The 137,674-nt window shown below is 31.3% G+C and overlaps 2 protein-coding genes and 1 long non-coding RNA gene across 6 annotated transcripts; 1 reads left to right on the top strand and 2 right to left on the bottom strand.

The window, feature by feature from the left end:
• Positions 1 to 19,743: 19,743 nt before the first annotated feature.
• Positions 19,744 to 80,081, bottom strand: LOC148283042 (uncharacterized; the record flags this gene model as incomplete). The annotated part of the gene is made up of 4 exons (XM_088224146.1): positions 79,988 to 80,081; positions 26,105 to 26,297; positions 21,236 to 21,687; positions 19,744 to 19,957 (listed from the first exon to the last, which is right to left on the bottom strand). Coding segments are annotated over exons 2-4 (745 nt in total), but the record flags the coding sequence as incomplete, so codon positions are not given.
• Positions 61,530 to 66,575, bottom strand: LOC148283043 (uncharacterized). The gene is made up of 3 exons (XR_015821949.1): positions 66,497 to 66,575; positions 65,141 to 65,315; positions 61,530 to 61,596 (listed from the first exon to the last, which is right to left on the bottom strand). It is a non-coding gene; the product is annotated as an uncharacterized LOC148283043 (long non-coding RNA).
• Positions 80,082 to 93,723: 13,642 nt separating the features above from the next.
• On the top strand, positions 93,724 to 114,144 carry LOC148283041 (chitinase-like protein EN03). 4 transcript variants are annotated; one of them, XM_088224153.1, is made up of 9 exons: positions 93,724 to 94,203; positions 102,969 to 103,219; positions 105,856 to 105,988; positions 107,589 to 107,759; positions 109,474 to 109,642; positions 110,328 to 110,458; positions 111,296 to 111,421; positions 113,379 to 113,478; positions 113,858 to 114,144. In XM_088224153.1, exons 1-9 carry the CDS (start codon positions 94,080 to 94,082, stop codon positions 113,967 to 113,969), a joined length of 1,317 nt encoding a protein of 438 aa, XP_088080279.1. In that variant the 5' UTR covers positions 93,724 to 94,079; the 3' UTR covers positions 113,970 to 114,144. The 4 variants fall into 4 exon arrangements, with proteins under 4 accessions (XP_088080279.1, XP_088080280.1, XP_088080278.1 ...); XM_088224152.1 differs by having other exon boundaries at positions 94,014 to 94,203; positions 105,856 to 105,997; XM_088224154.1 differs by lacking the exons at positions 113,379 to 113,478; positions 113,858 to 114,144 and adding an exon at positions 112,278 to 112,396 and having other exon boundaries at positions 93,984 to 94,203; positions 105,856 to 105,997.
• Positions 114,145 to 137,674: the final 23,530 nt, after the last annotated feature.

The raw sequence follows: 137,674 nt of genomic DNA, 5'->3' as shown, positions 1-137,674 counted from the left end.
ATAACATACGTATAACTTATACTCTTATGTAACAGTTCTTGAATGTAAGCTAAATGAACTAAAACGTATTAAATATAAAGGAATTACAAAAACATAAACATGAAATATCTTAGAACTCACGAGAACATAGAGTCAAGAGCCATAAAATACACCATAGTACAGCCGAACGTAATTCGACACATCCCAACCGCTGCGCTGGTTTCGGTTGAGCCAAAGTTTCGAAAAAAAATTGGAAACCAAAACCGCGACCGAAACTCGTTTCATTGGCCGAAACTCCGGTTGGTCAATACGCTTTAAATTTATTTACTCGAGTTCCTATATTTACGGATTTATTATGTCTATTTCATACGTTATATTTTATCATATTTCCTAGATTATATAAGAAATATTTCGTGCATATTATACACAAAGAAAAGGGACAGAGGGTTCGTTATTTTCGTCTAATGCATTTTCTTCAATCTTGTACGCTTCCAGTCCGTGGACGGCTTTGTAAAAAATCTCGAAATGAAATTGCTCTAACGGAGATTGCAGCTCTAAATCACGGCCTTTAGGAAAACGTGACCGATGTCGCTAAAAAAAAGCATGCTGTTTCCTGGGACCGCCATAGGGGCGGGGAAAGATTCATTGGGGAGGTACTAAAGTGCCGAAATTTATCTCAATTTTCGAGAGATCGAAATGCAATACATATTTACAAAATGTTTTCGTCAGGGTTTCGTATTGTCTGATATTTCGGGTCCTATTGCATTCATAAGAGTTTCCCGTCCTTTAAGACCATTAATACTATTACAGTAGAACTACAATTACCCGAATCAATGGGGATCGGACCCCATTCAGATAATAAAAAATCAGATTAGGGATTTTTTTCCAAAAAAGGTCTATTTTAATTAATTACTCTATGTACGTTGAAAATGAAAATAAATGATTGAAATTTAAAAATGAACCTTTAATTAATCAAATTAAAAGGCAACACTTTTACATGTTAAGCGTAGTTACAAGTGCTGTACATACCGTATGCGTACATACAGTTATGTACCTACCGTACTGTAAATTAAAGTCATTTCTTGCTGAACATCTCACAGAGATTGAATAATTGGAGTTGTACTCTACATTTTTCTATATGCGAGAGGTAAACTATAGTATCTCAAAAACCCAATTTTTCAGCGAAACAATTTAGTGATTTTTTTAAACTGTAAACATCTGGTATTTCTTAACGCAATGCTTTAAAAAAATGTTTTTAATGCTTTAATGTTTCTTTGTAAGTTTTTAGATTTTTCAAATGCTCGAAATGGAGATACATTTGTTTACCACTAAATATCATCATGGTACAAAATCAAATGTCATTTGGGTAAACAATAGTAAATCCAAATATGTGCTTGCAATTAATAGAACCCATTAAATTTTACCATTTGAAATAAAACTATTGAAATTTATCGTAAAAAAATTAGAAAGTCTAGGAATTTACTGGGCTTGCGACCTGTCGATGGTTGGTTTAAGTGGCCACTTAACACAATGGGTATTTATCTCTCTGCCTATCCGCATTTCCTCAGCTCTTTCATCTGTTGATTTTTGTAAAATAAAATAACTGAAGCCTGTTGTTGCTGAGATTCAATTGACTGAATTATTTCATCTGGTAGGCAAAACCTGAAAATGCATTTCAATGTTAATACTTCTTTTTGTACCAGTTAGTATAATCAACAATATTTTAAATATGACCACATGTCTGGTGACGACGCTGTTTTCTAATTTTTATTTAATTTAATTATTTTATTGAGTAACAATAACAGACAACTGGTCAAACATACAAAGATGTATAATCCACTCCATTCGATTATTCCAAGAAGCCAAACTTTTAGATGTAAGACAGTTGGATTATCTCTAATGTCTTAAGTTTGTTGTAAATCGTCAGCACTTATTCTCTCAAAATCCAAACCGCCATAGTCAAAGAAGGAATCAAGTGTATGAAATTCCGTTTCGTAAATCAACACTAGAATAGAGGCATCCAAATGTCTTTGCCCCTAAATTGTATAACTCATACTTTATAGACACAACGTAAAATGATAAGTGAAGCATCTCTTCTACATATAATTATTTTTTCCTAGTTTATACTGGGTCAACAATATAAATGTCAATATTTTCTTTTCCTGATAAACTTTCAATATGCTTTCGTATTTTTTCATAAATTAATTAACGACTTTAATTTAATAATTTGTTGCTCGAAATGTATTCCTTATATTTTCTATTTCTTATATTCAGGATCTTTACTCATATTTTTAAAAAAACAACCTGAATGTAACAAATGTTTTTATTTAGATGTTTTATTGAATATATTTATATGTTATGCATCTACATAAAAAATGTAAGCATTCTAGATTTAGTATACTTACGCACAGGCAATGCTTATGTGGGATTTTTCGTTTTGATGTAAAGTGATATATTATGTAAAATGTAAAATGTTACTAAATGTAAAATGTAAAATGTTACTACATGTAAATTTAAAAAATGTGGAAAAAAAAATTCATTAAATAATAATGGTAATAATTCTAGACCAGTCACCTTTTATAATTGTTCCTAGCTTGCCAGAAATGAGTGAGTTAATACGGTCGAAGTTTTATCTAGCCTTGTTTATAAACGTTAAGATATCAGTACTCAAAACATTGTTGAAATAAAACTAAGTCAGCGCGATTGTCTACCATGCAAGAGGTCTCAGGTTCGATGCCATATTCACCATAAGGTACGAAAAGGGTATGATGATGTACACATATTACCAGTATAATGTATTTTTGTTTTATATGGTGGGATTGGCTCTACACTTTTTAGCCATTTTAGTGGAATAAATATTATTTTTAATTATAATTACCATGCCCATGGTCGACTGCGTGTCTAATACTTGCCCACCTAAAGGCGATGCGTTAAAACAAGAATCAAATCGTCAAATCATTTGATAAAGATGTTTCTAGAGCTTTTAAGCCGATAGGTGGAAAAAAAAATTACAAATGTTTAAAAACAAAGTTTATTTTATTATAATGACTAACCGCAAAGTTAGTGCTTCAAATATAAAATGTTATAAGAATCAATTTGTTCAGTTTTTTAAGATATAGTACTTTTTTTCTGTGGTCAATTTACGAAAGTGTCTCCATATGGTTTACCTTTCATATAAATAATTTAATTATGGTTTTGTCCATCCCCCATAAGAGATTGCTAAAAATGTAAACTCAAAAACACCATTTCACCCCTAGTGGAGAGATCCTACAGATTCTTGTTTTTTTACATATCTAAAATAAAGGACTTTATAGCAACAGCTAACAAATCATATCCTCGATCGGAAAATGATAAGTGGATTCTGGACCTTGCCTTTTCTCTGACATTACAGGAAAACTAAATCAGTTAAATTTGTAACTTTGAGGACAGAACAAAACATTGACTGACACGGTTAGCGCCGTGATTAGATTCACGAATAAACCTAATCGAAGCGCAATAATTGAGATGGGGGGATTTAAAACCATTAAATAGTATGGCAGCTAAATTTAAAGATGTAAACTCATCTAAAAATGATGGCAACTTTTGACCAGTCTTTTTTTTAGTAGGCTGGAAAATATTGCTTTTAGCAATAAAATACAATTTAAAATACTAACATATGAGCAAATACTATTTTACAATACGATGATGTTTGTGTTTAATATTATTAAATTTAAAAAAAAAATATTTTGATAAAAAGTAGATCAATGCCAACATGAGTGATACCATAGGGAAGGTCGAAATCCGACTTCCGTTTCGAAAAAAAATATTTTGAGAAAAAACATTTATAAAGAAAATAAAATGGAATTCAAACAGAAGGTTAATAAATCTCTGTTAAACAATTTATAAATGGAAAATATGTAAATTGTCATTATTAGAGCACACGTAAGAATACGTGTGCCATATTTTAAGATTTAAAATAGAAAAATAATAAATCCGCCTAAGTACTTATTCTCTGCACTGGTTGAGAAAAAAGGCAACTCTGTTTTAAAATGAGTTTGTTGGAATATTTAAAGATATTACAAAAACAAAGATTATGTTAAAGAGAGAGCGTATATTTTCTGTGTCGTTTCCATTCAAAAATAAAATACAGTAGAAGAAATATCAATAAAATAAAAAATAAAATTGATGTGGACGAAATACTGATTGAGGAAAGGAAAAAGGAAAATATACATGTTTGTGAAGATGTATTTTACATTTTTTTTTTAATCCACTTTCTTCTGCGAATCTGAATTTCCTACGATTAATGAAATTAAAAAAAATCATCGCACATGTTTGACAGGTAACCATTTGGCAGCATGTTTACGAATAACTGCAAATACTATAAATGAAATTAGGACAACCTCATGAAAATATACAATGTCGCGTTTCCAGCGCCCCCTCTGATAACATATTTAAAATAAAAGTAAATAGTAAAACTAATAACTAGCATATTTTTGCGTTAATAAAACTAAAATAAAATAATATCTTGTTTTATTTACATATTATTTTTTTATTTGTTTAAAGTCATGATTAATTATGTTGGTGTTATTACAATGACTGGGTATTTAATTGGTATTGGTATTATCTATGTTTATTTTCAATTTAAACTTATTTTTGGCTTTAAATTACTACTTCCAGTATAAGAAGTTAAAACATTAGCCACCCATTGCTTTTACTCACCCGATGGTGCAAAAGAGTAGGATTGGTAAACTATATACAGCGTATCATAATCACCTGTTACATGAAGGTTCGGAGATCAGTCTTACGCTTCAATTGTCATTCTAGGGAGAATGAAATATTTTAACACCTCCAAAACTGAAATTTCTCGTCGAGCCTGCTAGGAATCGTGCCTGGGACCCCAACCATGGTAGGGTAGCAAAATCAATTTTGACTTATCACAACCAAATGTCTTTTTTCAGGATTTTTACCTAAGAATATTTATCGAGTCGAAAACACTCTTCAAGGGTTCTAGTTATTTAACAAAACTATATTTTTCATTAGCATGGATATAGATTTAAATTAAAGAAAAAAAAAACGCTTTGGGTATTCATTTATTGATTATTTAAACTCTTTTGTTTAAAATTAATTCAATACGAACGGTAAAAACGTATTTAACGTAAAAATATTGGCCTGTTGTTGGATTGGCAACAGTAGCTCGAGTATGGGTGGAGGATTGATCGTTTTGTGGAGGGATTCTTCTTTTTCGTTTTGGAACGAGAAAGGAGAGAACTTTCTCGGAATTCTTAGACTTACCTATGTTTATGTTGCTTGCATACGCGACGGTTGGGCCTGATTGCTGGTTGCTGGTTGCTGGTTGCGTACTGCGAACCAGTTTGTTTATAAAATAATTTAACACAACATTGGCAAAAGCATAAAATTTAATATGCACCGCCATTTAATTTTAAAAAAAACAATTTTGCCATGAATTAAACTCGTGTCTTCGTGATTTGAACCGTGAAAGCAGAATATATAAATTCATATTAAGCTCAATGCTCAGTTTCTTAGCATGAAGTGGATGAATAATTGAATGGCAGTCTAATACGCCTTTATCAAATTAGGCTCGCCTCGCCATTAGATAATGAGAATTCGGAACAAGAAGGAGAAGAGAGGCCGGTAATGGCCCCCGGATTCCTAACGAGAGAAATGAGGTTTCAGACGCTCACGGAAATTAACTCCAAATTAATTGAAAGCCAATAAAACAAAGTACTCGTGTCTTTGTATAAGACATGAAGAAATACAATATATATGATTTTATTTGCTGCGTCTTGAACATCTGCCTGAAATACTAAAATAAAGACGTTTATTTTGTTGTGTACCAAATTCGTTTTAAAACCTTTTTGCATTTAGTTAAATATGAAGACAAGCTCATTTCTCGGATATATTCAATATGTGTGCCACCTTTTGTATTGTATTGTATTCCTATTTCCTTTACATACGAGTTATTTATTACGTCTTTTCCGTTGATCATCTCTGGCGGGCATCTATGCACGTTAATAATTTATTGTCTTGATTACGCAATATTGTTCAAATTGATATTTTACGTCTAAAAGAGCAAGTACCTCTTGATTACATGAAAATGTCTTTAAACTCTAAAAAGTTCGTATTCATACGATACATGAGCTTAAATTTTGACTGTTAGATATTGTTTAGATATATCTTGCGTTTTCTCCAAACGGTAACCTTTTTAACTGAACATATTCCCGTAACTACTTATTATTAAATGTTTACTAAAATATTGTTAATTATAAGTAGATACACTAACAAGTGTAGTTGGAGACATCTTGTTATCTTCCTAAGTGATTAAAATAAAACAATGCGATCTCCGACACTGTTTTTACTGCTGATAATTCACTCGTAGGTTTTCAGTCCCTGGATTCCAACAGTTCTGTTTATTGACGTACTGACGTAAGCATTTGAAATGTCTGAAATTGAGTGAATAACGAATGTTTTATGCATAGTTTTTGAGATATTTTTTACGGAAAACATTCAACCTATATTATTATTGCCTGGTTTTGCAAACAGCATTCTTCAAAATATATTCAGCTCACTATTAACTCCAAACGAATTATTTTGTAAAGATATTATTAAAATAAAATCCTTGTCGGATAGTTTCAGTTTATCAGTTAAGTGAAGTGGGTAGATTCCATTACTCCCGTCTAGACGCAATCCAGATATTATGGCAAATACAAAAAAGGGTGAGGGTGTGTGTGTGTGTGTGTGTGCTGATTAAGACTTATGGTATTTCGTCATAACCTAAATATTATATCAAAGTATATAGTATCGAACAGATTTATTGAAACACGATAAAAGGTTTTGGTAAATCTTTTATTTGTTAGTTTATAAATATTTTAATATAAATATCGCAAACTAATATTAAATATGTCCTCTTTTGACCTAAATCAAAGATTTTACTCTTCTTGGCGTCGATTCTACGAGGTTTTGGCACGTGGACGCCATTTTTTCGTCTCGGAACCATTCCTGAATTATGAACGAAATGAGCATCTCCACCGGAGTGCAATCAATTTTGGAAAGCCGATTCTTACAGATTGCCCATAGATTTTCAATCGGGTTTATGTCTGGCAAATTCCCTTTTGTCGTGTTGTTTTTGTAAAGATAGGAGCTGTGTAGCTCCAAAAGATGGGAGGTGTGTAGGTTTCAAAACCGGTCGGTAGAAAGAATAAAAAAGAAACGGTTAAAAACAGAGTGGTTTTATATTTATTTTATTATAATGAATAATTACAAAGTTAGTACTTCAAATATAGATAAACATACAAATAGATCGCCACACGCCAAAACAAATATGTTACCTATTGTAAAAACTCATAATTTTGAATGCCTTCATAACTCTACCTTTGATAGAGTTTGCTTATGCGATAAATTAAAAATTGTGAATGAATATGTTTATTTAGGTTTTACTATTGATAACTTTTTTAAGTGGAATATTCATGTTATGAAAACATGCAAACGGTTAAGATCTGTAGTTAGTCAACTACACAAATTAAAGTTTTTAGTTCCTCTCTCCACACTTAGATTAGTATAATTCGATAAAATGTTGAGTACCTACCCATATACGCCTGAAACTAAAGAGCAAAGATTAACCTCAAGAAAATTTATTGCATCTTACTTTTAACAACACTAAAACCATTTGAGGAACAAGTTTTGTTCAGTTAATATTTTTGGTGTTCCAATTTTAAGTTTATTTGAGAATATTTATTTATTTATGCTTTATTTAGTTAGTCCATTACATCTTTAGAACTAATATAAACTTATAATAATATTACAATTTTTTTATAAAAATTTCTCAATAACAAATTTTTTCAAATTAATTTTAAATCTTTTCAATCTCCTTTATTTCTTCAGGTAACTCATTGTACAGTTTCAATCCCTTGTACAATGAGTTTTAAGATTTTGTTTATCTCCTCATTGGTAATCTTATCCTTTTTTTACCCCTTGTGTCATATGTATGATATTGTTGGTTAAATTTTATTATTTTTTTTATTTTATTCATCCCCTTAATTATTTTATGTATAAAAATTGCTACATTATATTTAATTTGTTGCTCTATTGTGAGCAAGCCAATTTCTTTGTGCATTCTTTCTACATTAGAATAGATATTTCTTATGTGCAGTAAAATATATTTTTGTCACACCTAATGTCTATTTTGAACCACCTGTTTAAGGTCAAAACGCACTTGGGCGACGCGCCACTCCATACTAAATACTGTTTATTTTCTAACACATTATTAATTTAATTGTTACAAATAGGGTGATATAAGCCAAATTAATTAAACAGCGGTAGAACCATTAGGATCTCTTTGACAAGGGACACTAGACATATGTAATCCCGGTGTCTTATCCCATTTATCTCAATTTAAATTGATTGACTCTAATTACTTTGTAATAAATGTTCAATAGCTGAGTCACTTGCTTTATTGTCAATGTTTAGTTGTTAACACCATGTTATTACAATAGTAATATATAAATGGAAGGGACAATGAAATATTGAGGACGTGTTATAAAATAATAATAAGAGTATCGATAAAAATATCAAAATATAAATAAAAATATCCGTTCGGATGGCACAGTATCTTCGTATTGTTTAAATAATTCATCGATTATAATTACTACTTCTTCAGCAGAGATGGAGAACATTTTCATGTGACCACTTTACACAATAAACATTCACTGTATTGATTGATTTGGTGTTTATTTTGTAGAACTCCATATTCAAACTTATAATATAAGAAATAAAACACTGATTTGAGTCTACTAAACAGTAGACGTGAACAGTAGACAAACAGTAGAGTGTTTAGTAGACTCAAATCAGTGTTCGTTTTCTTATATCATATGTTTAAATATGAACTTTCACCATTTTATCTATGTTTAAATTGCAATATTTATTCAATTCTTATATTTCCAAGCGTTGCTTGTAGGTAAATAAATTTAGTTAATTAATAAATTTTGCATGCATCAATAAACCTTTTAGCTCCTTAACTTCACAAAAATCAACAAATGGAAGAAACCCAGGCTATGTCAAAATATTGTTTACTTATTTATAGTGACCCACAACGAGAGGCAATCACATTTTCAACTAAAAATCAACGAACTTTCACTAACAAATGCAATTTAATCATATAAACTTACAATGTTGAATTTTTTTTTAACTCTCAAAAGACTGTTGTAAATAATTCCTAAGCAAAAGACTGAATATTCTAAAGTTCACACATTTGAAAAAAAAAAACTTGGAGACGTACTTTTTAATAATTTCTTTTCCATAATTAAAAAAAAAACATTTAATTTAGCACTGTTATGGAAAAATATAATAATATTCATATATACGCCTTTTTTATCATGCGTGCGTCCCTCATCACTGTCAATAACCGACCGAATTTCTTTCACAACAACGCCGGCCACAGAACAGCGTATCTGCCTTCCTTGTTATGAGTTCTATCTTTCTTCCTATAGAGATTTATTTCTATACTCGAGAACATTCATTCTTCGCGTAGCAAGGAAACATACTTTTTGTATTAAAATCCAGCATAGTTTTACAAGTTTTATTTTCCAAATCCGGTGTGAAAAAGACCATTCGGAGATTACAAAAAATACAACTTCTTCATTTGAAAAAAAAGAGATATTGAAGAGTTGAACTAATTAAGTAATGAGTAAATATTTACAATCCTGAAAATATAATCGGAGCGCACGGTTCACCATTATATGGGGATAAGAACGGTTGATAAGATAATTTTACATATGAACAAATAAAACAACTTCATCTTTAAAAAAAAAGAGAAACATCAAGTCTTGTATCGTATGTAGACTAGTGTGGCAACGTCATAGCCACACAAGAGTATAATTAATTGAGTGATGAGTAAATATTAACAATCCTGAACATATGATCGTAGCCCACGGTTCACCATTGTTTATATATATGTATTTATATTTAATTTATAAACCCTTACGGATTACATACATTAAACAAAATATCTTTGCTTTTTTAAAATTAATATTCTACTGTAAATTAATATATTTTTAACATCTTTTGTAACGGTTGTGTGAGTCTTTTGTTTAGTTTTGTCTGGTAGTTTATTATGTACTTTCAGTCCCTGGTTTATTAGTCTTGTCTCGTCCTTGATTGTCCTTGTCTCGTTTTAGAAGGTTGTGTATAATATTTTTCCGATATTCTCGTATTGTGTCCATGTTTACTACAATTTTTTCCAAGTTTTAGTTCTTCGTCTACAATTACATCAGTGGTTAATTTATGAATAAATTTGAAAGATTCTAGTTAAGTTACATTTCATTGTTTAGTTTTTTTCAAAGAGCTCTCTAGTTGCTGTTAAATAAGAGAGGTCATATATGGATAGGTACGGCAAATAAGATAATTTTACATGTTTACAAAAAATCCAACTTGTTTTTTTTTAAATGAGAGAAATATCAAGTCTTGTATTGTAAGTAGACTACTGTGACATCACAGCCACAAAAGAGTTGAACCAATTAAGTGATGAGTAAATATTCACAATCCTGAACATTTATGATCGTAGCACACGGTTTACCATTATATACAGATAGGTAAGGTCAATAAGATAATTTTACATCTTTGGTTCACAAAAAAGTATTTTGTCGGTATTTTAGATAAATATATTGATTTGCAACTAATTTCAAGAAAAATATTTAATCATTGAGCAGTACGTCGTCATGCAGCATGAAGTGTTTTCACATAAAGGAATAAACATGGTCATCGCAAAGAGTTTGGAGAGCATTTCCATATATATTGAACGAGTCCCGGATCCCGACCTCCGGAGAGGATAAATGTAGCCTTTACTCGGAGTTCAATCATGATAAGAGATCGTCCCTGAGGGGTGTTAAGTCTGCTCCGCTTTATCTTTCTCCTCACTTTGTCACTTGCCCAGACCGTTCTGATGAGACATTTTTCCTTTTCGGGCACTTTTATTGAAACAAAATGCCACCCAATAAAATGGAAATATTTTTTTGAAAGTCTGTTTTTTTTAGAAAATGTCTTATGTGGCACCATTTTACGGTGCAAAGACCAAATAGGACAATTTAATCAATTATTATTTAAAAACACTTTCGTTCGTAAATGTCAGTTCAGAGATAATAAAAAAAAACTGTATCCTACCTCATATCAACTTTAAAGCGATATTTTTTTATACAGCTTTTTATAACTACGATAAAACACAGCTGGCGTTCATTCAAAGATCAGTTATTGTAATTTAGGTTGTTTTAAAAATTAATATAAGATTGACCAAGGAAATGACTTTTTTATTTTAAGATTTATATTTGAAGTCCTAACTTTGTGGTTATTCATTATTATTACTGTTATTTTAGTTGAATAATCTATACAGCGCCATTTTTGTGAAAATTACCATAAATAAATATTCCAGCACGTCTTGCAGCTACAGAGCGCATAGACTATTGGTATTCTAGTTCCCCGTTTCCAATTATGGTAAATTTTAATTAAAACAGATAGGAGCTGGATTACAGCACGTCTTGCAGCTACAGATCGCACGGACGGTAAGCAATGTAGTCCCCATTCACATTAGTGTTTGAATGAATAAAATAAAGGTAAAACTACTTTGTTTATAAGCACATTTTTTTTTCTACCGATGGGTTTTAAAGCTAAACAAGCTTATTTATCAAGGTATACTTAACTAACAAATGCTATCTCAATTTATTTTATCAATGTTAACTGAATGTTAAGCTGCGTATGGAGCTAATAAATCAAGTATGTTTGCTTTGTAAGGATGGGAAGCAAAGTGTGAGATGAATACTTGATGAGATGAAAGCTTTAAAACTAGACAGGAGTTGACTAAATTTTTATTTTTTGTTTTTATTTTTTTAGGTATACCTTAATAAAGAAGCTTATATCATATAGCTTTTAAATCTGTTGGTAGAAAAAAAATAGCTGTTAAAATGAAACCTGTTTAATTTATTTTATTTCAAAGCAACTCCCTTTCAAGTGAATTCCAAGAATCATTCGTCACTCAGGTTATAAAAATCTAGCAAGGATGGCTCAATACACTTGATTTCGTTTTTAATATCCTTTATTTTATTTAGGTTTATCGGAACTTGCCCGAGGGAATATTTTTTTTTAATTTTAATTTTTGAATTTTTCAAAATAAATATTTGCGTTCTTCTTACCCAAATATTTCATTTTAAGGGCAATTTTCAACGAGTTGTAAATAACACACAATTAGAAATAAAGATATGCTTTTGTCGTAGGCATTAAAAAGGCAATCTTTACATTTTTTCAACAAAACGTGTCATAAATAATTTGTGTGATAACCAATTATTGGTCCTTCTATAAATAAGCGAGTAATAATTGCTCCTGTGGTGGTATTCTGAACGTAAAAACAAGCGTAGAAAACGCATTTTGACGCGTATTTACGTACTAAATACATGCTAACAGAGCGATCTCTTTGCGCGCAATTCCGTTCAGAATACCAGCTCCATAGAAAGTTGGAATAATCAAACTCCATATTTGAACTAATAGAAATATTAACTTCCTGATCTTGTGGAGTAGTTTGGCTCATTTTTTTGTAGAGTTAACGTTTTTCTTACAACAATCAAGCTACCATGAACTCTATTATGTCTTCTGAAGAGACCATATGTACTAGCGGTAAAATTTCTCTTGACAAAACATTTTACTATCATTTATGCATATTCTTTTGGATGATAAACCCTGTCAGCTTCCTACAAAGTTCTTTGTTTCACATGGGAGAAAAGAATAGCTCTTTATCGGAAAATGATGAAAATTTTTCATCATTTTCCGGTAATTTCTACCAAAGCCAAACGCGTACACCCAAAGAAATTTTTGACATTGAATGGTTTTTATTTTGGCCTGCACATCCATCCAAATACAAATGCTACAGTTTCAGGCACATATTTATGCAATTCAAAATAAAAGAGCAAACCTCGTTCGCTCCTTTCTTAGAAATTTCCCCGTGATAATCATAAAACATAGAATCATTGTTGGTTAACATAATATAGAATATGTCCTGTACAGGTATAGGGGGTTAGAGTAGATCCTGCTTATAGTCGAAGACTATTGCAAAAACGTTTTGTTCCTGTTTGCACGATTCTTCAGATTCTCAACAAAAAAAAAATGTATTAAAAAAAAAAAACATGTTTTTAAAACAACTGATGTCCAGGACAAAAGTTTTTTAAAAAGTCATCACGTTTTTATCTACCGAATATTTAAATGAAATAAATGTATTAAAGATGTGGTTTTTAAAACAAACCATAGATTTTGGGTTTATTTATGAAATAAAGACATAAAATATCCGAATAAACCTTCATAAACCGAAACTAGGAAACGGTCGAAGGAGTCTTTTAATAATTACTGATTTAAATACAAATGTGAATAATAGTAGTGCTGTATAAGTTGGTTTCGATAGTTCTTTTATTGCTACTATGGGCACGCACTCTCGCCGCATTTTTAACACTTACAACACCACGGAAGATACACCGGAACTGCCCGACGTTGGCACAATCGGAGCTCGCCAGAACCTGCGTGTGCCCGGTCGGCTTCGGTTCAGTTGGCTTTTGCCCTCTCTTTCCAAAACTTACAAATACCCATATCACGTAAATTCGTGTCAGAAAGAAGACTTGGCGTGATCAGGTAAACCAAAATCTTAAGTCTGGACATGTTAAAAGCAGATACATCCAAAGGGCATTTATGGCAAGATGTATGAATGAGGAAGGCGCTAGAAGAAGAAACAAACACAAAAGGTTGCTTCTTTTTTGTGTGGTGTTTCGTTTCGTTTTTTGTTTCTGTATTTTTCCTTTATTATGTATTTCTTTCTGTTAACATGTTGTAACTTTATATTTTATTAAATAAAAAAAAATAAAAAAAGAGTATCAGGATAAACGTGTGAGGTACGCCTACTGCCTACCCCTACGGAGAAACGGTGTGATGATAGTAGTAATTAAGAAAATGTTACGAAATAATGCAACATACAATTTTTTTTTGAAAATTACCAATTACCAACAATCAGAATCAAATCAAATAAATAAAATAATTCAGGGGAACTTTCGTAGAATTTTTAAAAACATGGAATTGATGCCAAAATTCATCGCTTTGAGTATTAATTAATTACGCTGGATAAAAATAAATCCTCCATTGTCCCGGGCTTATGAGAATGACAAAAACTCCATTCAAAAGAGTCTATACTTATATGCGAGAACCGATAATCCAAAAGTACATGAGTTTTAGGGTGATTCGATCATTTTTTTTAGGAGTTTCGATATAAAAGGGGTATAAAAAGTTGCCTTTTGGATTACTTGGAACGTAAAAAATATTATTTACTACTTTTAACCCCCAACCAGAGCGTGAAGTTTTCCAAAAAGTCATTTTTTTGTGGTATACCGGCTATTGTTTCGTATTTAAGTAAGATAATCAGTCCAATTAAATTTTGTAATATGTATTAAATCTTTTTAAATAAGCATCTAAGGGCGTGAATTACACTTTATTCTGAAATAAATGGGTAGCATTGTTTTAGTGAGTCATTGTTTTTGTCAATATTCGGAAAGCGCTTAACAGAATCAATTCCACGGAGTGTAATGTTTTTGAATTTTGTATTTTGGTAATTTTGAAACATATTCGAATTCCAATATATTGATCTACAATCAAAATAATTTTACCATTGAGATTATTGAAATTTAGTCATGTACACAACGATACAGTTAAAATATAACAGATACTTAATACTAGACTAAAAATGATTTTTAACTTACGATGAAGAATGTACATAATTATATTTTATTTATTTCGAATACAAACAGATGTATAGGTTAAATGATTATAAATAAAAAAACAAAAAAAAAATGTATATAAATAGTTGGGCCTGCCTTCCAGTAATATGTATTCACTTTATTATACTAAAATAAAGCGACGACGGTTTAAACTATACAAATAATTAACATACTTTATATTTAAATATAAGTAATATGGACAAAACAAGGAGATAGTGGGAAAGAAATTGATGAGGAGTGGTGAAGGATTGAACTGATAGATGACTTTGTGTACCTTGACTCGCTTATTTACAACAACGGCAGTTGCAGACCTGAGATTGGTCGCAGGATTCAAATGGCCAAAGAAGCAATGAACCGTTTGGAGAATATTTGGCGAGATCAAGGTATATCAATAAACACAAAAAAGCGGTTGATATTCTCCGTTTTCCTCTATGGGGCTGAAACGTGGACAATGCGTGCCTACGAGAGGAAGAGGATCGATGCATTAGGGATGTGGTGTTAGAAAAGGCTGCTGCGTGTGCCTTGGACAGCCAGAAGGACGAATGCATCGATACTGGAAGAGCTCCATATTACAACTCATCTATCAGTGGTGTGTTTGACAAGGATACCGTCTTTCTTTGGACATATTGCTAGACGTGAGCTAGACAATCTAGAAAAGGCAATAATGTCTGGCCGAGTTGAAGGTAAGAGAAGTCGGGGTAGAATCCTATATAGGTGAACTGACCAAATAAAGGTGGCTACGAGGCTAAAATTTGATGAGTCAGTTCGTCGGGCTGAGGACAGACTGGAGTGGAACAGACTAATCAGAAATGTTCATGGTAATCAAGATCCTCATCATTGAGGGACCGACTTGGAAGAGAAGAGGTGAAGGATGAATGAAGGAAAGTAGGAGTGGAAAATTGCATTCGATTTAATGATAATGAGCGAAAAAGAGACAAAACGTCTATTTTCTGTTGTTCTTAATTAAGCTTATTAGGTTTCGCCTGTACCTATTATATGGATTGTTAAATATTTTGAAACGTTAAAAATTCTTGTTTGTTAAAATATCAATGTTGTTTAAATCTTGCGGTGAAAAAAGTTAATTTATTATGGGGTTGCATAGATTTCTTTTAATTTGTATTTTTTTTTCCATAATTTTGTTTCACGAAGTCTAGTTATATCCGTAAAAATTTCTCAAATCGGAAATTTGAAATGGTGTAAGGGACATATTTACATTTATTGTTGGAAAATAAATATTCATTTATGTTCAAAGCATTAACTTTGTGGTCAAACATTTTAATAAATGTTTGTAAATATTTATATTCAATATGTTCTGTAACTTGAATTATAAAAATAAAACAATTATTTTATCGGTTGGTTGGAAGAAATTGCCAGTTGGTAATAAGCCCACCAATGTACAAATAACATTATGTACACCAAGTTAAATAAATTTATAAATAAAATTTAAAAAATAAGTCAACGCTTGTGTCGGTTTGTTTTTTGTTTTCCTCATATTTATTTAAATACAGTTTATTGAGGAAAAATCGGCGTTGACTTAAAAAAATAATACAATATATTGCATTTGCAAAATAGTAAGGAGTATCTAATACAAATAGGGAAAATTAAATTACAATTACTATGGCAACTGCTTTTCTTGACATTTGATTTGCCAGCAGCCGCCGCCGGCTAAATGCAATGAATAGCATGATAAATAATAGATAAATAAATAAAAATACCACTTTCGGAATATCTTCCATATTTGTACCAGTGAAATTCAAATATGTGATTGCGCAGCAGGAATTTATTTTTATTTATTTATTAATACTTTTACATTGTTTGTATTCTTTTTTTTATACAGAATAATGTTCCCTCACTGGGGAGTCCCGTGCCGAGTGAAACATTTTACAAAAATGTGAAACATGCCTAAGATAATAATATTTAACAAAGTTATGAAATATATTTAACAAAGTTAAAAAAAATAACAAAATAAGAACAATAAAAAGAACAATTAACATAATAAACAAAATAAAAAACAAAAATATCACAAAAAAACATAACCAATTTATATAGACTAATTAATAAAATTCATAAACAGTGCATACATTTTACATATTTGGCTTGATCCTCTCATCGATCCGTGCGCAACCCACCTCCACTATCCATTTCTTAATAGCAATTTTATATTTTGAATTTATATATTTTTTTACGTCATATTATTATACGTCATAAAACGTAAATATTTTTACATTTAATATTAGGTGTTCGGATGATCCATTGTGATCGCGAATACGATAAACAACCATGGCGAGAAATTGTTATCACGTCGCTTATTAGCACGTCAATAGTTATTGGTGATTAAGCTATAGAGATCTACATTTTATGTCGATAAAAAAACGAAAATCGATTTCGTTTAAAATATGTTACCAGTATTCAGAGCTACTTCGTTACTAAATAAAAAAAAGTATCAGATTCATATGCTGTACATTATACATACACGAAAGTGTACCGAAGTTGAAGTTAGTGCTTGACGTAGGTATTCTAAATAAAAGTTTGAAGCAACCGAAAGCTAATATCGAAATAACATCGGCCCAAAAGTTGTGTGGTATGATTTATTCTCGACAGAAGTTTGGAGTAAAGTTGAAGTTTGCCTCCCTTTCAGCTGCCATGCGGGCGCGGGCGCGGGCGCTGTTTCTGTTGCGCAACAATATAATGATGAATGTCTATTTCATATGCCAGCCAGCCTCGATAGATTCATAAATAAACAATTCGCTCAATTTCAAGAAAAACACCGACTACCCGTGAACAAAAATATCGCTTTCGAGAAAACGTATGTGTTAATAGTATTTAAGCGACTTTTGTCGTCGTATTATTTAGTATTCAGTTTTAGTGCTGCAGAGCAGCGTTTATTTAATACAACAATGTTTTGAGTATATCCAAATGCTTGCAGACTGGCTGGATTTTTTCCAACTGTTGCAACAAGTTTATTTCATAATTTAAAATACTTATAACAATTTGTTACCCACTAAGTCTAAAGACTTCTCGGTGGCACACATTTATTTTATTTTATGACAGGTTTTTTTTTTTTTTTTTTTTTTTTTTATACGCCTCCACTCGTTGGCGAGTGATTTTGGCTCTTAGAAACAAGAAAAAGAAATTTAAAGAATATACGCTTCAGTGAACGACAAAAAAAACCCATACCCACGAAAAAATATAATATAATGTGAGGTAGTTAAAATCAGTATGAAAGAGTTGTGACAATAAAATATTATTACTGTATAAAGTAAACGTAAACATAAAATGAAATTTCGGGCCAAAAGTAAAGAGGGACATTCAATTAGACTTATTAATTAAATTATGCAAATAATATTTAACAAATTCAAATATTTTTATTATTTGTCCTTAGGAATTTAGTCAGAAGTAAATAAGTATCCAAATCATTCTGGGCTAGTAAAAATTTTACGTTAAGAGGGAACGTATTATATTCTTCACATATATTTTGAAGGAATTCACTTCTTTCGAAGAGGGGACAGTCAAAAAACAGATGATCCAATGTCTCATCGTCATTTTCACAAAGACACATTGCCGAAGTAAAGACACCTATTCTCGATAAATGCGAGGCAACGAGACAATGTCCTATTCTCATTCTTGATTATGACAGGTTTATTTTACATTATTTTATTTATATTATACAAATTTATTTATTATCAGGCACTATAAAGTATTCAGAAGATATTTTTTCAGTTATTTTTTTTTCATTTGAAGATTTTTCATGTAAATGATAGTTTGTGGAAGATCATTGAACAACTTTGGACTGACGCAATTTAATGTTCGCTCTCCGAAGTAATTTGTAATTCGGGAAACGATCAGTGAGCCCTTAGTTTTTAATTTTAGTTTAAAATCTGTTGTGAGTGTGGGAAACTCTTTTTTATATATTCCGGATCAACAAAGTGATCTACAATCAATTTGTAGTCAAAAAGTTTTTTTACCAACAGGACATTACAGAATTAAAAATATACACCTTCGCTTATATTTTTCGCCTCACAGATTATGCTATTATCTGATACAATCCCTTTTAACAGTCTCACCTGAAGGTGAGACCCCAGACACTCACTCACTTTTCTTTCAAATAACCTATATATTGAACGAGAACAGAAGGAGGTGACAAAAATGCGCACTTTTGCCTATTTGACGTACCATTTTGAAAGCTTGTAACAAAATAAAATAACACATACAACCTAAAAGCAAATTTAAATAAAATATTATTTTTTTCGAATGACCTATATATTGAACGAAAACAGAAGGAGTTATCGAAAATGCGCACTTTTGTCTATTTGACATACTATTTTGAAAGCTTGTAATAAAATAAAATAAATGTAGCCTACAAAGAAATTTAAATGAACAAAAAATTTTAATTTTGCTTTGGTGTTCATTTTTAAATTTAGAAAAAAAACGGGATACGTAATAATATAATCATCATCATCAATCCCTGTCTGGACTAAATGGTAAACAGGATACAATAGTGGTACACTAATCACAGTGTATCTTAATATTTTTTTAGATTGCATGAACGTAAGATGTTCAGTCTTACAGTTGGCCAGTCCAGAAAATTTAACATATTCTACAGTAAAAACACTTAATTTGTTTTTATTTTTATAAATTCCAATGACAGGTGCAAGGCTTGTGAATGCCTAGACTTCCATATTCCCTTCTCAAAAATGTATTCCCTCTCTGTTGCAACAAATTTAGATCGAAATAACTCCCTAGAGAGGAAACTCAGCTTGTCCGCAAACATTTGGACATACTCAAAACATTGTCAAATATTTTTTCGCCAGCTAATCGAACAGCATACCCTTCGAGTTGTGGCAAACGCGCTGATTATTTAACTACTAGGCAGAAAAAATATTTAATGCCATTCACTGTTTGTACTTTTTAATAATGACGAAAATATCTCGCAAACGAGTGGGAGGTATGAATATGTATAATGTAAAAAAAGACTTACATGCAACTTCTACAAATGCTGGTTGACTTCTAATTTGACCTTGTCCTGTCCACGCAATACAGTCACAATGGAAGCGATCTTTACTAAAAAACTCCTCGACTTGGTTCCTGGTTATATTGCAGTCCACTTCGACTATCCTCACACCAGTCTGAGGATTAACGAATTCTAGGTGATGAGGACACGTCCACCTCTCTCCGTTACACTTAAAATACACCTAAAACGAGAACAATACATTAATTAGCTACCAATTTGAGCTTCAAAATATCCTTCTTTTTGGAAAAACAAAATTCTTCGTTTTCATTATTTTATTCAATAATTTAAAGCATTTCTGCTATTTGTAAATAACATGTTATTTTAAAAAGTAAATCCCTATCGTAAACGAGAAAAACAAAACATGTCTAAAACTATGCATGAAAAATGAAAACATCATCATCATTCCCTTTTCGCACCAAATGGTGCATAGGGCACTGCATTGGTACACTAATCGCAGCTTCAGCCAGTCTAGGGGACTATGAAATATTTAAGTGTAAAAACACCTTTTGTAAAAATATATATATTTCATGTTAACCATGTCAGGAATCGAACCCAAGACGTCTTGCGCGACAGGAAAACGAGCTGATCACTACACTACGAGGCCGACAAAAATGCGTACTCATATAAACATATATTTTGAAATAGGAAGATTTACAATATTTTAAGTTAAGTATGGAAAATTACGAACATAATTACAGGTTGTACTTAGTTAGGCAGACTAGACATAATTCACAGAAATCTATTACCTAAGTATGTATGTAGTAGATAAAGTAATTCTTATTTTTGTTAATAGACCATTATTATCATTATTATTATTATCGTCTGATCCATCAGAGATTTGAATTTCCAGCTTTGAACTAACATTTTTTTAATAAAAAAATAAAACGAAAAATTACTTGTAATCGAAAATTGTTTACATTTGTTGTAACATTTACAACTTTTACAGAAGCTGAAGTATTGTTTATTGAAATTTAATATATTCCATTATAATTGTAATATTTGATATATTTTTCTTAATATTTCTGTTTATTTTTTTTGCAAATAATGCTTAAGTCCAATATTGAGACTTCATTTTGAAGTTCTAAACGGCATAATAAAATAAACTTCCGGTCCAATACCCTCCACTTCCTTAAAGCTTTTACCGACCTCGATTTACCACAGCACCTTGTTAACATTTGAGTTAGTTAAACTCGCACATGGTCGTAATTATATGAAAAAGCTACTACATTATTTTTAAAAAGCTGATAAAAGGCGGTAAGTTACAATCAATTTTCATAAAATATTTTATTAATCTCTTTATTTCGCACGTATGTAATATATTACAATAAAGAATAACTGAAAAAAAATCGAATGAGTTTTCTTATTTCTTTAACAACATGAGTTTTTTTAGTAAAAAAAGTAAAATATTTAATACAATAGATTTATTATATAAATAAAACACGAGTGATACAATAGATACCTGCAAAGCATTAGCAGCTCTACACTGAAGAGTGGCAGGTTTATTTTTTACCACAAAAACATTCTGTGGCTCCAACAGAAATACAGGTCCATTATCAGAAACAGATTTTAATAGTTTTCCTGATTCCAATAAAGGCAAAAGATCATGATTTTCTAACTCATCTTCATTATCTATGTCATAACCATCATCTTCATCATCATCCCGATGTTTTTTTAAATCGTACTCATAATTAGTATAATTGTCATCCAAACCATCACCATCGTCCTCTTCCTTATACTCAATAATCGGAGGTTTGTGATTTGGATTATATGGATCGTACGGTTCTGGTATAATTGGTTCAACAAAAATAGTTTCATTTGATCCATTCGAAGATATACTTGAGTCTTCAATGTCTCCTAGGATTTTAGATATGTCGTTTATGGTTTCGGGGATTCCCCATGCTGGTGAAAAATCTGAAACATGAGCTTAAATTATTTTTTTCAATAATAACGTTTATGTAAAAGTGCCATAACTATTATCGAGAAATCGTAAAATCATATTATCACTTAATCAATTTAAGATATTTTTTTTTACATTTTTGTAATAGAAGATTACAATATAGACTGCATTTAAAGTTTGTAAAATAACAAAAAGTAGGAATGACAGGAAGAAGGAAATATATTTATATTTAAATTTATTAAATGAGTAAAAGATCGTCCAGTAACTATACAAATTATTGATACAGAATTTTCTGCAGGCCAAGCAGCTGCCATTTTCTCTCTCTGAAATAGATAAAACTCCAAGCAAAGATTAAAATTCTTTGTTTCCTGCTGAAATTATGAACAGGAAAATTCAGAAAACCTTGGTTAAATCATGCGAATAGTTTCTCTTTCAAAAAAGATTGTCTGACCATTTTATATTAGGCCAATGCCCAAAATTTTAGTTCGGCTGTGAGAAAAAGAAAATGCCAAAAGTTTTTACTTCCACTCCCACAAAAATACAGAAATTCAAATACGACTCAAATATACAAAAAAAAAACTCAAAGTCAGATGAGAATATATATTTTAAATGCCTGATATATTATGATATTTATGTTGATTCATTAACAGAGGGTTAGATTCAATGTAGTCAGTGTAAAAAGTTTGGCTTGCAAATAATACAGTGAATTCGGTTCTTTATTCTGTTACAATTATGATTTTAAATAGCCAGCCATAGAAAAGTCAAAATGAGATTAGCACTTTAGTGAGAAGTGTGAATAAACAAATGTACATAACAGGTGAAATGATTATCACTTTGACAAATAATAAATAATGCCTACTCTCGTTTTTTTTCGTAATATAAAAAAAAAATCATCTTGTATTTATTTATTTATTCATTTTTTCCTTTATCAACTATGATTAATAATAAAAATAATGCGACCTCACTTGGTTACCCGTGCCGAGGACACTTAACAAGATCCTTTTAAAAAAAATATTTTTACGTTTGAGAAAGGAAGACTTAATAAACAGAGATAATTAACAAATTGTTCTGACAGTTTTGATGATTCTTAAAGTCTGAATGACCCCCCAACCTAAGATGTGCATTTTGAAGAGAACAACCGGGCCTAGTAAGTGTCATTATGTAGTGAACATTTTATTTCATGTTTATATTAGCGTACCTAATTGAAAAGAATCACTAAAAATAATATTTTTTTTGAGATCTAAATAATATTGAATGATACCTCTTTCAAACCTTAAATGTATAAGGTGACATTCAGGGTTAGTTTTTTTACTACAGCTGTTTTAATATAAATGAATTTATGATATTAAAAAACTTCTTCGAGGCATTAATCTTCCCATCAGCATATAAACCGTAAGATTTGTCTAATGCTGTGAGTGTTTTCTGCAGATTGAGAAATGCTGTTTTTGTGATCAACATTATTTTCAGAAAGTGATTATAATAGATTTTAGAAAAACATACATTAGCAAAACTTATGACAACCTTAAAAAAAAACCATAGAAAAAATCATTTTTAAGTATGCACCTGCTTGAATTTTTGGGAAAATAATTAGGTACCTTCGTTATTACATATTTAAAAAAATTGTTTTCGTTTCAATATCAACAAAAATATTGTGAGTTAATTCCAGTAATTTTAATAAAATTATAAAAGCAAACGTACTAAGTTCGACATTTGGTTTTCACTGAAAGCTGTTGGTGGATTTACAATCCGGTTTAGAATTCAGTTGAGTAAATGAAGGGTGACGCCTTTTCCTTGTTCTGTTTCGGTTGCCCGATATATCGCGAATGCTGTTCGTGGCCTCACCAACAAATGCTTTGATCTAAGTTGAAACACATGATTTGCAATATTGTACATTACATGTACATACATGTAAATAGACGGCGCACGACGACATGTTTAATAGTCACCTACTGCATTTTATAAATACCCCTTTGAAGGTATCAACATTGTTGTGTGTAATATTGTTCTTTTATGTCATAACATTTTGATTTTTTCATGCACAACAACAAAAAAATTTTTACTGCTTTAATTTCGTTTTCTTCAAATTGATTGCATACATTTTATTATTTTATCAAAGGTAGATAGAGGTAAAATACGTACTCCAGTTATGTATGAAACTTGAAATATTTTACTAGTTGAAGGAATTTCACTAAAAAAGACATGTTTTAAGATAGTTCAACTCTATGTATAAAAAAAAACAATTACACCGCAATTGTTATCTTACGAGATTTACATAATATGCTGATGATCTAGTCGGTCTCGTGGTGTAATTAATGGTCAGCGCGTTTGCTTATCATGCATGAGGTCTCGTGTTCGATTACCATGGTCGATATGAAATATTTATTTAAAATTGTGTTTTCACACTTGAATATTTTGTCGTCCCTGGACTGGTACCAAATTTTTTTTTTATTCGAAATTGGCTAGAAGTGAGAAACTTTATGTAGAATTCTTGTCCTGTTATTACTTCAGGCGCAGGTGATCACTAATTAAGTTCGTTAACTTTATAATGAATGAACTCAGATTTATCTTAATTTATGATTTAACTTGTTTTGTAAAATAATATTGTATTTATGTGCATGTGTATTATTTTTAAAAAAGGTTATATTACGAAAAATATTTGTATTGTTTATTTTAAATTCTGCCAAAATTATTTTGTAAGTTTGTCGTACAAGATATAATATTTGGAAGGTATTTAGGTTGAGCTTTTGAAACCAAAAACTGTACGTCTTCTTTGTTCCTAACAAGAAACATAATTTAAAACATATTGGAGACAACCAACTGGTCATTTTTGTTTTTACATGTATCTTTTTAAAATATTTTTAATACATCTATAACTTAAAACTGCAAATACATGTCTTTGTTTGTCTGTTTGTCCGTTACCGCATCTTCTCTGAAACGGCAAGTCATAGCGACTTGAAATTTGGACACGTAATCAAGGTGCAATTTGTGATTCAATGTCACATTTTCAGTCAAATTTAACCCGATCTCTACTCGAAATCGACTCAAACTCAAACGCTAAATCGTGGAGACGTGAGATAAAGAATACACACATATTACGTAATTTTTAGATCAATTGTGCTATTTTTACGTTTATTTTTTAAGCTTTGCTCGATTCAAACTTTAATTTCTTAACGTCATGTTTTAAAAATGAAGAATTTACAACTGATCTCCGATTTTTTAGTCTTCGCTGCAATTTTAAGCCAAATTTGACTCGGTTTTACCCGACTTAGACTCATACTTTTCAATGGTAAATTATAGAGATGTTAAATCTAGAATCGAAATGTAAAATACCGTTTCTTGATTCAAACGCGCTTTTTAAAGTCAAATTAACTGGCTTTGCTCCGTATAAACTTTAAATACTTTACACTCCGTATAAATTTTAACGGTAAGTTGTAGAGAAGCGAAAATTGGACAGGTCATTCTAAATTCTATTTATAGATCGACGGATAATTTTCGAGCGAATTTTTTCTCGTCTTCCTTTGCTAAATAATGAGCCTATTAAACGGTTAGTCGTAAAAACGTTAAACTAAGGATGAACATGTTAACATGTTTGAATTTTTAGACTAACCGTTTTATTTTCGACACGAAACTTTCTCGGACTTCCTCTTTTTTTTTAAAAATTAACGGATATGTTTATACACGAAATTTTTCCCAGCCTCCATTGGCATAAAATTTTAATTTTTACTAGTTGTAGCAACGTGAAATTTAGAGTCAACATTTATAATGACGTTTAAATACTAACCATACTGTTTTCAAGACTTTTTTCTGGGATACATGGATTTACATGAAAGTTATTAAGGGTACGTCGCAGCGTCGTGTAAAGAAGAATTAATAGCTTTGCTAGATTGATCCCTTGCTGTTTTAAAGCTAACTTTTATCTGAACTTCCTCGAAATAAAATATATTTTTTTAACGGGCAGTTCAAAATCATCATGTATATTACATATTTTTGATAAACAATACTGTTTACAAGCAAAAATTTGACAGGCTTCTTCGATATAAAATTGTCATTTTCCACGGTTAGTCGAAGCAAAATGAACAACATTGAAAAAAGTCGTAGCGGCGTTTTATTTTAAAATACACCACTATATAATGATGAAATTATGGAGCACGGTAAACAAGTTTGGAGTATGTAGACAATATTTTTTTAAAACCAATAAAAATAGATTTTTACTCAATTTCAAGCAAAGCCAGGCAAAAATTGAAATTTTATTATTAAATTACAAACAGCTTTTACCAAGAATGTTCATAAACTTTGTAAAAATTCATATAAAAGTGCCTCGTATTGTTAAAACCTATCCTATTGAATAAAATTATTTTACAAATTACGTCATTATTTCGAAAGGAACAGAAATAAGTGGACGTTTATTTTTTGATTAATTGTGAATGTTACCTTTTTTATTATTTGGTGAACCCAAGGAGGAAACAAAAGTGAAGAGAACAGATAATTTTATCGAAATTAAAATTCTCATTGTCGATTATTCTGAAAACTTGATGATAGTATTTTTCAATTCACTGTTACTCCAATTCGTATAATATTTTCCCGGTTCATTTTAATTCGAACCCGTTATGTGATTCTGCATCATCTGAAACAAAGAATACGTTTGGTAAGAGAACAGCACACTCAATTGAAATATACTTTACACAATACACAAAAGAGATTTACGTAATACTACATTTTGTTATGTGCTAAAACAGAACCAGGTTACCGAAACCAGGTATTATGGAAGAATGGCATGTCTCATTAAAAAATAATGAAGAAAAAGTTGCTAACAGTTTTATTTACTGCAAAATAAAACTGTTATAATTATTATTGATCCTTGTGGTGACAAATTCTAAAAGCCCCCAATATAATTATCTCCTCCATAGAAAAGCATTACTTTTTTGAATTAGTGAAACCAATAGGAAAACCCACGTTCTGTCAAACGGTTTCGGGTATTCGGAGGAATGTACTTTCACTGCGGTGCCAAATAAGTATGTAGCATACTGGCTTGTTGCTGGGTGTAAAGCTCCTACCCCAGTGATGGACAGAAGAGACAAGGTAAATGTTGAATGCGTATTTATTACATGGTGAATAAGTATAAGATTTTTTTTGTAAACTGCGAGAATAACTGTGCTGAGGATTTGAACTACATGCTGGAACTGATTTTCTGCATGACTTGGTTGATTTGCTGGGCTGACTACTTGGTGTGACAGGGCGTTACTACGCCCTGCGGTCTCTTTATAGGCTACGATTCTTTGTTCTGTATGTCTCTATGGTATAAATGTACTGGAAATCATTGCTCTTATGTAGACGGAAATTTTGAGTGCAATACTGTTAGTCTTGCAGAGTATAATGTGTTGTATTGAATATAAAACTATGACAAGCTTAATCGATCGTTTCTTAATATTTTTGGTAAAATGATTGCCCCTGTGTGTGTCATCGATCAATGACCTAATTATGACCCCACAAGTATTTGAAATGTAAGGTACATAATTTATTTTTATAGATAATAATCGGAACCATTAAAAAATACATTAAACAACATATTTAGAAGCCTTTTTCAGACCTTCTAAAGACGAGGAATTACCAAAAAATAAACGAACCAGTATTTAAAAACAATATAATTATTAGTAATTTAAAAAAAAAATAATTTAATAGCCTTTAAAGTTCTCTCCATTAGAGCTAATGATCTTGTGCGATATTTTATTCCATTGTTGGAAACTTTATAAAATTCATTTTCCGTGATGCAGTGTCTCCATCGTTTTTCTCTTTACCACAGCAACGTCAGTAAAATGATATCCTTTCGTGTATTTTTTTGTTCAAATGAATAAAATAAAAAATCGAGGGGGAGACACAGCGCTCATACTTTTTTTAGGCAAACATTGGCGTACAAAGAGAGCCATGCGACAGCAAATCTGGCCGTCATCTTCGTCATCCCCAAATCTTGGCATAAAATTCGCTTCACTGAACTCTAAGTCACTCCAAATAGCTCCACAACTCAGTTTACCAGGATGATTTGGCGAATTTCAACGACATAATCGTCGTACAGACCGGGGTTTGTCATCAATGAGTAAGTTCAGTGGTTTTTTGAAAAAAAATAATTGTTAATAGACTAATGAACTATTTAAAAATTAAAAAAATATGTGTATATCGTATTATCTACTACTCCGCGTGCGATGTCTTAAGTTCTCTTCCGTTTCTCCTCGGTCAGTTCTGGCAATTGTTCCGGTGACGGTAAGTAAACCGGAAATCTCCCAGAACTCTTTTATCATTGGTTGATTAACATCAACTAGTGACGTCGTTCAATGTCGTTAATTTTTATTAAAACTCTTTTTATTATTCATTTCATCCATTTTCAAGAAAGTTCGCACAATTTAATGCTTTAATTTTTACCAAGAGTTAGAATACGTTTATTTAATCCAATTTGCAGTAGAGTTGAACTGCCTCATTGATATTTCACACCTTTTTAAACGGGAAAACCACTTAAACACAAGTTTTCTTCATAGGATCCAGTTTATAGGCCGTTGTTTATATTTTAAAAGTTTTTGCGTCCGTTTTCCCCGCTAAAAATGACGAGCACACGAAACATCCGTCACAAAAATTCGCACCAGCCTAACGAAACTTTTTTCAGCGACGAAACTTAGAGTCCTGACTGATAAAAAGTAGTTCTTCTCATCAGTAGAGCTTGCTGCAAAACTACAACCTGACCGATAAGCACTACAAAAAGTCAACAATATCAGTTCGGTTTCTTTTGCGTACCTCCTCGTATTTTCTCGTATCAATCAGTACGGAATGAAGAATGCTTTTGAAAAAGAACCAGAAGACAATGCAAATTTCGACTGTTTTCGATTCGCTGACTATTCTTGGATAAAATCTTGATGTGGTATTGACTCCACCTCGTAGAGTATGTAGTGATCGTTCGTCTATCATGCTTGAGGTCCCGGGTTCTATTCCTCATCGAGCGTTAATATTAATTTAAACGTTAAGCTGTTTTTATTTTATGCTCTTACAATAATTAAAAAATGTTTTAGTACCATAAATTGTTTGTTATTTACAATAACCTTTTGGTTTGTACATTGTGCTTAAAAAAATGTTTTTCTTTTTAAACATTGTTTTTTTAAAATAAAATTAGCAGTTCACAATTGAGTCCTGCTGCCGATCCCTATGTATGTGTAAACAAAGATGAAAGTAAGGTGAATGTTGTTGAAATGCGATCTCTTAGACGAGTGTGTGGTAAAACTATGTACGGTAGATACACAAATGTCGAGATTGGATATTTTTATATGTTATGTTATCCATTGTGTTAAAACGGTGCTTCATCTGTTTAGTTTTTTATTGTTTACTTTTTAACATGAACACTTCACAAATTTGTTTGTTTTTGTAAATTTATTGATAATTTCAAGTTGTCAGGATTTTACTCGTCCATGCATTTTGTAGCTGCAAGGCGATTTGTAATTTAGCTTCAATAGGTAACTGCTATCAACTATCAAATATCCAAATTTAGTAAATGAGGTCTAGAATTCCAACCGTCCATGCGCTCAGTAGCTGCAAGACTTGTTGTGATCCAACTTCAGTTTTTATAAATTTGTTTCTTATTTCATTTTTCTAATTATCGTAACTTTATTGTCAAATAAAAAAATTATATAGGGGCTAGATTTCTTATTGTCTATGCGCTCTGTAGCTACAAGACGTGCTGTAATCTAGCTCCTATATATCATAATTGGAGACGAGGATCAAGAATCACAACCGTCCATGCGCTCTGTAGCTGCAAGACGTGGTGCGATATTTATTTACTGAACAGCGCCCTTGAGGCAATTTTCACAAAAACGGCGCAATATAAATTTCCAAATATACATATTTATATTATATATATATATATATATATATAAATATATAAATATAAGTAATGTAAGGCTGACATAAGCATTATCGACCAAATCAAGAAAGGAGATCTGCGTCTGTTTGGACACGTAGCGTTTCACGTTTATGTATTATTAAATAAGCGTCAATTCGAGTACCTACAAAAAACCCAATGTACAAATGGGTGAGGATAAGGGAATGCTAATAATTCGAGTACCAACAAAAAACCCAATGTACAAATAGGTGTGGATAAGGGAATGCTAATAATTCGAGTACCCACAAAAAACCCAATGTACAAATGGGTGTGGATAAGGGAATGCTAATAATTCGAGTACCAACAAAAAACCCAGTGTACAAATAGGTGTGGATAAGGGAATGCTAATAATTAGAGTACCCACAAAAAACCCAATGTACAAATAGGTGTGGGTAAGGGAATGCTAATAATTCGAGTACCTACAAAAAACCTAATGTACAAATAGGTGTGGTTACGGGAATGCTAATAATTCGAGTACTTACTCAAAACCCAATGTACAAATAGGTGTGGATAAGGGAATGCTAATAATTCGAGTACCTAAAAAAACCCAATGTACAAATAGGTGTGGATAAGGGAATGCTAATAATTCGAGTACCTACAAAAAACCCAATGTACAAATAGGTGTGGATAAGGAAATGCTTATGATGAATTCCTTTTGGTCCTGAGGAACATCTTTTCTCGACGGGACATAGGTATAATACGTAACTTGCATAATAAATAAATTGCATTTATTTTATTTTTTATTGTAGATGATTTTTTGTTTTTTTTTATATTTTTGTTCAGACAACAATTAAAAATACAATATTACAACTAAATACAATTTTTACATTGATTAAATATATATATTTACATTGACGTTTCCCATTACGTAAAAGAAATGAACAATTGAAGTGAAGAAATGAAAAAATAAATACAACCATTGGTCAAAGAGGATTGGTCTACTACTCGGTTAAAGTGTACAGTCTACTTCCATTATCCATAAGGACAATTAGTAAGTTCTCACAATATAAAATTGCTATTAAGAAATGAATAGTTGAGGTGGGTTGCATACGGATCGATGAGTGGATCAAGCCAAATAGGTCAAATGTGTGTACCGTTTATGAAATTTGTTCTATAGGTCTATATAAATTGGTTATGTTTTTTATGATTCTTTTTGTTTTTTATTGTTTATTATGTTAATGATAACTAGGTTAATTGGATGAATTACGTTTTTTTCATTCTTATCTTTATGCTAACTTTTTTAAATAGCTAATCTTAGGCATGTTTCACATTTTGTAAAATGTTTCCCTTGGCACGGGACACCCCAGTGAGAACCTTATCCTGTATAAAAAAAAGAATACAAACAATGTAAAAGTATGAATAAATAAAAATTATTACGTACATAATGGGGGGCGACGTTTTACAATAGTCTGTTTATTTTATTTTTAATCATTAATATTTTTAGGATAACACGGTGTTTTTAATCATAAAGAAGAATTAATCATGTAACTTTTCACTTCTTTCTTAACTTTATTGTATTCCTGACTGTACTTTTTATTATCTTTGTTCATTTCATTAAAGAAAAATATTACTCTGTAAGTATAATGACGTGCTGTAGTTGCTTTTGATTTTGGAATTAAGATATTACCACCTGTTTTAGGTAATTAATATTGTAACAATGATATCATCATCATACCCCAATGCGCATCCGACGGTGCATTGATCTGATCATCTTGAAGGTGGGTTGATCACTCTTAAACTTCAGGTGCCAGTGGAATAAAATATTGCGGTATAAAACCACATTTAATAGCAATACTTCAAGTTGACCTTGCTACGAATCGAAACCGAAAATGTGATTGGCAAACGCGCCAATCACAATAATTCTATTACTATATATGTCAGTGATAACAAACCATTATCAGACGATCTTATTATTTTTTTTACTTTAAAAAAACAGAAACAATAATTTTTGTTTAGTGGTACCTAGTATATCTACATGTCATATTAATATATTACGTTTTTTTTCTGAAATTTAATGCCTTTTTGCCACTTTTTTTACTCCATCATAAGACTGGAAGTGCTGATAAGCCAGGCCGTGTGCCATTGTTAGTGGAACGAGTAATAAGTCAGAAGGAAAATGTCTGGAAAATACCGCGAATGGAGTAGAACTTCCTATTTTAACGTTTTGAAATATGTCTTGACCACATTCGCAAGATGTGGTCAAGCATTATCAAGCTGCAAAATTATTGTATCGTGTCTGTAGTTTATTCCAATTTCCTTGTATCTGAATCATTCCCATGGTTTTAAGGCGTTTTAAATTTACTCTTTGAGTCTCTCTCGATGATCGTGCCAACTTTTTTTAAAATTTGACACGAGTCTTCATCGAGTAATGTCTCCAATTCTGCATCTTCGAAAATCTTTCTTCTACCGCTATGGCGATTTTCGGAGTGAACATCACCGTTCTTGCAGCGTTAAAATCACTTACGACACGTTTTTTTTACTAAAAGAAACATAAATAGAATGTTATTTCTAAAATACGTTTTCTATCTTTGTTGTAATGTGTTAAACGAAAAAGGTGAAAACGTTTTGGCCCAATTCGAGTTTCCTACACTGAAAGTTTGTTGATTAATGAAAACGACATTTAAATAATGATTTATTCAACTGTTAATTTGGCAAGCACAATCCATCATCATTATCCACACTCAAGTGAGTGAATGTTTTATGTTAGTAATCAATAAATTAGAGCTTTAAACGTACGCTTTTGTAACGGTTACGTGGCTTATCGTTAGGTGGTGACTGCGACCAACAAAATGTCGCCAGGCACGCGACATTATCCTCAAATCTAATAAACAATTTGCCTCACGCAAGAAGAGCGCGGTCAACCTTTTAGTGCTGCACTAAATGGACTTGACCTACGACAACCACCCATAAACTATACACCCCTCCCGCTTCGCTGTCTAACCCAAAATTTGACGGAAATGCTTTTGACAGATATTTTTCGATGAATCTTTTAAAAATTGAATATGTATTGAAGTTCCTATTTTTCTGAATGTACATGACGTATGTCAGTATTTCGTATGGAGTATATCCACGTCAATCTTAATCGAAGGTACCTACCGAGTATCCAGTGTCGTCCATTCCAAATAGGCATATTAGGAGGACCTGCCGGATTATCATAATATTATAAATTATAATGCATAATTATTATTAGTAATTATTATATATTTTTTTTCTCTTAAAAAAAATAAATAAATATTCTTCTTTCTTCTTCTTTTATTCTTCTTTCTTCTTCTTTTATGGGAGGATTCTTGTATGGGAGCGAAGTATGGAATTGGAAAAATAATGATGAAAGTAGGTTAAATGCTGTCGAAATGCGATCCCTCAGGCGAATGTGTGGTAAAACGATGTATGATAGGTGCACAAATGTCGAGATCCGTGAAGTGTGTAAGGCTGAGACATGCATTATTGACAGAATCAAGAAAGGGGTGCTGCGTTGGTTTGGACATGTAGAGCGAATGGACAGCGAAAGAATGACTAAAAGGATCTACGATGCAAATGTTGATGGTTGCAGAAAACGAGGAAGACCGAGAAAGACATGGCACGATCAAGTCCATCAAATACTTGAAGATGGACATGTCAAAAGTAGGAATAATCGGCGAGCGTGCATAAGAAGATGTATGAATGTAGAGGAAGCGAGGTCTGTGTGCAAAGATAGAGTGATATGGCGTTCTATCCTCTCTGCATACGCTACGGGGAAACGGCGTGATGGTTTGTTGTTGTTGTTGAAGAATATTCATTTAAAAAAGTGGATTTCTGGGATTACGTCTGTTCGAAATTGAAATATTTTTTAATGCATCATGTATCATCGAACAAACTAACGAACCATCACGTCGTTTCTCCGTAAGGGTAGGCAGAGAGGATAACACGCCATATCACTCTGTCTTTGCTTACAGAGCGCGCTTCCTCTACATTCATACATATTCTAATGCACGCGCGCTGATTATTCCGACTTTTGATACGTCCACCTTTTAGTGTTTGTTAGATTCGGTCATATCATGTCTTCCTCGGTATTTTTCTATTTCTGCATCCGTCAAAATTTGCATCGTTAATATTTTTAGCCGTTCTTTCTCTGTTCATCCGCTTTACATGTATTGTTCAAACTAACGCAGAGCTCTTTTCTTGATTTCGTCTATAGTGCTTATCTCAGCTGCAGGATATGTTGTAATCCAGCTCTTATTTGTTTAAGTGTTATTTAGAATAATCAGAAAAACCAAAATTCCATTGTTAAATAATGAAAATGGGGGCTAGGTTTTATACCGTCTATGCGCTCTGTAGCAGTAAGACATAATGTAATCTAGCTCTTATCTGTTATTAAATTAAATTATAATTGGAAACGAGGAACTTGAATTCCAACCGTCATGCGTTAATGCGCTATGTAGCTGCAAGTCACGGCGGTCTCCGTGGTGTAATGGTCAAGACGCTTGACTCACGCACGAAAGGTTCCGGGTTCGATTCCCGGTGAGAACACAAAAAATAAAATGTGATTTTTCTCAAGCCTGAATTGTTCTGTGATGTAATTCATCACTGTAATTGGGCCTCCAGGCCTGTTGTGGTGCAAAAAAATAAAAAAATAAAAGACGTGTTGGGATATTGTAAAGCGCCCTTGGGGTGATTTTCACGAAAAATGGCGCTTTATAAACTATCCACAGAAAAAAAAAATTGTTTTGGGTCAGCACCAGGACTCCATTGTGAACTGCCTATTTTGACTATTGCGACAAACATTTATTTGCCAAGGTTGATTTAAGTGCGCCGTTCACTCTGTTGCCGGCACTCACCCTCCTTTCAATATCTTTCTCAATCATTCCATCTCAACATATTTCCCAGATGTATTATAATATTGATAAATAAATTTAAACGGCGATATCTGTATGCAAAGATAAAGTGATGTGGCGTTCTATCGTCGTTATGGTTTGTTGTTGTCGTTGTTGTTGTTATTAACAAAAAAATGCCCAACCCGCGATTGAAGAAGCGAAATCATAAACATGCCTAGCAGCCATTTTTAGTACTAATCTGGCGTGAACCACAGAATATTAATTTCAGTAAACCCTGAGCCTTTTTTTGATCCGTCAACCAGAGCGTCAACGCCGTCAATATCAAATAAACCAATGTAGTCAACTTAATTAAGTGGTCGTCTTACAGATGTGAGTACTTTATTATAATCACGTTAAATGGCAATCTAAACGTTAAATCCAGGATAGTCTAATTTCCCCTTGTAATACACTGTACTACGATCTCTGCTTTCTATCTTCATTTGAAAATCCTTTCACTGAATTTACGAATTTAAAATAAATTATTTTTGTCACAAAGCCATGTGAATTGAAAAGTTATCCATATTTAATCAATACGAAATGCACCAAATTTCCATGCAACGTACGTTTTTATACATTTAAACATAATTCTGTGTAAATAATAATACACATTTATTATTCAACATTTGTAATCTTAGTAAAATTAACAAAAATAAGTTCTTATTCCAATAAGCTTCTGTACGCAAAATGAATCTTACACTATGTAATTGAATGAAAATAAATCAAAAGGTTTTTCTATAAATGACTATTTGAATCTTCGACTGATCTATGCAGTCTCAAATTGAATGTGTGTGTTCAATAATGTTTTTATGAAATTGATTTTTATTATTCTTTGCAAACATTTTCAAGAAACTTCGCTTTACAATTTCATGCTCTAATTTTTACCGCGAGTAGGAAATCATTTTTTATATCCAATTTTCCGTTGGGCTGAAATTCTTCATTCGACATTGTACAACCCATATCTATTTTATATTTCATAAATGTAATAAACGGACGTTAGTATTTAAGTATTTTATATACATTTGTATTCATCATTTAATCTGTTCATAGTAATCGCTTCATTTTACTTTTATACAATTCTTTTAGAAAATAAAGTCGTTTAATATTAACAACAATTCCGACGTTGCTGATATTTTTCACATTAAGTATAGCTTATATAAATTAACTGTATTTAATCATTTCAAAGATAATGAACGATAATTTACCTTTTTTAGATTATAGTGCTTTCTATGTTTACTTTTGTATGGGTACTATTGTGTCCCATATTTACGGGTATACATATTTATTAAACTACTTAAATTGTCATTATTATTACAATTTTTTTTAAAAATTTTTTGAGACAAGAAAAAAATTATTGTATTTAATATACTTTTATTTTGTACCTTTTAAAGAAAAATAAAGGTTAATTCTTTTCCTTTTAAAATGGTATCTGCACACATTGTTTAATTATTTTTTTATATCTAAATATGTTCTTCGGGCTGAGGACAGACTGGAGTGGAACAGACTAATGAGAAGTGTTTATTGTGATCATGATCCTCAGCATTGAGGGACTGACTTAGAAGAAGAAGAAGATGTTCTTTATACAAAACTGCTCTGTTATATATATAGTATTTATGTAAAATAATACTTTTCAATTTAATTTTTATGTTTTTCAGATTATATTGAAACGTTTATACTATTTTAAATATGTATCTTTTTAAGGTAAAGGGCACTGCGTGCCGTGTATATCAATAAATAAATATTCATTATGTGACTACCATACATTCACGGAGACTGGACTGCTGTGCACGTGCAAACCGCGAGCCCACTGCGTAATATTGCACGATTGGCCCATTTCACACAACGAAAAAATCTATACGGCTTGATAAAATGCAATACGGTTGATCGATATTTGTTAAGACAGATACGTATTTGTCTTAAACCATAATAAAAAAAATAAATTGTAAACCAGTTCCGGAAAAAATATTGAGACTAACCTTTACCAAAAAGGTTTAATGTAAACCGCGCTGTGAATTCAACCTGGAATTTCGTGGATGGTGGGCTTATCACTACTCGGGAAGCGGAAAATTGCATTTCTGTCTTCTTGTTCTAGAATATTTGTTTTTGACCATCGATTGTCAGATTAACTTTTGAAGAAAAGTCTGAAATTGTTTTGCATCATAGTCAATCAGCGTAAGCTCTAAGAATCATTGATTTTATTGTCACTTTTGGAGTCCCGAGACACAAAATACACGTCTATGCTTTAGATAAAAATGCAAATAGGTAGATAATGTTTGCAAAAAATTTGCTTTCTCGAAACGAAAGCACAAAAAGACAGAGCAAGTAAAAGATACATCATTTTAAAACATTCTACGCAATAAAAAACTTTATGAAACATATAAATTTCGAAAGCAGCATATTTTATCGCATCTGAAAAAAAGTAAACAGTGATAATTCGTAGTCAAACATTTTTATTACGTCTATTAAAACGCGAGCACGCACAACGAATTAACCGAGATTTTTTCCTACGTTTTAAGATATAACGCTATCTCGGCCACTTATTTCTACGTGCCTGGCTACTTCCGACTTCTGAAGAGATACGACTGTGATATTTGGGTGTTGGGGACTGCGCAGGCTTGCGCTGTGAGGGACGGCCCTCTAAACAAACATGTTCATGGAGCTGAGATACAGGAGGTGACACAACGGGTCACCTGTAGATAGCTACAAACGTAAGATAAGAAGTCTGTAAAAAGTAGATCGTTCATTCACCGCTACAGTATCAAATTCCACATTTTGACGTTCCCCAGTTCAAATTGTAGCAAAAATCTTTAAGATTTTTATCGATAACTTTTAAATTTTTAACTAGTACATAGTGGTATAAAATTAATTCATGTAATTCGAAGCAAAAAAATAACGTTTATGACGTTTTGATTCTCTATAGATGTGTTTACACGGTACAATAATTGAAGTTGTTTGGCAGTACCAAAAATAGTGTGTCCATGCGGCTCGACTGTGGAATTATCTCCCATCCACCATCAAAGATGTTACTACATTATCTCTGTTTAAATCACGTCTGAAGAAACATCTCCTTTCTCTTTCTTAATCTCTCCTCCTTTCCTTTTTCCTCTTTTTTCCCTTTTCCTTTGAGTAATAGTTTTGATTTTAGTTAATTTATAAACAAATACGTATATTTCTATTTTTATATATCTTGAGCTTTTTAATCTTTTTTTTTCTATTGAATATGTTCTGTAACTTGAATTATAAAAATAAAACTTTTATTTTATTGGTTGGTTGGAAGAAATTGCCATTTGGCAATAAGCCCGCCAATGTACAAATAACATTATGTACAAAAGTTAAATAAATAAATAAAAATATCTTATAAGTATGGTAATAGAACTCTTAATTATTTAGTACCTACCATTTTTAATATATTGCCAAAAGAATTTAAATTTAACAGACAATGTAACAAAAGCAAAATAAGAGAGTGGGTACTCGATCAATATTTTATATGTCAATAGTTATTAAACTATCTTATACGTGCAATTTTTTTTTTATGCATAATATTTTCATTCTTGCATTAAAAAAAAACAGTTATTTATTTATTTATTAAGGAAATCACACAGTCTTTATATCAATACAAGGTACAAAAGAACAATTAAAAAAAGTAAAACCAATTACAGATTTCATATTAATTTATTATGAATACAGGAGAAGAGGGGAAAAAAATATTAGATTCTAAAAAAATATGTATGTATAAAAATATAATTATAAAATAAAAAGTATTACCGACTAATGTTAGAGACGCCCCTTCTTTATTTACATTTAAGTCAAGATTGAAATGTCACTATCTTCATATTTAAATTGTTCCTTTATCCTTCTTCTTTCCTTCCCATCCCCTCTCCACTCTTCACAGTCTAGTGTTTTTTATTTTTTTTTTTTAACTTTGTTTTTTTAATTTTTTAATTTGAAAATTTATTCATAAACCCTTATGGATTATTACATTCATTTTACAAAAATAATATAAACATTTTTCATTCATACTCAGTTACAAAGTCAAAATAATATTTTTTACATCTTTTGAAAAGTTTGTCTGAGTCTTTTGTTTAGTTTTGTCTGGTAGTTTATTGTATAATTTCAGTCCCTGGTTCATTAGTCTTGATTGTCCTTGTCTTGTTTTAGAAAGTTGTTTATGATATTTGTCTGATATTCTCGTGTCCATGTATGTCCACTATGTCCATGTTGACTACAATTTTTTACAAGTTTTAGTCCTTCCTCTACAATTATATTTGTGGCTAATTTATGGATAAATTTTAATGATTCTAGTTGAAAGAGTTCAGTTATATTTAATTGCTTAGTTTGTTTAAAAAGTTTTCTAGTTGCAGTTAGATAGGGAAGGTCATATACTAACTTTAATATTTTAGTTGTCTTCGTAGTCTGTTTATGTCATTTTGATATCCTGCTCCCCATAGTAGTTGCGTATAACATATTTTAGTTTTTACGTAGGCTTCATACATTAGAATTTTTTACGTTTTTGGAACTAAGTTTTTGATTTTTAAAATAAGACTCGATAATGTCACCACTTTGCTTAGTAAATTGTTGATATGAATTGTCCATGTCAATTGTCTGTCTATTGTTAGTCCTAAGTATTTAAAATGTTCATTTTCACTAAATCTTTGTTTTAATTTTTTGTATAAAGTTGTAAGATTCAATATGTCCGTGTATTTATAATTTTCTCAAACTGAACGGTTTGGGTAGGTAGGAAGAAATTTCCTGAAGGTAATATGCCCGCCCTTAAATGTTTATATATTGTATATGTATATAAAGTGTAAAATAAATAAATACATAAAAGGGAGAAATAATTGTACAGGTCCAACTATACTTTCCTCCCCGTCTCTCTCTGCTTCCATGAACATTTATATTTCTTAGTAAAAATTCACAACCAACCATTATTAATTAGATGCCGGTAGTAGATGTACATATGAATAAGTAAAAAAAAATAAGAGTTAAAATTAAAAGTTAGAATAAAAATATTAAAATTAAAATTTTATATACATTAAACTGATTTTTCCCGCTGTTTATTGTGTAAATCTGTAAATTCATTGATTTTATAAATTCTTCATATTATTATTAATTTAAATCTCCACCAAAAAGCTACAAAAAGTGGCTCTGTGGGATTTTAGTTTTGTAAAAAAAAAAAAATTTGAAAAAATAAAATGCTAGAAGTGTAAAAAAATATGTTAATGTAAATAAAAATAAAAGACATTATATTAAAAACCTAAAATGTCACAAATCAACAGCTTTTCAGGGGAGTGTTTAAACTGATTACAGTGGTTTGAGTATGTCCAAATGGTTGCAAACTGGCTGGATTTCCTCTTTAAGGAGTTGTTCATATTTAAATTTGTTGCAACAGAGAGGAAAATACTTTTTGAGAAGGGTATATGGAAGTCTAGGCATTTACAAAGCTTATTTCTGGTCACTTAAACAATCCAAACACAGGTCAGAAGCCCTGTAAATGCCCAGACTTCCATATTCCCTTCTCAACAAAGCTTTTCCCTCTCTTTTGAAGCAAATTGAAATATTAATAATTTCCTAGGAAGGAAATCCAGCCAGTCTGCAAACATTTGGACATACTCAAAACATTGTTGAATTAACTACTTGGTAAAAGAAGATGCATAAAAATTTAAAAATTGTTTTAGGCGTTGCTTAGTAGGTGGATTGGTTTAGCCGGATGAATCCCACCCACGTGATAAAGGTTTCAGCTCTTTTACTTCAAAAAAGTCAACAGACGGAAGAGTTGAGGAAATGTAGATGTTCAATATAGGCAGAATGGTGAATGTTACACAGTGTGTAAAGTGGCTACTTCAATCAGCCGATGACATGACATAAACCCTGTAAATACCTAGACTTCTATATTTCCTTCTTAAAAAGGTTTTTTCCTTTCTGTTCTAACTAATTTAAATACGATAACAGTGGTTTCGCTGAAATTATTATACTATAGCATGTAATGAAAGAAAATCATATATATTGATTAAAGGTACTTTGTATAATTTGAAAATTACAAAAATATTTTACTCATTATTACGATTGATTTTTAAAAAATAAATGTTCTCTTTTTATAATTTACCCAAATACTTTTTAATTTTGGTGACCATTTTCAACGAGTTGTAAATAGTAACTATTAGAAAAACGAAGTTGGGTGGAGTGGGGTTTGAACCTTGGACCTCTGATCCGTGAGACCGCAACACTAGCCGCGGGACTACAACCTGATTTTAAATTATAAATTAATATTAAATGGAAAAGCTATAAAATTTCGGACATTTGCTGTTTTTATTGTAAATTATGCATCATTTTACTATAAAAAAATATAACAAAACATGTAACTATTTTTTTAAGTGAACGTAAAAACAATTTATGCGCTTAAATTTAAGTGCAAAGTAAAGATATGTTAAAAATAAGGATACTGAAAAAAAAGTTTAAAATAATCGTTCGAAAGTCGTATTAATTGTCGTAATTCAATAAATGTAGTTCTATAAAGCTGTTATATCTACAGGGCCCCGATTACAACGGGAAGTTAACATTATCTTCCATTTTATCTACCAAGTAAAATCAAATATTCTGTATAAAAAGCAAAATATGCATACATTTTTTTCTTCTTAACATGTATCATTATTATTTACCGACGAAGATACTTTAAATGTGCATGCAAATATACTTATTTTCATTGAAAAATATAGGTTTTTCTTTATAGACAGTCGAAGATAACTCTGTTAACTTTCCACTGTAATCGGGGCCCTGAACATAAATAAATTTTACGTTTAAATTACAGATGAGAAATTCTTGCGTTGCAGAATGATCTAATACAGTACTGTGGTTATTTTTATTTCAGACGTTATTTCAACGGAACTTGATATCAATTTGATTTTTAATCACGTCAAAACTAAATTTAATGAATTGCAATTAGTTTTTGATACGCATTTTTCGTATACCACACGAAAAAAAGCTTTGGATGATAAATGTAACTCTAATTTAACTAACGCTATATTAACTTTAATGCAGATAATTACTTTTATTTATTTTTTATTTAAACTTTTCACCGCAGGATTAACTAAATACTTGACTGTGGAGGCGATGGAAATTTTATTATAACCACGAACTCATGATTTTTCATGATAAGTCGGCTCTCGGTATTTCATTACAGTTTAGCGAACATGATACTTTGAAATGCAGCTTAAATTTCCAAGCACGATCATATCTGCGAGATAATAATGTCATGTAGATGGGTGCATTTTAATTTGATCAAAACGAGAGAACTGTGCATGAAGAAAACATAAAGAATGCAGACGTGACCCGTCGTCTTCTAACTGCGGGCGGCGCCCTTCATAATGCATCCAGACTATCTTGAAGGAGTCTGGAGAAGACGTGAGATTGAACCTGACCCAAGGTTGGCATACTTGGCTCCTGCTGCTGCTGCTAGATACGTACGTAAGTGGTTTTCAACAATGAGAAATTACTCACTTTCACATGTCGCGTTATTCGGACTGTTTAGAATAGATTACACGTATATTTTTGTTACGTTTAGGTTAGGTTAGGTGAGGTTAGGTTAGGTTAAATATGTGGAAACTAAAAACTCACAAGCTATGTAATCTAGAATATTATTAGCATGTTAAAGTGTTTGTAGATATACTTTGCAGCAGTTATTAAGATCGCAAGAAAATACGTTTTATACACCTTCTCAGACAATTTGGTTTAATCCACAATATTATAAAAATGGCAAAACTTCGGTAGACGGGTGCTGGATTTAACCCTCTGGCTATTTATCAGAATTGAATTAAGAATATTTTTGAGAAGAAAATATAAATTCATAAGTCTAGACATAAACAGAGCTTGCAACTTATTTCAACAGAAAGGGAAAACATTTTTGTGATGGTGATAATTTTTACCTCTACATTCCCTTCTCAAATATGTTTTCCCTTTCTGTTGCGATAAATTTTAGGCTCTGTTTATAGTTAGACTTAAATATTTTCTTAAACTTATGTTATAATGACATCAATTCCGATAAACAAACAGAGGGTTAAAATCCAGCACCCGTCTACCAAAATTTTGTCATTTTTAGAAAATTTTAGCCAATTTTAGTTTTATATAATCAATTTACTAATTACATAACGACTCTCTGGAAAATAAAAAAATGTGAATAAATGACACTGAAATGTTTACATTGTTTTTTGCAGCAGAGGAAAGAAATTGTTATTAATAATATAGTCTAAGCGTTTATAGGATTTATGATCTGTCATTTATTGGTCTTATTTACTTTACGCGCTGTGTAACAATTAAGTTAAGTTAAAACTAAAGGTTGAAAATTATGTGGGTTTGTATTGTTAATATATTGTCACACTTCAACATCCTTTTTACCCACAACAACTGTTCACTTCCCACCTCAGTATCCTTTGATCATCCGCCACATTAAGACCCCATGTAGTGAATCGCGCGTTTATTTTGTTGAACGTGTACCGCATCATTGACTTTGTTTCCACCAACCACCAAGTACATTTTTTTTGTTTTTTTGCTGGTGGTCAACTTGACTGCCTAACTTGGGATAGCTTCTCCGTTGTTAGTCAATAAATTTGTGTTTTTTATTTAAAAACCTCAATTTATTCTATTTTTCTATCTGTTGATGTTTGTAAGATTAAAAAGTTGAAACCCCTATTTATGCGGGTGAGGTTTATCGATTGACTTATTTTACTTACATGCTAAGTAGCGCCTGAAAATATTTCCGAAACTTTTATGTTTTTTCTTAGACCAGGTGGATTTATCAACAATATTTTGAGTTAGACTAACTTTTTGTAAAAAAAACTGGATACAACCCCCACTTACTGATAAATTCCCCTGGTCCAAATAATAAATGTTACACAAAGTGGTCAATTACACCGGCCAATATCAAGTCATAAGCCATGTAAATGCCTAGACTTCTATATTCTATTACACGTTCTTCTTCTCTGTTGAAATTTATTAATATTGATAACTTCCACGGGAGTTAAATTAAAATATTGTTGCATTTTACTTAGTCTTCTAATAACTTATTATCTTCTAATAACTTATTATCATTTGTAACCGTAGACAAAACAAAAAACAACATGCATAAATATTAATCATCGAGGGATTGTTAAAACCTTATCTTTCAATAGACGGTTAAAATGCACCGCTTGTGATATAATAAATTATAATCACGAAGGGTTGGTAGAGTTGATTTATATTACCTCGTCTAGTCCTGAAGCCACAAATACTCCCCTATTTCATCCACTAAAACACTTCCGTCTAATTGTACCCCTAAGTGAATGTAATAGGGACAGAGAATTAATAAAAAATGATATACGGTTTTTGGAAAACCTGTAAATTTTTTTGAATTGACTTTTTCAATATTCATCAAAACCTAAAAAAAAGAGTGAAGAAGTAATAAAACTCAGAGCAGTTGACAAGCTCTTAAGCTCTATTGCATAGAACAAAAGCATTCCAAAGTTTTTGGTTTGATTTTTAGTTTTGTTCTTAGTTTAACTCTTAAAAGACTGTAGTAAATAATCCCTTTGCGCGCGGTGATGTAACATCGTGTTACCACAAGCAAAATGTGGAATATTCTGAATATCAGACACATGATTCATTTATTTATTTACAACAAATTTATATTACATTTAATTGAGACTCAAATCCCAAATCTATGGAACCAAAGTCCTGTTTGGAGTTGGGACGAATATAATATATGTATAACACTTTTACAATAAATATCACGATATATTATTGTATTGAACAGAAAAAAAACAACACTTAAAAATACATGGCATATTTACATATGAAAGGAAAAGGCATTAAAAATATTTTTAAAAACATTTAAACTATATTATTTATTGTTTCAGCATTTACTTTGTGGAAAAACATTTTGAATTTATTTAAAATAAAACACTAAGTAAATTTATTTGTGTGGTAAATTTACAAAGTGTTTTATTTTAAATAAATACATTTAAACTACAGGAAAAAATAACTTTGATATAAACTACCGCAAATATTTGAAAATCTATCAAGGAGTTTCTCACTCAAATCCCCTCCCCCCTCCTAAGTATTCAGTTCTGAAACTCTTTTTTGAAAATAGGTTTTGTCCTTGAGAGCTTACATGCACTTCCAAAATGTTCGATAACGACAACACTCTCGGTGCGATAAAGGAGAGGAGTCTCTGATCAAAAGTCGTGTCTTTTTGTTTTTCAAATAAGTGAAAGCAACGCTGTATTTGCTGTATCTAAAATTTAGTGTACAAATAAGGTGTCCATTTATTATTGGTCGTTGTTTGTAGGCATACAGTTCACAAATCATGATTGTTTGTAAGCATTTACATAGTTTCTAATATAGTTGTTATTTCTAAAACATTCATAGGCACTTTTAAACCCAGTTGGTACACAAATAAGGAATTTTATCGTCATAATATAATATTATCTAAATCTCAGCAGAGGCGTATAAATATGAAAGTCTAAATCTTACACGGCTAATGACTTGTCATTGGCTGATTTAAGTTTATTTGCACAACCATTGAAAATACTAATAGAAGAGTTCAAGAAACAAAGGTGTTCGAACACATGCGAAATTGATAGTATTGAAATTAATTTGAAAGGGATGTCAGATTGTAGTCCTGTGTTTATATTGCGGATTATTTTCTTAACCTTGTCATATATGCCCTTGATTTCACGTAAATACCAAGAATTTATAAAGTTTGAATATTAAATGAAGGGATAAAACAAAAGAAATTAAAGAGATTTCAATTAAAAGTGTCCCGAGATGTCTCCATTTATCTTTGAGCCATGAATATTAGGCAATTGTTGAGTAAGGGTAGAGTGATAGTCGGGGGCGGGGGAAGAGACGGAGTGACGGAAGTGACGGGGGCGCGATTTTCCATTATAGTCGGAATAAAGGGATTTTCAAATTACAAGAAATGTTAAGATATAATAAATCTCCGTCAGAGACAACACTGATTTTAACGAACTTAAGTATCAATGTAATATTATTGAGATTATTCAAGTCCTGAATTTGAATAGTTAATTTATAAACAAACATACAGGCAGGCAGGAACGTCAACTGCTACGACATTGCCTACTTTTTAACGATAAATTTGGATATCAAGCTGATGGTTCATTTTATTAACTAAGTTACTATTTATATGCATCACGTCAAGCTTGACGTGTCTCGTTTAGTACGTTCTTTTTTTTAAATCGATGGATTGATGAAACCAAAAAAGTATTTTCAAATAGGCAAAGTGGTGTCAAAATTACACATTTTCGCCATTCGAATTTTAAAGCAGAAGCATGCCTTTGGTAAAGCGTTCATAGTATACTCAAAATACTTTATCACACACTTTATTCCCAAACTAAAATCATCAGAGACCTATACAACGCATATGAAAATGGAAATGTTGAGTGTGGCAAATATTTTTGTTTATGGTTGTCAAACGTACATTTATTCTACAAAGTATGCAATATAGTGAAAGTGACTTTTACAATAAAAATATATCACGTTTTATTATTAATTAACATTTTCAAAGTAATAAAAGCAAATGAAATATTGTTCAGGTTAAAAAACAAAAATGCCAATTCTTAGTAACATGAAAGATATTTTTAAATTTGAAATTTTCAATTCCCGCAAAAACTATCATTCCATTAGCCACGCCCCTAATACGTCACGATTCTTTTTTATTGGTTCCCGCCCATTCAAATTTGTTAAGAACATTGTCGCGAATGTTGACGTCACAACTACCAAGGCCAAATATGTTGCGTTTTTCTAGAACGTATTTTTATTTAATTTATTTTTTACATTTATGTATAAAAACATTTCTCCACAATATCCATATTGATTTCAAAAGTAAAATTAATTATTTTAAATCCATTTTATAAAATTATTTTTATCGGTATTCGTAGTATGTGATATTTCCCCATCAAAATAACTAGCAGGCAACAGTTGGCTGTAGCTGCTGTTGCTGACTGACACTTTTTTTAGCTGTTCGAAGTAATCTTAATTCAATAAAGAATAATCTCTCCCCAATATAATGCTGCAAAAACCACACAAAATACATATAAATATTTCATATCTACACAAAAAGTATTGTGGCTGACCGTTACACATAATTTTAACAAACGAAAATGACCCTGATTTAGGGTTAATACCACGATAATAAGACTCGAATTCCTGCACGCAAGCATAAGGGAAAGACGCAGTCAATCAATTCTAGAGTATTATTGTAATAGATAATAATAATTTAGAGATTAATGTTTTTTTAATAATATTGAAAAAATTATCTCGCGGCTAATTTTAAAAAAAAACATTTTTACAGGTGAATATTATTTGGATTATAATTGTTGAAAAAAAAAACATAAAAAATTGTCCTTCATAAACGTTCATTGATGTTTTTATCTTATATATTACATTAAAACTATATTTTTTTTGTCCTGTTATATATACTTTAAAATTAATTATATTTTTTTGTGTTTAATTCATATGCATTTATTGAATTTAAGAATAATATACGAGAACACTCGTTTGGCCCATAGTGCAAAAATTAACAATAATTTAAAAAAAGGTATCTCAGTTCTATAAAATAAGTGATGTTAAAGAACGGAGATACCTATCCACTTTCAATTAGATCAGGTTGATAATTAAGTATCTCCTCATATTTTCATATTTTTGTCATAGGCTTTGAATGTAATTTCTTTATCATTTAAGTTCTAACGACGCCGATAGAAAATTTAATTTTACATTCAAAGATTTTTCCGCGCAATGAAATCACTAATAATAAAATTATTCAATAAAGAAATTTTCTCATTCTGAATTACCAGATCTCTCCGACATTTTCGTTTCTCTTTATCCCAGGTAAAATTTATCTCAAAGCGGAGCCAATGAAGTGTACGAAGGCCCCGCGGCCCTAGAATGTTTAATCACTTTGAGTGATTCATTTTCTTCATTTTTAAAATGGGCCTATTAAGAATACACGATTTTGCTAAATAATGTATAAAAATGCACATTTTAAAAATAAAAATCGTTTTTTCACAATTCACGTTTGCTCTCTTTAAAAAATATTTAATTCCTCGCCATTTCGCCTTTATGTTTAAGAAAACATGTTTGTTTTTATTGAAACAATTACACACTACACACACTACTTATTTAACGTTCAAATATATAAATTTGAATTAGAAATTCTTCAAATAGTATATGCGAAAAAAAAACGGATAAAAAGCAAATATTTTTTTTATTGTCATAGAAGTAAAAGGTTAATAAACTTTTAACAGAATCCTGCAGGACAGCTACTTTCAGGTTAAAATTTGGAAAAGGTTAATCGGATGGATAAAAATCCACCTTGTAGTGTGGTTGCTGGCCCATTCGCCTACCATGCTTGAGGTTCTGGGTTCGACTCTTAGAAAATCATTACCGACATGAAACATTTGTTTATAGCACGATATTCATATTGCTAAACCAATTTACTTGCTAGGCAACGCCTAAATGATTGTTTTTCTAATTTGATACCTCTTTTACCACTTCCATCACGTGATAGAGGTTTAATCCACCACGTGATAGAGGTTTCAGCTCTTTTACTTCACAAAAATCAACAGATGGAATAGTTGCGGAAATAGGAATGTTACAAAAGTGGCTACTTAAACCAGTCAATGAATGGTCATGAGCCCTGTAAATGCCTAGACTTCCAATATCCCTTCTTCAAAATGTTTTCTTTCTCTGTCGCAACAAATTTAGATCTTAATAAATATCTTAATTTATTTATTTTATAAAAATACCATGATGGAAATATGCTTTTGTAACTGAATTTGATAAAGTTGTTGCTACCATTTGTGTTTGCAATATAGTCTTGAGGAAGAATGACAATATACGACACATGCCTTTTAAATATTTATTATTTTATTTAAAGAAGAATCAATATTTTAAGTTTACAATATTAATGCAAAAAACATATTTATTTAGTAAATTGAAATATCAAAAAAAATAATTAAAAACTACTGACACGTAACAGAAAAAGTAAACCGTTATAGGCTATAAAGAAAGCCGACAATTCGACCTAATTGCTAATTGCTTATCTCCTTGTATGGAGAATCACTTGATAAACCTTTATTCTCATTTTATAATGTAATTTAATCATTACTGACCGTTACGTATCAAATCTTATTCATCTTTTCTCATAACCAGAACCTGCATCCCTTATAAGGCTATGCTGTTGGCTTAATACAACTTATTAGTTATGAATACCTTTTATGGAACCACTCTTGGATACATCTAGTAAAGTAATAAGTTTATCAAATAATACATTGGATATAAATTTAATACAAAATGAAAAGGTTTTCGAATATCGTGCAGATATGCATAAAGAAAAAACGCATAACAGTAATGATTTTTTCGCAATCAATTATTTATAACAATATTTGAGTTTGTTCAAATGTTCGTACACAAAAGACTCGCTCTTTCATGACATTAGTCGTAGGGAGTCAGAAAAGTTGATGCATGCCACGGATTGGAGAACCTTACTGGATGTCAAAATTAAAATATAAAAAATAAGGAAAAATTAAAAAAATATATATTTATAGATGACAACCATGAAGTTTCGCATAAATAAATTGTCTATGTTTTTATGAATGTATGTATGTGTATGCGCATGGGTATATGTACGTGTGTGTGTATGTACATGTGTATATATGTGTATATTTATATATATGTGTGTATATATGTGTATGTCTGTATGTATATGAATCAAAATGTGTATCCGAATAAGTTTATATTTTGTTTGTCTGTGCTCTATATTAATTTGTTAACTATTATAATATATTAAAATGTAATTGCCTAGCTCGGAACGGGGTATGTACCCTTGTAAGCTGGGCAAACTGAACATGGAATTGTATTTTGATAAAAAGTGTGAATAAATAATTTAAAAAAAGACTGGATTTACCCCCTCGGGAGTCATTAAGATTAACAAATTACAACTTCACTTAAATCAACAAATGGAAGCACTGAAGAAATATGGATGTTCAAACATAGGCAAAATGGTAAATGTTACACAGTGTGTAAAGTGGCCATTTAAACCAGCAAATGACAGGTCATAAGCCCTGTAAATGCTTAGACTTCCGTATTCCCTTATTTTAAGTATTCTCCATCCCTGTTGTAATTTGTCAATTATTTATTTAGATTTAATGCCCGTAGGGCTTACATTTGAATTTATCATAACATATAAAAACAATTAAGAAGTATTTTACATAATTCTTGTACAAAAATCAGTAAAAAAAATTAAGCAAATAACAGTAAATATATAATTGTTATATTTATTATTATCTTATACATAATTATTTCGATCATTTCCGCACCGCGCATTGAAGTCATTTGCGTACTATGCATAAGATACCGGATTCTTATTCCGGAAAGGTTAACATAAAACACGACTAAGCACAGTGATATTTTATATTACCTGTACTGGTCATCTAAAGCGTAAGAGTGATCATCTTGCCTTCAAAACGAAACAAAAAATGATGCTCTGCAATTTGTGTACCTATTGCAAAGGCCTTAGCACTTTTAAGTGCAAAAAGGAAAATGGTGTAAACATTTTATTATAATTATTTTATTTTATTTTATTCCAGTAAAATGGCTAAATAGTGCAGAACAAATTCTACCATATAAACATGCATATAATTATACACATAACCATAAACATAAATATAACAATAAACATAATTATAACAATAAACATAAATATAAAATAAAATTTTATATTTGCAGCACTTATGGTGGTCTAAGCATATCCTAATTTATTTAATAATATCCTAATTTATTGTTATTAACGTTTATAGACTGTGCCAAATATTTGTCAAATGTATGTCGACGAAGGTTTCGACCAGCAATTGGTATTTTAAAATCTATGCAGTATTTTAAACACAAAAAATCGATTGAAAAATATTGTGTTTAATCTCGGTCAAAAATATTTTAACCTAAATACATTCCCACTTTCATTAGCGTGCTTATTTCAACTCTCTATGATCATAAGACCGACTAATAAAAGCTTGGAAATCTGTTTTGAGAGTAATACTCAAAAGGCCAGGCCGTATAGGTCCCCGAGTAAAGAGTTGTATAAAACGCTACGAGTTCTTGATGTAAGGCAATCGTACACAAGAAAATTTTTGATTGAAACCCATAAACACTGGGATACCCTAGACAGAGTACACCGTGCACACGAATCACGAAGTTCTGTAAGGAATGAGTTAATGTTGCCTTGAGCGCGTTTAGCGATGTTTCAAAGATCTTTCATTTTCACGGGACCAAAGCTAAATAACTTAGTACTTTACATCTGGAAAAACGAAAGTAGAACATGTTTTGGGAAAAAAAAATTGCAAACGGTTGATAGACATGGGAAGCATGGACTCAGAAAACTTGTTAACAATTGTAATTTAATTTGCAGAGAATCTGTTTACATTATAAACATACCTTTATGTTATATTCATACTTAAGTATATATTATATTCAAACATACGTATTTATTATATTTATTTATTTATATAAACGCCCAATGGTAATTTTTAAAAAGATATTATGTACACTTAGAAAATTATTATAAAAGAAAGTAGAGACACACTGGTAGACACAATAATAAACTTGGTGGGAGTGGAAGCGGGAGAGGGGTGTTTATAATTTAATTTGATTTAATGATCGTATGAAGAAGACAACTTGTTACCAAAGAAATCGAGACTGCGATGTTTGTTGGCAGACCTAAGAATTCTGGGCATAGGGCAATGAAAACCATAGTTAGTTCTATGGTTATCGGTATGAAAAAGTAAGTTTTGTCTAAGGTTTCTAGTTGGGATATTTAATTTTATTGAGCTCAGCAGTTTAGGCGCATTAAAGAGTGAGTTAAGAATTTTAAAGAGGACTAGAAGGTCGAATTTTTTTCGACGGTCTTGAAAAGAAGATATATTTAAGCAAGTTTCTAACTCAGTGTACGTATATTGGTCTCTGGATAAGCCCAACCTCCAGCCTATCTTCCTTACAAATCTGACTGATCACTGATTCAATATTTTTGATGTAAACATCATAAAATGGAGTGGTGCGGGCGAACTAGGGAACAAAAGAGAGTTTTAAGGGTTTTGATATTTTCGAAGTCAGTTGTGCTTCTGTTAATAAATCAAAGGAGTTTTAAAGATTTCTTAATAACACGTTCAATATTAATTGTAAAAGAAAGATTAGTATTAAGTATAATACCCAAATATCGTATACTAGACACAAATGCTAAAAAATATTTATAAATTACTAGCGGACCTGACAGACGTTGTCCTGCCTGAACGTTGGCTTGACTGCTAAATATCGAATTTAAGTAGGCACCAATGTATTTTTTTATGATTGCATTCCAAAATTTTAAGTAATTCATTTTCAAATAAAGAACTGTGTTTGCAAATGTCAAACTCTGCTCTTCTCAACAACAGAGGTGCACTTTATGTAGGAACACAATTTTCAAAAATGAATAAAATGTCCGTTAATATTATTTTAGTATTAGCAAAAATCCAGTAGAAAGAGATAAATGGAAATAATTTATAAGGAATTTAAGGAAATAATCTGATTGGGATCCTCAAAAAGCGAATGTTGTTTGTAAAATTGAAAAACAATTTTTTTTTGCACTAAAATGCTTTCTCATCAAATGTAATCCTGGTAGATCGATGAATATATCATTTATGCTCCTAACTTTTTTTTACAGATTAGATTGAAGATTTGCAATTTCAATATACATTTCGGTTAACCCGTTTAGGAGGAGTTCAGTTACATCACACGTACCGAAAAATTATAGATATAAAGATTATATTAATATTAACATAATAAAATATACGTGCTTTGCAAATTTATTTCACAATTTGTACTTATAAATACTTAATATATATATATCTCTGTTTACGCTTTTGCAAATACGCTCTAATTTAATTTTTGCCGCAACATATCGGTTCCTTAGAACAGGCGTTGCCCATATAGGAACGGTTCGATCCTTTCAAGTATTCCACTATGCCGCATTGTTTTGATTGTTTGATATATCCTTAGTGCTTAAGTGGATTATTGATCCGAAATTTTGCATACGTGATTTTTCAAATATATAAATAAATAAATAAGATAAGCTTGTGAAATATTAAGTAAATTAATTTGTATCAAAACGTTTTATAGGTACAGTACCGTAAACAATTTCATTTATTGAATAATTAATTTTCTATGTACATAGTGCTGTAATGTAGGGTTAAGCTGCGGTTAATATTTACAAGTGAAATCTGTTTCCCCTTATCGACATTATCATCTAAGGCGAAAGGCTTTCCATAAGTACTCACAGAGTACACAAATTCTCCAAAGCCACCCTTTCGTCCAGCCAATTCATTACTTATCTAAGAATATCCCCAGTAATCAATCATGATTTGCCTTTGGTTGCTCCTAAAGACCTTTACTACTGAAACTTACGAGAAATGCTTAAGGATAGATACATTTTTTGTGATAGACACTACATCGATCTGGTTTCCATCCCTTGACTATCGACGAGGGTAAATATTTTCTTAAAGTGTAACTATCTTCATGCCTGTTTTAAATCAATACATCCCCAATTAAATACTATCATGCATTTCAATATATTTAAATGTTTTTTTTTCTGGTAAAATTTCGATTAAATATTTTTAATCATATTTTTTTCCGCCCTTAATGGAGAATTGAGCACTGCATTGGTATACCAACCACGGCGAATCTAGAATTATGATATGAACTACTTTAATGTAAAATATATTTTTAACTAAATATTTAATGTAGACCATGCCAGGAATCGAACACGAGGCCTGTTGCTAGGTAGGCAAATGATTTGACAATATGACCCCGAGGTGAAGTTAAATTTATTAAGATATTATTTTCGGTGTCAATGTAAAATTATATAAAGGACAATGTTTCACTTACTCAAGAGACAAAACATAAAAGAATTACAATTAAAACAAATAGCCCATTTTTCGATAGATGAAAATTGTCAAGGCAATGTCCTACCTCTCTGCGAAAATAATTATATTTTCTAATATGTGTGTTTTGTTAAATATTCTTATGATATTTTGTACATGTCATAATTAATTTTAATATTTTAACAATATTTTGAGTTTGTCCAAATTTTTGTAGACAAGGACTGGATTCAACTCCCTGGGGAGCTGTTTATATAAACATATTACAACAGAGATGAAGAACATTTAAGAGAAGGTAATATTGAAGTCCAGGCATCTACAGGGCTTATGACCTGTCAATGGCTGGTTTAAGTGGCCACTTTGCACACTGTGTAACATTCACCATTTTGCCTATATTTGAACATCTATATTCCTTCAATTCTTTCATCTGTTGATGTTTGTGAAGTTAAAGAGCTGAAACCTTTATTTATGCGGGTGAGATTCATCAAATTGAATTATTTCACCTACATACTAGGCAACGCCTGAAAATATTATTTTTTCAATTTTTAAACTTCTTCAATGACCAGGTAATTTATCAACAATATTTTGAGTTTGTCCAAATTTTTGTAGACAAGGACTGGATTCAACTCCCTGAAGAACATTTAAGAGAAGGTAATATAGAAGTCCAGGCATCTTCTATATTACCTTCTCTTAAATGTTCTTCATCTCTGTTGTAATATGTTAATATTTTACTTTAACAAAAATAAGAAACATGATTAATTTTAAACTCTTTCTTCCTTTCCATGAACAATTTACAATTTGTCGCTTGCAGTATTTTGAATTTCCGCCGACGCGGTTCAATTTTTATATTTCTATCTAATAACTGTAAAGTACATAAATAATACACAACTCCTAATGTATTATAATAAATTACTTACGTGAATACGTTTATTTATATTTAAAACTGAGGAACCACTCTGCAAATCCTCCATCTTTTATCTTTACGCTTTTCTTTGTTTCTTTCTGCTTAATAAATCTATAAATCCGTTTTATACAGAATGACGTAAGCGTCTTAAGATTCATGTAAGGTTGTAGTATAACAAGGGAGAATCGGGAAAGTTGAGGTACTAAAACGCGTAAGTCTCAAACAGGATATTAGGTCATAACTTAGGGTAGAATGTGAGACAATACACACGGTGTCCCGGTTTTCATTTCAACATAAATCTGTGGTTTAGATCTATAAGAGCCAATGTTATAAATCTTAATATTACAGGAGAGTAATTACTTGGCCATTTTGTGGCGTTAAAATAAACTATTTGACGTCTTTAATAACGCACACACATCAATCAAAAAACTTTACAAAACACGTATTTGTGTATTTAATATTAAAATATATTATTAATATTCAAAGCATTAACTTTGTGGTCAAGCATTTTAATATTATGTTAATAAAATTTGTATAAAACCACTCACCGACTTATCTGTCTACCGGTTTCGAGACGTAACCCGCCGTTAAGGTGTTTGCCAATTAAAATGCAATTCTTGTCCTTTTGTTTACGTTGGAAGAACATCAAGAAATTATGATATGCGTGTTAAAAAACATATGAAGTGTCTTCATAATAACAATTTTTCCGAATTTGCAAATCACTTAATCAATTTTAATCATACTTTAATAAAAATACACGAGTTAAAATCTTATGTAAAAATGTTTTCAAAACTTATATACTCTTTTCAGATCTGTTGTTGCATCAAAATCAGAGAGTTTAATGAAAATTTATACTTATCCCAAACAGTGAATAAAACAATCAATTAATTAAGCGCCATGGGGCAGTTGGTTAGACGGCCAACTGCGAAACTGGCGTCGTGGGCTCGATTCCCACCGTTGCAAAAAAAATCCAAGAAAGATTTTTTTCTAAATTGGTCTGAGTATTGTGGTATATTTTTTATTACCTCCTTCCATATCCCCTCTATTCCACCTGCTGACAAGCCTCAAAATAAAGGCTTAGCGGGTTATTATTTTTTTTTTTAAAACAAGGGGTTCGAACCATCATTAAGGTCGCTGTAAGTCACATCTATCTGGAGGGTTTGATTCTATAAAATGCTGCAAACGCCCAGTTGCATTCTACCGGCAACACTACGGACAAGTCCTACTCGTTAGCGTCCACGTTGAGAACCCTGGGCAATGGGATCACACTCATAACGGTGTGATCACAGCAGATAACGAGAGGATGAAAGGCGAGTTTCTGGCGCCTCCAAACCAGAACCAACCGGCTAAGGGAAGGTAACCCCGACATAAAAATCTACCAGAAAAGGCAACGGGAAACCACTCTGGTCATCTTTTCCCAGGAATCACTATGGCGAGTACATCCAACAAGCAGTTGTCCTGGCCTCGGAGTAGCGCTGGACTGAGATGCTTTCGCTGTAGTGAACGCCAACGTCAGGGGGATCTGATAAGGCACAGCAAGAAGAATTAAGCCATTGGTCTTGTCATAAGTCGTAAGCCTAGGCTTCATTTTTTCTCTCAAAAATGTTCTCCGTCTCTGTTAAAAATATTAGTGATTAAAAATAATTATTTTTTCTAACTTAGACTTCCAAAAATGCGTTGAAAATATGCTGCCGAAAAAAAAATTGTGTTGCTTTTTTTTATTAAAAATAATATTTGCGTTTTTAAATATTTCAGTTTCGGGGCCATTTTCAACGAGTGGAAAAAAAACACTATCAGAAAACGAAAAGTAGAGCGAGTGCGGTTCTTAGAACTCTGATCCGTCAATCTGCAACATTATCTACAAGACCACACTCCAATTTCGTTTTGTCAAAAAACCAATGAATATAAATGAAAAAGGGTAAATTATTTTCTTTTGTGAACCATTGTTTTTGCACTACTTGTCCTAAGGCTGTATTTTTACAAACAAATTAAATAATTTAATTCCGCAGGTTTGAAAATAAAATCACCCTATAAACTGTAAAATCTTAAGGTGTGGAAACTCCTTATCTGACCATATTCCTATAATAGCCCCGGGCTATTAGGCGCCCGCCTCCCCTCTGCCCTCGAAGTATTTCATTAGCCACGGAGCTCAGGGCGCGGGTGGAACAAAACGGAATAAACCATAACGGTAGAGGGCTAAGGGTGTGGAAAACAGGATTGCTGATTTTACATTAAACCGAATTTACAAACATACGCATACCCAAAAGATATCTAGCGAGGGAAAGTACATGAAAAATTGTTAGAAATTTCTGAGGAAATTCAAATATTAGCCATCATTTACCATAATTATATCGTGATTACAAAAGTAAAAGTGACCAAAAACGACGAAATTGAGATTATTGAACTTTTGACATTGGATTAGCAAAATGTTAGACTGGTAAAAATGCCAAGTCGATTCGACACTCCAGAAAAAAAATAATTTGTAAAATATGTGACCATTTGATGGAAGCTCACAGATTTTTGACAAGTAAAACTGACCAACACACATAAGTCACTTTTATTAGTAAATTTAAGATACAAAGAATTGACCAAGTAACAGTTAGTCAATTTTACTTGTAAGTGATGTCACCAGTGAAGAGTAAGTAGTTAGCAGTTAGTAAGTTAGCATACGTTTTGTATTACAGATACGGTTTTTCTTATAAAAAGTTCATTAATAAAATTTATCTTTTAGATTATTTATTACGTAACACTTCTTAATTATTTGTTCTTTTTCATTTATTTTGTATTTCTGTGTTTATTTAACCTTCATAAATATAAACAAAAATGATTATTGAAATAAAAAATCCCAAAAACATAATTTATAGTTATAAAATAAAATACTACCTCCCTCAATGAACGAAACAAAAATGATTATCTGCTAAATTTTTAAGACTAAGTTTTTCAATTTTTTTTATACAAAAGTAATAGTGTTTTTCAAATACGTTTATACTTTGTATTGAAGTTAAAAGTACCGTGAATATAATGTAAAATTACCAACCACCTACTTGAAAAACCTGATCTTTGAGAAGCAATTGAACTCTAGAAAAACACTAAATTGGCTCTCCTGAACATAATTGATTTTGTCACTTGGTCAATTTCTGTTGTATGCCCACGATATATGTCTACACAACCAATATTTGAATATCATAACTCATCCTTTATGATACAATGGGCACTCAATTGGCTTTCTATATACAGAGTATCTTAATTTGCATTTATTTCATGTATTTACTTTTAGTTACATTGGGAACATTACACCATATCCAATTAATTCTCAACACATTACAAAATATACATATCAGATATATTAAATAGAAAAGAGAAAAAAAAAGTCATGTCAAATTGACATGCATATTAAAATTTGGAAATTGCCCTCCTAAGAGTAATCCTACTATCATTAAATATATCGACATCCGAGGCGATATGATTGAATAATACGATTGCTCTACCTACCGGCATAACCATCGGCAGGTTAGTTCTGCATCGTGGTAGGTAGAACAACCTGTGTTGCCTTTGTCGAAGACAAATATCGGGGAAAAATAGACCGAATTTATTCAGAATATCGGAATTATGTATGCGACCACCAATGAGTTGAAAAAAGTAAATATCTCTTTTCTCCAACAATGATTGGTAGCTCAACATTCCTAGTAAGAAGTCAGTCGGGAAAAGCCACGGGTAAAATCCATTCTCCCTGAGATATAGATAACGCTTTTTTTTCTGTACCCTCTCTATCATTAAGGATTTTAAAGGTAAGGCGTCAATTTTATGCTTCATGTGCCAGGCCTGGGACAATGAAATGCTGCACTGAAATATTACCTTTAAAACTTAACTTCCTTGTCGACCTTTCCTGAAATCGAACCCGGGACCATTATACTGAGAGGCGATCTTATCTCGACTCGATTTCGTTTTTCAGGACCTTTTCTTCAGAAAAGCCATCGACTCGAAAACCCTCCTGTAGGATTCTGGTTCGATTTAAAAAACGCACAAAACTGTATTCATCATCCGTTTGAACACAAAACAATCTTAAATTAGCACTCAACATATCTATAAAACGTCTTTATGTTTAAAAACATAATACATTTTAGTTCGGGTAAAATATTTTTTAGAAAATCTTTAGGATCTTAATGTTTATTCGGAGTTATTAAAAAAAGCCAATTGAAAAAAATTTTAGATTGACTAGTAATACCTAAATCTACAAATCATCGCGCGTCGGGTTTCTGGCACAAGTTGGTACTCCAATTTTTCGCAAAATGTTTTGTCTTCATAAATTCATAAATGGTATAAAATAATCTTTATTTCAGAAGTAAATAAAAATATTTTTAATTTTTTTAATACACTGACTTGCAGTTTTATTTGAATTGTTGATTTGGGAAGAGGTTTTAACTTTAAAAGTGCTAAAACGTAAAACGTAGTAATTTGTTCTAGAAAACTGACGAAATAAAAAATAATTGGTTCCCAGTTTTATCTTTTACGCAATTACTTCGAGACATCCTTTATTATAAAATTTTATTCGTTAATACAAATTTAGTTAGATTTAAATTATATTACGAATCAACAAGAATATTCACATACAAACTTAAATGTTGTACATCTTTAATAAGAATTGAAATAATTTTTCAAAATTTATTTCGAAATTACTTTTATTTTTCAAATTATGAAAGTAAAACCCAAAACTATCATGTTCACTAAAACTTTAAATCTTGTGTTGTTCTTTCTTGCTCTGCAATTGAAACAAACTGAACTTCTGATGTATAATTAATTAAATGAACAAAAACGAAAAATTATTATTTAAATCTTGTTAGTAAACTATGATTATGTGTGTTATATATTTTCCGGCGTTTCCTAAAAGGTAAAATAAATTAGTCAGATGAATCTCGCCCGCATCAATATAGGTTTCAGATTTTTATAAATATGAATATATGGATGAATCGAAATAATACGGATGTTCAAACATAGGCAGAATGGTAAATGTTATATTGATTAAGTAACAGAGGCATTATTTTTACATTGAACTTTTTGATATGCGCGGAAACAAAATTGTTTCTATTACGCACCTTTAAAACCATAATTTGTTGGACATTATACCTTCAACAACCTCCTTGTATTGCTAAATACGAAAACACTATTAAGGACGTTTGGATACGCCACGTACTTTCCCAACATTTCCTTTTATGGTACTGTAAAAACCAGAAAAGATTAACGAAACCACTTTTATTGCAGCTAATTATCGTTCCGTTTTGTGATTCTTTCATTTACAAAACACCTTAAATCCAGGAAGGGTAACGAAAAAAGGATCTCTCCTTCGATAAAATACTTAATGTTGCAGCCCTTAATACGATGTAGTGGTTCCAAAACCTAATTTTACGTAAGTACATTTCAAAAATTGTAGCAATCCAGTTTTTGAACAACACCTAGATACCTCTAATAGGAGTATATTAAGATGTGATATTTTCAATTTAACATGGATTGGATACACTGTAAGGATTTATATGTAAAAACGATCTAGTTGAAATAAAAAATAAGGTATTAATTAATAAAATCCAAAGGTAGATGTGTAACAGTTACAGCAGTTTTTTGATATATTTTTTTTATTATATTAATTATATATATAATACATGAACAATATATTATACAAACAGGAGTTATAAAAAAACACTTTTTTAGAACCGAGTACTTTTTATGTATGAAAATAAAACATTTTCGTGACAGTACATAATATCGGTTTATACAATCCAAAACAGTAAGAAAACATAATAAAAGATACAAAATACTCAGTATAATACACTTTCTGTATAAATTAAATTAATAATTTTATTTAAAATTTAATACCTTGTAATTTTTCAAATGTATATTTTTCACCACATACGCGTTTAATAACACTAATAGTTTCAGGTATTTTAAATTACCCATCATCAGGTGTAAATATAAACCAAACTAAAATATACAGTTTAGTACTTAGGTACTGATAGGGTCGGTTAGAAAGGGCAAAGCAGTGTGAGGTGGAGGGGGTGGGGTTTCCCTAATTATGGGAAGTATTGATAGCAGGGGTGAAGATTTTTAAAACATAATGTGATTAATTAAAATTTTGTCTGAATTTTTTTTTTTTTTGATTTGGAAGACACATGCCTGTAGCAGTGATTCTTAACTAGGGCGCCATCGCCACTTTGTGGGCGTTTTGAAGTTCTGGAAGGGCGTTTTTAAATTTTTAGCATTTAGCGCGGTAGAAGACCAAGTGGGCATTGTGTCAATATAGAAAAATGTGTTCAATATCATGTTCTCCATATAAAATATCGGCCTATTCAAAAAAGTTCAAAATATCGCATATGAGTGAAAGTTTTGTACCGTCCGAAGCTAGCAATGCATTTTTATCAGACGTAGAAAGTGCCAGTTCAAATTTTAAAGAGCCGTTTATTGACTAACAAAATGACTGCAAAGCCAAAATAGTATTCAATCAATGTGATTATAATGCTTTTTGGGTTCGTTTTTGCCATCAATACCATCTTCCGTGGAGAGAAGTCAAATTATCCATCATGGCATTTCCATCTTCCTATTTAGTAGAGAAGGATTTTAGTGCTAAAATAGTAATATTGAAAAAATCACGAAATCGATTACAAATAAGTCACAGAGGAGATTTGAGACCATACTTGACTAAACTCACCCAATATTACGAAATTGGTGAAATCACACGAGACTCAAAGATCTCAATAACTTTTTTTTAGTTTTTTAATAAAAAATTGATATTGAATTTATTTATTCATTTACATTCATAAGCTTATTGTAAATTATTTGAGACATAAATCTTAACTCCATGGGACTAAAAGTCCTGTGTTTAGATGAGACTAGCAATTAGTTGACACAGAGACATGAGTATATCACCACAAATATAGGATCAGAAATTTAAAAAAAATACGTATATGGCACATCAATTTGGTAAACAGTAAACTCAAACATTCGAAAAATCATCAATTACTCGTATTTACTTATTTTAAAAAATTATATTATAATGTATGTGGTATGTGGTATGTGATTTGACATAAAAGGGAAAAAATACAAAATTTTTATAAAAATAATATTGTGTTTTATTAAAGTTGACTTTTTAAATTTTTTTATTGGGAAATACATTGGATATAATACATACCTACATAGAGGAAAACGCAATTTTTTATTTCGACTTTCGTTCGGGAGGGGGGCGCTGGATAATTTTACTGTGGTAAAGGGGGCGATTCTTCCAATATGGTTAAGAAACATTTCTGTAGAAGATGCGAGGTCTGCAAGAAAAAATAAGGGTATACGGGGAAATGGCGTGATAGTTTGCTGTTGTTGTTATTGAACTGTATTATTCTTCTACCCAGACAAGGTATCTAGTATATATTGCTATGTAAATAATGCAGCCAAAATCACACACTTATTTTTAGTTTGAGAATCATCCGCAGTTTATCCCACATGTGCGTAAATGTGTTAGAAAATTGTAAGCGATGAAAGAAGACTGAAGAATAAGATTTAGGGGAGTAATGAAACAAAAAATATATGGGTAAAACTGGAGAAATCGGGAGACGGGAGACGGGAGACGACATGCACGGTAATGGAGGTGGGTGAAAAATTAGGGTTCGAAAAGGTCGTATACAAAAAAGGATACTACAGCAAAATGATATATTAGCACTTTGTGAAGGATAAAGCCCATGGCTGTTTATTCCTTAGAGAGACTAAACTATATCCTCTATAATATATAAGGTGAGACTGAAACAGAACGATAAGAATATTACACTTATCCATCTGGTGGTAATTGGTAACCAAATTAAGGCAGAAAATAATGGCAGAAAATAGTGGCAGAGAACATTTTACTAGGTACGCGCTTACAAATAAATAACACTCAAAGATGTATACTAGAGTCAAAGAAATATACTCAAAGATGTCAGTAAACTGAATAGAATAACAATTTACTATTTATTTATTTACATACGGCATTTCTGCCATTTACATATATGTGGTTTAAAGAGTGCTTGAAAATGAAAACAAAAAAAATCGAGTCTGATATATTAATATACTCGTACTATACACATTATAAATTACTTAAAATACATGCTCGTGAATATTTTAAAGTAATGATAAAATAACAAAATACTTAAATCAATCAAATTATAACTATTCTAACCCGATTTGTAGTTGATTTGCTTTTTTGATAAAATTATGTTGGTCACTTAATTTTTTGAGTTAAGCAGAGATAAACTAAATATATAAAAATATGATGCATATTCACTCCCGGTATACTGTAATCTAATAGGTGAGTTGTATTGAGCTACCGTTTGAGAATTTTGACAGTAAAATATTGTAGATGTTCCGCTTAACCTAGGTGGTACATAGAATGAAATCAATTTTAATAGAGGGTATCGAACATTAGTTTTATTATTGAATATAAAGTCGTATGATCGGTCGATGTTCTTTGTTCTTGCAATTTATTTAATTTTAGAGAGATTTTGTTATAATTTAATTGATTACTAGGAAAACCCATCTTAAAATTAATATATCTAAGAAACTTATTCTGAATCCTCTCAATATACTCTGAGAAAGTGATTTGATAAGATGACCAAATTGGAGAAATATAATCCAGTTGGCTCCTAACTAGAGATGTGTAAAGATATTTTAATGTATTTATATTATTAAAATCTTTTCCGGTTCTAAGTACAAATCCTAATAATTTTAAAGCTTTGTTAGATATTTTAAGAATGTGCTCTTTAAATAATATTTTCGAATCAAACAAAACACCCAGATCGCTCAGGGTAGACACATCAGTAATTTTAATTTGATTTAACATATAATTAAATAGAATAAGTATTTTTATTTTATAGAATCTCATAGTTTGACATTTGCTTATATTGAGTTGCAATTTATTTTGTTGTAACATTGTGCCGTCATCTAAAAAAATGGGAAACACTATTTTTTTATTGATTGATTTGGTGTTTATTTTGTAGAACTCCATATTTAAACTTATAATATAAGAAATCAAACACTGATTTGAGTCTACTGAACACTTTATTTAATTTTTTCAAATATAAAAGCAAAAATTTCGTGACAATGATTCCGCTTTGTAAAAGCATTTTCAAACGAATGTGAAGATTAGATGGATCGAATGTCCTTGTATAGTTATATAATTCAAGTAAATTCCCACAACTATTATGATTAATGTACATGCTAAAGTTCATAACAATATTTATATTTTTTAGTTAAGCATCTTGAATTATATAACCAAATAAGGAAATTCAATCCATCTAATATTTACATTCGTTTGAAAATACACTAACAAGGCGAAACAATTGTCACGAAATTTTTGTTTTTTTATTTGTCAAAATAAAATAAAGCGTTCATTAGACTCAAATCAGTGTTCGATTTCTTTTATTTTAAGTTTAAAAGTATCAATTTGTTTATGTTTATTTCCAAAACTAAAAATAAGTTTTATAGTCCTTATATTTTACAAAAATTAACAGCTTTATGAATCGACGAATCTGAGGGACGCGGGTGGTAGGTACAAGAAAACATAATTTATTTCAAGTAAAAAAAGTATGCATATAAGTTAAAGTACAAGGTTCAATCCCCATTTTACCTCAACGTGATTCGCATTTTCTAATTGTGAGTTATTTACAACTCGTTGGAAATGGCTTCAGAATTGATGTATTCGGGTAAATCATAAGAACGAAAATATTTCTAAATGATATGAAATATTTGTATATAACTACTAACCGACTGTTCTGTGTCAACCGGTTTCGAGACGTGCCCGTCTCTTCGTCAGGACACCAATTAAGTGAAGGTGTATAGTGGGTTTTTCATGTTGGTTTAATTGGTGTCTTGACCAAGAGACGGGTACGTATCGAAACTGGTAGACACAGAACAGTCGGTAAGTTGTTAAATATAAATATTTAAAAACATTTTAAAAATGCTTGACCACAAAGTTAATGCTTTAAATATTTATTTTTACCTATAAAAAGTTTGTCTTTCAGTATACTGGAACAAATTTTTTAGTAAACTTAATACATATTATCATATTAACAGTGTGAAAGTTTTTTCATTGTTAAAAGAGACAGGTTTAATGTTATAATGATACAATATTTGAAAAATATAAAAATCAAATTAATGCAAAAAAAATGTTTCTTTTGTGAGTAGACACAAAAAAAATATGAAGGAGGTCTATCGAGCTTTGACTAGAAATGAAATAAGCTATTGAAAAAGCCGAATCCTTTATTAAATGTTTTATTTCGTACTGTTGGCTACCATTCAAAGGGGTCTCTTTGTGTACTAAGCATAAAAGAATACCCGTTTTGTACACAAAACCCGCCACTCGAGTTGGTTAGTGTGCTCAACCTTTTTACACCTGGGATTATGGGCTTAGTTGAGTTACTATGAACTACGTATCTTTAGGCGCCCTTTCGGCTACTACTTACATTTTTAAATCCGTTTAAATCAGATAAATGGTCATAGAATATAGTACTGTTGTTATTTATTTGTTCATTAAAAATTGCATTCGTTTACATATTCATGAACTTATAAAGTCATTACTTTTGTATTAAAAGTGTATTTTTTTTTTTCAATCAGGGTAAGTCTAAGAGAGTTGGCCATAGTAGTTTTTAGGATGATTTTATAACAAATAAAGTTCCGTTGATTAGTATTTTCAAAACTTCATTTATTATTTAATATGACTCTCCAGTACTTGTACAATTATAAAAAGAAATAAAAGGTAAAACAAACAAAAAACTCAAATGGCCATCTCTGCCAGAGTATCCGGTAGAGATGATCAAAGTACTACAGTAGTAATAGTTATACCTAATTTTTAGTTTTCTTTGTCGTTTCTTTGCTTTGTTTTTATTTTATTAAAACTTTAAGCAGACATTTGCACTGAAGTATTGTCATTTTGAACAGCATTTATTGCACATCGTAACTGATCTTCCATCCTGTAGCCATGAAGACCCACGCGCTTGCGCTTGTGTTTGTTAGGTATCTGAAAAAAGAAAAAACCAACGCACTTTAATTGTAAAATGAACAGAATAAGCATTTATACACCATAGTCATAACACCCTTACAAAGTTGGCCATCTCACCTGATAGTACGGGTTAGATATCCATCCCAATAATCTTAACCGAACATTATGACGACGCATAGAATTAAGAATAGTCCAGAAGGAGCGTAGAATCATATTTGAATACATCGGACTGTGTCCAATAATCCCCCTACTATGTCCTACTTTCACCGCGCGTATTCGTGATGTCACCGAGTAATGTTGCTTGATGGGAAAAAAAAATCATAACACAAATGTAAGGTAAAAAAAAAAGCAATCTGTTAATTTCTCTAAAATTTTATTGTGCACGCGGAAACATTGATTGACACAACAGAGTAGATAAGTAAAGGGCCATTTAATAAGAGTAATTGAATAAATGAACTTTGAACTTAAAATATAAAACAAATTCGATTTTACATAAAACGGATATTTTTATATAATGTTAAATAATATTTAATGTTTTAAAGATAATATCGTTCGAATGTTCTCCACGGCGTTGATTAATCTGAGGTCTTATTTTCATTAGTTCTTTCATTAAATGAGTAAAGTAGGGGAAAAAAAATGATTTCCCTGGCAACACTAACGAAATTTCCATTTTGTTTCTTCGACAATCTGACAGATGAAAAAATAATTCAATTTTTAAGTAATGCTTAATATGATTAAATATGATTCTACGCTCCTTCTTGACTATTCTTAATTCTATGGCATTTGCTACTTAAACATTCGTTTGCTAACTACACATGAAATGTGATACCATCCTGTTTTTTTAAGATCCTAGTAGTATTTATACACTTTTAAAGGAGACAACACGGCATAGTTGAAATCAAATTAGGAGTTGCGTACTGAGCGACGTCTACAAAGAAATTAATGGGTGAAAACGTAAACCTACTCATTTATGAGTAATTTAGTCGCCTTCTGTTTGAAGTGCGTATGCGGTTTCTGGACCATTCTTAATGCAATGTGACGACGCTATCCATTTTTAGGTTAGAAACACTTCAAACTCTTTGACGCGTCAAAGTTCAAAAAAAACATTTTCTTACACAAATATATAGCAAACAAAATGCCAACCAACAAAGTGTGTAAATAAAATGATATGACACAAAATAAAAAGCTTAGTTACTCACTTTTTTCGTGTTTTCTCGCGACGAAACATACAAATGTTTGACGTCATTATCACGGCAAATCGTTTTAACGTGCATGCAGCGCCACCTGTGATTAAGATGTGGAATTACATACCTCTGGCCATGTCCCTGATAAGGTCTGGTCAACTCTCTCGGACTTACCCTGTATAGTGTATATAGGGTAAAGTTATTTTTAATATGTTCTGTACAATTTCGGTTGAAATCCCCAATACCCAAAAGTTCATCTTTAAATCATGCAAGTAAATTAATTTAATTATCTAATTGGTAAATATTGTATATTGAATCTTTTGTTTTGTGGCTAGACGCCCATGAGGAAAAACACAGCCCCAGTTAAGTTATTTACAATAGCCATAAACTATAAATACATTGAATTGTGTTTCTATGATAGAATCAACAATAAATTTTTATTTTTTAATTTTTTAAAGGAATAACCCGCTAAGATTTTATTTTGAGGCTTTAAGCAGGTGAGATAGAGGGGATATGGAAGGAGGTAATGAAAAATATACCACAACACCCAGACCAATTGAGAAAAAAATCTTTCTTGGATTTTTTTTCTTGCAACTGGCGGGAATCGAACCCGCGACGCCAGTTTCACAGATAATCGTCTAACCAACTGCGCCACGGCGCCTGTCATATAAACATTTTATATAGCACAAATCAACACTTCAGATTTCTTGTCAAAAAATCGATATTCACATTGAATTTTACAAGGAAATATTATTGGAAATTTAGTTTTTAACAATGAGATATGCAATATTTAATATAATAATAGGAATCTTAGATGTGCGATGGTTTGAATTTGTGAGGAATGAAGTAATAAGAGAACGAACGCAGCGAACTTCGGTGACAACTGTCATCAAGCGGAAGCGATACGGTTGGCTGGGCCATATACTGCGGATGCCTCCTGAGAGCCTTAACCACGCTTGCCTACTTTACAAGGCATCTTCTCGCGTCCTAGACGTCAACTGTTCGTCGGCAGTTTATGTCAGAACTACGAGACGACAACCTCACTTGGGAAGACGCACAAGAGCTGGCAGCCGAAAGTGATGCTTGGAGGCTCTTTGTGGACACTATATGCTCCAACTGACGAATGATGATGATGATATGCAATACTCAATACCTAATTTTATAAACGGGTTATAGTTCCATTCCATTCCGTCGCGAACTCAGGATCAGGTTCTAGGTTCGAATCCCACAAGTCCACAGCTTGCTTTCATTTATCTATGACGGTTTTTCACGACAAACATAAAACACGGCAAATTGTAAATATTTGGGTAAATAATTTGAACCAGGTAGTATTGTAGACTCACGGTCAAACACCGAGGTTCAAATTCCACTCTACCACAACTCGATTCTCATTTTTATAGCACATGTTATTTATGACTTATAGGAAATGGTCTGAAAATTTAAATGTGAGCGTAAATAATAAAAACTCAAGTATTCCTATATTTTTTTTTTTTTTTTAAATAATTAAAAATAATATTAATTTGTAAGCTTTTTCGAAACAAAATGAAATCGAATGTACACTGCTACCATAATGCAACCAATTACCGTTACATTGACGGTGTCCCTATTGGATTCGATACAATAATGATTACTGGGGGGTTGGGATTTGTTCCGCCGTAGTAAAGGATCCTTGTACACAGGTGGCCAAATAAACGGAAACGTTAAAAATAAAATAATCATTTGGTAATTTTCAGTATTTAAAAAAAATATTTTTCAAATCTTTTTGTACATAATATAAATAATACATTGGCGGACTAGTCACCAAATAGTAATCTATTACAACCAACCAATAAAACAAGTTGTAAAATGGATTCAAAACGTATTTAGTAAAAAAAAAATGTGATATAAAAGTAGAAATAGCAATATGTGTAACTTATTGCTATTTCTAACTTAACTTACTTACCGAAATGTGAAAAAAGAGCAAAGATATTAAGGAAAAGAAAGCAGATGTTTTTTCAGACGTGATTTAAACAGAAAAACTGTAGTATCATCTTTGATAGTGGATGGGAGATAATTTTTAAGTCGAGCCGCATGAAAACCATACAAGCTTGAGAAGAAAGACAAATAGTGGATGTATTTTATTTTATTTTTTTGAAATAAACGGCACTTAGTGTCTTTTACATATAAGTTACAAATACAATTAAATATACCTACATGTAAGCATAATTATAAGTAATACAGAGCATTTAAAACAATATTATTAATTTAGAAATATAAACTATATAAAAGAATAAAATATTACCAGTTATAGAATTATCGATAAAAAAAGATAATTTGGTATTAGAAATACTTTGAACAAGTTTAAAAAATAACTAAGAAGTAAATTTTGAATAACATTTAAAAAAATATATATATATGTATTATTATTGAAAACTAATATTTAGGTAAATAGTATATGTTTATATATAAAAATATATAATGATGTAAAAAAAATGATAAAGAGAAATATTTTTTACTTATAAATTAATTAAGAAAAGAAACGAAAAAAGAAAAAAAAAACACTAATAAAGAAGTTTAAAACAAATTTTTAACAAAAGTAACAAATAGTTACCTAGAACTATTACCAATAAAATAAAGAAGAAGAGCCGTTCTATATGTAATAAATTTCATGTGAAATGAGTCACCAATGTCCTGGTACTTATTGCCTAGAGAGTGAAGTCTATTGATGACTGCATTTTTACCATATGATGTCGAAGTATTGTTGCCACAGTATTGGTAGGTTTGCCGAGAGGTTAAGAGGTTGCTTCGACAAAAGTATTTCTATATTTGCAGTTTATGACAGCGAACTTTTTTTATTTTCAAGGATGTTTCCTGTCGGCCTCGTAGTGTAACAGTCATCGCGTTTTCCTACCATTTGAGAGGTCTCGGGTTTTATTCCCGACATGGTTGATTTGAAATATTTATTTAAAAGGGTGTTTTCACACCAGAATATTTCATAGTCCCTGGACTGCTACCTGAAGCGTAAGACGGATCATGTAACAAAAATGATCAAAATACGCTGCGATAAGTATACCAATTCAGTTCCCTGTGCACCATTAGGTCCGGAAAAAGAACGATTTCTAGTACACAAAAAATAAAAATGTCTCTACCTGAATATATTTTTAATGAGTGATAAATTTGAGTATGAACATATGAAATTCCAGACCCGATAAAAAAGTAAAGTACTACCATTCAAGAGGTCTCGGGTTCGATTCCTGACATGGTAATGTGATATATTGCTATTGATATTGCATAGATAAATACGTTAACAAGCGTGTTGTCCAAATACCCTTTAAAGTATGTTTAAGTAATATATATTTTTTTTATTTTGCTATTTTTTAATTATGTACGTGCTTCCACTTTCCATTATGTTGAATCCCAACTCAACACAGGGCCCTTGGCATCATATAGTTTGGGATATGTTTTTATTATATTTTTTGTATGTATTTGTGTAAAAAAAAAATAATAAAAAAAAAATGTATATTTATTTATTTGATTTATTTATTCATATTTTTCTGTTACAAACTATAATTAATAATAAAAATAATGTGACCTCACTGGGGTGGGGTTACTCGTACCGAGGACACTTAACAATACACTTTTTTTAAAATTATAAATAAATATATTTATTTAAAAGGGTGTTTTTACACTAGAATATTTGATAGTCCCTACACTAGTACCTGAAGCGTAAAACTGATCATCTTACCTCCATGTAACAAAAAATATTAAGATAAGCTGCAATTGGTGTACCACTGCAGTGCCCTATGCACCATTCGGTGCGGAAGGGGAGATGATGATAATGGTGGTTTTTTCTCTACTTACCTCTACGGGGAAACCGTTCGATGATTTATTTTGGTATATTTTAGATATATAAGTTATTGTACTTCCAATAATTTGTTTGGTATATTTTAGATATATAAGTTATTGTACATCCAATAATTTTACCTACAGTGTACAGTATAAAACGTGTAGGTAAGTAACTGTTATTAACACTTGCCAGGTGGCATTACCCCAACTTCAACCCCCGGTGGGACATCAGTCAGCCCTGTGACAGAAATAAGGGAGAATAAAACACAGTCACAATATATTATAACCCTATCTATTAGTGATGATGTAATAACTTATATTTACATATAAGTTACTAATTAAAAATAAATTACTAGTTTTAATACTAATTATAATAGTAACCTGCATTAAATCAAAATACGATAAGCCTACATGTGTATATTGTCAATATCATAAAACACAATTTTTAAAGATACTTTAGTAAGTATTTTGTATGCGTCCAGGTGGATGAAGAACATAGTTCTGTGTGTAAAAAAGAACTGGAACCCCGGACGAATATTTTGAACTGGATGACTACTCTCGGGTAAACATCCTGAAAAGGGAAATCGGATGGAGAAAAAACCGACTCGTATTGTAGTAGTTGGTGTATTCGCCTTCCATGCTTGAGGTCATGGGTTCGATTTCTGTGAGGATCAACGATAAATATTTATTTGTTATTAATAAATTAGTTTGACTTGCACTGTTAAAGTTATTCTAAAATTATGAATAACCACGAGAAAAAAAAACTCGAAATAAAAAAAAAAATAAAACATATTGAAAAAAAGTTTTTTCAGAATTTCAGAAGAGCCTTGTATGGAATATAGTAGATTTTATATTATTTTGGTATCTGAATGACTTATCCATCTTTCAAAATTAAAACATGACATATTTAAATTCGTTTTTTAATTTAAAAAAACATAGATTGGTTCTTCTGTAAAGTTAGAACATGCCTCTTAGTAAATTTTATATTTCCATCATCAATATGTATACAATTGAGGCTCTATTAAGGAAAACTATTATAGGTTTCGCATACGAAATCATAATGTAGAATAAAAAGATGAATAAATGTTGATTGGAAAATAATTGAGGTGAACATGCATTCATTAACTGATCGTTTCAGAAGTTTATTGAATATTTTTGTTGTCGATCATCGACGTTTTTGTTTTTTTTTTCTAGATTCTTGCTTTTTAAGAAGTTATGTAAAATTTCGTCATTTTTTGCATGAACATTAAACTTATTTTTTGGTTACAATAAAATGATTGAAAACAATATAACTATCCTTATTATTCTTCCACGATTTGATATGTTCAATAATTCTAGTTTTAAATCATTCCAGTCGGTCGAGCGCAGGATGCGACAATTTTGACATGTTGGGAGGTTATATCAAACTAAAAAAAAAAACATTTATCCTTTTTTAAAGCTATCAAATTATTTTGTCCACCATACAAATGATATCGGGTTCGATTCCTGACATAGTTGACTCAAAATATATATTTAAAAAGGTGTTTTCACACTAAAATATCATTAAGCCTACGTAAAAATAGAACTATTTTTAATGACTTACCTTTACACTCTATACAGATAATATAAGCAGCAAAATAAAATATTGAAGAACTCTTAAATCAAACTGAATAATTCATTATAATTGAACTCTTTCAACTAGAAGCCTTAAAAATTATTCTTAAATTAGCCGTTGATGTAATTGTAGACAAAGAACTAAAACTTGAAAAAAATTGTAGTAAACATAGACACAATACGAGAATATTAGAACAGTAGATAAAAATATTGTTTGTTTTCGTTAATAAACCATGATTATTATTATTATTATTAACACTTTGAGCACCGGCCGAATACACATAGAATTTGCCCTGTGCCTGGCCCATTTTTGTGAAATTTCATGCTTTGTGAAGGGTTTCTTAAAAGTGTCATAATTATAAAAAATACTAGGTTAAATCAATTGAAACTTCTAAGATTTAATTAAAAACATTAAATAAGTCATTTTTGTATGATAGTTTTGCCAACATTGGCCTTTATGGAGAGCCACATTGCTCATTGGAATGTTCACACATATACAGGGCCGCACTCCTTTTTTTGTGCTTTGTATCCCGGAGCCGTGTAAACACGTGATTATAATAACCACGTGTTGTGTCCCGGTCCCGTGTAAACACGCGGTTTATCAGCAGCGAAAAAGTACTAATAAAACTCACTAGATGTCAATAAAATGCACTTTTTTAGACAGCTGGTAAACCACGTGAAAACACGGGACCGGGACACAACGCATGGTTATATAATCACGCGTTTACACGGCTTCGGGATACAATGTGTTAATAATATCATATACAACATTCTAAAACGAGACAAGGACAGTCGAGACTAACAAACCAGGAACTGATATTAAACAATTAACAACCATGCAAAACTAAAAAAAAGACTTGGAAAAATTGTACAAGATTTTAAAAATATTAAATAAATTTTAAAAATTAAAAAATATTTCGTTAAATGAATGTAATCCGTCAGGGTTTGTAAATAAATTCCAAAAAAAGTTCCCGTACTGGCTCCAGAATCGTAAGACTTATCATTATACCATCAATGTAACTAAACTAAAATGATCAAGATACGCTGTGATTGGTGAACTAATTCAGTGCCCTATGCATCATTAAGTGCGGAACGGGAAAAATAATAAAAAAAAGTATTTTTAGAAGGAGTGCCTGCTGTGATATTATTTTAGTATATATTTTAATGCATTCATTGTCCGGCGCGCTGTGGTACATTCACAGCACGCTTTTGTTTATTGAATCTATTCAAATTTGAAGTTATTTCATGTTTTTAGTGCTAGAAAGTGCTTCATAAAAATAATAGATTCAGTCATGTATAAAGTTAAATACCTCTGGGGTTTCAGTTCACCCAGCTGAGGGATTTTAAATACCAATATGGTAGCTTCAGCTATTCAAAAAACTTTAAATTATGAAATATCCACCCTTATTACAGAATTTGTAAGTAGTTTTGTCATGTGTAACGTGATATGAGATTTTTTTCTGCAGATTATTGCACTGGGAAAAAATCATTAAATCTCTCTGTAAGCTGCAATATTGGAAAATCATGAATAATAATTGTTTGGTAATTAATTCTTTTAAAAAAAAATAATATGTAAACAGTAATTTTCAGTGTGGTGTATTTATGTAATATGAACGTCATATATTATATTTACGAGTGCTTTTAAAAAAAAAAATCAAATTACCGCACTTCTTTTGAACGTATCAATAACATCGATGCTCCAATTGCTTCGTATCTGGATTTTTTTTTATCACAAGAAGGTAATTTGATCAGCCTTACGCTTCAGATAGCAGTTCAGGCACAATGAAATACTGCAGTGTAGAACCGCCTTTTTAAACCAATATCTCATGTCCTTCCTGCCAGAAATCGAACCCTAGGCATGGAAGGCGAACTGACTAATCTTTTTGACTACTGACTTTTCCCAACTCGATTTCCTCATCAGCCGAAAATAGTCGAAAATACCCCTCGCATATAAAACTGTAGTCTTTGTCTACCTGGACTGAGTAAAAAACACAATTTATATAATAGTTACCAAGTAAAAAGGTTATGACGAAGATCAACAAGCAATAGTCAGAGTATGACAACGATCTACATTCTAACGCCACTGACAAACCGTAAATTCTGAAAGTAAATATTTGTATTTAGCCTCCTTACCAACTTTTCTTTATTTCCCGGTTTAAAGACAAACCGGTGCCTGTCTCTTCATCAGTATACTAATTACGCTGACATGTAACGTTTATTAAAATGTTTGAACAAAAAGTTGATTCATCAAATAAAATTAAATAAAAAAGAAAAGTATATGATATTTAAAAACTTTAAATAGATATTTTCCATCATCTTCATTATCCTTTCTGCATCCGATAATGCATAGGGCACTAAATGGGTCAACTAAACGCATAGTATTTTAACCATATATTAGATGAAGGTAAGGTGAAAATCGTACGCCTCAGGAGCCAGTCAAGAAACAATAGAATATTGCAGTCTAATCAATCGTAAAATCAGTATTTCACGTTTACCCTGCAAAAATTCAACTAATGACCTCAAGAATGGTAGACAAAGACGTCAACCACTGTACTACGAGGCAGAATTATCTCCTTTTGATTTCCTTTTTCGTTGAAAACACTCGTTCGGGGTTATGGTTCTATTTTGAGAACAGAACTGTACTCTTCATTCGCCTGGACGCATAGAGCATTTTAATAATAATTTATTGAAGAAACTGCTCTTCATGATAAAGATACGTTGTGTTCGACTTTACTTCTTTTTTTGAATTTTTGACACCAGGTGGTATTATGACGTCAGACTTCTCCCCTATAAATTCTATTAAGTTTAAAGTACAGCACAAGCGACATTCAAATTCCAGATACGTAGCTTCAAAAGCAACAATTGGGTAGGTACATAGGTATGTTCTATTGTAACAATAATTTGAGTTTAAAATGGGACTTTTTTAAAGCTCAACAATGACTGAATGAGAATAGGGTATTTTACAATATCAATCCTCTTAACTCCCCTTTTATTTCGAGCACAAATACTCATCTGGATTCCACAAAAATTACCATAGGCTTACAAATAGTAGCCGTTGTTATCGGTAGTATATTATCGTGCATCTCCCAGTTCGTGTATGTATTTACTACATAAAATATATAGATCTATACGATTACCATTACCATTGTCGTTTAATTTGGGTATTAATATAAATTTGATCATTTAGTTCTGAAAATTACTTCGTTTAATTTAAATAAATAGTTTTGCAAACAGTATTCTAGTTTTTTTTCTAAACTTCAAACTATGAAAAAATTATACGAGTATTACATTGAAACGTTGTAGAAATGAATTACCCGTAATAGCAACATGTGAAGATTAATATTTCATTTTTCATTTTTAAAATAAAATCGTAAAAAAATTAAGGTGTTTTGGGCTCAAAAATAGCTTCTTACGTATACGTGCTGGATAAAAAAATCACCAATTGGCCTCTTGCTTTAAAGATAACGTGACATATAATTTTTTGGGTTTTCATTGTTAGGTTGAGCTATTCGCAGACTCCTTCAAGTTTAATTCAAAAGCTGTATAACTTTATGTCAGCAATCGTCTTCTTTTTATTTATTTATTTTAAAACTAAAAAAAAAAAAATTGGTTACCTTATTGCTAATAGCAATATCTTGCAGCCAACCAAAAAACAGACTGGTCAAAAGAAGAGTTGGTCAAAACTTCGTAGTAAAAAACCAAAATATACACCTTCAAAAAACGTAATAAATTTAAAATAGCAACTGTTTTATTTGAGAAAAAAGGTTTTCAATTAACTTAAAAAAGTATTTATTTAAGACTTTAAATACATATAAAATTTGTATACATATAAGGGCGGCAAATTGCCTTAAGGCAATTTCTTCCTACTTACTCAAACCGTTCAGTTTGAGAAAATTACAATTACATGGATATATTGAATCTTACGATTATATACAAAATTAAAAACAAAAATCAAAAGATCAAAGTCGGGTTGTGGTCCAGTGGCTAGTGTCTCGGACTCACAGATCAAAGGTCCGTGGTTCGAATCTCACTCTACCCCAACTTGATTCCCATTTTCTAATAGTCAGTTATTTACAACTCGTTGAAAACTCAATATTAAATATTTTCGAAAATCATAAGAACGCAAATATTTATTTAAAAAAAGAAGGAAAAATGAACACTAAAAACTTAAAGTGCATTATTTTATACATAAAGGATGAGAAATGTGGAATCACACGATGAGTATGGAAGGAAAGAGAAAGAGGAACCTAGGAAAAAAAGGGATAAAAATATGTATTAGAAAAAAAACATTAAAATACAGGGAGGAGTGAAACGTCATTGCTGTTATCTGGTAATGCAATTGAGGTACACTAAAAACTACTACAAACATTTCTCCACAATATTGAAATTGATTAAAAAAATACAATGAATTATTTGTAATCCATTTCATGTATTTTTATCGGTATTCGTAGTATGTGATATTACCCCATTATGTATGCTATGTACAAAACATTTTTAATTTTATTTGATGAATAAAATATAAAATAATGAAGCCATCACAGAATTATCTATAAACCCAACTTCCTGCAAAATATTCTTCTTTCAATTTAGAACTCTTTGTATGTAACTAAGACAGTCGGTTATTTATAATAACTCTGTTAAAAGATGTCCACGATAAGAAACCTCTACTGGTTAAAATGCACCCCAAAAGAACCAGGGCCATAACTACTTGTAAAAGAGTGGCTTCTCGGAATCAAAAAAAATCAGCTCGATGAGGTCTACCCTAGCATAAACTCTTCCAGTTCCTGATGCTATTAGCATCCACATCCCACTGGACAACATTCAGCCATCAGAGTTTGGGTTTTCCAACGCTACATCTACCTTGCGACTTGGTGTAAAGTAACTTGTTAGGCATTCTCTCTTCACCCATTGTTTCTACGTGCCTTTCCCATTGTAGCCTTCATTTTATTAAATTGTTTATGTAAATTTATTAAAGCTAAAAATGACATTAAAATATTGCAATCTTGGACCGGCACTTAAAGATTAAGACTGATAACCTTGCATTCCTGTATCAGAAGATCGTGATGCGCTACATTTACTTAATTACTACAATGCCCTATGCACAATCAGGTGTAGATAGGGGTTCTACGATGACGATTTAATGATGCCATATATAATATAAGAGACGGAAAATGAGTCAATTTGAAAAATTACAAAAGTTGATAAAATATTATTAAAGAAACAGAAAGCCCATAAACATTTGCAATGAATAAAGGAAATTTTGTTGAAAATATTAAAGAAATGTTTGAGATGCAAATTCGTCGGCGTCATGGTGTAATGGGCAGTGCGTTAGCCTATCATACAAGAGGTCTCGGGCTTATCCTGACATGGTCAACATGAAAAATTCATTTAAAGGGGTGTTTTCACACTAAAATATTTCATAGCTCCTGGACTGGTACCTGAAGCGTAAGATTGATCATCTCACCATTTTGTAACAAAAATAATCATGATACGCTGCGATTGGTGTGCCAGTGCAGTGCCCTATGCACCATTAGGTGCGGAAATGGAATGATGATGATAATTATGAGATGAAAATGAAATGTTTATACATTTAAAAATTAATTCTATAATGGTTGAGTACAACCTAAAACAAACATTATTTCAAAAAGCTATCTTTATGAAAACTGTGAGTACCTGCACATATTTTTCAATTGCATATTAACATGTAACATCGAAGAGAAGTATTTATCTTAAGTTATTCAAGAACGTGTACAATGTATATACAACACAGTATATAGGAAATAGGAATAGTGATTGAAGGACCGTCATCATCAATATCTCATGAATATTCCAAAGGTGATGATCCTCTCTCTGATGGAGCGATTGGAATATTAAACACTCGCTGGAATTTAAAAACGTGCCTGTTCCGTATTTGAATTTTTATGCAAACAATCGAAAAGTGGGTTTTCAAACAGTCCTAGGTTAAAATTTATGAATTTCAAAAAATGCTATTGTAATCACAATTAAAAGCATCTAGAAAAATTGTAAAAGATGCTACGGTTGTATTATTCATAATTTATTTTTAAATATACACTTAGTTTGTGTTATTCGGTTAAACTGTGTACTTGTATTGTATACTGTGTATTTTTGGTAAGTTCATCATTGTATTTTATATAACACATCCCTAGACCTTCGAACATAGAATTAAGAATAGTCCAGAAACCGCATACGCACATCAAACAGAAGGCGACTAAACCACCGCGCGCATTCGTGATGTCGCCGCGTAATGTTGCATGATGGAAATAAAAAAAAATATAACACAAATGTAAGGTAAAAAAAAGCAATGTGTTAATTTCTTTAAAATTTTATTGTGCACGCGGAAATATTGATTCACACAACAGAGTAGATAAGTAAAGGTCATTTAATAAGAGTAATTAAATTAATGAACTTTGAAACTTAAAACTTAAAACAAATTTCATTTTACAAAAAACGGATATTTTTAAATCATGTAAAATAATATTTGATGTTTTAAAGATAATGTCGGTCAAATGTTCACCACAGAGTTGTTCAATCCGAGGTCCAATTTTCAATAGTTCTCTCATTAGATGAGCAAAGTAGGGTTAAAAAAAATATTTGTAATAAAAATATAGTGTTGCCAGCAACACTAACGAAATGTTCATTTTGTTACTTCGACAATCTGACAGATAAAAAAATAATTCAATATTAAAGTAATTTATTTGATACTTTCACATTCATTTGCTTAATACACGTGAAATGTGATCCTATCCTGTTTCTTTAAGATACTATCAGTATTTCTACGCTTTAAAAGGACATAACACGGCATAGTTGAATTCAAATCAGGAGTTGCGTTCTGAGCGACGTCTACAAAGAAACTATTGGGTCAAAACGTAAACCTACTCATTTATGAGTAGTTGAGTCGCCTTTTATTTGATGTGCGTATGCGGTTTCTGTTCTTAATTCTACTATTCTTAGTTCTATGGCGCTGACATATAAAAATAAAAATAAAAAATTGGCTTAGTTTAGTAGTCGATTAACCAAAAACAGTAGTGAATTACAACACAATACCGAGGCTTGAGAAAAATCACATTTAATTTGTGTGTTTTCACCGGGAATCGAACCCAGAATTATCTGTGCGTGGTTCAAGTAGCTTTAGGCATTAATTACACGACGGAAGTTGTCAAATTTAAAAAAAAAGTTTTCTTATTGTAAACATTTTTTTGAGTTTGTCCAAATTTTGGTAGACAAAGACTGGATTCAATTCATTACGGAGCTGTTAATATTAACATATTACAACAGAGACGAAGAACTTTTCTTCGAAAAAGTATCGGGTTGTGGTCCCGTGGCTAGTGCTTTGGACTCGTGGATCAGAGGTACTAGGTTCGAACCCCACTCAACCTTAACTTGATTTCCATTTTCTAACAGTGAGTTCTTTACAACTCGTTGAAAATGGCCGCCAAAATTGAAATATTTAAGTAGATTATAAGAACCCTAATATTTATTTTTTAAAAAATAAACTGAAGGAATATAGAATATAGGCGGAATAGTGAATGTTTCACAGTTCGTAAAATGGCCACTTAAACCAGCTAATGACAGGTCATAAGCTGTATAGATGCCTAGACTTCTATATAACCTTATCTGAAACTTTCTTCGTCTCTGTTGTAATATATTAATCATCATATTGTAATCAAAGCCCAGGGGCAGCATAAACAATGTTTTCTAGACATGCAATAAATCTGATATGTGTGTTGTTCCCAAAAGAGTAAATAAAAAAATAATGTATCATGTGAACTATACATTAAATACACACTCTCTTGCACACACTAAATAACCCAAAAACGATTTAATATGGCTAATTTTTGTTGAGTATAAATGCCAAACACTTGAGCGGCACTGCGCCGCGCGTAGCGGCGACACGAATTATTATTTTCACTGTTTTGGATATAAAAAAACCGCACATATTTAAAATACATAATTTATTTATTGTGTAAAGAAAGTTTGTGATGCCTAATTTCAAATAAAGATTTTCATAGTATAAACAAAATGGTCAAACATAGTAATGCTGTTATTTAAAATTCGATATTCACTTACCAAACTTCTCCTCATTGTGCAACTTCAAAAGATTTATCATAATGAAAAAATATGTTTTTTTTTTAAAAAGCAATTTTTACATTATCGAAATTCACAACAACAAAAATTCCATTAAAAATAATTTTAAAGGCGAATAAAATCCATAAACATATGAATCACTAGCATAAAAAAGTTTGTTTACTTAAGTTTTCACACGCGGTCTTACGCGACACAACATAAAGTAAAATGTCGATAAACACAGGGTCCGAATCGCTTCCACTTTCCCAGGAAGTTGGGGTACGACTAAAGACTAAAGAGTGAAAACGATAACATAACCCCTAGTTCCGAATCCGCCAGCCCTCTGTCGTCACGGGGGCGAGACGCGAGCGCAGTGTGGGGTGCCGCTGCCGCGAGGAGCGAGGAAGGGTCACAACAATAAGGATATGATTCAACTGTCAGAACGTTCAAGGAAATTTCATCCCCCGTGACAGCGAAGCGGAGATGTCAGACTGAGAAGAGTTAAATATGCCAAGTCAGACTGCGTTGCGAGGATTTGAAAAGATATCAAAAGATTGTGATATTTTGTTTGAATAGATTGAGGCTTGTAAAATATTTTTCCTCTTTTCAAAAAGTTGGCATAAATAACGTAACATGCATAAAAATATGTAAGACAAATATGAAAACGGTATTTTCTCAAATATTCTCTCGATGTATGAGCGGATGTAGGGAGTAGTTCGATGTGTGAAATAGAACTAGAACCTGCAATGTGATTCTGAACGCTCTCGCGGGGGTAAGCGTTAGTAGCACATAATTACGTGCTAGAAACGCGTTATTTACTCCTGCGATGGCTTTCAGAATCTGCGGACGAGTATTTTCAACTAGATTTCTTTTCTCAGGTAAAAGTCATAGGGTACTGTAAATTTCGTAGTGCAGTGGTTGGCGCATTCGTCTACAACTTCTGGCAAACTCGACAACAATTTTTGGTTTAACGAGTAGTTTTAGACTGCAATATTTTATCGTATTTATATAAATACATAACATATTTAAAATCCAATATACATACGAAATGATAGGACAATCCTTAAACCATTCTCATACACACGCTTGTCAAATAATAATGTAAAAAATAATTTAAATTGAGCGGGAACATTTTGTACCTATTAGAAAACGAAATAATACAGACTAAAATGGATACAGTCATTGGAACAATAGGCATTTCTCTGTCCTCGGAAACTGCACATGGCCCGGGCCATCTTCCAGGAATTTAGCAAACAACCTGTGTTTGGCACACGTTCGATACTGCGAGAGTGACTACCCAAAATCTACAAAAGCTACCCTTCGGATATTTTTTGAAATTTTTTATCCACGGTGTTAAAACGTTGTTTTATCTGTTAAGTTTTTTTTATTGTTTACTTTTTGGCATGAACACTTTACACATTTACTATAATGCTCAATGTTTATTTTTGTAAATTTATTGAAAATTTTAAGTTGCTAGAATTTCACTCGTCCATGTACTTTGTAGCTGCAAGACGATAAGTAATCAAGCTTTAACAGGTAAATGTTATCAAATGGAATAATTAAAAAAAAAAAAAAACTAATTAGAATATAGCAAAAACATGTGTTTGCACTTGTGCGATACTGCGACAGTGACTAGTGACTACCAAACATCTATGAAAGCTACGCTTCGGATATTTTTATCTGTTATGCTATCCATAGTGTTGAAGTGCTTTATCTGTTTAGTTTTTTATTGTTTACTTTTTAGCACAAACACCTTACAAATTTACTATTATGCTCAATGTTTGTTGTTGTAAATTTATTGATAATTTTAAGTTGTCAGAATTTCACTCGTCCATGCACTTTGTAGCTGCAAGACGATTAGTAATCTAGCTTTAATTGGTAAATGTTATCTACTATCTTCATTTAGTAAATGGGATGTAGAGTTTTAATCGTCCATGCGCTCAGTAGCTGCAAGACATGTTATAATCTAACTTTTATTTTTATAAATTTGTTTTTCATTTCATTTTTTAAAATATCACTAAAACTCTAAACTTCATTGTCAAATAAAATAATAAATAAAATATAAATAGGGGCTAGATTTCTTATTGTCCATGCGTTCTGTAGCTGCTAGACGTGCTGTAATCTAGCTTCTATATATCATAATTGTAATATATCACAATTGGAGATAAGGAACTAGAATCCCAACCATCTATGCGCTCTGTAGCTGCTAGACGAGCTAATAACTATTATACACGGCGCGCAGTGCCTTTTACCATAAAAAAATACATAGTATGTAGAAATAAACACTTCAAATAATATACAGTAGGTAATGGAAAAAAAAGGTTAAAAAAGTGTATATGTAAGTAGCGGTTTCATGAAATAAACACGCTTAAATTGGTTGGTTGGAAGAAATTGCCATTTGGCAATAAGCCCGCCAATGTACAAATAACATTATGTACAAAAAGTTAAATAAATAAAATATTGTGGAAAAAGGTATGCAATTATAGGCATAGAAAAATTAAAGAGTTAAAAAACGGTTTTGAAAATAGGACAAGTTCATATATTTTTAATCACAAGTACAATGAACAAAAAAAAAAAACTTAATATAATTTTTAGAAATAAAATTAGTATTTTTAAACGTAAAAAAAAACAATCCAAAACATATATAGTATGTGTTAAGGAGTGGACAAGGTGTGAAGAATACCTCGTTCTAGGAGGAAGAAAATTTAGTAAGTGGACTGTATTGGTAGGGAAGGAAGGTTGCGCAACTCCACTAACCTGCTGATGGATGAAGCGTGACGAGTGCTGAAACCCTGGTAAAACTGGGGGTCGGAGGTTGCTGGCACAGCTTGTCTGGATGAATTCGGCGGTCTAAAATGACGCAGGCACAGCTCGCTTGTGGAAATATTGGTAAAGCACTTCCCTCGTTAATGTTAGATTTTTTACTGATAGTATAATGTTTATTCCGGCACTCACACCTAGAATTATTGTTACATGGAGTGCGCTAGGAAATGGGAAGGACGGGTAATAGGTATGGATTAGGTTGAGAATTGAACCGAACAATACGTATACTGAAAAATATACAAAAAGTACAAAAAAGTAAATAGAACGCAACAATGACCTAACAACTGTAAGTTACCTTTCACAATCTTAAAAAAATTTCAATACAGTTTATTTATATGAACTATATTTTATGTCAAAAATATCAGCAATGTCAGAATAGTCATTGCCGAGTACATGAAATCATAATAGCAAAATAGGAGTAGACTGTTCGCAAATTGTTGCAAATGAGTGCTAATAGCATGAACAGTCTCGTGTAAAGTCAACAATCTTAAATAAATTTAACAATGTTTTGAGTATGTCCAAATGCTTGCAGACTGGCTGGATTCAAAATTGGAAAATTGTTTTCAGGCGTTGCCTAGTAGGTGAATTGGTTTAGTCGAATGAATCTCACCCGCATGATAAAGGTTTCAACTCTTTTACTTCAAAAAAGTCAACAGATGGAAGAGTTGGAGAAATGTGGATTTTTAAACATAGGCATAATGATGAATGTTACACAGTGTGTAAAGTGGCTACTTAAACCAGCCAATGACAGGTCATAAGCCCTGTAAATGCCTAGACTCCCATATTCCCTTCTCAAAAATGTTTTTCCTCTCTGTTGTAATAAATATAAATATGAACAACTCCCTAGGGAGAAAATCCAGCCAGTCTGCAAGCATTTAGACATACTCAAAACAATGTTGAATTAACTACCTGGTAAAAGAAGAAGTATGCAAAATTAGAAAATTGTTTTCACGCGTTGCCTAGTAGGTGAATTGGTTCAGCTGGATGAATCTCACCCGCGTGATACAGGTTTTAGCTCTTTTACTTCACAAAGGTCAACAGTTGGAAGAGTTGAGGAAATGTGGATGTTCAAACATAGGCAAAATGATGAATGCAACACAGTGTGTAAAATGGCCACTTAAACCAGCTAATGACAGGTCAAATGCTTAGACTCCCATATTCCCTTCTCAAAAAGGTTTTCCCTCTCTGTTGTAACAAATTTAGATATATTTAGTTAATCTATAATTTTTCTTCTCTTAGTTGGATTTAACAAATTTAAAGTATTTTATAGGAAGTCAAAGTTAATACCTTCCAATCTGATTCCGACTTTAAAGTAGACGTATCTAAAAAAAATATGTATAAGATACGTTTAATTACATTTTATTTTAAAATTGAATTCCAACTAGCTCCTCACTAAAGCTGTGTACATCAATTTAAAAGTATTTTTATTTTTTAAGTCCTTTTTTAGTCGGAAAATAAATCCTAACATTTGAAAGGATTTATTGGCTTTGCAGTTTATGTGACTAATAAAAAATTACTTCTGAATCTCTCTCTTTAGCAAAAGAAACTAATTTGTTGTTCCCAAAAAGATAATTATAAAAAGTTGCATGACCTGACATTTGTCAAACATTACATAAACAATTTGTGTATTTTTTTTTGTAGATTTAAATAACCATTGACAGAATTAATAACTTTAAAAATTTTCATGCCGCCAGCAAACAACAATACCTCAGCATTATCAAATGTGTCTATTATATAATATACAAAGAAAATTAACAGTATTCGACCCGAGTGGGATCCCTGCGGAACACCACTTGTTGCAAAGAGGGAATGTGATTAAGTGTCTCCAATTTTAACGGTAAGTATTCTGCCGGTCAAACGACTTATACCTAAACTTGATTGTTTATTTACAAGAATTTTAAAGCTTATAAAGTAACTTATCAAAGGCCTTGAAAAAATCAGTAAAACATAGAAGGAATCAACAGGTTTTAGTTTTTTAGAAGTATCTGAAGTAATATTAGTTGAGAAGTGGTTACTTTCTGGCTAACACAAGAAGTTGTACTTTTTTTTTTAATCAAAAAGTTTTGGTATGCCGGATTGTATGCGTATTAGGGTGTATCACGAAAACCTTTTTGTAGAAATTTAAAATTTCAAGTTGATTAAAAGTTGTCGCTACATGTGTACCAATTTTTTTAAGTCGAATTAAAAAATATTTAGGCCTTCAGTGGCACCTATCACAAATTATTATCAACGCGCTTAATTAAAAACATGCTAAGCATTTGAGCAATCACAATGAACAATAATGAGCATGCTTAAGTAATAGCGGTCATAAGTCAACACGTTTGTAATTTCGAAGTCAACGCTCGTGTCGGTTTGTTTTTTTGTTTTCCTCGTACATCTACTACTTGCATCTAATTAATTATTAACAATATTTTGAGTTTGTCCAGATTTTTGTAGACAAGGACTGGATTCAACTCCCTGGGAAGCTGTTTATATTAACATATTCAGCTCCTTAACTTCACAAACATCAACAGATGAAAGAATTGAAGTAATATAGATGTTCAAATATGGGCAAAATGGTGAATGTTACACAGTGTGTAAAGTGGCCACTTAAACCAACCATTGACAGGTCATAAGCCCTGTAGATGCCTGGACTTCTATATTACCTTCTATTAAATGTTCTTCATCTCTGTTGTAATATGTTAATTAACTATTGTTGGTTGTGAATTTTTACTATGAAATATGTTCATGGAAGCATAGCAAAAGGGGAGGAAAATAAAGTTGGAGCCATACAATGTCTTCTCCTTTTTATGTACTTTTTATTTAGTATTTTTATTTTTTTAGAATTTTTTTTCCTGTCTCCTGCATTTAAAATAAATGTGAATTCTGTAATTGGTCCTACTTTTTAAAATTATTCTTCTGTACCTTATATTTATACAAAGACTGTATGATTTCCTTAATAAATGAATAAATACAGTTCATTGCCAAAAAATGGCGTTAATTATAAACAATAATAAAATTTATTACGTTTGCAAAATAGTAAGGAGTATCTAATATATAAAAGTGAAAATAAAATTACAAACAATTACAATGGCGACAGCTTTTCTTTTTCTTTTCTTAGCTTGCCGACCACCGGCTAAATGCAATAAATAGCACGATAAATAATAAGTAAATAAATGAATATCGCAGTTTTGGAGTCAAATGTCAAGAAAAGCAGTCGCCATCGTAATTATAATTTAATTTTCACCTTTTGTACTAGATACTCCTTTCTATTTTGCAAATGCAATATATTGTATATATTTTTTTATAGTAAACGCTGATTTTTCGCCAATGAACTGTATTTATTTACGAGGAAAACAAAAAACAAACCGACACGAGCGTTGACTCAGAGATTACACACACGTTGACTTATGACTGCGATAACTTAAGCATGTTCATTATTGTTTATTGTGATCGCTCAAACGCTTAGCATGTCTTTAAGCACGTCGGTAGTTATTTGTGATTGAGAAAAAAAAAGTTTTTGCTGCCGGTTATGAAATCTGCTATAATTATTTGTAATGCCATATATATAAATAATTATGAAACAAGTCTATTCCGATCTGAAAACTACTCGTATAACAGTTTGAAACAATTTTAGAATGTTTTCAAGAGATAACGTAATTTAAGGTACTTTTTCAAAGTCAGCGTTTCAATATTTTTTTGATATTTCCTGAGAGCAGCCATCGAGTCGAAAACACTTGTCCCAGAATTGTATCCTTCACCCGCCGGACACAATAATATAGGGTTATTGAACGTACAAACTCGTTACATAATTGTCTTTATTTTCTTGTACAAAAGGAAACTACCAATTTGTTCATGGGTTTTTTACCATACTGTATCAGTTTACGCCAGTTTAGTTCGACAATAACAGTCACGAGATGCTATTATTCTTGCGATGATTCAGCTCCTACGTTAGTCATGTTCCGCTCACTGCGTACATGATATTATCAAGTCACAATCGGTGCTATATAGTAACACAAATAAAACATATACGAGCATAATAATATTATGTATTGATAATATTTCTAGTCATGTACTTATAGTAACTAATCAAAGGCAAATTGGTAAAAGTAATATCACATTTTTCTTAAAAAATGTTCATCTCCGTTTTGATATTTTCCAATACAGTATTTGTATATTTCAATAATTATTTTAAATAAAGATCTTCCCGGACAACCCATGTCGATTGGCTTAGCAAATATTTGTATGTATAGATACTTGTTATTAATTATTGTATTTTAACAATATTATTTATATTAATGGCATTAACTCGCTGATATTTTTTTTATTAAATGTAACGTGCACTTTCGTGTTATATAATAAAAACATGTATCGTATCAGCACGTTGTTTTATATTGTTGTGCAACTACTATGGTAAGGGTGTATGGCGAAATTTGCATGTTAGTTTAATTAGTGTCCTGATAAAGAGATGGGTACGTCTCGAAACCGTAGACATAGAAAAGTCGGTATGTAGCTATGTAACATTTTTGAGTGATATTTAGTATTTCAATCGGTTCAATTTTATCAAAATAAATATAATTTATAATGGCTGTTGTAGCATAAAAAAAATCGTACTGAAAATTCACTCTTCCAATAAATTGCGTCTCGTGCAGAAATCAGCAGAGCGCGTTATACTAGAAGCTAGCCTTAGACATTGGATTAATAATGATGAAATTGGGTAACGAACCAATGACGCACCAATATCATCAATATTGAGCAATTATGACAGATTTGGCTCGTTTAGGCGCACATATTAATGAAGATGTATCAATGGTGGACAATCGGATAAGAAAAACAAGCATTCAAGTTCTGATTGGCGTCGTGGCGCAGTCGGTTAGACGGCTTACTGTGAAACTGGCGTCTCGGGTTCGATTCCCGCCAGTTGCAAGAAAAAAATCCAAGAAATATTTTTTTCTCAATTTGTCTGGGTGTTGTGGTGTATTTTTCATTACCTTTTTCCATATCCCCACTATCCCACCCGCTGACAAGACTCAAAATAGAGGCTTAGCGGGTTATTCCTTAAAACAAACAAAAAACAAAAAAAAGTTTTATCTGGGTTTTTTCCAAATGTATATGATAGACGCTGCATTGTCAAAGTTAATGCAGGGTATCTGGATCGGTTATAGAAGGCAATGTGCCAGACCAAGGACAGTGAAATATAGTAGAGAAATCACTCGCTCCACATACCCGAAAACAATTTTTGAAACCGCTGGTCTCCTTATCTGCTTTTTTCATAAACGAGTTACTTTACAAAAACTTAAACTTTATAAACAGCTATTTTAATTGAATTGAACTCTACGTCTCTCATTGCCACTTTCATTGTGAGTTAAACAAATAATTTATTATCTCCAAGAGCATGTGCAGAATAGTTAGTAATTTTACATCAATGTATTGGAACAAAAATATGTTATTCTGTCTTTTTCAACCAAACGGATATAGTATTACCTTTCTTACTCTTGCTGTTAGTTGACTAGTACTAATAATAATTTATTAAACTGAACTAGTTAATCAATAACATTGAAATAAGAAATGTTCATTTCATGACAATGGAATGAATCTTATGGTGACTTACACTAAAGGCGTCGAAGTTATTTTTCAAAATAATGATAATAACAATCTACATTGATGTTTTTGATGAATTTTTTTAACAGAAGTGGAAAAAGATTTTTAGTTAAAATGGACTAAAAAGACGAGGATCGGTGAATGTTAATTAAAATAAGGTTCAAATTTAAGAAAGTATTATGAGAAACATTGTACTTTGGCAATATACCACGCTATTTTTGTTACTTAAAATAATAGTTAATAAATGTGGGTATAAATCACTTATTTAAATTTACCGGCATTTGATATTTTCTAGCTTGTATTCTTCATTGTATAAAAACTTGAATTCCGAAAAAATAGCTAACGTATTGTGAAGGTAATTTAAACATCTTTGGTTGTGAATAATAAAAAATCAACCTTTGTTGAATTATAAATATAAGGTAGAGACGCGGACAAAATGATTTAATGCATTTATTAAATTAAGGTTTAAAGAATTAACATATACAAAACGTAAAATTATATTTACTAAATTTGGTGACACGTAATTTATACTGCCCAGTAAATTAACGTAAAACTTCAAAGAAATAATCAAGAGAACCAAACATGTTGTAATATAAATAGGTAGGTTACAAACAAAACCAATCTTGTCTTAACCTTTGAAAACGAATAAATAAATAATGTTGTAATTTTTCGTTTTTTTATTTGTACTAGGCATTGTAAATTTAAAACTAGTAATCGTAAATTGAAACTCGATGACAAAAATATATAAACATCTTTTATGATAAGATTGAGTCAAAATCTAATTTCAAGGCCCATCTTTAGCCAACTTCTGCCCTTGGCCTTCTTTGTGTTCGTAGAATATAAACAATTAGCTCCACACCTGATAGTTTTACAGCGTGACCGTTGTTCTAGAAACGGGTACATAATTTTGATTTTAACAATAAAATTATTTCCATGCAAGAGGTTCATATGGAAATCAGAAAGATATTTTCCTGGAAATAATTTGTTCTACATTTGTATGTTAGTGGGATAAGTAGTAAAAATCAATGGATTATAATATAATATTTTGAGTTTGTCCAAATTTTCGTAGACAAAGACTGGATTTAACTCCCTGGGAGGCTGTTTATATTAATATACCTGGTTCATGAAGAAGTATAGAAATTGAAAAAATAAGATTTTTAGGCGTTGCCTAGTATGTAGGTGAAATAATTCAATTAGATGAATCTCACCCGCGTAAATAAAAGTTTCAGCTCTTTAAATTCACAAACATCAACAGATGAAGGAATTGAAGGAATATAGATGTTCGAATGTGGGCAGAATGGTGAATGTTACACAGTGTGTAAAGTAGCCACTTAAACCAGCCAATGACAGGTCATAAGCCCTGTAGATGCCTAGACTTCTATATTACTTTCTATTAAATGTTTTTCATCTCTGTAATAAGTTGATTATAATATAAATAAACACGTTACAAGTTCGAAGAAAATGGTACTTCAATTTGTGGGTAATTAATTTCCGAGCCTGCATTCTCTAACTGACCTTCATTGTGATCAGACGTTACGTTACGGAGAAAAATGTCATTGTATGAGATGAGAAAATGCTGAAAAGATGTAATTCAAATGTTTATTGAAATATATGTGTATGTTATAATGTTTAATTTTGCTATTTTTTAATAATGTGTATGCTTCCACTTTCCATTGTGTTTTATCTTAACTCAACACAGGGCTCTTGGCCTCATAGAGTTAAGGATAATAAAGTTATACGATAAATGTATTTATATAAATAAATTAAATCTAGTAAAACGAACAAAGAGTAAGAAAATCAAACTATTTTGCCAATTCGTCGCTTTAGTTCGTTTTTATCCAAAATACCAAAATATGAATCTGCAGATATAGAGCTTTAAATTTTTTTTTTACAAAAAAGGCATAAATAATGACCACAATTAAAGACAAAATTCGGTAAAAACCGTATAAAAATAATTTAAAAAAACATTTTAACTTTATAAATAAAGGCTTTCTCAGAACTCCTGGAGACTTAACTCAATTTCGTTAAAAAGGTCTGTGGGACGAAAGCCAACTAAAGAGACGAATTTAAAACGCCGTTATTTTTTTAAATCACGACATTAAAAAATTTAAATAAATTAACGTTCATCTTTTTCTTATTCTGCAGCCTGATTTTCTCCACTGCTGGATAAACGCCTCTTTCAAACGTCTCCATTCCTATCTATCACCCGCTTTCATCATCCACGTTTTACCGGCAATAGAGGCAATGTCGTCGATCCATCTTTTCTGTGGCCTTCCAAACTTCTTTTGTTTGCCCATGGTTTCCACTTTATTATTCTGGGTGTCCACCTGCCATCATTTTGTCTCGCCAAGTGCCCTGCCCACAGCCATTTCAATTTCGCTGCACGATCCATGATATCCACGACTCCGGTTTGGCGCCCTATTTCTTCATTTTTTATTCTGTCTCTTAGACATACACCGAGCATCTATCTTTCCAAGGATCATTGCGTGTATTTTAATTTCTGGATACTTTTTTGGGTTATAGACATGGTTTCTAGTCCATATGTGGTCATCGGCTGGTTCTGCAAGCAGAAAAATAAATTAGATTAATCTGCCTACGTCTAAGGTAGTTATTAAGAACATAAAGAAAAATACTCACCATTAAACCTAAGTTGATCGTATTACCGAGGATCAATCGGAAAAAATACACAAGCAAATATGCATTATGTATGAAAATCATAATGCATATTTGCATAACACTCGAACGTTGGTTGATTCCTAAGAACTTGTGACTAAGTTCAAACTAGTTCACTTTTACATTACAAATTATTGTTCTAACATTTTCGAGAAATGTCGCCATACAATAAAATGTTTTATTTTTACGGTGTGTGAGCATCTTCATTGAATACAGCCACTTATCGACTTTTTTATGCTTAATGGTTTCGAGACGTAACCGTCTCTTCGTCAGAACACTAATTCAACTAACGTGCAAATTCCATTACACACCTTCACCATTGTAGGTGCACAAACATAAATATATAAAATCAACGTGCTGATGCAACACGCGGTTTTAGTAGCTTATACTAACGTGCACTGATTATACGTCATGAAAATGTTTGTTGTCGTGGGAGAAATAATTTTAAAACAATTGGGTAGGCGAGAAAGGGGAGGGCATGAGTTTACTACGCATAGGGTGACCATTACAATGGTGCGTTGTATAATGGGCTGTATTCAGTTTCAGTGCTCCAGAACAGCGTTTTTTTGGTATTTTTCAACACATATTACAATTAGTTACCCACTAAGTCTAAAAACTTTTTGATGGGAGACGTTTTTTAAAGACAGGTTTATTTTACACACTTTTAGATTATACATTATAGTAATTTATTATCTTTAAAAAAGTATTTAACAGATATTTCTTCAGTTCTTTTTTTTTCAATTGAAAATCGTTCATTTTAATGATAGTTTGCTGGAGATTATTTAACAACCTTAGAATAACACAATTTAATGCTCGTTCTCAAAAGAAATTTGTAATTCGAAGAACGACAAGGGAACCTTTAGTTTTCAATCTAGAGTTGTGAGTACAGATCAAGAAAATAATCTATAATTAATTTGTCGTCACAAAGTTGTCTTACCGGCAGGACTATACTAAAAAAATATTAAAATATACACCTTCGTCCGTATGTCCCGCCTCCCGAATTACGCTATTCGTTACAATCCCCTTTAACAGTCTCATCTGAATATCACCAATTTTACCCAGATGAGATTGGAAGGTGAGACCCCAGACACGCACCCCGTAAGATATAATGGATTCAATGAGCGAGGTATAGATGTATCTTAACGTTTTGAAAGGTTGTATATTTTGATTTCATAAATTAATTTAAGCAAGTACCTTAATTTGTCACTGATCAAACCAATCTGAACACCTCAACTAAATTAAGAATCAATAATTATACCTAAGTATTTATGATTTTTATGATCAGAGATAAGAATAGGACAGTTACATTTATCTATATAGAAAGGTTATTTGATTACTGATTAAAGGTTAGTTAAATACTTGTTAAGTAAAAAATATCTACAATAATGAAGGAAATTAATGAAATATTTTATATGAGTTTTGTATAAAAATCCGTGAATGGAATAAAAGTAAGCATAGTGTCCGGGCGGTAAAAAAATACAGTTCTGTGTGTGAAATAGGCCAGAACCCTATCGAATGTTTTCGACATGATGGCTGCTCTCAGGTAAAAATCCTGAATAACAAAAATCGAATGAAGATAAATCCGCCTTGTTGCGCGGTGGTTGATGCGTTCGTCTACCATTCCAGTGGTCCTCGGTTAGAATCCTGGCAGTGTGAATATTGACTCAAACGCGGAAGTTTCCCGGTTCGATTCCCGGTGAGAACTCAAACAATTTTTGTAATTTTTCTCAAGCCTGGGTGTTCTGTACTGTAATTCACAACTGTAATTGGACCTCTTGGCCTGTTGTGGTGCAAAACAATCAATATATGTATAATGTTGGTTTTATGGACTGTTTGAACATTTAATTGTTCCTTGACTGGCACCTGAAGCGAGAGACTGAACACCATATGATGAAGATCATACATACGATCGAAATACACTGTATTTGATTTACTCATGCAGTGTTCTACGAAAAGCGGAATGATGCCGTTAAGATTTTTGAAATATTCATTATCTTTATATATATAATTTATCTGTACGTGTGATGTCACTCAACTCCTTCTTAACGGCTTAACCGATATACGTGCGGTTTTCAGAGAAATATAGATCTTTGCGCTGTGCGCGTTCGTAGATATTAAAATCCTTAATCTAAGTAAAAAAGAATTAAAGAGCATAAATCTTTTATCGATCGATCTACCAGGATTGCATTCGAGGAGAATGCATTGACAAAAAAATGGATAAATTTTGTTTTTATGTGTTTAAAAAAGTTTGTTTTTGAATGTTTACAAACAGCATTTGTTTTTTATCGACATCAATCAGGTTCTTTCCTTAAATTCCTTCTAATTTCTATCCATTTGTTTATTTTTACTGGATTTTTAGTTATACTAAAATAATATTAAATCAAATACATTTTTAAAAATCGTATTCCCACATAAGTACACCCCTCTGTTTGTGAGAAGACCGGAGTTTGACGTTTGCAAAAAGCATGCCAAATTTGAAAAAAAATAAATGTTTTGGAATTCAACCATAAACAAGTACCTTCTTAAATTTAATATTTGAATATTAACAATTTTTATTTTTGGAATTTAATCACAAACAAGTACCTAGGTACCTACTTATTAATAAAAAGTATTTTTCCAAGGCAAGCCAACGTTCAGGCAGGACAACGTCTGTCGGGTCAGCTAGTTTAGTTATAAAGTTCATTCATTCACAAATTCGGTGTTCGTTTTTAAATGGTATCTAAATGTATTCCAAGTAAACTTATATCGCCAAATAGCTGGTATTATTATGCTACGAGTTTCAAAGAAATTTAAATATTTCTTATGAACTTAAAACCTGTTTGATTGCTCTAATTTGTTTACACTATTCAGCACTGAGTGGAATAACAATTTCGCAAGCTTTGTATGCAAACATGTATGTATTTCACAGAAGTGTGAGCGTATAGACCTTGTTTGGTTCGCCGTTTATCACCAGAGTTTTTGTAGGCGTTCCGTCAGTGATTCGCCCGCTGTCGTCTGCAACGGACGGACCAGTATTGTCATGGCGAACTTCCTCGCACTCCTGGCTGCCACTGCGGCATCCCTCCTGGTGGCTGGCAGCTCCGCCGACACCTCCACAGCCAAAGTGGTCTGCTACTACGACAGCAGAAGCTATGTCAGAGAAAGTGAGTAGTGTTACGTAATACCACGCCGCTTGTTTGCGCAAATCAATCACTTCCATTCGTTTATCACGCCGAACCACCTTTGGTCCATTAAAGACTGATTTTAGGATTTCTTTAACTTTTCAAACCTCTACTCAAATACTTTTTTTGTGATACGTACTTTATAGATTATTTTTTTACACGCGTCTGTCCTATATCAATTTTAATCTAGGTATCCGGAGGTTAGAAGACACATTTCAGCTAACATTTGGATAAATAAATTTATTCAATCGACGCCCCACATGAATATAATATTATCTATCGATAATCACTTGTTTCAAGTACTATTAGGATGTCTTCTGACCTTTTTTTTGTTTGTTTTTTAATCAAAATAAATATTTGATTTCGAGGACCATTTTCAACAAGTGGTAAATAACTCACCATTAGAAAATGGAAATCAAGTTGGGGTAGGCTAGAATTCGAACCACGGACTTTTGAGCCGTGAGTCTGAGACACTAGCCACCGGACTACAACTTTATTCACGTTCGATTCATCTTTTGAAGCCTCGGTAGTTAAAATATAGTTTATTTTTATTTTGAACCACATAATTTAGAATTATTTCGGCTAGAAGTGCTTTTTTTTTAAATGTTTTTTTTTTTGCCCAACAAACGAAATAATAATTTATTGCGGATAGCATTTTTTTAAACGTTTCATAAAAATGTGATACTTCAAAATCTGGTTAAGGTAATCGGTAAATGTACAAAAACAATGAGTTTTTAATGACTCATCATGGAACACGTACCAGGCGGAAGATTGCGAGAACAATGGATATTTACATACGTTCATAAGCTTCTCGGGACATTTTGTTATTTCTTACCTTGTAATTGTTTCATATTTATTTTTAGAAGAAACATTGTACACTTTATGAGTAGAGAATACAATTAAACTTTTGCTCACCAACTCTTTACAGTGTTGTACGAAAAAAAAAGTTTTTTGCAGTGTAATATATTATGTAGTATTATTGTGAATAAACAATGCAAGCAATACATATACAATAATATGTATGTATATAATACTAACAACAAAAATCAAGTATCGCCTGACTAAATGTACTAACGATATACATAGGTACCTACTATTTTTTAATCTAAATTGTTTGCCAGTCGAGTTATATTTTATTCTTGTTTTTTATTTGTCTTTGGTATATTATAAAAAAAAAAAATGTGTGACATTCTTTGATGGCCTTTTGACATCTTTAAGTTTACACTTTTCTCTTAAAGTCTTTTTAAAAAAATTCTTGTATGGTTTTTCATATCAAACATGTAGCCAGCTTTTTAATAAAAATTTGATGTGATGAAATATTTAACACTGATTTCCTTCGGAAAACTTTTTCAAAAATTCATAATATTTAAACGCGTTTCGCCTTAGTTTCATAAATTAGTTAGATATTGGTGTAAGTTTGACAAAATCACATGCACCAATTTATTAAAAGGGAGTTTTCAAACAGTTTAAATAATTTTCAGGTTTTTAGTTTAACCGAAACAGGGTTATTTAAAAATTGCTTAAGTGGTATAATTTACTTAACGTATCTTAATGATATAAACAGGTCAAAGATTATCGAAATACCTAAGAAACTATTAGAATCATCACATTTTATGTGACCTTTCTGATAACCATTGGCCCAGAAACGTTATAAATACGCCAATCAGGGCTATGATACAAATGACAAAAAAGTGGGAATTTCGAATAAATAAAATTATTTTATAAAATACCAATGAATTCGCTTTCAGTAATTTGTTTGCTCGCAATTCTAACGACACCCGACTAAAACTCCTCAAATATTTTTTTGTGGTTTATCCTTTAAATTACGTTTAAATGATAAATCACACGAATAAAACGTATACAAAGCAAAGGGGAATAACTGAAAAACATTTTTCATAGAATTCAAATTAATATTCATCTTGCCAAGCCGATACTTTTAGATGATCAAAGGTAAAGTGGAGCACGGGACAAACTAATTATGTTTTTTTCTGTCAATCGGAAACTTATTTGTTTTGATTTAAAGAAAAAAAAATCACCAAAAAGAAGTTATATCGATGCTCTTAATTATTGTTCATATTTATTTACTTGACTTTTATTATTTCCATTTTGGCGAGATATTGCCAAATGGCAATTTCTTTCAACCATTATACAATAAACAAAGAAGAAAAATGGCTTATTTCTTAAATTATACATTATACTACAATATTTTGAGTTTGTCCAAATTTTTGTGGACAAGAACTGGATTCAACTCCCTGGGGAGCTGCTTATATCAACATATTACAACAGAGATGAAGAATATTTATGAGAAGGTAATATAGAAGTCTAGGCATCTACAGGGCTTCTGACCTGTCAATGGCTGGTTTAAGCCCTGTAGATGCCTAGACTTCTATATTACCTTCTCTTAAATGTTCTTCATCTCTGTTGTAATATGTTGATTTAAGCAGCTCCCCAGGAAGTTGAATCCAGTTTCTGTCTACAAAAACTTGGACAAATTCAAAATATTGTTGATAAATTACCTGGTCTATGAAGAAGTATAGAAATTGAAAAAATAACATTTTCAGGCGTTGCCTAGTATGTAGGTGAAATAATTCAATTAGATGAATCTCACCCGCATAAATAAAGGTTTCAGCTCTTTAACTTCACAAACATCAACAGATGAAAGAATTGAAGGAATACAGATGTTCAAATATAGGCAGAATGGGGAATGTTACACAGTGTGTAAAGTGGTCACTTAAACCAGCCATTGACAGGTCATAAGCCCTGTAGATGCCTAGACTTCTTTATTACCTTCTCTTAAATGTTCTTCATCTCTGTTGTAATATGTTGTTATACATAATATACTAACGGGCAAAATTAAGTTTTTAATCGAAAATTATTCTTACGAAATTGAGTCATACTTTGACATTTTTAATACTTTTAGTTCTAAAATTGCTTCGGTTGAAAGTTAATTGTGATTTATCATGGAAATAAAAAACGAGTGATACTTTAATCCACAAATTTACAGAGATCTTAACATAGAGGCAGGTATCTGAGTTGTAAAATTAAATGTATTTATTCCAAAAACAGGATTGATAATTCAAATATTAGTAATAATGGTCATTGGTTATTATAAATTCCTGAATTTAAGTAGACTGAACGGCATCTAAGCTGTTCTACGCTCATGTAGAAAACTGACATTTTGTTTATGCGTTAGCCGTAGAAAATGTTAAGGGGCGAGATGTACATCTCTCGTCTTTAATTTTTTTAATAAATAACATTGAAATTCCACCAAGAAGTTTCAGTAACAAACTTGAAAACAAGAGAGATTATTTTTTATAAAAAAAACTACTTCAAAAAAATAATCATCTTTAAAAATTATTTAAACCTCGTTAATGTCTTTTATTATTATTCAATGAGATAAAATAGGTATATACCAAAAGCTAGTTTCTTTAGTATGATTATATGATTGATGTCTTAAGGGTAAAATCTTTTATGGGCGGAGATATGTATATGAGAAAATACTCCTTGAGTATGCCTGCATTGACGGTGTTAACAATACACTTATACGACTACACAAAACATAAATTAACTTCTTTCTGCCTATTAAACTGTGGTTTTAATGAAATAAATATGCGCATTTGAGTAGTATAAGATGGTCTCAGTAATAAAGGTAGACTCATTTCTGTCATATCTTTAATGGTTCAAGTAGTATATTTGGAATATTTCTGTTATTTATACAAGTTACTCAAATGTGGTCACACATGAAAATAATAACCCATTTTGCAAAATGAGAGTTCTGAACTAAACAATTGGGTTCATTATAACGTTTTTTTGCTCTCCTGAAAAGTTTCATTTTTAAAGTTATACTCTTATGTCTTCCAATCAAAGACTTAAGCATTGCTTATTTTTATTCAAAATCTAAGTCACAGTGTTTTTCCGATAAGGTCTGACAGTTTGGTTGCATAGTTTTTTTATTGAACAAACAAAATAATGAATGTTTACAATAAAAAACATCACTGACTTCATTATGTTTATGCTATAAGTATTCACACCATATCATATTTCACGGCATTGTGCATTGCATTAAGGTTACCCACTACAAATGTTTCAATTTACGATCACGTCGGATACAATATACAAGACGTAGGTATTATAATTTACTAAATGATGGCAAACAGCACTATTATTCACGCACTGTGGAACTAGGATACTATTATGTTCAATGAAATAATTCTACGGATTATGAATCACTTAACTTTACATGTTAAGTGTTAGGAACGACGCGCCGTTAACCAGAGTGTAAAAAATTAATCATCATCATCATTTTCAAACGCATTAGTAAAGTCACAGTCGATCACATGTCTTAAGCTTCTGAACCAGTTCTAAATCCAGTTTTAAATCCCCTGATAAGCAAAAATTTCATGTCTTGCGCTTTTGATGTTTGCACATTGGCCGGGACTGACAGCTGTTACGAAATCGCTGGTCACCAATGAAGAAAAAACAGTCAGGCGAAGACGTGTATTAATATCTTTTTCATTGGTAGGTTTTAAGTTTACAAGTGGATTTTGAACGTGGCCGTTCAGTGTTACTTCTAAGTTACAATTTTTATATTACTATCTAATTGTGCGTATTTATACTATAATCAAGTCATAAAAGCAGCGAGCAAAACAAATAAAGCGGCAGGAAATCGGTCCCTAACGACGAGAGACATTCGCATTATGCGTAATGGTTTTATTCCACAAATCTTCCATAACCGAAGATATGTAATAAATCAAACATCCCGTGATAAGACGGTCAAGACTTAGGTGGGTCTTTAACACAGCTACTGAACGATTCATCAACGTATCGGCGGTTTAGCGATTTCGTCGCCAGCTTAGCGGCCAACGCGTAGAGTCGCCTTCTGGGTAAACTATTTAATCACAGTGACAATTTTGCCCAGTAACATTAATTAATTATTTTTTGAGTATATATTTTTTTATTCAATCCAATATATAATACAAATACATTGTTTACAAAAGAAAATGTCTATACAATAGGAACCTTCAATATAATATCCATTTTATTTATGGATGTAGCCACTCCACTGGCCTACAGGCACGTTCTGAAGTGTCAGTGTATTATTTATTTTTTATATAATAATACATACTTTCACATCAATTGAAGTTGAAAAATTCAAAAGAAATATGAAAAATTCAAAAGAAACATGAGAAAAATTTTTCTATGAAAAATCTACGTTATTAAATTAAGAAAGGACTTTCAAGAAATTAAATTTATATTTTAATATATTAAGTTTATTCCTCAGTTTCCTGTCTAGTCCTTTAAGCTACCCATTTATGGACTAGAGCTTTGAAAATATTGTTTTTCATTTTGCTCACCAATATATTCATACGTAAGAAGTTGTATGACTTAGGGTCTAGAAAATTTAAGTGACTTTGTAAATTTGTTGTCCGTCATTATGTCTGCCAGGCTTTTAATGAAAGTGTCATACTGGAAATTCTGTAAAAAGTCTATCGGTAGAATATTGGCGAGGCTTTTTATTGACTACTCTTAGTAAGCTGACATACATAATAATTTGTAAATACGAATACCAACTGTATGAAAAAAGTGCTTCCAAATTCATTACTGCGATGAAACAGTTTCTTTCAGCAGTCGGATTGATTATATCAAAGAAAGGTATGCAAATGCTTGAATTTGTACTGATCGTCAGCAAAAGATTTTAAATCAATATTATCAATCAAAAAATTATAATATTCATTTGCTAGAAGTGAGACTTGAGAATGTTGAAAGCATAAAATATCTAGGAGTTTGGATTGACTCTAAATTATCTTTTTCAAAAAATGCAGACTATACGAGTAAGAAAATCGCAAAGAAGGTATCCCTGTTAGGAAGGATAAGGAATAAATTAGACATTAAAACCTCTCTGCTGATATTTAAAAGTATTATCGTTCCCCACATTGATTATTGCTCCAGTATTTTATATTTAAGTAATGAAGGAGATCTAAAAAGACTCCAAATAATACAAAACAAAGCGATGAGGATAATATTAAGATGTGGGAGACGAACAAATGTTAAGAAAATGATTCAACTTCTAGATATCATGACAATTGATCAAAGAATCAAATTTAATGTTGCCAATGAAATAAACAACATTATTAAAGGAATAGTTCCGAGATATTTTCAAGATAAACTAAAAAATAATGAGTTCTTTCATAACTATGCAACAAGAGGATCTAAAAATATAAGACTGGAAAAAAAATCAAAAGCAATGTCCCAGAACTGCCTTATGTACAAGGGAATAAAACTGTTTGAAGAAATGCCAGAAAGCATAAAAAATGAAATTAATGTAAATATATTTAAAATGAAATGTAAAAAGTATATATGTGAAAAATATTAGGTAGTAAATAGTGTAAATAGTGAATATAATTAATGAAAATGTACATATGAAACAGTGAATATTATAAATTAGGATTTTAAGTGTATAATAGTGATAAATAATGTTAGAATAAGTATAGATGTAAATATTGTGTTGTAAATATATATTAGACTATGTAAATACATAGAACTAAATAAATAAATAATAAAAATAAAAAAAATAAAAAAAAAGAAGTCAATTATAATACAATTATTCAATTTGGTCAACTCTCTATGCTACCCATTGTAACAAAAAAAATTTTGTTCATAAATTTAAACTGCAGTTTCCGCGAGAAAATATAAACTACCAGCGGACCTGGCAGACGTTTTCCTGCCCAAACGTTTGCTTGATGCTATTAGCTGGTTCACCAAACGTTTTCTTTATACTTAAATTTTCGATTAACTATATACTAAGTGACATTTGACATTGAGTTCGACATTTGAATCTTTTCGTTTCTTCATTGTGTGATTTGCTGTTGCCCAACGCAAAATAAAAGAAAAAGTGCAGTATCACCATCAATTTATATAATTCTTCTGCCAGTGTCATGAATTATTAATATTCAAATATTTTATTTATGTAGGTACCGAGGTACTTTTTTATGATTGAATTCCAAAACATAAATAAAATATTTTTTAAAGATAGAATTGTTTTTGCAAATGTCAAACTCTGTTCTTCTAACAACAAGGGCGCACTTTATTTAGAATTGCGATTTCCAAAAATGTATTAAATGTCAGTTTATATTATACAAGCCTTACCAAAAATCCAGTAAAAAGAAATAAATGGGTAGAAATTAAAAGGAATTTAGGGAAATAATCTTATTGAGATCCGCAAAAAACGAATGTTTGTAAACATTCAAATGCAAACATTTTTTAATGCAAAAAAATAACATTTTCCCAATTTTTTAGTAAATGCTTTCTCGTCAAGCGCGGTAGGTCGATGAATAAAATATTAATGTTCCTAAATTCTTTTTTTTTCAATCTAGATTGAAGAGTGTAAAATCTACAAACATGTGCAGCGCAAAGTTTATTATTATGCAAAAAACCGCACGTAATTTGGTTAAGCCGTCTAGTAGTTAACTGACATCACACGTACAGAAACATTACATATATAAAGACAATCTTCTCTTATGTATTATACAATAAATTAACTTAAAATTAGTTTAAAAAAAAATAATATGTGATCGCTTTTTTGGAAGGAAGTTTTAAATAACCTTTTTGATTTTCCTCATTTGGCCAAATGTGTTCATTTTAATGTGCTTTTTACGCCAACGAGGCATATTTTAGATATATTAATACATCTAAGTCAAATTCGCGCATTAAGTTTCTGTTCCCGGAAATAAACACACCGATGACATAAAAATAAATGTATTTGCTTTAACTTTTTCAAACTTCAGAAACCAATTTTTCTTTTACTTTTTGAACATTAATTAGGTTTTCAGTATTTTTTCATTTTTTATTATTATTTTTTTATTTTAAATTGTATTTTTATCTTTTTTGATTGTTTATAACCTATGTATGTGTTAAAGCCGTTTGGGCGTTCGTAAATAAATAAATAAATATTCATAGGATTGAGTCAAGCAGTTTCATCCCTAGTTTCACATACAGTTCTGGCCTGTGCCGAATAAATCGGCGTTTATTGTGAAGCATAGTATTATTATAATCTGTTTGCAAAACAGTTAAGGTAATAAATATGCAAGTAAGGAAAATTAAAGTACAATCAAGTTACAATCAAGCAAAATTAAAGTAAAGTAAAATTATAGTACAAGCAAACACATTGGGCACTGTTTCTTCTTACTAGGCATAGTAAATTGTTGGTTAATTATATTTTTCAATCAATTTATCCCCTTAATTATTTAAGCATAAAAATTGATACATTAAATAAAAAAAATTGCTTTACTGTGAGCGAGCCAATTTTTTGTGCATTATTTGTACATTAAATTACATATTTCTTTTGAGTATGCTCCTCATCGCCTTATATTGAAGAATTTGTATAATTTTTTTATTTCGTTTTCATTACAATAAAATGTGTGGACATATGATTGTTTTATAAATAAGTAATATTTTAATTATTAAAACGACTTTTTACATCTATTATATTTCTTAATCTTCTCAAACAAATTTTCCTTTTAAAAAAAATGTTACATAAAAGTCCTTCAGGCATAAATAAATAAATAGGTGTATTTGACGTTAAGTTGTACATACTTTTTTCAACTAACTGCTGTATTTTACACTATTTTTATACTAGATGTACGAGTACCTACATATTTTTTTATGTCCTTGACATCTTTTTGTACTTTTATGTTTACTTTGCTACGAGTAGTTTTGACTTTTAGTTTATTTCTCTGTTATAATTTCAGCTCAAGCTAAAATGCTGCCCTCCGATCTGGACCCGGCTCTCTCCTTCTGCAGCCACTTGGTGTATGGCTATGCCGGTATAGCAGCTGACAGCCACAAAATGGTCTCCCTCAACACGAACTTGGACCTGGATCAGGGCCATGCCAACTACAGGATCATCACTCAACTGAAGAGGAAATTCCCGGCGTTGAAAGTTCTCCTTTCTGTTGGAGGCGATGCTGATAACGAAAATCCAGAAAAATACAGCACTCTGGTATGAACTGACGCTCTTTGATTTTCACCGTCTAACATCGCATTACAGTAAATGACAATTTTGATTAGTACAATGCATAAAATACTGACCACAGGTAGCAGTGTGTGAGATCGCTGCCATAAACTAACCAGGCAAGACATTACATGACTTGACCTGTTTAAAATATGTTCATATAACCCAACGGGTTTTCCAAATTATTAACAAACAAACAAATATATACAGTTAGAAATTAAGATTGTGGGTCCGTGGTTATTCCGCGGACTTAAGATTCAGTGACCCGAGATTTGATCCCATTTACTAGCAAAATGATTTACAACCAGTTCAACTATTTTTATTTTTTTTTGTTATAAAGAAATATTAACGTTCTTATAATTTACCCTAATATTTCAACTTTGGTGGCCATTTTCAACGAGTTAAGAACTATAAGAAAATGGAAATCATGTTGCGGTAGAGTGGAGTTTGAACCGCCTCCTAAAATAATACGTTTTCATTATACAATATTAAAATGCAAGTATTTGTGTGTTCCAACTCAACACAAGGCTTTTAGTCTCATGGTGCTGGGGATACTGTCTGAGTAATAATGAACAATATTTTGATTTTGTCCAAATTTTTGTAGACGAGCACTGGATTCAAATCCCTGGGGAGATGTTTATATTAACATATTGCAACAGAAATGAAGAACATTTAAGAGAATGTAATATAGACGTCTAGGCATTTACGGGGCTTTCACAAACATCAACTTATGAAAGAATTGAAGGAATATAGATGTTCAAATATGGGTAGAATGGTGAATGTTACACAGTGTGTAAAATAGCCACTTAAACCAGCCAATGACAGGTCATAAGCCCTGTAGATGCCTAGACTTCTATATTTTCTTCTTTAAAATGTTCTTCATCTCTGTTGTAATATGAATCATTACGCGTTACAACTGAAAAAAGCCATTTCGCTCTATTGCATAGAACAAAAGCGCTGCAAATTTTTGGTTTAAAGTGATTCTAAACGAAAAAAAATAACAAAAAATAAGAAAAGTTGTCTTTGGTTTTGTTCACTATTTTGTAAAAAAGACCTCAATTATATTTTTATAATGTTTGTTACAATCAATAAAGTGTAAAGTGTAAAGTTTCCTCAAACCAAGATTTATAAAATTTCTGTTGAAAATAAACTTAAAAATGGCATTTTCAATAAAAAAATATGATAAAAGCGCCGACTATGAATAATTGGTTTCATATTTTCGTTTAGAATCTGATTTGTAACGGGCGGTTTCACGGTACGCTTGCAATTCTGTACCTGAATACTAACGAGCCATTTTGCTGTAAATTACACCTAACTTTTTGATTGTTAATCCTATCATGGTTTTTGTATGTATGGGCGGCTCTACAGCGGTAACGTCTCATTACTCTGAGGGGATACCTGGTTTTTTCATGCGCTTAAAACTAAATTATTTTACTGATAAATAAATATATTTTTTGGTTACAAACAAGATGCGGCTCAATTAATATTGTAAAAAATGAATAAAAGTTTTTGTTTTTTATGTTTTTTTGTGATTTACGACATGACCATAATCCGACCAATGTGACTGAATGGTAATCTCGTTTGATAAGTATATTTTTAAGTCAACAATGTTTGAATATATCCAAATGCTTGCAGACTGGCTGGATTTCCTCCCTAGGGAGTTTTCCCTTTTCAAAAATGTTTTCCCTCTCTGTTGAAATAAAGTTAAATATGAACAACTCCCTAGGGAGGAAATCCAGCCAGTCTGCAAGCATTTGGACATAGTCAAACATTGTTGAATTACTACCTGGTAAAAGAAGAAGTATAAAAATTGGAAAATTGTTTTCAGGCGTTGCCTAGTAGGTGATTTGGTTGAGCCCGATGAATCTCACCAACGTGATAAAGGTTTCAGCTCTTTTACTTCACAAAAGTCAACAGATGGAAGAGTTGAGGAAATGTAGATGTTTAAACATGGGCAGAATGGTGAATGTTACACAGTGTGTAAAGTGGCCACTTAAACCAGCAAATGACAGGTCATAAGCCCTGTAAATGCCTAGACTTCCACATTCCCATCTCAAAAATATTTTACCGCTCTGTTGAAATAAATTTAAAGTATTATTAAGTACTTAGGTCAATAAAAGTATCGTACTTGTAATCTCAAAATTATTCCAAGTTTTATTATTATAAGGGATAACTTATATAGCGCCATTTTCGTATTTTTTTAAATTTTTTAAAATAAAATACCTCAAGGGCGCTTTACATAGTGATTTTATTGCTAAATGAATTTAATTGAAGCTTTTAAATTTGTAATTTAATTAAAACAATATATTTTGTTGTCACATGCTACGGATTTATTCAAATGATTTAGAGAACAAATGGGTTTTAAGTTGTTTCCGAAACATCACTTCACTTTTACAGCCTCGCACCTCTGCTGGGAGAGCATTCCATGCCATAGGGCCTGCGACCGCAAATGCGCGTTCACTAAATTTAGTGCGCTGTTTGCGTAGAGGTAGAAGTTTGTGTAATGGAATAATAATTATATCCTGTACCAACTGAATATTACATACATTTTTGATTTCAAACTCTACGTAATTCTGTCAAAATTGACTTATGTACTTAATTTCGATATTTCGATATTTTTAAAGGTTGAAACTCCCGAAGCCAGAACTGCATTTATCAACTCCGCTGTCGTTTTATTGAAGAACTATGGATTCGATGGACTCGACCTTGCGTGGGAGTTCCCCAAGAGCAAACCAAAGAAAATCCGTGGAACTTTCGGTAAGTCAGGTAATGCTGTGGAACCGCGCTATCATATTAATGGTGGATGGGTAAAATTATTTTTTTTATAAAATAAATTATTTATTTGAAATGATTTTTTTAGATAAATTAGCAATCATTGTTTGCATTTTTGTATCAAAAGGAACTTTTAATATCTGGCTAATAGATCAATTACACATTTATTTTTATCATTGTCTATTAAAGCTAAAAAAGTAAATAAAAAACTTTTACTGTTAAGTTTTTTGTTTAATAGTTCTTAATTTAAATTCTTACTGATTTTGGTGCGTGCCACACCAGAGTATTGCCACTCTGGTGGGTACTAATAGCATAGAATACAAAGATAGCACAAAGGCTATAATCTCTCTTTATTTCGTTCTTTCTCGAGCTCTTCGGTCGTCACGGAGCGCACTGTACTTGAAAATAAATTGTATACAGTCCACTATTATCAAAATCTTTTATTTAGAAAAGATCGCCGCCATATTCATTGAATTGGCTACAACCACCAGCACACACACACATTTTCCAGCTATTATTTTACTTTGTTATTTTTTACGCCCACAAAAGGCGTAAAAAATAGGCTTCATCATACATAAGAGTTACATCAAAACAAGTGTATAAATAATAATTTATTTTTTAAAAATCAGTATAAAGAAATAAAATACAGAAAATTGTTAAGAAGTTAACGTAGTTGTCATTGAAAAGTATAAATAAGCTGTAAAAGAGAGAAAATTGTTTAGATATAAGATATTTAAATAAATAAATAAAACACAAAAATATTAATGTTTTATAAAAAATATTTAAGTTTTAAGCAACTAGTTACATGATATTATAATACGATATAAACCTCAGAGCTATAATTCTCTCGGTAAGCCCTTTTTTTATAGAACTAAAGTATTTAAATTTTTTTGGTTTTGTTTTAATTTGGATTTTAGTTTAAAACAACAATATATCTTACAAGTAAGTATTATTAGGTGTTAATACAAGTTGTGTCGGTATTTTTCAAACAAAGATAACAAAAAGAGACAACAAAGTTGTCAATAATTTGGCGGCCTCCGTGGTGTAGTGGTCAAGACGCTTGACTCACAGACGGAAGGTTCCGGGTTCGATTCCCGGTGAGAACACAAAAATTAAAATGTGATTTTTCTCAAGCCTGGGTGTTCTGTGATGTAATTCACCGCTGTAATTGGGCCTCCTGGCCTGTTATGGTGTAAAAATAAAATAATAATAAAAAAAATTATGTTTTCTTCTTCACTATTATGCAACAAATTGTCAATAATTCATAGCGCCTTTACCGTTCATTGCGCAAATATCGCGAGCAGTTTTATTCCCTCGATTGAAAGCGAACAGAAAGAGGTGTTGAAAATGCTCACTTTCGTCTACTTGACATTCCATTTTGAAGGCTCTTAATCAAATAAAATAGTATATGTAACGTAAAATCAAACACAATATCTTGTGGCAGAAAATTTTGTTTCGAATGACGATGCCTTTGCCATTCATTTTCACATTTGGTGCTCATTTTTCAATTTGTAAAAAAATGGTCACAACACATATGAACACCCAATATTTATCAAATTTTTAATGACGAAGATTTTCTGTGCAGGCTCATTGTGGCACGGATTCAAGAAAGTGTTTTCTGGAGACAGTGTTTTGGATGAGAAAGCAGAAGAACACAAGGCTGGCTTTGCTAAACTTGTTCAGGAAACGAAGAATGCTCTACGACCAGATAACATGATGCTCACAGCCACTGTACTTCCGAACGTGAACAGTTCATGTAAGAATAAATAATATCACTCTGTATCCTAATTTTGATATTAGATTGTGATTATCTATTGACATTATTTAAACAACCCAGTCAAAGTGTAGTTTTTTAAAAATATTTAAAGGTAAGTAGGTAATTTTTATAATATATTATTAAATTTAAACGTAAAATCGCTAACGTAAACAATAACTCTACGGTGAATTTTTCAAAGAAAATTCAAATTTGTGAAGGTATTTTTTTTTTATTTGAATTTAATGTATAAACTTATACGGATTATTTATTTATCCTTTTGTACATAACGTAAATTGTACATTAGCGGCCTTATTGCCAAATGCCAACTTCTTCCAACCGGCCCATGAAATAAGAGTATTATTTATATAATTTAAAACATTCAAATTTGTAAGTGAAAATTCTTGATAGAAGTTCATTGTAATTTATTATTAGATGAAACCGGTCACTGGATATTCCAAATTTGTGGATTACACTTGTCTTTTGATTCTATAATAAATTACATAATTTAAGTTACAAAACGTATTCAAAATAAAATAAAAATCGAGAAATAAACTAAAACAGAGAAAACCGTATTTGTATATAAATTAGCTCAAATCCACACTTTTACTAAATAGTAAAAAATAATAAAGAGGAAAGAGAAAAGATGAAAGGATCATAGATTAAGTATTGATTATTATAGTCATTCAACTCGATAATTTTTAATTCACTCTGTCGTTGATGAAAATATTTTTAACATCTTTTAAAAAAGGTGTCTGAGTCGTTTGATAGGTTTTGTCTGATATTTTTTTGTATAATTTCACTCTCTGGTTTATTTGTCTCGATATTCGATAATCCGTGTTTTTTTTAGAACGTTAAAGCTGATATTATTCAGTAAAACAGAGTATACAAAAAAATGATAATTACAAAGCAATTAAATACAAATTAACAGTAAAAATAGTAAACAAAAATCTCACAAAGGCATGGCCTGTTTGTGGGTGTACAAGAAATGTTTATGAATATTTGCTTTTATAATAAATAGACAGGTATTATATTTTTTTATTACTAAGAAAAATGAATAAAAATCTGTCAAAGATTATAAAGTAATTTTTTGTTTCGTATTGTCTGTGTTTATTACAATTTTTTTTTTAATTTAGTTTTTTGTCCTCAATGACATCAGTGACTAATTTATGAATGTTTTTTTAAGAATCTAGTTTAAAAAATTCAGTTAGGTTTAATTGTTTATTATTATATTGTCCTCGTGTGAACTCAACTTAACTGTACAGTGATTATAATGATATGGTAGGACATGAGGACTCAACGGAAGGCTGAAATTATTTTTATTTATTTATCCGTAAGATTTTTTTGTATTTGTATTTTATGGAAGGGTGAGCGTGACTTGATTTGACGTTAAATAAGAAAGATAGATTAAAATTGAAGTTATTTATTGAGTAGATACACACGAGTTACATCCTTACAATTTTTGTACAGAAGGACTTTACAATAGTGAACACTGGACGGAGAGCTGTGGTGAGCGGCACGAAATGTCAAGACAAATTGTGAAATGTTTTTTTCCGATGCATGATGTTTAATATCTTGTCCGAGCTGACGTTGCAGTGGATTACGCGTTGCGGATCAAAGCGGGGTTTGGCTCTGCCAAACACACGGCTTTTGGTGTTGCTCTCCACATAATTATTTGATTAATCTTTTAACGTTTGAAAAATGCTTTTGGTTGCAGTTTTCTACGACAGCCACGCTATAATGAACAGCCTGGATTATATAGTATTGGATGGATATGACTACCTAACACCAGAAAGGAACCCCAAGGAAGCTGACTATACAGCTCCGGTGTATGAACTGCTCGAGAGGAATCCTGAAAACAATGTTAACGCATTAGTGGCATGGTGGTGAGCGTCATTTCCTTACATTATCAGCAACATTAACAGTCTCTTGACTTGAAAACTACCTAAAAATATGTTTAATTCCTAAATATTAAAATACACATCTTCAATCTTAACGTTTAAATAAATCATAATAGATATTTTATTTTACTAAATCCCACTATGCCTTTTTATGTGGCTTGCTGATATATTTTTTTATTGATAATTGATAATGTCAATCTAACCCGATTGGGTTTTTTTTTAAATCACTAAAAAAAAAATACTCATTGTTTGTACCTAAATGGAAAATTAAAGAAATGTACATAACACGGATTCCATTGGTGAGAAACGAAATCAATCTTTTGGTTTTGTTAATTGCTGGCAATTTTTTTAACAAACGTGATTATTGTTCATGACCCTTACTGATTTATTTCTCTCAATAAACCACCACTGACTTACTTTGGTTAAGCTGAACGATAGATGCATCAAAAAGTAATGTTTTCATGACTTATTTTCATGCAATCCATTTCTTTTGTTTTAATGAAAAAAAAATTACAAATGAATGAGCTGTTTTATCAGAAGACGTTAAAATTATTAATCTTAAATATTTATTACTTGCCTTGTAGATGCAACGAATAATCAATAAAAAAAAATATTTTTGAGGAATTTTCGTTTAATTATTTTTATTGAAGCTACATTATAATGATTTTAGGTTGCGTAATGGAATGCCAGGTAACAAAATTATATTGGGAATGCCAACATACGCAAGGACGTGGAAAATGACCTCAGATAGCGCCATTTCAGGAGTACCTCCAATAGAAGTTGACGGACCAGCACCAGAAGGTAAATTCTATTTATGTTTATATCTCAACAAAAAACCGAAAATATTATTAAAAAGGCAATATTTTTTCATAGTTGTATCAGCAGTTTACAATAATTGAAAATAAAAACATTATAACCCGAAATTTTCCAATAACATATATCCATAGATACGCGCTAAGTATTAAAAGGGTGCGTCTGTGAAAGCGTGTAATTGAAGGTGTGTGGGTGTTATGTACACATGTGAATCGGTCATGATTATTTTAATAATTTTAAAGTTCTCATTTGAAACAAAATCAATTTACTACAGATGAAAGTAGTGAGGAAAATCCTAGGTTATAGTTTCAAACCTTGCACATAAATGGAGAGTTGTGAGCATAGCTCGTACGAATCGCTGGTACACAAAATAATGAATTTAAAAGATGCAGTAGACAGGTGGACTAAATTTATTTTCTGAATCAATAAATGGGCTATCGAAACGTCTGCTGAACTGAAATATGCATAATATGTAAATGTCTTGGTACATACATTACTTATGATCCGTCACCGACTGTAACTTTATTTTCCCTTAAATTCAGTCGTTAACAACGTGTGTTTTACAAGTAGAAGAACTGTTTAAAAATTACGAATTAGGACAATGAATGTACAATAGTGAATAATAATATTAGAATTAGTATAAATAAATTCTATTAGACTATGTTAATCATAGAGATTTAAGAAGGCACTAAAATCCCAATCCACACGACGCAACGTTAGTATTCACCAACGGAACAAAAAAGCATTACACGTATTTATTAATTCAGTTAATTTTATAGAAAATACTTAATTTTATGTATATTAATTGTTTTATTTTGTGTTCAGGACCTTACACCAAGCAGGAAGGATTACTGAGTTACCCAGAAGTGTGTACTAAATTGCAAAATCCCAATAACCAGAAAGGAATTCACACTCATTTGAGGAAAGTTACGGACCCTAGCAAGAGATACGGTGAGTCTGAAATATTATTCTTTGAATTAACTAATTTTTGAAATAAAAAATAAATATATTTTAGCGAACACATAAGAACCGTTTTAAAAGATAACCAAGATATTTTTTCAAAAATTATAGATTCAATGTAGTTAATTTTAATTTTATTGTTAATAAAAACATTTTTCACTTTGTCGTATGACATTTTACACTTATTTGTTAATAAATTTGTATAAACCACTTAATTTTTTCAATTTTTTTTTTTAATTACACTATTATAATTTTTACAAACTAACATGTTAATGTGTACACAGTAAGCAATATTAACAAAAAATACAATTTTTACCAGTTTGAAACCTATTTGATCGGAAAAATTAACTCAAAATACATTCTCATTGATGCCGTGAAAATAAATTCGAATGAAAACAACAACACAATTTTGCGTTGTGCATTTCTGAGGATATATTATATACTCAGAATCCTGGAATAACGGTATTTTGTTGTTTTTTTTAATATCCATTTTTATTCCTTCCAAACTCATTATATGATTCCACATTCCCAATCCTTGAATATGTAAAACACAATGCACTTTTTTGAGTAAATGTGAGCAAGCATTATCTCCCCATAAAAAAAGCTGTCATTTTAATTATTTGATTTTTTATGTATGTACTTGTAAATTTTCCACTAACTCTCCTTTTGACCGGTTTGTTTTTTGGTTGGCTGGAAGATATTGTTTTTAGCAATAACTCTTACAAAGTACCTATTCTTTGTACTTGTAGATTTTATTAAATATATAAATAAGGATATTTATCAAAAGTATAAAAATAAGGCAGTGTATTAAGATAGAATCCAATGTGTGTATATGTGCTTATTACAGAAGATACTGCTTTGCAACATGACGATGAATTAAGCAAAAAGTTTGGTACGCATTACACAGTAAATTACTTAAATATTAACAAATTGTACAAAAAGCTCGCTTGATTATCTTACATATATAAAATGTATTATTTATCGAATTTAACCATGCTATCTGCTTATTAAGATGTATATTTGTTTTATTTACCTACTTAATGCAACCGTAAATAATGCATTCATTACTTGTATCCATAGACAAAACATTATTATGTTTGTCTAACGGGGCCCTAGAACATGCAATTATTTTTTCACGTCTGCATCACTTTTGCATGCACAATGTATAGGTACTATTATGTACTGTGTACAAGCAAAAATATTATTCCTAGAACTATATATAGTTAATTTCATAGGTGTTTCTTTGTTCTAAGCGACACTCGTAATGTTCATTAGTCTATAGTAAACGTTCATCGTCCACTCGCAGCTGTTATATTTTCGTGGGACTCTAAATTATTCCTAAGGAATACAAACTCTATGCAGATTGATGAGAGGGTGGAGGATGTATGGACCGAGGCCAGCATATTGTCCCCACCCCTCGGATTCCCTCGAACCATAGAATTATAATATACCAGAAGGCGCGTAGAATAATGTTTGCATACATCGCATTGCGTCCAAAGTCTGATATCCCGCCTGCGCGCATGCGCGAAGTGGCCGCGTAATGTTACCAGACCGCGAACAATAATAATAATAACGCGGGAATAAGATAACTTTGTGTAATGTTATGTTATGTTTTACAACAAAAAAAAAATTACTGACTGAATTATATAAAAAAAAGATGCTTTTATTAGGCAAACGCAAAAAAAAATTATTTAAATATTCATTTAGTAGTTAAGGTAATTAATACCGTTGAATATTAATTATTTACTACAGTTTTTTAAGAGTTTAGTTAAGCTTTGATTTTTAATATTATATCTGGACATATTTCATGTCTGAAAATGAGTCATAACAAGCCGTGTGTGTTTCAAGTCATGTAACTATGAAGAATGTTTAATATAAGCTGAAACAAACCTGCTAATAGCTTTCCTAGGCCACGAGTGCTGGATAATAGGTAATGTTTTAATTACAGGTACTTACGCCTACCGAGTTCCCGACGATAATGGGGAGGGAGGAATGTGGGTGTCGTATGAAGACCCAGATACCGCGGGAAACAAGGCTGGATATATAAGGTATTTCATCCCTTCAACAAAACTTTTAGGATTAAACTTTGCGGTCCTTTTGTAGAGCTCAGTATTCTAAATTATACAGGCCACAGCTGTTGTCGATAAAATTGATAATTAAACTTACAGATAAATAATCGAATTAGGATGCACATTGCTTCACATAAAAGGAACTAACTATTAATTCCTACATCACTTACTAACGCAGACGAAAACAAACATAATGATTAGATCTTTATTGTCATGCAGGTTTTTTTCAACCTTTTCTTTCCTGTGAATTTTACGAATGCGTCATATTAGTTTTTCAAATGGATTTTTAACCTTGGAAAATTGCAATTTTTTACAAAACACGAATTTAAAAAATAAAATTGTAATTTTTTGTTTCCAGGGCTAAGGGGCTCGGTGGAATTGCCATCAATGATCTATCGTTGGATGACTTCAGAGGACTTTGTTCGGGAGACAAGTATCCCATACTGAGGGCTGCTAAATACCGACTGTAGATTTAATAATACTTTATGCTATTTTTTTTTATGACCACTCAATAAGTCACTCAAAAATAAATGTTTCTCACAAAAAATATCTTCGTATTTGTCAAATGTTTATAATTTATATCTTGAAAATCATTTATTAAAATACGTTCATGTTTTTGTTGTTCAATAAATAAAATTAAAATGTAACTACTGTCTTTCGATTTCATGTTTTCAAATAGTCCGACGTTTATTAATATTATAGAGCATATTTTTCGTAACGCCACGATTTAAAAAAAACATCTTGAGTTTCGTCGTCCATCTTCCTCGGCGGAATGCCAAAACATTTTATTGCATTGATTTAATATCAAATGTATGAAATAGCTGAAAGATTTAAGAATGGGAGCAAAAATGAGCGGTATAACTGTTAAGTGTCTTCTGTATGCGGACGATGCCTTGTTTCTTACTTGCAGCAAAGAAGACCTGCAATTTTCGGTAACAAAAGTCTACGAGGTATGCAAGAAAAGCGATTTGCTTATGAATGTTGATAAATCGAAAGTGATGGTTTTTGAAAGGGATGAAAATATAACTAAATGTGAGATCAGTGTGAACGGAGATATTCTGAATCAGGTAGAAGAATTTGTGAACCTGGGAAGTATGTTTACTAGGGACGGAAAGGCCGAGAAAGATATTGAAAGGAGGGTGAGTGCCGGGAACAGGGTGAACGGTGCACTGAAGTCTACTTTGGCAAACAAATGTTTATCGCAGGAGGCTAAACTAGCAGTTCACAACGGAGTTCTACTGCCAACTCTAATGTATGAGAGCGAAGTATGGAATTGGAAAAATGATGATGAAAGTAGGTTGAATGCTGTTGAAATGCGATCCCTCAGGCGAATGTGTGGTTAAACGATGTATGATAGGTGCACAAATGTCAAGATCCGTGAAGTGTGTAAGGCTGAGACATGCATTATCGCCAGAATCAAGAAAGGGGGGCTGCGTTGGTTTGGACATGTAGAGCGAATGGAGAGCGAAAGAACGGCTAAAAGATATGGCACGATCGAGTCCATCAAATACTTGAAGATGGACATGTCAAAAGTAGGAATAATTGGCGTGCGTGCATGAGAAGATGTATGAATGTAGAGGAAGCGAGGTCTGTATGCCAAGATAGGGTGTTATGGCGTTCTATCCTCTCTGCCTATCCCTACGGGGAAAAGGCGTGATGGTTTGTTGGTTTGTATTATTATCGGGCACATTACGCGTGTGCCGACCGCTCGCCTTCGGCGTCTGTTCATTTCTCCGCGCGCGGATCTTCCGTGAGCGTTCAATCGGCAAAGCCACGTTGCCTGTTTTCTAATGGGTTACGCCACATTTGGCGGACAGTCCTCGTCGACCATGCATAGGGCGTATAAGGCTCGTTAGTCACCTGATAACCCGCCACGGAATATGTAGTGTGGTAGCTCGTTCGGCTGCGGATTTACCGCGACGGAAGATCGACGACGGAATTTCCGCGGCTAGCCTAAGCATCCCAAGACGTCATTTTTTATTGTTTTTTATTATTTAAACCAATAGACAGATTATTGAATAAACTCTTACGGATTGATACACAAGCAGTTCATTGATTTAATATATTTGAAGTATGTTCAAAACAACGCAAGTTACATATTGTAAACTAAACTTACTTAAAATTAAAAGTTAATCACAAATTCACAAATTCAACATATTGAACAATGTTTTGAGTATGTCCAAATATTTGCAGACTTGCTTCATAAAAATCTACTACACAAAAGTTAACAGATGGAAGAATTGAGGAAATGTGGATGTTTAAACATAGGCACAACGGTGAATTTATTATGTATGCAAACAATTGGTAGTATTCCATATTAAATTTTGTAATGCCTCCAAAATAAAACACGTTTATTGGATTTTAATTCTACTTCATTTTTTAAAATATACAAGAGTGTATATTGTGACACGTTGCGTCTTACTGGGACATTTTCAAGAGTTTGACCAAATTTAAAATGGCGAATGTTACACACTGTGTAAAAAAGCCACTTAAACCAACCAACGACAGGTCGATGATGATACAATTCCATATTCCCTTCTCAAAAATGTTTTCTTTCTACAGAGAAACAGTTCAACAAATTGAGATCTAAAATTATTATCTCGGAGAGACATGAAATAAGACATTATCCTGTCGATGTCGGTAAGTTTCATCTTTCGAAAAGGGAGCTTATTATTTATCTTTTGTATAATTATCTTTGCTTAAGAAATACATCAACCGAGCTGTGTTTGGACACTTCATTGTAAAGCCTACGCGTTCTTGGAATTGGTAAAAAGAATCCAGTGTTGGTTGTGGAATTTTCCACAGCAAATAAAATGTTAACGAGAGGCGTGATTTGTAACATTGATGTTTATTTAAGAAATAATATGTTAAGCGTCCATCTTACCGGATAAAATTTTATGTAATACCATTAATGAAGCTAAAATATGAAAATATTAGTCTCGCAGCTACTTAATTCAATTTTTTCAACTATGATATAATTTACTGACAGATAAGATATATATTACAGCACGTCTTATAGCAACAATACGCATAGAAATTATGAAATCTAGACCCCATTTAGAGAATTTAAAAATGGACTTAATTGTTTTTTTTAAATTAAATCTAGAGTCATAGAATTAAGAATAGTCCAGAAGGAGCGTAGAATCATATTTGAATACATAGGACTGTGTCCAATAATCCCCCCACTATAGCCTGTTTTTGCCGCGCGCATTTGTGACGTCACTGCGTAATGTTGCTTGATGGGAAAAAAATAATCATAACATAAAAGTAAGGTAAAAAAAAAGCATTCTGTTGATTTCTCTAATATTTTATTGTGCACGCGGAAACATTTATTGACACAACAGAGTGGATTAGTTTAGGGTCATTTAATAAGAATTTATGAACTTTGAGCCTAAAATATAAAACAATATTTTTTTACATAAAACGGATACTTTTCTATCATGTTAAATAATATTTGACGTTTTAAAGATAATGTCGTTCAACTGTTCCCCACGGCGTTGTTTAATCCGAGTTCTAATTTTCATAAGTTCTTTCATTATATGAGCAAAGAAGGGTAAAAAAAATTACTACCCTGGCAACACTGACGAAATTTCTATTTTGTTTCTTCGACAATCTGACCGATAGAAAAATAATTCAATTCTTTTAATAAATGCATTTGCTACTTAAACATTTGTTTGCTAATTACACATGAAATGTGATACTATCATGTTTCTTTAAGATCCTAGGAGTATTTCTACACTTTAAAAGGACACAACACGGCACAGTTGAATTCAAATCAGGAGTTGCGTACTGAGCGACGTCAAAGAAACTAATAGGTCAAAACGGAAACCTACTCATTTATGAGTAGTTTAGTCGCCTTTTGTTTGATGTGCGTATGCGGTTTCTAAACTATTCTTAATTCTATGTCTAGAGTACATTAAAACTAGATCTATCAAATTTATAAAGATATTTATAACAATACATCCTGCAGCTACAAAGCGCGTGTTCGGTTGGATTTATCGACCCTATTTAACAAACTGAAATATGAAATTATTTTATAGTTTGTGGTATTCAAACGTGAAAGCCAGATTAATAAACATCTTCCAGCTACAAAGCGCACAGGACGGGTGAATAGAATTCCAGTTAACCTAAAAATGACTTCAATTATAAAATACACATTGAGCAGAGTATTAAGTTGGTCTAGTATTCGAAAAAAGTATACAATAAACAAATATTTAAATAAAAAATTGTTGTTTTAGTTTTTAAATGTTTAAATATCAACTCAACTACTCATAAATAAGTAGGTTTACGTTTTGACCCATTAGTTTCTTTGTAGACGTCGCTCAGTATGCAACTCCAAATTTAAATTCAACTATGCCGTGTTGTGTCCTTTAAAAGTATAGAAATACTGCTATGATCTTAAAAAAACAGGATGCAATCACATTTAATGTGTAATTAGCAAATAAATGTGTATGTAACAAATGCATTACTTAAAAATTGAATTATTTTTCCATCTGTCAGATTTTCGAAGAAACAAAATGAACGTTTCGTTAGTGTAGCCAGGGTAGTAATTTTTTTACCCTACTTTGCTCATCTAATGAGAGAACTAATGAAAATTGGATCTTGAATTGAATAACTCTATCGTGGACATTTGACCAACATTATCTTTAAAACATCAAATATTATTTAACGTGATGTAAAAATATCCGTTTTATGTAAAATAAAATTTGTTTTATATTTTAAGTTTAAAGTTCATTAATCCAATTAATCTTATTAAATGACTCTTTACTTATTTACTCTGTTGTGTCAATCAATATTTCTGCGTGCACAATAACGTTTTAGAGAAATCAACAGATTGATTTTTTTTACCTTACATTTGTGTTAAAATTATATTTTTTCCAATCGTGCAACATTACGCGGCGGCATCTAGAATGCGTGCGGCGAAAGTGAGGCATAGTGGGGGATTTATTGGACAGTGTTCAAAATATTCAAATATGACTCTACGCTCCTTCTGGACTGTCCTTAATTCTATGTATAGAAATTTAAAATCAATATAGTTCTGAAAAAAATCCTGAACATGGAGTATAAATTATTGATAGGCAGCTAAAGTATTTACTAGGTTTAACACAATTTAAGAAAAGCAGCTGCTTTTCAAAATATGTTTTATGTTTTCTTCGAAAACACAACATACTGCACATTAACGCAATTTCGTCAATACAATGTTACAATATTTTAAAAACTTATACCTACATCTATAGATACATGTATACAAAATAACGTGTTAAAACCTGTTTTTGGTTCAGCGTACGAGTATAAGAAGAATCTTTTTATTTAAAAAAATATTACAATGGAGAGGGAAAATATTTTGAGAAAGGAATAATATAGAAGCTTATGCCCCACCATTGTCTGGTGTCTGTTTTTGTTTGAACATCCACATTTCATTAACTCTTTCATGTGTTGACTTTTGCGAAGTAAAAGAGCTGAAACCGTTAATGATGTGATTAAGATTTATCTGGCTGTATTATTTCCTCTAGTGGGCAACGCCTGAAAATGTTTTTTAGTTTTTATACATTTTCTGATACCCGTTAGTTTAATCAGCAATATTTTGAGTATCTCTAAATGTTTATAGACAAAGCTGGACTTCATTCTCTCGAAAGTAATTAATATTGAAATTTATTACAACTGAGATTTTAAAGGGAATATAGAAGTATAGGCATTTACAGGGCTTTTAATCAGCCATTGGCTATTTTTTTAATATTTTTTATTTATTTAAATAACAAATTTAAGTATACAAAAGAACTACTAAATAAAATTTTCATATTAATTAAATACATATATTTACATTAACGATTCCTATTGCGTAAAAAAAAACCCTATTCTTGGGTACATAATGAGGAGTGACGTCTAACAATAGTTTGTTTATTTTTATAAAATTATTAATATTTTTTGGATAACATATAAATTACACAAAAAAATAAACGGTGTTTTTAAAACAGTGTTTTAAGTGGCCACTTTATACATTGTGTACCATTCACCATTTTGCCTATGTTTGAACATTTATATCCCTTAAACTATTCCATCTGTTGGCCTTTGTCTTCACAAAGAGCTAAAAAAAAATATTTACTATTTTTTACATAAATGGCCTAAGTCAATTACGATTATAGCGAAATTTCACTTTTTTTACATTTTTAAAGTAATAAACCAATTCGATTAAAATGTTCTTATACAAGTATCGGCACAGCAGCTGACGTTGCCACGACAGAAGAACTAATATGGATATAGAACAATGGGGAGTGTAGTACCAAAACTGTATAATTTAATACCAGCTGAAAATCGTGAGGAAAAAAATCTAAATTCATTTTTAAAAAATGTCAAAAAGTTATTAAAAACAGCAAGTAAAACTTAAGTGAGCATATAAATATATAATATTTTCATTTATTATGAAACTATGTACTTACTTTGGACAAACTCAAATCTTGTAATGAAACCAACTGGTCCAAGAAGAAAATTAAAAATTGGAAAATTGTTTTCAGGCGTTGCCTAGTATGTGAAATAATTTAGTCAGATGAATCTCTTCACAACAATAAAGGTTTCAGCTCTTTAACTTCACTCAAATCAACAGATAGAAGAATTGAAGAAATATGGATGTTCAAATATAGGCAAAATTGTGAATGTTACACAATGTGTAAAATGGCCACTTAAACCAGCCAATGACAGGTCATAAATGTAATAGCCTGGACTTCCATATTCCCTTATTTTGTTAACAATTGTGTATGTTACTGATTTGTAAAAATAAATAAAACATAAAAAAAAAAATAAAGAAAATTAGATTAACATTATTTTATTAACATCAAAAGTAAGATATTATTTTACATTTTAGCTGCAACATTTGTTAATCTGCTCACAAAGACTAATGAATTTATTTATGTGTATTGAACGATACTTCCATTCTTTCTTGTACTAAAGAGGGCGTTAAGGAAATGGTGTCTCATGTCGCAAATTTATTTTATTGAGTTGTATGACCAAATAAGCTTTTGCAATAAGCGACCACCACGGAGACTTAAGCTCCAAGCAGAAGTAATGTCAGTGAATGTATATTTTGTCGCATGTTGGGTCACGATGATATCACACAAGATTTTATGTCTCCATCGAACAATACGTTTTGAATTTAAAGTGTCAATGAGACAAAACATCGTAACGCGTGAACGGATTCAATTTTCCAATAAAGCTCTTATGTCTTAATAAAATATAAACGTGATATAAATTTATTACTCGCCTCCCAACGATTTAATTCCGCCTCCATATTAAATATTCTTCTTTTGTTCTAAAAAGGAACTAACTGGAGACAGATAACTACAGATAACAGATTTTTATTGTTTAAATTATTGAATATCATAACATTATTGTAATTTAGGTTTTTTTTTTGTTTAATTTATTTTACAATACGCCCAAGGAGCGTTTACAAAATTTTTACTGGTAAGTACAAACATAGAGAGTTCTAATTTAAAAAATAAACAACACAACAAAAAGCATACTGCAATGCAAAATAAAAAGTGAAACTTTGCATTACAAAAAAGAAAAAAAATATGTATATAAGAAAAATATTAGAATTAAAAAAAAATGTAACAACTTGTAAGGAATTAAAACAAAATATACATTTACGCATAAAAAAGTGTTTTTAACAAATTAATGTTAAAAAACAAATAATAAACATTAGTTTGCAGTAAGTATATAGAAGATAATAATAATGGAACCAATAAAACAATCGTTTGATTTTTATAATTCAAGTTACAAAACATATTCAATAGAAAATTAAAATTAAAAAGCTAAAGCCATACAAAATAATCGTATTTGTTTATAAATTACAACTACTTAATGGGAAAAATGAAAAAGGAGGAAAGAGGATACGAGGAGAGATTGAGGAAGAGAAAGGAGATGTTTCTTCAGACGTGATTTAAACAGAGATAATGTAGTAACATTTTGATGGTGGATGGGAGATGATTCACCAGTTGAGCCGCATGGACACTATATTAGTTGGAGAAGAAAGAAGAATTGTGGATGGGAATTAAGAGAGTGCTTTGAGAATTAGAACGAAGAGGTTAACCATGAACTGATTAGCGTTGAAATTTTTCACGCAGGTATATAGGAGCGTCAGGACTATGAAGTACATTAAACAAAAGTAAGAGGGAGTGATGGTCTCAATTATAGATATAATAACCATAATTTTTGATCTAGTTTGTTTTAGATTCAGGTGAAAAATAAATTATGAAAAAAAATACTGGTTTTATATATTAATTATAATCATTCCTTTTCCGCATCTAATGGTGCATAGGGCACTGCATTTGTCCACCAATCGCAGCGTATCAGGTTATTTTTTTTTATTACATGAAGGAAAGATGATCAGTCTTACGAATCAGGAATTATGAAATATTCTTGTGTAAAAACACCTTTTTAATTAAAACTTTTTTGGCAACCATGTCGGGAATCGAACCCGAGACCTCTTGCATGGTAAACAAACGCGCTGACCAATTCACCACGAGGCCGACAAATAGTTAATTCACGTCTCTTAAATATTAATAAATATTTAAGAGACGTGAATTAATTCAATTACAGGTGATGTTTGAGTATGTCCAAATGCTTGCAGACTGGCTGGATTTCCTCCCTAGGGAGTTGTTCATATTTAAATTTATTTCAACAGAGAGGGAAAATATTTTTGAGAAGGGAAAGTGGAAGACTAGGCATTTACAGGGCTTATGACCTGTCATTGGCTAGTTTAAGTGGCCACTTTACACACTGTGTAACATTCACCATTCTACTCATGTTTGAACATCCACATTTCCTTTACTCTTCCATCTGTTAACTTTTGTGAAGGAAAAGAGCTGAAACTTTTACCACGTGGGTCAGATTCACCCGGCTGAACCAAATCACCTACGCCTAGCAATTTTCCAATTTTTATACTTCTTCTTTTACCAGGTAGTAATTCAACAATGTTTCAGCATGTCCGAATGCTTGCAGACTGGCTAGATTTTATCCTTAGGGAGTTATTCATGTTTAAATTTATTTCAACAGAGAGGGAAAATATTTTTGAGCAGGGAATATGGAAGTCTTATCACCCAAGTAATAAAGGTTTCAGCTCTTTTACTTCACAAAAGTTAACAGATGGAAGAGTTGAGGAAATGTGGATGTTTAAACATGGGCAGAATGGTGAATGTTACACAGTGTGTAAAGTGGCCACTTAAACCAGCCAATGATAGGTCATAAACCCTGTAAATGCCTAGACCTCCATATTCCTTTCTCAAAAATGTTTTCCTTCTCTGTTGCAACAAATTTAGATGCAATTATATGATATTTTTTATTTGTAGTATTCTTTAATAATATGCTTGCTTTCACTTTCTATTTTGTTGAATTCTACCTGATCGCAGGACTCTTGGCTTCATAGAGTTAAGGATTCGTTTTTTTCTGTAATATGTGTCTTTATATATTTATAAATAAATTAAAAAAAAAACATATTTCGGTAGAAGGCAGCAATAAAGGAAAAAAAATAGTTTTGATTTTGGATGATAGGTATTTTAACATAGTTTTTTATCTGATTTAATAGTAGAACTCAAAATCCGTATAAAATAAAATATTAAAATATTCAGCGCAAGCCTGATTAAATTTTTGAGCTAAATTGAGATAACAGGATGTTTTTTTTATCTTAAGAAAATTATAAGATCTGTTTCTATCCCCAATCACTGGATAGGAGTTAATTAATTGTCGATAAGATACTTAGTTCTTTTTCTGCGCTGTCTTAATTGGACTTATCGACCGATATTCGTAATTAGTGGCGTACTCGTACAAGAGCTATCGAGCAAGTAAATCAGCGGAGTAAGTATGTGACACTCGGTGGCCAGACAGGATTACTATCGGCTGTACTTATAAGAGTATATTATTTACTAAAGTGATTGCAGTCTTTTTCAACCTGTGGGTAGCGACCCCCGGGGGCATCGCAAAGCCTTGCTCGGGAAGTCGCAGTCACAAGTGAGGGTTTTAGGTCCTACATTATAATTCATGTGAGAAAGTTATTAAGCTTGTTACGCTATTACGCCGGTTACGCCTGCTTACGTTTTTAAATTATTTTTTTAAATATTAAAAATTTCATTGATAAACCCTTACAGGTTACATACATTTAACAAAATATTTTTTCTTTTGAAATTCATATTCTACTGTTAATGATTATATTAAAAAATCTTTTATAAAGTAATGGCTGTGGCCCGTAATGAGCAACGAATGAATATAGTAATGTCAGGAGCAACTCTGAAAAACGCGAAAGAGTTTGTGTACCTTGGAAGCAGAATCACCTGGGATGGGAGAACAAAAAGAGAAGTCGGCTGCCGCATACACCAAGCAAGACTTACGCTTAACAAAAAAAATTAAGATTTTTGAGTCAAATAACATCAATCTAAAACTCCGCAAGAAACTTGCCAAGACATATGTATGGAGCATATTGATGTACGGTTGTGAGACATGGTGCCTTACCGAAAAAGATAAAAAAAGACTAGAGGCCTTCGAGATGTGGTGCTACAGAAAAATATTAAAAATTTGCTGGAGAGACCACATCACTAAGGATGAGGTTCTCTACAGAATCGAAGAAGGTAGGCACCTAATCAAAACCCCTCAGAGAGGCGAGTCCGATGGATTGGCCACATTATGCGCCATAAGGGTCTCCTGTATGACATCATACAGGGAATGGCTGAGGGGACAAATTATAGAGGGCGCCCCCGACGGGAATATTTGGAGAAAGTGTGTTTGGAGAAAGATTTTAACTGCGCCTCAGATGCAGGACTTTGCTGCAAACCAATCCCTAGGATTAAGACTGCAAAAAAAGGTGATCAGGGTCTTTTTTTTAGTTTTTTCTGGTTGTTAATTGTACAATTTCAGTAGTGTACGATTTTTTTGTTATTGTCGTATTGTTTACATGTTTACAAATGTTTTTTTCAAGTTTTAGTTTTTCATCTACAATTACATCAGTAGCTAATTTATGAATAAATTTAAAGGATTCTTGTTCAAAGAGTTCAGTTACATTTGATTGCTTTGTTTATTTAAAGAGTTTTTTAGTTGCTGCTAGATAAGTGAGGTCATAAACTAACATTAATATTTTATTTTGCTGTCTTTCTAGTCTGTTTATGTCATTTTTATTTCTTGTTCTCCATAGTAGTTGTATCTAAGATATTTCAATTTTTACATAGCCTCATACATTATAATTTTTTCCGTTTTTGGAACAAAATTTTTGATTTTAAAAAAAGACACCATAATGTCATCACTTAACTTATTAAATTATTGATATGAATTATCCATGTCAATTGTTTGTCTATTGCCAGTCCTTAGTAATTAACATGTTCAATTTCAGTAAGTGGTTCGTCATTTATGTAAGCATCTACTTGATGAAATTTTTTTCTAGATTAAAAATGGATAATAAAGTTTTTTTTTTCATTAAGTGTAAGTAAGTTTGTGTTTGTCCATTTAGTCAACGTAGTTAGGTCTTTGTTTATGTTATTGTGTGTTAATACGTCTGTTTGATTTTTATAGAATCGTCCAATGTCGTTGGCATACATAATAATTTTTCCTTTAAAATTGTACGGTGATTAGTTGTTAAATCGTGGTCTTATTTTCGAGACGGAAATAACCAACTTATTTTCTAATTAGAGTATATTTCTCCTTTTATTATAGTTTTTACCTATTTTTAGCTATTGAAGAAAATATTTTACGTACCTTAGGTAGGATATGGCGAATGGCACTAATTATTTCAATGCTTCCTATGCCAGCTTTAGATATTATTATTTTTTCTTCCAGAAAACTTCAATCTTATGTATTTTTATTTTTTTATTTATCTACAATTTTAAAAAACCCGTTAGGGTTACATTAAAAATTTAATATTGTCTAGTCATTTTATGTCTCGTCTAGTCTAGTTAGTTCAGTCATCATTTGCTTTTTCAGATTGATTTTAAATTTGTCTCCCGTAAAAGTTTTCAAGTAGTAAGGTAGGTCGTTGTAGTGTTTAAGTCTATTATGTAATATTTTTGACTGTCCTGTGTTTGTCTTTGCTTTTTCAATATGATAGTGTTGTTGTTGTCTGGTGTTATATTTGTATATGTCAGCATTTTGGCGTTCTTACTTTCACTGACCTGACAAGAATCTATGGAATATTGCTTTGATTACTTCATTTAGTTGATCGTAATTTGCTCATTTCTACGTTATGGTTGTTTTTACGAGCGTTTCGATTTAGAAAAACCTAGAAAGTTGACATAATCTTTGGTTGAAATGTCAAATTATACAAATTATACTATTTTTTTTCTATGGTCAAAACGTTCCGGGATTATAAAGCGGGAACCGGAAATACTACACGTTGATATAAAGAGTGACGTCATTATTTACGATATTAAAATGAATTCTATTTATAACATTTTCTATTTATTTTTGCGTGCGTTTTTGAGATATTTCATCCTACTCCAATTTTTTTTAATATTCACGTGTACACGAAAACATTTTTAAAATTTGATTCCGGGTTGGGCTGGAATTCCTCATTGGAAGCCATATGCTTAAATTTAATATTTTAAATTTAATTTTACCAAACACTGTTAAATCAAAATAGGATGAGATTCGTTACTAAATTATACCTTGATCATTATGCTTGTGTAACTTTCATCACTATGACGGTTAAAAACAAAGTTGTTTGACCCACACAGTTGGTGGTTCAAAAACAAATTTTATTGCAAATAATGATATCGTCTCAATTGAAAGAAAATTAGATATGCCGTCGTCATAACCACCGGTAAACGAGCGGTATAATAAGATTAAGGTCCTGTGGGGTCGCGTATTGCAAAAGTTGAACATCACTGGTGTATTGTATACAGGCTGCGAGTCCGTGAGCCCGTGAGCCCGTCCAGGCCGCCCACGCAGAGCGGGTGGCTCAGTAACTCGATCCAATAAGGTTATCCTTTATTGAGACTCTTACTTAACGATATTATTTGTGCAAAAGCGCAAAACAAGCGCTCCCTCGTAAGCTGCAGAAGATTGTACCGAGAATTTATCATAACGTTCACGATCCATTTTATATAACGCGAAATTGCAATGCTATTCAGAAATAAATACAGAAATTTCTCGACTTACTGAATTTATGATATAATAATAATATTATTTTCGTGTAGAGGCGGATGATGATAAATACAGTTCCTTGTTTAAAATGGAACAAGAATCCTGGACATCTCTCAGATAAAATGCTGAAAAAGGTAATCGAGCGGAGATAGCTCTGACTCTTAGTGTAGTAATGGGCATGTTCACCATCAAACTTAGGTCTCGGATTCGATGCCTTACAAGGTTGACGTAAAATATTTATTTTCAAGGTAGTTCTGCATTGTAACATTTCATCATGGTAAAAAATCTCGTAGGAGGCACTGGAGAGACTAGGGTAGGGATAGCGTGTTTTTCTATTTATTGCACGCTGTTTCTGCTCTAATTGCTCTAATAAATCAGCTATCAACAAAATTAATAAAATAAAGAGTCCCGGTGAAGAAAAATTCTGAGTCAGGCTTAGTCTCCCAGAACTCTATATTATAATTAAAATATTTATTTGGTTTACAAACAATGATAAATAAAACATTATATCCATTTAAATTTAAATAAAAACTACATTTGAACACTAATAACATACATATTTTAACAAAATTAACTACACAAATGGTAAAAATTCACATTTTAATTTATTTCAACAGAGAGGGAAAACATTTTTGAGAAGGGAATATGGAAGTCTAGGCATTTACATGGCTTATGACCTGTCATTGGCTGGTTTAAGGGGCCACTTTTCCCTCTCTGTTGAAATAAACTTAAATATGAATAACTCCCTAGGGAGGACATCCAGCCAGTCTGCAAGCATTTAGACATACTCAAACATTGTTGGGTTAAAATTAAAATTAAAATATTATAAAAACTATTTCGTTAATATATATTTTATTAGTATCAGAAAGAGATGGCACGATCAAGTCCATCAAATACTTGAAGATGGACATGTCAAAAGTAGGAATAATCAGCGTGCGTGCATGAGTAGATGTATGAATGTAGAGGAAGCGTGGTCTGTATGCCAAGATAGAGTGTTATGGTGTTCTATCCTCTCTGCCTACCCTTACGGGGAAACGACGTGATGATTTGTTGTTGTTGTTGTTGTCATATATCTTATATCTTGTATACATGAATAAAATAGGAATTTTAATAAAATTAACAATGTTAACGATTAAATTAAAATTATTGTTAAATATCAAAACAATGAATGAATGTAAAAACAACAAATAAAATGCCAATAAAATAAGCATCGAAATAAAACAAGCAATGCATTTTGTCCAAGATAGCTAATGAATTTTACTAAAAGTTTCCACAGTTAAAGCCACCAGTGTACGCATTGTTTTTTTTTTTTTATAGATTTATGGATTAATGTTTTTCTAAAACGAATCGTTTCAGAAAATATTATTTGTAGCTAAAATCTATTCTGCATTACTCATTTGCATGAAAGCTTTCTATTACTATTTTAGGTATGTTTATTTATTTATTTGTTTAAATTTAACAGGCACCTTTAAGAAATTATGTATAGTTACATAGACACTTTACAAGCGCATTATAAATGGCATTTCTATTCGTGGGTCATTGCATTTTTTTTCATCATTCTTTAGTCAACCTTTATTGCGACAAAACGTGACGCTACGCAAAAAAATGCTATCGTGTGTGTTGAAAAAATACTTTAATCTTCCAGCAGTTGTGAACAGTGCATATTATTGTTTCATCTGTAAATAAAATTTATTGGATTGTAGGGTTTGAATGCATGTGGATGTATGGATATTCCTACCCATTTGGAAGTTGACAGAAGGGAACCATGTTGAGGATTGAAGGTGTATTAATTACATAACGAATGAATAGAGTACCGGAGAGAGTAATTGCGTAGACCTTTTACGTTGAATCAATAGGCACTAAGCTGGACTGCATATTAAAACTGTCTGAGGCTGTCCGAACTTCATATTGTAACTGCGGAAGTTATCAAATATGTTTAGTCTAGTGTTTATTTTACTTCCCGATGAGATTTCGATATCGTATACTAATTTCGTGTTTCTCAGCAATTTTACATCCGCTCGTATCAGCCGTTTCTTAATAGCCAATTGATTTGTTTGATAATTAATTGTTTGCATACAGGAAATGTGTGATTCCGTTTATGCTCTGTTTTTAATACGGCAGTAGATAAACTGATACTGAGAATTGATTTCCGAATGACATTTAGAGATAAAATAAGTAAATAGTATAACTGTTAGTTTCCCAAATAAAATAAATTAAATAATTAATGATTTGTAGTTTTTAAATTAAAATTTCAACAATTTGAAAATACGTCGATAATAACACCGACAAATAGTGTCGTAGCTAGGGTCAAGGGTTACACGAAAACATGAACTTAAATATGTATATATATATATATACATATCTCTCGATTGAATGTTTTCATGGGTAGCGTGATTTCCTAACTTATTTTTTCGAATTGTCAAGGGCAATGCAATATTAGAGCCTATTTATTACGCACCCGTGTCTATCTTTCAGTAATTCCCTCTAACTTCTTGATTTTTGTTGCTATCCGTGTATTATAATTTTTATGTTTTTCTTATTATGTATTTTTGTTTAATTTAATTTAGTACGTACTATTATTTGGCATATGATTTATTGCTCCTATTCCTTATATTTCTTACTATAATTGAGTGAATTTTTAGAAACATAACTCGATTATCATTTCAATTATGCCTTTAAATATTACAATTTTTCAATTATGCTTATTTTGTGTTATTTTTTTTTAATACTACTATATTTTACTATTATTTTGTTGATTTTAATGATACCACTATTTTGTATATTTGATTATGTGTGATTCTTAATTTGTATAATTTATATTTTAAAAATTATTTGTGATTATCTTTTTTGCATTGTATTCTTTGGAATTTGATTTTTTAATAAATTTACCTTTTTTTCTAGATTGTGATTCTATGTCATTATAATTTGATCTAATTAATTTTACTATGTATTTTTATTGTTATTTATTGTGGCTTGACACGGGTATAGCCTAAAAAGCCTTAATAAGTTCATAAATATTTAATTTTGTAATTTTAAATGAATAAATGAATAAATAAATAAATAAATGAATAATATTTTTTATTAAAGATTATAGAAACAATATTATGCATGATGATCCTTTTTATATAAGTATTTCAATAGAGACAGTATATTTCTTGAAGAAGTAATGTCATTGAGAGGTGATCACTTTACATACTAAGTAACATTAACCATTTTCACCTTGTTTAAAGATCTATAGGTATTTTTATACTATATGTATTTAAATTTGACTCACACAGGGAAGGTTCTGGGTTCGATTCCAGGTGACAGCACAAAAATTAAATAGGATTATTCTCAAGCCTAAGTGTACTGTGCTGTAATTTAGGACCGTAATTGGGCCTCAAGGTTTTTTATGGCGCAACAATAAATAAAGAAAATAAATTTAACTGCCGGTAGATTTTTTAATACACATTTTTAATAATATTTGTATCATACATTTCTTTTCATTTAGATTCATACTGACTGACTTATATTCTGGTAAATTATTAACGTTTGTGCACAGTAAACGCAACTTCTAAAGAAAGCAAAACAAATAAAAAATCAAGGTAGGAATGATAACGCTTACGTGAAAGCTTTTGTTTAGCGGACACTTTTTTTGGGCCTTGATTCTTAATTAGGTACTTTTATGCGTCGTAAAATCAGCCAATTTATGCGAGACAAGGCGAGTGAACTCTGTACCGCATTAAGGTGTCTGTAAGTCTCCAGAAATGCGTAGGTGGGCATAATTTCACCGGCAATTATTTTCGCTGCGTGAATATTTATGGGCGATATTGTCGCCTGCTTAATAAATTATTAGTTAGGTCTCCGAGAGAGATCGCGCTATGATTACCCGCTAACTTCATTTCCGTACACGGGTGATTAAGTGCTTAAAGATTTAATGCCAAGATCGAGACAGCTGCTTTGAGTTCAAATAATATATCACTACCGTAAATCATTTACGCCATTTCACAACGATAAAAGGTCTGATTTCCAGCATCAGAACCATTTCTGCAGCAGTTCATATCGTTACACTTACTCAGCATCATTACAATGTGGTCTTTCAATCAATCTTAGAAAAATAAAATTATGAGCGATAATTGAATCCATCTATAGATCAAAATATCGAAACATCCATAACTTTTCATATTCTTTCTGTAAAAAAACATTAGATACCAAAAAAAGGTAACTGTTTTTTTTTAAATCAAGGTAATCTAAGTCCATTTTGAAATAACGTGAGTCAAAATTTCTTTACGATTATGTTGCTTAAAAAATTAGGGTTGCGCAATGACGTATACCAAAATAAAATAGACACCATTGTTTACAATGCACATTATCTGCAAATACCAAAATATTGAATCCCACAGGCAATCAATTAAATCTTAGTTTAGACTCAGTTCCAGTTAAGGGATATTCGTTTTTTTTAACAAACTTAACCAAGGAATTTCATTGATATTTTTGTCAAAATCATTTACTTGATATAAATTTTATTTACTTTTACAACATAACATCAACACTATATATTCCTTTTTTTAAATTTTGCATCTGAAAATAGGGCAAATTTAAGCATTAAAAATGCAAATAAACCCAAATTAATAGTGTCTTACAAAAAAAATAAAGAGTTTCCGCTTTAGTTTTTTATTAACAATTGTCCAGTTCTGAAAATGCCTAAATAGGCTAATGCGCTCGTTGGTCAAATAAAACAAAGATAACCAGGGAATTTAATTTTCATTTTTATAAAAATCATTAACTCAGGTGTTTTATCAAGATATATTTTAAATAAACATCAATATGTAAAAAAATACTTAAAAACATATTCTTTAACAATAGAAAATACCGTACTGTTGTTTTTTTTTCAGCCTTAATTTACTGCAATTTTAAAAAAGCGTATAATAATAATAATAAAAAACATTTATTAACCATAATAAACTATTGTTATAAAAACACTATAATTAAACGAAGGTATACATGATTAAAAACCGGACTTTACCGCTGACAATTTCTTACAGTGTAACCAATAAAAAATTAAATCATACAATTTTTTTTTAATAAAAAAGAAATATTAGCGTTCTGATAATTTACCCAAATATTTCAATTTTGTTGGCCATTTTTAACGAGTTGTGAATAACTCACTACTAAACTATCCAAACATAAATAAATAAATAAATACTAGAAAATGGAAATCAAGTTGGGGTAGAGTAGGGTTTGAATCTCGGACCTCTGGCCTGTGAGTCCGCAACACTAGCCACGTAACCACAACCCGATTTAAAAAGTAAGTCAATTTAAAAATTTGAATCTAAACGATAAAAATGTAATATTTGTTATTCTGAATACATTTAAATTTACTATAGTTCTTGAAAATATTTATTAATACTCGTATTATAGCGATCCCTCAGGCGAATGTGCGGAAAAACAATGTATAATAGGTGCCCTAATGTCGAAATTAGAGCAGAATGCAAGGCTGAGTTAAGCATTATCGACAAAATTAAGAAAGGTCTTTTGCGATGGTTCGGTTATGTGGAGCGAATGAATGATGAAAGAACGGCTAAAAAGATTTATGATGCGAATGTGTCTGGTTGTAGAAGTCGAGGAAGGCCGAGAAAGACATGGCATGATCAAGTACAACAAATTCTTGAAAGTGGTCATGTGAAAAGTCGGAATAATCGACGTGCGTGCATGAGAAGATGTATGGATGTGAAGGAAGCAAAGGAAGTGTGCCAGGACAGAGTGGTGTGGCGTTCTATCCTCTCTGCCTACCCCTCCGGGGAAATGGCGTGATGGTTAGTTAGTTAGTTAGTTATTATAGTAAGACTTTTAACTCTTGCAAAATTTTCGATTCAATTGATTTCAATTTATTTCAACAGAGAGGGAAAACGTTTTTGAGAAGGGAATATGGGAGTCTAGGCATTTACAGGGCTTATGACCTGTCATTGGCTGGTTTAAGTGGCCACTTTACACACTGTGTAACATTCACCATTCTGCCCATGTTTGAACATACACATTTCCTCAACTCTTCCATCTGTTGACTTTTGTGAAGTAAAAGAGCTGAAACCTTTATGATCTTGGTGAGATTCATCCGGCTGAACCAAATCACATACTAGGCAACGCCTGAAAACAATTGTCCAATTTTTATACTTCTTCTTTTACCAGGTAGTCTACCTGGTGAGTAGTAATATAAAAGTAAGTCAACATCGCATTTACGTCGTTGTTATACGATCACGACGATATGTTAGTCTACCTTAGCAAGGGTCTTCTCCTACAAGGCATTTATTTGAACTATGTAAACCTATGTAAGGAAATAAATAAATAAAATAAATAAATATGGAATTAAATAAATAAATAAATATGAGTTCCAATGTACTTATGTTTTGTCGTCATTCCCTTTCCACACCTAACGGTGCATAGGGTACTGAATTGGTACACTAATCGCAGCGTGTCATGTCATTTCGAATATGTTTATTTAGTCCAAAAATCTAAAATTTATAAAGTTTTTTAATTTTTAAGTATTGCCTTAAAAATATTATAAAAATTCCATTCTTTGAATGTTTTTTTTAATGCTTCAAGTATCAAAAATTTTAGAAGATTCAAATTCACTCTAATATTCTAAGAGTGACAAGTGCCTTTTCAAGCCTCGTCACTTACCTCAAAAGTTTACTCATAAATTAATATAAAATAATGCTTGGTTAAAAAGCATTTTTAGGCGTGATTTTTTAAAATGCTTTAAATCCATAATTATTTTTAAAATTTTGTAACGATTCGGAAATCAAACCAAAAACTGTAGTGTTTGCGCATCAAATTGAAAAAAAAAATGATAATGTCGCGACATTTTTAAAATTTTAAGTTTAATGTTAATTTTCCTTAATATCCTAAAATCCTGAGTTTTCCTTTTCAGTTGTTTACAACTGAAAAGGAAAATATTTTAATACAAGAGAAGTGGAAATGGTCATTTTCTATTTATAAGGTGAGCTCACTTCAAGTCCGAAGTAATAGTTTGGACTTAAATAACAGGGGATCGTCCGAGGTGCAGGCTAGCGGAAGCCAAAGCGGCGCCATGACGCCACGTACCGCGTCCCGACGCTTTCAATTTGCCCGTCAAAAGAGGCGTACATGAACCTTTTGAAATGTGTCCACTCTGTGTTTTCATAAATAAAAGATAACGTGAAGCGGATAGTGTTGCAGTTATAAAAAGAATTTTTAATCCAGAGGTATTCTTTATTCGACTTTCGATTATTACATACATGCCCATTTATTAAAATTATCAATAATTTACCAACATTAATTTCTGAATTAATTGAATAAAAAACAAAAAAATGTATTTAATATGATAATCATAGATTAAAATAATTAGGTCAGCCTTTCTAAATAAATTTCTTGATCGCTCCACTTGCCACTAGCAGATGCACGCTCGAATTGCTGGTTCGCGGGATGCGTTATCCTTTATTTAATTTGCTACAGAACCCTAAATACAATGACTGCAATCATCTACGTTATTCTGGGTTCTAGCACCTTTATTGCCTGGAACTTCTGTCGCGTGGCAGTCAATGTCAGATCCAACCTTGTTGTCAGGAAGAAGGGGCACTTTACGAATTACACAACACAGTGGATTTAATAGTTATTGATTGCAAAATATCTTCTTTGCGATCGCGGTGAGAGTATAAATATCACATGTACACACGGTGAGTTCAGTTGTTATTCTGGCGCCGGAACAATATTTATACCCACGGTAGGCAAATGCAACATCTTAACCAGGGCCCCGTAGGTAGCAAATAAATCCGAACGCCTCATTCCAGCAAATGTGCTATATATGTACATATATATAGATGTGTACACATAGAGTTAGTTAATGTGGCGTAACCATTTGTAAAAAAAATGTCTTGCTTTTACGTTCCGCGTTCCAATAATTCAATCTCTCCTTTCTTAGAACTTAAGTAAAATAAATGAGAAAACTAGATTTGTTTAGTTTTGTTTAGTTGAAATCCATGTCAATCGGAAACGATAATGATATTTATTTACCAATGTTTAATTTTATTATTGTGGCGTTTAAGACTGGGAATTTCTTTTAAAAGAACCAACTGCAAATAAATTATATTTTTTGAGCGTCATGGACTTTTGAAAGAGAATATTCAATGTAAATAATTGAAGAAAAACGATTCATAGATATTATACCACGCAAAAATTGACATTAGTCATTTAAAAAAAATTACATACAAAAATGAAATATGCCATGGATAAATGTTTAAACGCGTATGTTTTCATTTTATATATTAAAAAATATATTTCATGTTTAAATGATGAGTGCATCAAGTCAAATAGGTAAAATGTGTGTACTGTTTGTGAAATTTGTTCTATCGGTCTGTATAAATTGGTTATGTTTGTTACGATTATTTTAGTTTAAATTGATTATTATGTATTTGATTTTTAGGTTGATTAGATTGATTACGTATTTTTATTATTATTATTATGTTAACTTTGTTAAATAAATAATTTAAGGCATGTTTCACATTTTGTTAAATGTTTCCCTCGGCAAGGGAGGGAACATTATTTTGTACAAAAAATATAATTCAAACAATGTAAAAGTATAAATTAATACTGCAAACTATAACAAGGATCATTTTCAAAATAAATGCCAAATAAAATTTATCTAAATAAAACGGAAATTTGATTATCACTTTTACACTATTTTACACGACATTTCACTGTAAAATCCCAAAAAAGATAGCATGTTTTCTAAACTGTTTATGGATAGAACACCCCAGTTAGGGGTGAAAAAAGCCAAAAACACTAAGAAGAAGAAGAACTAAACTGTTTAAATTCGAGCGAGATAACGCGAGCCTCTTCACTCTGCAATTCCATACACGGGATCCCATTCTTCATTCAAGAGAGTTTCACTTACACGAGTGCCACTTAATGGTAGAAACCTATGATAAGCTGATAATGAGAATCATGAGAAAGCACGAAATTAAAGATCTTGAGATTGTTTTAGACTCGAAACTACTTTTTGAATCGCATATCAAAAAAATTACCTCCAAAGCATTGAGCATGTTAGGTTTCATAATTCGAATGAGTATACACTTTGATAGTCCAAAAGCCCTTATTTCATTACATTATACGTTTGTTAGAAGCCATTTGAAAAGAGCATCTTAGATATGAGATCCCCAGTATGCCATATATATAACCAGAATAGAAAATATTCTAAAGAAATTGATAAAGTACCTATAATACAGAACCGGTATTTCTTATGTTTCAATTCTCGTTGCCTCCACCTACCATAGAATCACTTCTCTACAGTACCGCAAAGTGTGCACAGACCAACTACTGCTTCACAAAATTATGACAAGAATAGTTGACTGTGCAGAACTACTTAGTTCAATAACAATACATTTGCCAGCCAGGATTTGTAGACGGTACCACCTGTTTCATGTACCAATAAGAAAAACATCGTTTGTTAAAAATGATTTTTTTTCGTAAGACTTTTTCAGTGTACAATACAAAATTTAAAGACATAGACTACACAAACATCATTTAAAATTTACACTGAAAATGCATTATGTTACTTAGTAGACATTATAATAATAAATATGTACATCTCCCTTCCCCTCCTTATCCTCTCTTCATGCATCCCTGTCCTAATCCCGCCCAATTTACTATAACTTACTGTTCTTTAAAAAAGAAATCTTTGATTATAAAAAAATATATACGAGGACACAAAAATAACATTTTTATATGTATAAACTAAGAACGGCTAAAAGGATCTACGATGCGAATGCTGATGGATGCAGAAAACGAGGAAGGCCGAGAAAGACATGGCACGAGCAAGTCCATCATATACTTGAAGATGGAAATGTCAAAAGTAGGAATAATCGGCGTGCGTGCATGAGAAGATGTATGAATGTAGAGGAAGCGAGGTCCGTATGCTAAGATAGAGTGATATGGCGTTCTATCCTCTCTGCCTATCCCTACGGAGAAACAGCGTGATGGTTTGTTTGTGTTTGTTTGTTTAAAATAATATGTATTTATATAATATGTAATATATTTCCTTTAATAACTTTGTATATTTTGTGCAAATCTCTTATTGGTTCTGAGTTTGTTGTTTGTTTACTGTAAATATGTATGTAGAAGTGTGGTTTCCCAAATAAAATAAAATAAAATAGCGGGCGGCATTATGAGTTTTCCTTTTACTCTTAGATTGAAAAAGTAAATTACATACCACGAAAATTATCATTACTCTAACTCAACAAAAGGTCTAAATAAATAAAGCAGAGGCAGTACTTTTCATATATTTATTTTTAATTTGAAAGGAAACAACTTTTTTCATTATGGATGCCTCCAAAATAACTTTCGTGCCCTTTTTTCTACTTCCACTTACTAACAACTTGACATTACTTCTCTCTCCAACTCCATTCTAAGGCGATCGGTTTCATCACTGAATAAGTAATGGGGGATCGGCCACAGCTGTTACTGTCGCTTTATACTTTGACTAGACTACGCAAGAAATTTCAGAAATGTATTTTCAATTTACCAAAAATGAGAAAAATTGTTGATTGAAATTATAAACAACTCGAAACATATATTTTGTGCCTTAACGGCTACCGACAGCTTTATTTAGGATTTCATGTAGAAGAGGGTGGTATGGGCATTAGGGGTGAAGGACCGATCTAGCTTAACTAAAACCAAAGGTTGTTTTTGTAATCTCGTAGCATATCGCATAAAATCTATTACCCGTTTATTTTTTTTAATTTTATTTTTATTTTATTTTTTATTTTATTTATTGGGGATATCAACAGTAATACATGTAATACAAATATAACAAATAACATATACAGAGAATAAAACCAATGACAGATATCCACAGAAATACATTAAATACACGTACAATACATACTAGTGTGTTTGTGTGAGTGTAAGTGAGTGAGAGGGTGGGTGTGTGGGTGTTATATTGAAAAGAGGGTGTCAGGTATCGAAAATATAAATATATATAAAATATTAAGAAATAGAGATAAAATTTAATAAAATAAAATAAAACTTTATTATTGAAACTAAGTATAAG

This window comes from Micrasema longulum, unplaced genomic scaffold (assembly GCF_059751315.1).
Source record: "Micrasema longulum isolate JH-2025_06_02 unplaced genomic scaffold, ASM5975131v1 h1tg000268l, whole genome shotgun sequence".
In the NCBI taxonomy this organism is placed as follows: Eukaryota; Metazoa; Arthropoda; class Insecta; order Trichoptera; family Brachycentridae; genus Micrasema; species Micrasema longulum.
This window is presented reverse-complemented; position numbering and strand designations above follow the sequence as displayed.

Excerpts from the sequence above, each read along its gene's own strand:
- LOC148283041 (XM_088224152.1), top strand. The coding sequence starts at position 94,080 with ATGGCGAACTTCCTCGCACTCCTGGCTGCCACTGCGGCATCCCTCCTG. Across the intron at positions 105,998-107,588 it reads TGGAACTTTCGGTAAGTCAG|GCTCATTGTGGCACGGATTC; the intron begins GTAATGCTGTGG and ends TTTTCTGTGCAG. Across the intron at positions 113,479-113,857 it reads AACAAGGCTGGATATATAAG|GGCTAAGGGGCTCGGTGGAA; the intron begins GTATTTCATCCC and ends TTTTGTTTCCAG.